Below are 129,680 nucleotides of genomic sequence, written 5' to 3'. Positions count from 1 at the left end.
CAACAATCCTTGTAAGGCTAAGGCCCCGCTCCCTCAGTCAGCGCGCCCGCACTGCAGACAGGCAGGGCGCTGACAGACACAGACCGCGATATGCGGTCTGTAGGGAGCCTGGGCGGGAGTGGGAGGCTTGAGCGGGAGGGGGGGCGTGGCTTGAGCGGAGGGACCCGCTACTCTCTCCCCCCCCCCCCCCCCTCCCTCCACGGGCTCGGGCTGGAGCTGCTGATGGAAGGTAATCAAAAGCAACACACACACACACGCAGGCACTCACGCACTCAGGCATACACAAACACAGACAGGCACTCACGCTGCTTTCCCTCCACACTCCTCCCCGCTCCCCGAAGCCTCTCCTCCTCCCGAAGCCTCCCCTCCTCATTGGCTCAACGCTAGGGAACACCATTCTCTTGAATCCCCTGGCGGCTGACGCGTCACAGCGTGTAGTGAGCTGTGCAGCCATGGGACCGGCTCGGGAGGATTCCCCTGCTGGTGGGGAACGCTCGTGTGGCCACCCGCGCCGCCGGGTGCAGTGAGTCCCAGCCCTTAGTCTTCTGTAGGCTAAAACTCTGATAATCCCATCACTTCTCAAAGCTGATTGGCTAATTTCCAGGCATTATTCATTCTCTCTGTGTCAAATATTAACGACCTGCGCTCACCCACCAGATGTGCCAGTGTACATTATAGCACAGCTGATACAATATATATATATATATATATATATATATATATAATAATTATTAGATGAGTTTCAAGAGGTCAGTAGGAGATGATATCAGATTGCTAGATGAAGCAAAAATAAAGCACCCAATCATACAAATAAATAAAAGGACCATACAATATATTGGTGCTAGAATGGGGTGTCCCGGTGGAGCTCCTTTGAGGAAAAAAACTGCCTTTCCTCCAAACCAAAAATGCTACTATCAAAAGGGAAGCACGACAGAGGAAAACCTCATTAAAATAGCAATTATTTGTGCTTGAGGACAAACAGTCAATTATAATGTGGTCAGTCAAAAAAAAAAAAACAATGCTTATCTGGGCTAGAATTAAAGTTCATGTGGATGCCGAAACCTCTGAAGTGCCTCTCCTGTGTCCCGTACAGCACGAGCTGGTGGTAATAAGGGGGGCTCGGGGTAAAGCTGTTCTGCAGCTTGGTGAGCAGAAGCAACTGGTGTTGAAGGCAATAGAACTCAGTGTTGCCTCCCTCCTGCACTCCGTGATCCGCAGACTGATGGTAAAAGCAGGGCGCCGACACAAGTTGCAAGCCAATGATTCAGCTCAATCAGCAAGTGCCAGATGGGAGAAGGAGTGGCTCAGTGAGTAAAGACACTGACTGGCACTGAGTTTGAAGCAGGGGAACCTGGTTCAATTCCCGGTGTTGGCTCTTTGTGACCTTGGGCAAGTTACTATCTCCCTGTGTCTCTAAAGCACATAGTAAAACTAGCAGCGCTATACAATAACTAATTATTATAATTATTATGGCTGCAGCAGCTGTTCCTAGAGCCAAAACACAGTGTGGGTGTCTCAGAATAGAAGGGAATCAGTTGTGGGGTTAATCCTGTCGCTCCAATCATTTAGGATAGCAGTACAGGAGAATACTTCCAATTCATATCCACCTGATCGTGTGTGAGTGTAGACAGTTAGACATAGGACACAACAGTGTAGACAAAAAGTGGGTGGTAGTCACTGTGAGTACAAACTATCAAAAAAGTTCCTGATAGGATGTGAGTGTAAAGTCCCCACTCTGAATAATCAATGTAGCAGGTTAAAATAGACCCACACGAGCAATCGGAAGGGAAACGCCGGTGTCTCCCTCTCCTCTCCGGTGCGTCTGTGTGATCAGCTCGACTCCAGTGGATGGATCACGCAATGTTTGCTTGGCCCGTTTCAGTGATGTCAGAGGATAGTGGGAAAGTCCATCAGCTCCAGCTGAACCGGATCCCACAACAATAGTCCTCCAGCTTGTATACCGCGCCGAGGCAGGTATAGGGGTTACCTTTGGCATAAAGTACAACAACTAGAGTTGTCTATTTCCTATATTTTAGTTTGGTCTTTGTGAGAGACCTAAGACACTGTGGCAGCACTTCGGGACATCATTTGTATTGTCTTATATTGATCTTTTTGTGCACCTATATTCTTTCTTGTGTCTGTGTGTGTGTGTGTGTGTGTGTATATATATATATATATACATTTGCTTGTCATTTCCCAGAATCCCTTGCTGCAGTGGAAGTGCTGTATGCTGGGTGATAATGGGGAAAGGCGGGGTTGCAGACCTGCCTAAGACATGCAGATGAGCATACAGCTATATTTGCATATTTGCTTTCCTGTGGAGGGTTTTTGTCACTTTTTTTACTCACCATAACTTAACTCAGTATTATGGTTTAGCCTATCCCACAGCCTCTCTTGCATTCCCAGTAAAATCAACCCCACACTGATGAGACCCATCAAGGTCGAAACAGCTGTCTGTGGGTGGTTTTCTGGGTATGCACCTTAACCCTGGCTGTGCTCAAAGCTGTGACCATGCAGCAAGCTTAAGCCTATAGGGAACCATGTTAAAAATGGTTATTGAGGCAAAAAGTGACACTGTGTGCTCATTTGCATGTCATTTCCCAGAATCCCTTGCTGCAGTGGAAGTGCTGTATGCTGGGTGATAATGGGGAAAGGCGGGGTTGCAGACCTGCCTAAGACATGCTGATGAGCATACAGTTATATTTGCATATTTGCTTTCCTGTGGAGGGTTTTTGTCACTTTTTTTACTCACCATAACTTAACTCAGTATTATGTTTTATATATATATATATATATATATATATATATATATATATATATATATATATATATATATATATATATATATATATATATAATGTATGTAGCGGTATCAGTATTATGTTAGCCGAGCTTTAATAATCAAAAACGAATAGACGATACCGTTATGTGGCTAACAAAATGCTTTTATTCGTGCGAGCTTTCGAGATACACTGATCTCCTCTTCCGGCGATGTTACAATGAATGAAGCTAAAAAGGGGTTTAAACTTAAAAACAGGGCATACTGGAATGTGATCTGTGATGGAAGACAATCCCTCCCCGTGCAGTTTTATGGCTGGAGGTGATAAAATGTCCCTGAATATCAGAGTCACGTGAAACATACGTCGGGTTTTACAGACATCACGACGGTTACCTCAGCGTGGCGAGGCGGCGGATCGATGAGCTCCAGTAGAAACGGGTCATATGGTGGCTTTTTATTCACACTTCTTGCTATCCTATTAGCTCTATTACGGGATATATCTATCACCCCACTATTCTAGCGGTACCCCTACTATTAAGGATCTCTTCTTTGAGGGGATTACTGGCAACTACACACATATGCCGATAGCGGTGCTGATTACCGCTCTGGGGGGTAGGCGTCTTTCACACTGGACATCTCCGTGGGTGAATATCTGGGCACCGTGTGGCTACCTATCTAATAGGATACATTTGTGCTTCAATGCATGTTTTTAATGTGCATGTCTTTAATATGCATGTCTTTAATGTGCATGTCTTTAATGTGCATGTCTTTAATGTGCATGTCCAGCTATGATTGCATGGAGGAGCAAGTACTTATACTGCCAGAAACCAGTTACCCGTTTCTTTGTGTGTTTTCAGTATGTTTGGGTTATTAACCCATTGTACACAGTTTTGTATTGCTATCATCTGTTCAGACAGCGTGACTGGTGATTTGGCTGAGATATACACCCATATACTGCAGAAGGGGACTACTGTACTGTATACATTTTGATAGAGATTTTGACACATGTATCAATAGTCATTTAGATACATTTTGTCGCTACTTTCTAGTATCAATTTTGTATCTCTGCAACACTGCAAAACACACACACACACACACACACACACACACACACACACACACACACACATACTTTGTGGCTACACTGTCTCCACACCGATCCTACACCCGCCACCAGGGATTTTATATCTACACAGTATATATTAGTTCACATTGGAGTATTGGATTTGTCTAGTTCAGGATTCTGGACCATATTGATGTCCCCACTCACCACCAGACATTGGGAAGGCAGAGTTTAATTTCCCCAAGTATTGCCTTGGTTGGCTATCATTGGGAGCATACAGATTGACCAATACAATATTAACTCCCCATAGGAGTCCATTGACTATTATACAGTATATCTACACTTTGGATCCATTTTGACATCCTGACCCTGGAACGGGATGCCTCTCCCCACCAGAACAGACACTCCTCTTTCCTAGCCTCCACATGAGGCATAGAAGCCTGCTGAAAATATTTTTTTAAAGGTATTTGTGCGTCTGCGGAATCAAAATGTGTTTCGTGCAGAAATAAAAATGTCTTCACGTAGTCTTTTAAACTCTGTTAATGCTTTGCCTCCTTTTACAATTCGAGTTGGGACCCTTAACATTCACAGATATTTTTATTGGGGTTTGAATACTGATGAATTATGGTTAGTGGTTTATGGATAATCTGTAAATTGTCCCTGCAGGGTTTCCGCTCAGATCCTGATTACTCCACTACTACATTCAAATGAGTTTGTGTATCTTAGACCTTAGGTAATGTGGTGGTATGGGGGGGGGGGGATTGGTGGGGGTTGGAATTTTGTCCGGGTCACAGGAAAAAGGGGGAGTGACGAGTGACGAGGGTAATCAAATCCTGTCTAAAGCACTCGTACCCATCCGACATACAGTAGGACCAGCGTTTTGGGCCATATGCCCTTTGGGCATCACTGGCCTCGGGCACCCTTAGCTTACCAAGTGCCAACCGGTTGGATTCTACAATTTGAACATTTCCTGAACCCCTTCAAGACCTCAAGGGACCCCCCCCGGGTTATTACTGGGGGGGCTCCAGGGCCTAGTTCCACCCAATCCCCTTCTTGTGTAGGCAGTCTGCAATTGATACATATCTAGATCACATAACTTAGTATTTTATAACATAATTAACCTTCCATAACGGATCAATATTGTCGACATAATCATAACGACATAAGGGGGAGGTGTGGGGGGGAGGGGGGCAAACGGGAGAAACAGGAAGCATTTAAATGAGGAATCGTATCTATCTGCTGTAATTAAATAAAACACCCAACGGTAAAGCGGCCCTCAGGAGTTGAAGATTGTTTTATATATATTATTGTTTATAGATCTTTTGTCACAGCTTTCGGCGCGGGTTTTGGTGCCGGTCATGCAGGAAGAGCCCAGGTAGTATATGGATACCAGATATAATGGCGCCCTCGTTGGGGCTGGCGGAACAAATACGTTTGTCCTTTTAAGGGCAGCAGTGGGAGTCACGAGCTACGGTGACGCCGTTGGGCTCTGTACTATGGTCGGGCTGCCTGGCAGGGGTTAAGGAAGAGTTTTGGTAAACAAGCTCTGGTTTAAAATGAAAAAATCTGTGGCCTTGTTTGTCCTCAAATACTGTGCCTGTCGTTCTTTGGTGGGGGGAAAGCGGGCACTTGGCTCACCATGGATCTTGAGGATTATGTCTCTAGCTTGGTTTGGATCTGAGAATCTGGGACCAAGTGATCTGTGCGCTCTGTCCATTCATAAGAGAGATTCAACCAGGCTAGAATTTAAGTAGAGGAACAGTCTCTTTAAATAGTCCTGTAGTTTTCCCGGGGTGATTGATTCAGGGACAGGTCTAACCTGCAGGTTTTGTCTCCTCTCCCTATTCAGTACTTGCCTGTAATTACAGCGATTCCTCCATTTTCTGCTCCGGGGTTGAAGTCCTTCAGATAGCTCCGCTATTTCAGATTTGAATTCTGCCGCAGCTCTCGAAAAATCATCCCGGATAGTCCCCTTAATGCCCCATGAAATCATTTGCAGGCCTTTCACGCTGATTGGTCTGCATTCCTCTCCCTCCATATCTACGTCTGTCTCCTCGTGCAGTGTTAGTGAGGTAACACCTCAATCTTGCGCTGCCTCAGTCACCACACTGCTCAGAAGCGTCCCTCGGGTGAAAAATCTGGAGGCCTCTTGAGTGGAGCCTCTTTTGGGGTCTGTGGTTGGCTAACAAATTACATCACTTAAAAATAAATATTATAATGGTATTTGTCTAATAGTGTCCTCATTTATGCGGTTTTATTAAGGATCTGTCTTCCCCCTCCTCCAGTCTCTCTCTCTCTCCCCCTTCCCACTCCCACAGTATCTTTCTCTCTCCACCAGTCTGTCTTAATTTCTCCCCCTCCCCCAGTCTCTCTTTCCACCTCCCCAATCTCTCTCTCTCCCCCTTCCCCCTCCTCCAGTCTCTCTCTCCCCCCTTCTTCAGTCTCTTTCTCTTTCCCCCTTCCACCAGTCTTTCTCTCTCCCCCTACCACCAGTCTCTCTCCCTCCCTTTCTCCCCCGACCTCTCACCCCCTCCCCTAGTGTCTCTCCCTCCCTTCCCCCAGTGTGTCTCTCTCCATACCCCTCCCCCAGTGTGTCTCTCTTTGTCCCCCTCCTCCAGTGTGTCTCTCTCTGTCCCCCTCCCGCAGTGTGTCTCTCCCCCCCTCCCCCCCAGACTCTCTCTTCCCCCACTCTCCTTCCCCCCAGTGTCTCTCCCCCTCCTCCCAAGTTTTTCTCCCCCCAGTTGGATAACAAACACACCCGCGATACCACCTATGGACGAAGGAGTTATTACGCTGCAGTCCCTGCTCCTCCTCTGCAAACCTGGGACAGTTACTTCAAACCCAGGACATCTAGTCACCCCATTAAAGCAGCAAAACATGTGGAATTGTATATATATGTTTTTTTATTAACTAAATCAGTTCTGTAGTATTAGATAATACTTATTGCATTTTTTTTAAAATTCAACTCAATGCCATTTTTAATGAGTTTTAAGCATCTTTTTCTATAGCTGGTTTTAAAGCTGCAGACCAAGCAATATCCTACATGTGGTATTAAAAAAATGATCAGTTCTGTACTATAAGAAAATACTTGTAGCATTTTTTTTAAACAACTCGACATTTTTTACATATTATAATGTAACAAGCATTTTTTGTTTTTATAGCAACCATTTACAAAGTCACACCCCCTTCCTCTTCAGAAACAGGCTCTGGCACACCCCCTTTTTTTTTTTTTTAGCCCTGCCCTCTCTCTAGCAGTGCACAAATTGTACCTAGTGACTCTCTGGTCACATGATGTTCCCCACAGAACTTTGCATCTTTGGTCCTTGTCTGCTGCACTGACAGCCATTTAGTGAAACCCTAAGCCGAATCTTTGCTGATCGATCACAGGAGAACGGATCGATCGGCATCTTAGCGAATTACTTATCATTGTGTGTATTGATGCACATATTAAAGGTAGAGGACGAGTCACGCACTCAGTAACATAGGTAATAGAGGTGGGGTACTTAACGGCCGGTGTGCTGGTCCTGGTTAGCTCCTGAAGTCCCAAAATGTTCCAGTACAATGAAGAAGCTGGCACACGGTCTTAATCAAAAGGAGGTTTAATATGCCATAAAGGTCTTTATGGCATATTAAACCTCCTTTTGATTAAGACCGTGTGCCAGCTTCTTCATTGTACTGCACATATTAAAGGGACACATTATTTTTTTTTAAATAGCAGCTTGGACTGCTGCTTTAACACACCTCCCCAGCAGTGCATGATCTTTGTAACACTGTCCTGTTTGTGATAATTTGTTGCCAATATTCCCAGCAGTTTGAGCTGTAAACTGTAACAATATATAATGTTGCCGTAGTAATATAAGGATACATTGTAGCTGCTGAGTACACTGACTGAAGCAGCCATTATGTTAGGCACACAATCAGGATTTTGACAGATTTATAACAGGAGCAGCAAACGATTGCCAGCTTAGGTAAGAATGTAGAATTATACATGGTCACACGCTTTACATATACAAAGGAAAAAAAGGGGAATGTAGTATTGCTGCTTTAAGTGCCCCAAGGGGATCAAGTGGGTTACAGTCTCTTGTGAAAATAGGAGGGTTGAACAAATATGTCCTTGGTGCTGAAGGGATACAATGTATTTGCAATGCTCTCCTAGACATTGCCCGAGCTGAGCTGCTGTTCATGGTGCCTTGGCAGGAGCCGCCAGCGCGGGGTTCTACGGAGGGCGGTTGGGATTTGAAGTTGTAGTGTCAGGTGGAGGGGGAGTTGGACAGCGGACTCAGAGCGGTATAGATTGACATGAATGTAAGGTGATGTCAATAAATAGTTCAAAGTACCACGTTTACCTCCTTATCTGGAGATTTGTAGAAGGAGTGGCTCAGTGAGTAAAGACACTGACTGGCATGGAGAGTGTGAAGCAGGGGAGCCTGGTTCAATGCCCGGTGTCGGCTCCTTGTGACCTTGGGCAAGTCACTTTATCTCCCTGTGCCTCAGGCACCAAAAACATTTGTGAGCTCCACGGGGCAGGGACCTGTGCCTGCAAAATGTCTCTGTAAAGCGCTACGTAAAACTAGCAGCGCTATACAAGAACATGCTATTATAATTATTTATTATTATTTGTGGAACCTGTGATGGTGGATCCTACATATATGCCTGCCCTCCAAGAATGCCAGGACTGCAGCCAGTAACAGTGTCACTACCAATAAAGCAAACACCTGACGCACAAACAGATGCTAAATGCACTGAGCGGGTATATGGGATGTTGACATTAAATATAGCTGCCTTTGCTGCAGCTGTAGGAGGTAGCTTTGCTGTATAGTGTGGCTTCTGTTACAAGATAAGGGATTGGCTGCTCCCCTTATGTACAGTATGTGACTTTTCCTCCTGCTGAAGCAGTTCCCTCCTCTTGACTTTCTCTGCTTGTTGCCTATTGCTGGCTTTTATCTTCTGAAGCACCATGTGTTTGAGCTGTCACACTCATCAGCTGCACAGAAACCCTATCTGGGGCATGCAGTGGGCTGACATTCAAAGGACAGTAGAGACACGGTAGGGAGGATCAGCGCCTTGACGAGCACACTATACCTGAAAAGCAAGTACCGTACCTGCTTTCCATGATACATAACCAATGTAAGTCAGCCGTCCCTGTTATGTCCATACCTGCCGGTGTGTGAAAGGAGAGATCATCTCTAATACTTCCACTCACTGCTTGAAATGTGGCAAATTATAGTTATTTATAAAAATGTTTTACCAGGAAGTAATACTTGAAAGCGAGAGGTAACTCTCAATGTATGTCCTGGATAATAGATACATGGTTACAAATACACGGTTACATTAGGTAAACAAGGTTATATATTTATATACAAATGCATTGCATGAACAGTTAGAGATAATATATATTATAGGCGTATGTAACAGTTACAGACCAGATTAAAATGTGAGACAGCTTTAGTTTTGAAAGAACTTAGACTGGTGGTGGATGTGAGAGTCTCCGGTAGACTGTTCCAGTTTTGGGGTGCACGGTAAGAGAAGGAGGAGCGGCCGGATACTTTGTTGAGCCTTGGGACATTGAAAAGTCTTTTGGAGTCTGATCTCAGGTGATAAGTGCTGCAAGTGGTAGGGGTGAGGAGCTTGTTCAGATAGACGGGTAGTTTGCCCAGAAAGTATTTGAAGGCAAGACAGGAGAGATTAACTTTGCGCCTAGACACAAGTGATGACCAATCTAGTTCTTTGAGCATTTTGCAGTGATGTGTGTTGTAGTTGCATTGGAGAACAAAACGGCATATTGAATTGTAGAGGGTGTCCAGTTTGCCAAGATGAGTTTGGGGTGCCGCCGTATACTATGTCCCCATAGTTTATAATTGGTACTAGCATCTTCTGTGCGATGTGCTTTCTGACCAGCGTGCTTAAAGCTGCCACTATATATAAAAAAAAAAAAAAAAAAACATTTCCATTCAATATGTGCATCAATACAATCTGCACACTGACAAGGGATTAGCTAAATTGCTGATTGATCCGTCCTCCTGTAATCAATCACTGAAGATTCGGCTCCGGGGTTCTTTAAATCACTGTTAGAGCTGCAGAAGATTACCCAAGATGCAAAGTTCTGTGTGGAAGATCATGTGACCATTCAGGCACTAGATGAGAGAGAGACTGAGGGGGTTATGCACAAAGCAGTGCTAAGTGTTTTTAAGTGAGATAAATGCCTTTTTTTCTCTAATATTGTGTGCAACGCAATTGACAAAGCAGTGATAATCCTGCAGTATCGCGCTTAAAAGGCTTTTCATCATCAAAACACAGTCATTGCTAAAAAAATTGCGCCATAAATTGCGCCAAAAAGCACTTCTCACTTAAAAACACTTATCACTGCTTTGTGCATAACCCCCTGAGAGAGAGACTGAGACTGGGACTCAAGAGCCAGAGCCTGTCTCAAAAGAGGAAGGGGATGTGACTTTGTAAATGGTTGCTATACAAACAAAAATACCTGTTACATTATAATACATTAAAAATGTATTTAACATTTTTTAAATGCTACAAGTATTTTTTCATAGTACAGAACTGATTTATTTAAAAAACAACAAAAAAACACATACACGTAGGATATTGCTTGAACTGCAGCTTTAAGAAGTATTTGTTCCTATAAAGTACACCTAGTTTGGTTTTTGATTAGATTAGATTTTGATTAGAAATGTAGCCTTTGTTCCCAAATACCATTGTTACAGTCTTGTCAGCCCGTAGGCACTTAGCTTTTGCGGCTGTCTCCCCCCTTCTTCTGAACCACAGCGTCAAATGTCGCCATGCAATTGACACTGCATCGCGTTGCTATGGTAATACAAAGTCATGATGTCATTTGATGCAGCAGCATTGCGTTGCCATGGCAATGAGACGCCATGTTATGTCACGTTGGAGACATCCGTGGCGTCATTTGACCCTGCGGTTCAGAAGGAGGAGGGTGGCAGGTAAGGAGGTGGCCACAACATCTAAGTGACTTCCCATAAGGCCCGATAGGCCCGAGAGCGCGGCAAAAGTATGTGGGGCGGACATTTTTGCCGGCTTAATAGGAAATCCGCCACTGCTGGTCAGTGGTTAAGAATAGTTTGTTTTGGTAAATCCAGTTTTCAAGTCTCAAAAAGTCAGATTGAAGTACGTGTTCAAGGTCGGAGAGGTTAGGGCTGTGGGCATAAAAGATTGTGTCATCCACATACATGTGTATTGAAGCTCCCTTACAAGATGTAGGTAGATCGTTGATGAAGACTGAAAAGGGTAGGGGCCCCAGAACAGAGCCTTTATCAGTAATGATAAAGAACACTTATTAGAAGATGTCCCAAACATGCCTTACCCCATAATTACAGTGTTCCTGCAGTAGCCATGGATTCTGGGTAATGACATGCAAATGCGCATTTGTAGGGACAGATTAATCAAGTGCCGGTACGGGCTTGCACGACCGATCCCAGGTCAACTAATAAATATGGACTTGAATGGGAGTTGGCGGTGATTGGGTGCTTGATACATCTGCTTCATACTGTTGTGGATCACGTTTTGCTTTGGACTGACATTAACGTGCATGTGAGTGTAACAGTTCTCAGTTTCCTAAAGCAGAGAAGAAAGAGGAAACCCTGCAAATGGGTGTGAACAATAGGAGGAAGATCTGGGAATATAATTGCAGCTGTAAGAAGGAATCGCTCAATGCTGCAGGCACTGTGCCTGAATAGCAGCGTGTCCGAGACTTTATAAGTCAGCAACTATACTAAGAAATATTAACAGGACGGGGCAGACCTGGCTTATCAGATAACCTGTTCACCATTCTCTTTCCGCATGGCTTGTCTATAAACTGACCCAGACTCTCCGCCAGTATGAGGTGGCTCTGCAAACTGAACGGATCGGAGACATTTTGGGTAAGAGCTTTAATAAATGTGATTTCATTTTGACAGCAGGGTCCTGTTTATTATATCCAGCGTGCAGTGTTCATGTGGACGCACTGTAGCGGCGTTTTAGAAAACTAGATTTTCTTTTTGTTCGGGCTATGGCGATGTTTTATTGGATCAGCGTAAAAATTCTTATGTGAAGTGAAATCTGAATCTAAGATATATAGATTGAGAGCGATATAATGTGTTTCTTTATTGTTAATTTTTCCCCCTAAAATAACAGGGCGATTCACAATGAAAAGCAAATGTAGTTTGTTAAAGGAAAAAAATAAGCTTGTACATTTAGTAGATGGCTCTAAGGCTGCGGCCACGCTGCCGCTGAGCGCGCTCATGCTTGAGAGCGCTGATGTCACCAACTCCCCAAGCATGAGCGCAGGGTGTCCTGCATAATTTTCACAAGCGTGATCAGGTAGGGGGCGGGGGCGTGGATTGGGGATATTGCTGTGTGTGTGTCTGTGTGCTGTGTGCTGTGTGCATTGACTGCTGCTGGACGCGCTTCAAAATAAATTTTCTTTGTCTCCCCAAGCGCCGAGCTTGGGAGAGAGTTCGTGCCGTGGACGAGCGCGCGCTGCGTGGTCGTGCAGATTCACATTCATTGAAGTAAATGCACCAAGTGCGCTCAGCGGCAGGGTGGACGCAGCCTAACCCAGGGGGGGGCTCAACTGCAGTCCTCAAGACCCCCCAACCAGTCAGGGTTTCAGGTTTCAGGGTTTCAGGTTTTTTGGCTCATTCAAAGACTGAGCATCTGATAAAGCCACCTGTGCTGAAGCAGGGACCGAATGAGCCACCTGAGCTGAAGCAGAGATATCCTGAAAACCTGACCTGTTGCTGGGGTCTTGAGGATTGGCGTTCATTGTGCAGGGCTGGCCCTGTTAATATCGTAACTTTGAATACATTCATTGGCTTTTGACACCATGACAGTGTATAAAATACAGTAGCTGATTAAAGATTATAAGGGACTTTTCGTGCAATCGGCCAACCCACCTGGTACAATATTGAATCAGGCCCAAAGTCCAATGTAGAACCGCATTGAAGTGATGGCAATGGTATTTTTACTAGGTTGCAACTAGGCGATTGCTGTCATTGGCGCCTCTTTAAATTAGATTGTGAGTCTGAGCAGCTGCAGTTGAGTTCCTGGAAAAATCAGACTATAACTGTTAAGGATATGTGTCCAACTGTGAATGTTTTCATAGTATTTCTGGTAAGTATTATTGTTAGGTCCAGGAAGCAGTGTCTGGCCAATAACGTCCCCATGAGAGAAAAGGCATTGTTACCATGCTCCATTACACTTCTTTCCATTAATGCCTTTTAATACTGTACATTCTATTTACCTGTATTTCATCTCTATTAAAGGGGTCCAGAAGCATATATGATGAAACATTGAAACAATACCTCACAGACCCTTATATGTATGTGTGTGTGTATATATATATATATATATATGTATGTATGTGCGTACGTATATACTGTGTGTATATGCGTTTACATAAGTGTGTGTGAGTGTACGTATTGTACGTGAGTGATTGCGTGTCTGTATATATATATATATATATATATATATATATATATATATATATATATATATATATATATATATATATATATTAGAAAAAGAAAAGAGAAAAAGCACCCGATCCTTGTGTAAAATCAGATGAACATTTTAATAAATCATGGACAAGACAAATGCACACTTACAATTTGTCTGATAAAAACAAGCATTTTATGGGACCTGCCCATGCTCCAAACGAAGACTCCACAGTCACCTCCGCTCTGCAATCTCACGATTAATTCGTATTCCAGTACTTGAGAACGCCGTTTTCTCCAGGGTGTATATCAACCATCCGTCAGGAGCTTCTCAGCAGCGTGCGTCCGCCATTGCTCCCACGCATGTGGTACTGGATACCGGAAGGACTTTGCCTGTGTTTCCTTGGTCTCTCTCTGGTGCTGAAGGCAGGTCAGCCACCGTAGTTACAATGTAAACTGTCCCTACGCGTTTCTTCCGCCTTTGCGGATTTCATCAGGGGATGGACACCAAAGGGGCTGTCTGATGTTAAATAGTCCCTCATGTCAATAAACATTATATGACTCACAGGTGTGTTCAATTCAATAGGTGTCATTAAATCAAATTGATATCTGGTGCAATGTAATTGAGAACTATAATATATTTAAACTTAACAGAATTTGGAACGTTAGTGCATTTAATAACAGCAAACGAGGATACTGCTGCTGATGGAGTAGTTAGACAATTTATATGCAAATTACATACTAACATGAACAGGATATGAAATTCAAATAAAACTTATTCCAACGTTTGTGTAATACTAAAAAAAGAAAAATATAAAGAATATATACAAAATATAATTAGATTAAATAATAATAATAAATAAATAATGATAATATTATTATTCAAAATGAATGACATCTAACATATGCCAGTCTTTTTTGGAACGTGAACAAATTCATTATCACGTAATATACACATACCCTACCTATAACTAATAATATGAATATAATGTCTTTAATTGTATACATCACATATATATATAATAAATCTAAATACCGTACTAGTACCGTACTATCTAAAAAGCAATAAATTGTGCATTATATAATAATTAATAAGAAAATATATACATACTTGAGCTTGAAAAAGAGAGAAACATTTAATGTATCTCTCCATATGTAAACTGGAAAGAAGAGATGAAACAGTGGTTAATGATTGCAAGAGACAAGCCAAAACTTCTATGTGGCTATAGGCTTGTATATCAAATATAACCCAATTTTGGGTATTTGGAGTCCTGATTGATCAAATTACAATTGTTCCTAAATGATTTTTTCTATATCATTATAGAGAGATGATCCCTATAGATATAATTGGTCAGCACTGTATCACAAACACACAATATTTATCTTTGACACAATCACATTCCTTTATTATTTTTAATAATCACATTTAGAATTTAAGTTCACTTATTAATGTATATACTTTGTTTACACAAGACACAATATAAAACACTAAATTCATTTTTAATATTCAAATAATAGTTAGTCCAATTCACTTGGATTGCTGCCTCTTGGCTTGTTAGTATTTCTTTTTCTTAAGCAAAATAGAGCTTCGCTTCTCTCCCCTATTACTCAACGTATATTAGTTAAACATAGATATTTATAAATACATATTCATTTCTTATACAGTACAGTTATTATACTTAGAATCAGCACCAATATTAGTCGTCACATTGATATATTTAAACAATATTATTAGGATGGTTATAATTCAGGTCCCTTTTACCCTTATGCTAGATTAATTCTTGCCCCCAATTATATCTATAGGGATCATCTCTCTATAATGATATAGAAAAAATCATTTAGGAACAATTGTAATTTGATCAATCAGGACTCCAAATACCCAAAATTGGGTTATATTTGATATACAAGCCTATAGCCACATAGAAGTTTTGGCTTGTCTCTTGCAATCATTAACCACTGTTTCATCTCTTCTTTAAAGTTTACATATGGAGAGATACATTAAATGTTTCTCTCTTTTTCAAGCTCAAGTATGTATATATTTTCTTATTAATTATTATATAATGCACAATTTATTGCTTTTTAGATACTAGTACGGTATTTAGATTTATTATATATATATGTGATGTATACAATTAAAGACATTATATTCATATTATTAGTTATAGGTAGGGTATGTGTATATTACGTGATAATGAATTTGTTCACGTTCCAAAAAAGACTGGCATATGTTAGATGTCATTCATTTTGAATAATAATATTATCATTATTTATTTATTATTATTATTTAATCTAATTATATTTTGTATATATTCTTTATATTTTTCTTTTTTTAGTATTACACAAACGTTGGAATAAGTTTTATTTGAATTTCATATCCTGTTCATGTTAGTATGTAATTTGCATATAAATTGTCTGACTACTCCATCAGCAGCAGTATCCTCGTTTGCTGTTATTAAATGCACTAACGTTCCAAATTCTGTTAAGTTTAAATATATTATAGTTCTCAATTACATTGCACCAGATATCAATTTGATTTAATGACACCTATTGAATTGAACACACCTGTGAGTCATATAATGTTTATTGACATGAGGGACTATTTAACATCAGACAGCCCCTTTGGTGTCCATCCCCTGATGAAATCCGCAAAGGCGGAAGAAACGCGTAGGGACAGTTTACATTGTAACTACGGTGGCTGACCTGCCTTCAGCACCAGAGAGAGACCAAGGAAACACAGGCAAAGTCCTTCCGGTATCCAGTACCACATGCGTGGGAGCAATGGCGGACGCACGCTGCTGAGAAGCTCCTGACGGATGGTTGATATACACCCTGGAGAAAACGGCGTTCTCAAATACTGGAATACGAATTAATCGTGAGATTGCAGAGCGGAGGTGACTGTGGAGTCTTCGTTTGGTGCATGGGCAGGTCCCATAAAATGCTTGTTTTTATCAGACAAATTGTAAGTGTGCATTTGTCTTGTCCATGATTTATTAAAATGTTCATCTGATTTTACACAAGGATCGGGCGCTTTTTCTCTTTTCTTTTTCTAATAGGTACTATGGGAACTTGGTGAGCCCAAGAAGAAGCAGCCTGGACCTTTGTTTTATTCATTCATGGACTTCATTTGGACTTAAGTATTTTTTATAGTTCATTTTTTGTATTTTTATGCTACATTTTTTATTTATATTCAACAGATTATTACTATAAGTTTTTTCACATTGTTGCACATTTTTTACAATTTTTTTTTTTTTTGTTTGGTTTATGTATGTTTTATCATTATTTTACATTTTATCTTGTATAGGCAAGCACTAGTTGGTTCATGTAAACATCTTATTCAATATTGGTATTTGGTGCAACATTTTGGCACACGTCACCAGGGGGGCAGCAATTTGGGTGTGCTGAAAAAGGTGCGCTGTCTTTAAAACTGTTCATATATATATATATATATATATATATATATATATATATATATATATATACACACAGTGGTCGACAAATCACCAAAAAATCTACTCGCCGAACAAAATAATCTACTCGCCACTTAGCACACGTGTGCTGCTTGAGCCAATAGGAGCTCGCCACGATGTTAAATCCACTCACCCGGGGCGTGCAAATGTATAGGTTTGTCGAACAATATATATATATATATATATATATATATATATATATATATATATATATATACACACACACACACACATACACACATTTTTACATTTTAATTTCTGCTGTAATTCTTTTTTGTTTTAGACAAATACTTATAGAAACTGATTTTTTTTTTTTAAATGATTTGTTGGCAGGATATAAATCAGACTTGGCATACGGATAATCCAGATTTCTCCGAGTGCTTTCACAACTCCGTCCTGAACTGGATCCCTTGTATCTATCTTTTCGCTGTCTTCCCATTTTACATTCTCTACCTCCGGCATCATGGGAGAGGTTATATCAGAATGTCGTACCTCAATAAAGCAAAAACAGTAAGTTCCCTTTGTATCCCATAGTCTGTTGAAGAATTGAAAGTATTTATTTTCTTGAAAGTTTCTTTTTTTTTGCGAACACATTAATGTCACAATAATTAAAAGTTACTCAATGATCCATGTCACTGCAAAACATGTTCATGAGTTACACGCAACGACTTGTTTTGTTAGATGCTTTAATGGCAGAGATGGGCGAAATGTTTTTGCGGATTTCGATCCGCCTCGGATCGCACAGTGGCTTTGGCCTGCGGATTTCCGGGAATCTGTCTCAAAAAGGGCGATCCGTCTTTTTCCAGATTTTTTTTACCCACGACAATCCAATCCAAGGATTCAGCAATCCGGGCTCGCGGATTGTTAAAATCCACCAGCAGATAGTTGAATACGCGGATTGGATTTTTAAAATCCACCAGCGGATTGTCGCCAATGGCAATTTTGGATTAATCCGATCGAAACTGTGACAAACCGTCGATGGATTTTATACCGCGGAACGGATTTTGAATGGAACGCTCAGGAAATTCCACAACACGGATTTTGAGAGTTCTGCCCCACTTTATTTAACGGGCATTAACATTAAGACAGCAGCAATATAAACATGCAACTAAAATGTTGTGGTTTTTTTTTTTGGTGAACCAGAAATGAGAGGTATAAAAGGAGGTAGTGTCCTTGGGCTCACCAAAAAGTTAAACAGATGACCCCAATGTCCTATAATCAGATAACTGCAGTGCTTTATAATCCTCTACATTTGCCAGCAGAGGAACTTCTACAGCCGGGTCTTCCACTAGTTCTCCATAGGGACGAGGTTAAAAAACACGTATTGGTGGAAGGGCCACAAACTTATTGTCATGTGTTTTTAGATACATTTAAATGATTGTATTCCAACATTTTACAAGCATTAATAACCTATGACATTACCCCAATTTACAAGTGGGGTTTCAGTATGAAAAACGGCGCTTGTCTGCCTTAGCATCTAGAAAGAAATTAGTAGGAGTAGCGAGTTCCCGGGCCGCATTAATCGGAATGGGACGAGTGGACGCGACTGTTTTTTCCGCAGCTCTTTAGCTGTTGGCTGTTCCGGTCCCAAGGTGGGTAATTAGCGTTGAGGTAAGGTGTTTTTAGGGTAGGGGACCGGGGTACGGTTTTTAGGAAAAGGATAAGGCTAGGGGCTTACCTTGGCGGTGAAATATCCCTGCTGTGAGGTGAGTGGCCGGGAAATGACCGTGACCAAAAGTTGTAGACCGCACATTACAGCCCTCCACAGGTCGCCAGATGAAGAGCCCTGTTGTACAGTGTGGGAGGATTCTGTTGTTACTCAGGGTCAAAGGAGAGAGAGAACATAAGAAAATCACATTTTCAGACATGGCAGAGGCCTGCGGAACTTTGGCTTAAAGTAAATTTTCCTCTAAAAAGGGGAGGCTGTTGAAGGCTGGGTGTGTATAGAAACACACTGGCCCATGGGAAATATTTGTTTTTTGATGGGTAAGTCACTTGTAAAATCCCCCCACTCAAAAAATGCACTATAAAAGATACCTGCAAGGACAAAAGGATGATCCTGTTCCCAGCACAGAAGGTACAAAACATATTTACTTTATCCAATAAAAATGTCACCCGCACTTTCCCTTGCCCCTTTGTAATTATTTGTACTCACAACATGTTTTATTGTATTGAAAGCGTGTGTGTTTCCCGGTTTATTTCTGAAGGCCTTTAAGCAGCATTGCCACTAAATTGGATACGTCGGTATTACTATATGTGATCACCTGAACAGCGGTACTCCAATCTTTGATGTTCTCTGGGGATCAAATGTAAAACCACGAACATTTTTCCGCGTAGAACATCAAGCTACAGATATTAAATACCATTCACCCCAAGCACCCTTCGGAGATATGCTGATCCTTACCGCTGATAAGTATGGCTGGTAGATAGAGTGCTGTGTGTCTCCCACGGAGTAAAGTTTTCCGAGACTGACCCATCAACAGTATAATTAATTTACTTTTCCACTTAGAAATGTTAAAAAAATAAATACATAAATAAACTCCTTCCTCGAGCTAATATACCCGTTACAGATGCTCCTACTAATAAAGTGCAGGGACTTTTCTCTTATTAATAAGATTTTTAGACTTCGGAAGAGGAAACAGCATAGAATCAGATTGACAGACTATAGGCTGATAAAGACAGGGGAACTTCCCTAATGTGGGAGATTAGTCTGGCCTGTTTAATTTAATTAGTAGGAAGTGAGAGGACATCCAGGTGGAAATGGCAGAAAGGCAAGTGGAGAAATAGATTTGGATGTCGTCTGCCAAAAAAATAGGCGTTGAATCCGTGGGAGTAATAATTATTCCCTGGTGTGCATCTCCCTCTGCAACTAAGCCTGTATATAGGCCGAGCAAGGGTGTCTGGCTAGTTTGTTCCTGTGATCTTGAGCAAGTTACTTTAGCCACTTTATCCAGTCGCTAGACCTGGGGTGGGGAACGCCAGTCCCCCAGAGCCACCTGTGCTGAAGCAGGGATATCCTGACAACCTGAGCTGTTGGTGGCCCGTGAGAATGGAGGTACTGTCCTCCGATTGGCCGTCCTCTCCTCCAGTCAGGGACAGCACACACACTCACGAGTGCTCCTGACTGCGCATGGCAACCGCCCGCGAGCCGCCCTCCAATGCATCACAGGCACACGTCCAGGGGCACACGCCGCCCTTGTGCTTTCTGCCGCTGTCTCTGCCGCCCTCGCGCTTGCCTCCGCTGCCCTCGTGCTTGCCTCCGCTGCCTCTGCCGTCCTCATGCTTGCCACTGCTGACTCCGCCGCCCTTGCACTTGCCGCCGCAGCCCACAACATGGAAATACCGGACACCAATTTTATACCGGACAGGCATCGGAATTACCAGCCTGTCTGGGTGAAAACCTGCTCTAGACCGAGGGTCATTTCTTTGGGCAGAGATCTGTGCGTGCAAAATTCTCTGTAGAATGTAGCTGTATGTTCTTTTATTTTTAGGTCGCTGTTGCGTGATCTTTGTATGGTACGCTTCTCCAACATGTTGTAGTCATTAAGAACAATAGAAATCTAAGTGACAAAGACACTTAGAACAGAAGCTTCCTGAAGCTGGTACAGTAATTGAAGTTCCAGGAATTTTTCTTTTTTGTTTTTTTTTGTCCTCTGGGACATGAAGGGAATTCTCGTACTGTTGCATGTTTGGAAAGTAGAAATGTAAATAAAAAGGAAGTTTGGAATACTAAGATTTTCTCGAACAGTGTTTACTGTTCTTAAAGCGATTGTGTATTTCGTTCAGACTCCCGTTCCTGCACTAATGATTCAAGTTTGTTCCCCTTTGTACAGAGCTATTGTATCCACCTATAGTATGTAGTTCATAAATAAACCCCTTGCAGATTAGAACTGTAATGTATAGGGCAGAAGAAAGGGGGTATTTTAATCAATCTGGCACTCAAGGGGTTAACGTTGGTTACAAATTGCCTTACAAATACAACAATAGTCTGTCAAGCCGGAGCTGTGTTCTGTAGGACTGAGGTTGTCATGTCAACATCTGTTTTGCCAAAGATGGGACTAAAATAGGGCTTCCCTGACACTAGAATAAACAACACCCTTTTAAAGACCTTCTTTGGGGGGTTCAGGGGGCGTGACTAAGATGGTATTTCAAAAAGAGTAAATATTAAGATACAGTATCGTGGGCCTATTCTGAAGAATAACAAACAGATATTCGCAACAGTTACAGTGAGACAGATGCAATAAGGCCAAACCCTTCATGTTTAGGAGGTGGCATGGAACAGATACCTCTATTTGTCACTCAAACTCCAAAGCAAGCTGGTCAAAATTAGTCTTGTTATATTCGGCAAACTCGCCTGAACCTGCTGATATGAATCAGGTTATTCCAAGAATTATAGGAACAAAGTTATATCACATATACAGGTCATGTGCTCGCAGGTGTGCTGTACATGACAAGAACAATATAATTATAATTGTTTGTTCTTGTATAGCGCTGCTAGTTTTACGTAGCGCTTTACAGAGACATTTTGCAGACTCAGTACCTGCCCCGTAGAGCTTACAATCTATGTTTTTTTGGTGTCTGAGGCACAGGGAGATAAAGTGATTTGCCCAAGGTCACAAGGAGCCGACACCGGGAAACTCTGTGCCGGTGTCTTTACTCGCTGAGCTTCTCCTTCTCTACAATATAATGTGTAGTACATAAGATAGGATTCAAGAACCAAAGCTACAATCCCCCTCATTTCCAACTCAAAGCCCAGTTTGTTTTACAATGTGACTTACCCTAAATCAAGTTCTTACATTTCCCCCGGTCTAGTTTCCATGCAAGTAAATGCCACCTGGGAACTTCCGATTGACCCTGTTGCAACGCACATACCTCCTACTCTTCCAAAGGACCTCTCCCAGTGGGAGCTTGTTTCCATGTCCCTACCCAGAATCCTTGTCTAAACCTTAACCCACTGTATGTGACATTTAGGTGAATAAGGCAGGTTTTGGGAACCTGCGGCAGACATGCAGATACTGTTGTGTATATCTTGGCAGTAGTTTGTGCGGTAGAGGGTTTTTGCTATATTTTAGCCTTCAAGACAAAATGGGGAGGGGTGAGGAAGAAGATCATCTGTGCGGCCAACACAAAATGCACTATAAAAGGGTTAAAGTGACAGTAATCCCCCCAAATCTTTGTCAAAACTATGCTATATTTATGACAGGAACAGTGAAGACAGGGACAACATTTCCGGACCTTTTATCAGGTATATTGTAGACACCATAAACTCCAGTAAATGTGTCTGGTTTGTAGCCAAAATGGTCCAGTAATTCTTCCATCCATTCACTGGCAGTGTAAGAAGTAATAATTGTACTGCACTTTATATTCCTAAAATGTGTGACTGTGCTATTAACCTTTTTTATTGCTTATTTTATTTCTCAGGCATGTCATTTGGAATCCTTATTTAATTGTCGGTGTATCGATGCGTTATTATCTTTTATCTGATGTGGCAGTAAAGAAATGAATATCGTTTAATAGAATAAGTGACTTTACGATCTTCTTCTTACTAGCTTATGTATGTTTTTCTTAGTCAGGGATGTAAATTGGTAACTTCAGTTTTTCTGTCCCAGTGTCTTGCCACTTTGCTGGTTTCCATCTGCTACGCAGAACTATTGTACACCATCTGGAACATGACTCACAATATTCCACAAGCCCCAGTTCTCCTGATCAGCCCACTGATACTTGGATCCACCATGGTAAGTAATACATATCTGAGACATAACTTTACAGTGCAATAAAGTACATCATAAAGTGTCTAGCTGAGGATTTGTAAATGTAAATGTGTGTGCTCTGTATGTACAGTATATATATATAATAAGCATTGGCAAGGGTGTGCGACAAGGGTGGCACAATGTCACAAAAGCTTTGCACAGCAGACTGCAAGAATTATTCATTGAATTGGGGGAAAAAATGAATCAAAACCAATGTTGAATATTTGAGTCCCCTATGATTTGTGGACAACATTGTTATTTTTGCCACAAGTCTGGAAGACCTCCAGCAACAAATCGGAGAACTTGCCGAAGCAAGTAAGAAGGTGGGCCTCCACACGAATCTCTGCAAGACCAAATGGATGTTCAACATGTGTCAACTCTAGAAAGATTGAAATAAATGGAATAGAATGAGAAGACAAATATATATATATATATATATCAATGGATGGGGATCTTTCAAATGAAATCTGTATGAGAATGAAGATGTATTAGAGTGCATTTGGAAGAAACAAAGACAATTTTGCACTGGGACTCTTCCACTGTGCTTCAAGAGGAACATGTTTGACTGCTGTATTTGGCCTGTGCTCACTTATTGATGTTGAAACTTGAACCCTAAATGCAGAGATAATTTAGAAGCTTCAGACAACGCAAAGAAGTATGGAGAGATGTATGCTGGGTATTACCCAAGAGACCGGAAAAAGAATGTATGGGTTAGAAAGCGAAAAAAAGTCTGTGGATGCATCACTAGTATGACGAAACTAATATAATGGTGGGCCAGACATAACGCTAGAAGAAATGATCATTGTTGGACAAAGATGGCACTCGTCTGGATTCCATGAGCTATCAAAAAACTAAGACCATGACAGCAAAGTAAGATTGGAGCTTGAAATCAGATTTGTTTTTCTTTTTCTATTGACTTAAAGTTTGTCAAACTGGTTGTACTGTTATCTTGAAGTAGTCTGATTGGCAGTTATGGCTAAATGCCATGCTAAATTCCATCATGTTGTCAAAAGCCGCTGTTAACCCTGTTCGATTCCATGTAGCCAAGAAATCAGTTAGAACAGTGGACACCAAACAAGTCCCTGGCTGAAGATTTTTCAATCTAAGCTCTGTTACTTGAGGTACAGGCCCCTGGCTCTGGGCCTGGCCAGCTGAGTCAGGAAGTTGGAACCAACTTCCACAAAAGTTCCCTCCTATGCATGAGTGGGAGAGTCCAGGTGGATTCTGGGGCTTATTAGAGTGTAGGAACAGAATGTAAATGTAACATTCTTAAGAAGATGATCCTTTCCAAGCCACACTGAAGATTGTGAAGGGGGAATTGATCCATAGGCTAATAATTGGAGATGCCATTAGCCCTGATAAACTCTACCTGAGAACTCCCAGGACATGTATAAGATGCAACAGTATTTTCTTAAGCCCTTCACATGTGAATATAACAATTCCCCTTTTGCTTGATTGCTGAGAGAGAAAAACTCACTTGTTTGCTGGTGTGTTTCTCTGCTGGTGCTGATGGAGGATTGGGATCATTCGGTGTGCGGTCCGCTGAAGTAGCACAAGAGTAGGTAGGTAGAGTTGCGTCGTACCCCCAAAACAAAAACAAGGTAGAGAGGACAGCTCAAAAAAAATGTTTATTAGATCATAAAAAAGGCAAAACGGGCAAACATATTTTACGCGGGAAGCGCTTTGTCAAGGTCCCTTCCAGCGAGTGAGTGGGCCCGCCTCCTTCCAGCGTGTGAGTGGAGCCACCTCCTTCAATCACGTGAGTGGAGCCACTCCCCTCCGTCTGTCTGTGCTGCACGCTGTCCCTCGCCACTGGAAATCTAGGTACTCCGGGCCTCCCTCTCTGCTGAATCACTTTGAACTTCCTTTCAGAAGCCATTTTAAACACCCCAAAGTGCAGATACACTGGAATTGAACATCTTTTGAATGATATGACACACCATTTCCTTTCTTCTCTTTCTTGTATGTTCAATGTGACAGCTTCTGGCCATTTTCCTGATCCAGTATGAAAGAATTAAAGGTGTTCGGTCTTCAGCAGTCCTGCTGTTATTCTGGTTGCTGGCTTTGCTATGTGCACTTTTCCAGTTACGAACTAAAATCACTGTGGCTCTTTCCACGGTGAGTAAAAAGCCTTCCCATCAACAAGCCTTCCTATCCTCCAGCAGTTAGATCTCTACAATAAACATCTTTCTCCATATGCTGATACACAGCAAGAGCGTGACATGGTCCAACAATGCAAATGTAAATGAAATAAAACACACATATTATGTCCATGCATATATCATTACACGTGTACATGCGTAATCACACACAGACACACACAAATCTAGATAAATATATACATACAGATGCAGCAACGAGTATCCGAACACTTGCCAGGGAAAATCTATGGCAATCTCCCAGTAATGCTGCAACATTTCTGTGACATTTCTGCAGACAGACTAATGGCCCATCGGATTAACACAGCGGGGGTCCCTGCGGTCCCATTCAGTTTGAATGGGACTTCTGTCTGCAGAAATGTCACAGAAATGTTGCAGCATTACTGGGCGATTGCCCCAGATTTTCCCAGGCAAGTGTTCGGATACTCGTACATACAGTATATACCGTAGACACACACACACATCATTCACCTTGGTGGCAGTTATATAGGACGTTAGATAGATATTATGCGGTGAAGATATATATGAATGGAAATAAACCAGTATTGTACTTTTTAGTGGCTAATTGTAGGCATGTCACTTCCTGTTTTCTGAATGTCACTGCGATTGTTCTACAGCAATCTTTCCCGTTTGAGCCAGAGATAATCCATGTATGGGTCAAACCTCTGCTTACAGAACGAGAGAAGTGCCGCCCTTAGCATTGGTGCCCTCGTCTGATGCACGCTGGTTCAAAACAGTTATAAGCCAATCACGCGCCACGTGTGAATTCGGTATGAAAACGCGCGGAACAACTTGTTCACAAAAGCTTATGAACAACCATTAACATCTATTCCTAACGCAGCCACCTGATTGGATATCTTTTGATAGCCCTTGTCCCATTTTCAAAACTCATCTCCATTACCGTGAAATTGCCCAAAAATAGGTAACTCGATGACTGCTTCATCTTTAAGAATATAACCCGGCTCTATTTCTTGGACAGGTTGCAGTGATTGACGGAGCGCGCTTCACGCTGTTTACGTTGTATGTGATTCTGGTGCTAGTGCAGTGTATACTCAGCACGTTCAACGACAAACGTCCATTTTTCTCCAACGTAAAGAATGAACCGGTGAGTTACTGCCTGAGAGGGGTCGCAAACATTGGGGGAGGTGTATGAACATAAAGAAAGTGGAGGGAAGTGTTTCTTACGTGTGACGCAAATTGTTAGCTATAAAAGTTTAAGCCAACGCAGACCTGGCGCATTGTTTGATGCAAATACAAGATACACAGGTAACGCACAGAAACGCAGAGCTTGCTACACCTCTCGTTACAATCTGGGCATCCTGTACCTCCTCCCTTACTCCTATTGACACTCCCCAAATCTCAAGCTGGCGCAAAAGTTGGAGCAAAGACCTTGATACATTGACGCAAAGAAACGCAAAATGAAAGTGATGCAAGGTGCATCAATTTTGCTCCAAATTTGTCTTAACACGTCACCCCCAATTGTTTTTAACCATAAAAGTGGAGAATATTATTCTAGCAGCCTGTGTTCCAGTGATAGTACGAATTTAGGGTGTTCCCTTACTTAGCAAAATGTATTGGAGCTTCAATAAAGCCATATAACAGGGGTGTGGCCAACTCCAGTCCTCAAGGGCCACCAACAGGTCGAGCCACCTGTGCTGAAGCAGGGATATCCTTAAAACCTGACCTGTTGGTGGCCCCTGAGGACTGGAGTTGGCCACTCCTCTCATATAACATATGTTTGACTTAAACTTATTTCTCCTAAAGGAGCCCCAGGTTTAAGTACTGTAAGCTAATTTAAACAATGATCGAGAGGAATGGCGACACTAAATCTGCAGTCTGTGCTGATCAGCATTTTTTTTTACTTACTTTACAACACTGTGTTAATTTTTTAATCTGATGATCCGTTCCGGATATATAAGCGTTTGAAATATTAGGTGTCCGGGAGGTTAAAATGGCCCAGAGCAGTCTAAAATGCTATAGCTTAAGAAAATGCCAGTTCCCTGTATCTCCAGTACTTTAACTTAGGTTGTAAGTTCTTCTGGTCAGGGATTTCTTGTTCATGGAAATTACACTATGTACAAGGGCCATGTGCATTTCATAAGAAAACATTACTTATTATGGAATCCTCTTTACGCAGATAATATATGTCACACACATTTATCGGGTCCCTTATGGAAAAAGTGCAATTACTGTAATTTAACACCCCATAGCCGTTTAATGGTGGGGGCTACCAGTGTCGCTGCCCTGGGACAATTCTGGTAGAGTGATTGGGACATTGCTGCTTGAATCCTTCTCCATCCCATCCGGCTCTTCTGGCCTCTGGATCATGTATTCAAAGATGGTATCTACAGCCTTATTCCATCCACTAAGTTGCAAAGCCTTATTGCAGCCATCTTCAAAGGTCACTGACAAAGAGCCAATGTATTCAAATGGTCACCAGTTGTATGCTGTAGTGCAAGCCCCCCTTCCCCGACTCCAAAGGGTGTAACATCGATACCTCCATATCATACATGCTCAGTTTCTCAGGCTAAATAAATGGGTGCTGGGTGTGAATGAAAACAAAAATAGGAAGGGCGCCAGGAACTGTCACAAAACAAATACACTTGGCAAATAAAAGCATTAGGGAATCATCATCTTTCCCGGCCCAGCTGGAGGAAGTTCTTATCTAATGTTACTCATAGCAAAGGATGGAGTGGAAACATCTCACGTGAAGACGTTGATACATTAAGAAACTTCCATATTGATTGATTTAACATGTGTTCAGGTTCCAGTGGGGCAACGCTGTAAGACCCATGCTGCATGCTTCTCCAATAGACCTAGCATTCGAAATCCTCTAACAGGCGCTTACTAATGAACAGGACGCGTTACTAAACCAACAAATAGTGACAGGACATAACTAGCTGCAGACCAGACACATATAGAACCTGTATACGGGACATACAAGAGGGCCTCGTGAGAACTATATATGTGTATATATATGTGTATGTATGTGTGTGTGTAATCTTGATGTATTTTACTTCTTTCATTCCCAGAATTTGTGCCCTGTAGCAAATGCATCGTTTCTTTCTGACGTTACATTCAGCTGGTTTACAGAGTAAGTGATATTTGCCTGCTTTTTTCATCAGTGTAAAGGTCAGATCTTGCCATTCTAATGGGGTCAATGGAGGAGTTATTCATTACTCTTTGATAGTGCCAAATCGGGGCACTATTGCACTGAAAGTTCCATCGAAGAGAAGGAAACTGCACGGAGTCTACTTAGAATAATAACTGTAATGATAATGGTTGGCTTAATCTGCCCCTAAGATTCTGAATCCTGGGGACACATATGCTATGAGTAGCACGTCATGCTATGAGTAGCACGTCATGCTATGCGCAGCACGTCATGCTATGCGCAGCACGTCATGCTACAGTATGAGTAGCACGTCATGCTATGCGCAGCACGTCATGCTATGAGCGGCACGTCATGCTATGAGCGGCACGTCATGCTATGAGCGGCACGTCATGCTATGAGCGGCACGTCATGCTATGAGTGGCACATCATGCTATGAGTAGCACATCATGCTATGAGTAGCACATCATGCCATGTCCAGTCATCTAGATCAGCCTAAACACTGTATACAGTAGCCTGAAGGTGTTAATGCATATTCACTTAGAGTTAAACCAAATTATTTGTTCAATAAAATAATAAGATTTCCTTTCTCAGTGTCACATATACTGTGGTTTTATTTTAGATGTTATTTTGTATACTTCCTGCACTGTCATATTTTAACATCTTGAGTCTGCATTTAAAAAGGATATTAACTTTTAATACATTTTAATTATATTTCCAATGGCCTTTCACCTTAAAGAAGAAAGTTCTACTTGTTTTTTTTTTCTTTAAAGGAGCAGTTTCCTTTACTCGGTTTTTATTTTGACCCCTCCCCTTTTACATTAGCGGAAAGTAGGGTGTCAGCTCTGGGACTCCCTAGCGCAGGGGTGGGCAACTTCAGTCCTAAAGGGCCACCAACAGGTCCGGTTTTCTGGATATCCCTGCTTCAGCACAGGGGGCTCTATCCATGGCTCAGTTGAAGACCGAGCCACAGATTGAGCCAACTGTGCTGAAGCAGGGATATCCCTAATACCTGGCTTGTTGGTGGCCTTTGAAAACTGGAGGTGCCCACCCCTACCCTACCTAGCGTCCCTTCCAGGGGAAACAAAATGGCGGATTTAGTAATCCGTCGTGACTTCCTATTGACCCGTGTGACGCAGGAGATTTAAATATGCAGACGTACCGGAAGTGCCTTTCTCGGTATGTATCTGGTGACCCCGGGGATCCCCGAAGCTGGAATGAACGTGGTTTAGCCTCGGAGACCCCGGCTTCTCGCCCATTTAAAAAAAAGTGGTGTGGACTGCTGCTTAAATTTGACATTTACAGTATTTATTAAAAATGATGATTGTTTTTCTCTTGAAGAATAATGTTTAGAGGATACAAACAGCCCCTGAGAGACGAAGATGTCTGGTCACTGAGGAAATCTGATACAGCTGAAGACATTTTAGCAACGTTTTCAAGAGAGATGCAGAATGAATGGCGCAGGGCAAAACTGTAAGTGCTTTTTAATCCTTTTGACTCTGAACAGGCTGTATATATATATATATATATATATATATATATATATATATATATATATATATATAGTGAATAGATAAGAACAAGGCACTCCGTCAGGTAGATAAAGGTGGGTGCAAATCCTATATGAAACAAATAAGCAATACAATACCATTTTGAGCGGATAACAGAGGCAGCACTCCACAAGGTTGTCAAGAAAGTTTCGGTCCTATGGTTTATATGTCACACTAAATACAAAACTTATATATATATACACACAGTATATACATTGTTCCTTGGCTATCGTAAAAAAAATAGCTGCTGATGACCCAACCATTAGGGACCTTACTGATACTGATTAAGGCCCAAACTGGTTTGCTAGCAGGAAATTGCCAGGTTGCCATCTTGAATGTAGGCAAATCCTTCCTTCTCAATGCAATTTCTAACAAACTAGGATGCATTCGTGCGTAGAATCTCTGCAGTTCTACATTGTCGTCCTGGTTTGGATTCATATGAAATAGATGGGGTCTGTAGGATTGATTGCTATACCTATTTTACTTGGACTTTAAATCTACCTGGTTGTCTCTGTTCTTACTCTTCAAGTTAATGTAATTATTAAAGGGATGCATTATCACCACAACGTGTAAAGTCCAACCTACAGTATTTTTAATGGACCTCTCAATTCATAACATGACAGGTTGGAGGTGCAGTCAAAGTTCTCTACCTCACTATTGAATAAGGAAGTTAGGAGGTCCCAACGTGAAGAAGATTTTGCTGAGGTTCTCATCAGAAGTCCAAATATGCAGATGAATCAACACTCTCTCCTGAAGATCTTATTCAAAGCCTTTGGGTCCTACTACCTGCTGAGTACTCTAATGATGGCTCTTTTCACTGCCTTCCTTTTCATAAGTCCCCAGCTCATGAGGTATTTACAAAAAAAATAATCAAATATTGCCATTAAAAGATAATGTATATGTAGAGTGGTGAGCTTCATGAAGCAGATTATTTTCTTTATGTTCATTGTTTACACATCGTTCTTTGATTTATGAGAAACGTTTCCGCTATTTCATGTCCCCTTGGCAGAGTACATTTGTCATAATGATTTGTAGCTGCCATCATTGCTGTGCAAATCGGTGTAACCGTGGCAGATTTTCTGTATTAAGACCAAGATGCAATTATACATGTGTCATGCTTCAGTTAGAAATGCAGCGATTTTATTGTAGGAAGGGATATGGTAACGCTCTAGGAAAACAACATTGTTTCAAGCGTTGTAATCCTGATTGTGACTCAGATAGTCAAGTTTTGGGATGTCTACGTTTGAATTTAAGGTCGAGAATAACAGATGTTGTATAATTGTATGAGATCACCATACACCCAGTTGTCACAAATATTTAAACATTTGCGTTTTTGTTGGGTAATGGTCTACATAGGTGCAATTAAACAGTACATACGGTAGGTCAGGCATTTTTGGACACTTTATGCAAAAGTAAAAAAATACAGTTTATTGTACAATATGCAATGTGAGTAAAGCTTTTTTTTTACATCTACGGCAAGAGGACTCATTCTGTCTTCCTCTCTGTGTGGCTCTGCAAGAGATGCCTCATACACAAGGTTACAAGACCAATTGTAAGGACTATAAGTGGCCTTGAATGATTTAATTCTGAAAGAAAGCCAGGAATCTAATTAAGCCTGAGTTTTAACCGACTGGAAAATAGGCTTACCAGGTGGGTCAAGTGGTTAGTTCCTATCACTTAATATAAGCTATACGCTGAGCCAAAAAAGTAACAAATCCAACTAAAATGCAGGTAACAATAATGTAATATATTTGTTTCTTTATGACACCGTTTTCATCTTCAATCTATGACATGTGGCGAGTGGGGGCCGTGGAAAACATTTTCACGTGTTGACTCTTTTTTGCACCGTACAGATTGCAGGGTTTTTGTTACCGGTTTTTTTACCCACCATAACCTTCTCGTATCTAGAATTCTGTTAAAACTTTCTCCTGATTGTATATTTATGTCTAGCACCTACTGTAGATCCACCCCAGTGACCATCACAGCAACCACTTGGATGGAGCACTGGAAGCTTTGTGAATAGTGGTTGTCACTCCTTTGTCTTTTGACCAGGTTGCTGTTGGATCGATTGAAGGATCCTTTGTCCCCAGCCTGGCATGGCTTTCTGGTTGCTGTTCTTCTGCTTATTTGTCCATGTGGCCAGTCCCTTTTCCTTCACCAGCATGACTACATTTGCTATGTCATTGGAATGAGAGTAAAATCGGCCATAGTGGGCAGTGTCTATAAAAAGGTGAGTTTGCATTATCAGGAAACCAAGTAGAAAAAGATATTAGAACTTGCAATTATCTACAGGTATTTCGTAAGTTATCCGTGCAAAGGTTCAGTACCAACCTCGCACTGGTACAATAGTATACACACAAAATCCAGGGTTGGACCTGGATTTGGTCACAATTAAACATATGTAAATCAGTACAAATAAAAATACAGCATACTGTATATTCAAAAACAGAAAAAAGTGATAAAGTAAGGGGAACTCAGATGCGCTGCTTACGAATTGTCTCGGTTTAATATGTACAATAGTACAGAAGAAAAATTAATTTGGTGAAGTCTTCACATACAGAGGCATACACACATTGCTATTACACAGAAAACCTCAAGCAACATTTCAAGGCCCTTGGCCTCTTTGTCAAGCTGATTTATTGGATGTTTGTGGGTCCTAGCAGGGACATGTGTGGAGCCCTCGGCTCTTACCTTCTCCAGCGGCATCATCTGGTTGCATCTCCTCCATGCATAGTCCTGTCATGATGGCACCACAATGTCAAATGGCGATGTGTTGCCATGCCAATGGGACGTCATGTGATGTTGCGGCGACACAGGTCGTCACGATGTCACATGTCGTCACGTTGACATGGAATTGCAGCGTCATTGGACGTCGCAGAGCCATGATGACGGGACCATGTAGGAGGAGATGCCGCTGGAGAAGGTGAGAGAGTTACAGAAGCCCTGCACTCGCCCCCTCACTTGGTTTAATTGTCATGGGGGAGAGCGTGGGGCCACTGAACCCTGGGGCGCGGTGCACAGGAACTGCCATCACGCCGGCCCTGCGGGTGATTTACATATGTTTACTTGTGAGTGCAGGTCCAACCCTGGATATTTTGATAAGGAAATCAATTCACTTGTTGGTTTGTATAATAATAGCTATTATTTCCTATAATTTGCTCAGTTTATATAACGCTATAGAATGTGGAAAATATAAAATATATCGTTGCCCTCTATTCAGATTTGAAATGCCCTGAGAGACGTGGGCATAGTCAAAATCTTAATAAGACTTGTGATGGCATTGGCACTGCAGGGCAAGAACTTCATTTCAAGGATGAAGTTGAGTGCTAAGAAACGGGAGAGGTCCATTGATGGTATGGATAGATGGATGCATTGCTACACTATGTACCAACTAATGATGTACTCCTTTGAGATATTTGACCAAGTAAGCATGTCTTCCTAAGTAAAAACAGCCACCTTGTTAACTTCAATAATAACCATGGCTGGGAGATATAAGCAAGCTAAGAAATCCCCTCTGCTGGGTGCTGGATACACTACTAGTGTAGCTCTGCAGATGTATTCCTTTTTGTAATGTAACCTAAAATATCTTTATGTACTACGGGTCATAGTCTTAATTAATTTCCCCAATATGACCACTTACTTAAAGTAAGGTAGGTAACATAACATATATAAAAGTAGGTAGCATAAATGGCGTTGATATCGATACATGATCACCTTCTCGTCATACCGATCCATTGGTACAACATTGAATATGTCCTGGACTGTGATGTTTCTCCTTCTAGGCTTTAGTCATTTCCAATGCTGGAAGGAAGAATTCTTCTGCTGGCGAGATTGTCAATCTGATCTCTTCAGATGTGCAGAAGCTCATGGATTTGAGCACATGTTTGAATTATGTCTGGTCTGCACCACTGACCATCACTGTGGCAATGTATTTCCTCTGGCAGGTAACTATTATATTACTTTTTACTTATAAGATGCCAACGTATTACACAGAGGAGTAGAGTGCTTGCAGGAAGATAGCGTTATGCAATACTTGTCGCATTTAAAATGAAATTAACCGCTGACAGAACCAGCCATTTCTCCATGCATGTTTCTTTGCATGATTATGAAAAAGTTTAACATTCTTTATTACAACATAGAAAGACTAGTAATAGTCCAAGCAAAAACTCCCAAGCGTTTCGCTTCTAGGAGAAAGCGCCACTTAGATTTGAAACGCATTGGGAGTTTTTGCTTGGACCATTACTATTTTGAATATGTTGTAATTAAGACCTTTATACTTTTTCATAATCCCGGGTTTCCCGTGCTATTTCCGGTATTGGATATCCAGCTTGGTGTTGCTCAGTACTTTCTTTCTATTCATGCTCAATAACATGGAACAGAACATTTTTATATAAAAAGATTGTGCTTTGCCACAAGTAATACAGAGAAATACTGGCCTAGAAGATTGTGCGACTTATACAGCTGTTAAACGATCTAGGCTCATATTTACTGTACTAAGTGTTGCCATTCTCTAAGGCACATTCTGGTGCTGGAAGATTCTTTGCGGCCAATTCCAGTAAATATTGTAGGTTGTATGTTGTCCCGATTCTGAAACGTGTCTTGTGGAATAGCAATTATGTTAGGCAACATACTTCAAGGGCCACATGTGTGACCACAAAAAGACCACTCATTACCCACATATATATATATAGGATGAACAGGCAGAAGGGACATTGCAGCTGTGGGTATGAGCTTCTCCCCTCTCTGTTTGGCTGCTTAATGCCTGCATGCTAGTATTTACTGCCCCATGCCTTTTCTTACACTAGTGATTAGCACAGGAGAGGAGTGGGTCAGTATTTACCAAGTGGTCATTAGGCCACTGAGGAAGCGGGTAGAAGAGAGGGAGAGCGGGCTTCTGGGCTGTGGTTGGGGGCCACAGGTGAAGACCCTGAGGGCCACAGGTGAAGCCGCCAGGCCACCTGTTGTCCACCAATGGATTAGCAGGTTTACAAGATACATTGGATCTCCAATAACTACACGCTTCACCTTTGTACAGTATAAACGGGGGAGCATTTATTCTTTTAAGAGGGCAGGTACATTAATTACTTGGTAAAGTTGACTGACCCAGTAATTTCTGGAATTCCCAGCTATGTGCTGATGTAACAGATTAAACGTTTGCTTGATACCAAATATATCCAAGCTAAGGAAATAATTGTTCAGCAGCTACTATTCTGGAAATCATTTACAGTACTCATTTGTAAGCTACACCGGGTATATGTAGATTGTTTCTGAGACAAAATGACCTTGCATTTTTAGATAGGTGTAGAAATTAATAGGGACATTTTATAGCCCTTATGTGGGTGGCACGTCAAGGAATGTTGCCAAAGTTACGAACCTGGTGTCATTGTCTGGAATTTGAGTGGTTAGGCAGGCTGAGCTGCATTTCTATCTGTACTGCAATAACCAAGCAAACATTTGTAACATCAGAAATCATGAAATAAATAATCCATTGGAATCATCATTAAAATGGATTTACAAGAGTCACAATGGGACTTCCATGCAACGTCAATGGGTGCTCAATACTTGCCGAGGCAAACCAGCATTAGGTAAAAGATGGTACTCGCATGGATTCTGAATCACTGGGCTGTTTATTTCAAGATCAATGTTCCAGTTCAACAGCACAGACCTTTATCAAGTTACAAATGGAGTGAGCAAAACACATTTAAATCCCCATGCCGTGGGAAATCTCGTCCCCAAACCAGCTATTCGTTGCCAATAATAATAATTGTTTGTTCTTGTATAGCGCTGCTAGTTTTACGTAGCGCTTTACAGAGACATTTTGCAGACACGGTCCCTGCCCCGTAGAGATTACAATCTATGTTTTTGGTGCCTGAGGCACAGGGAGATAAAGTTACTTGCACAAGGTCACAAGACCAACACCGGGAATTAAACTAGGTTCCGCTGCTTCAAACTCAGTGCCAGTGCTACAAGCATCCTATAATCCATAGAAGCGACCCAACACATGCCTATTATTTAAAAAATGGAAAGTAAAGAAGGTAGAAACGAACTTATTTAAAAGGGAAATATTAGTAACCATGTCTATTCAGGGCATAAGGGCAAAAACGGCAAAACGAGTAGGACATGGACGGTTAATATACAGAAAAGAGCCACAGTAAATACCACATACTGTGTATTCTCTATAGATCCATACTGCAACCCAACGCAAACATCCATATAAGGGCATGTAGCACAGTCGATAAAACAGGTACTCGTGTAGACAATTTGTGGTACATAGGACACTAAAGGTTGACCACACATCGGGCTATATTCATTATGATTAATGAAGTGGCGTGGTCCCTCTCTCCGCTAGAACACTTGCCAGCATACAGCAGTTATACCTAACCCGAGTTACAGACAAGTGGTAGAAATGGCACGGTTACAGACACCATTAGAAAAGCTAATTTAGTGGAGTAGAATATTGCACCATGGAGGGTTAATGAATCCAAGTAAAAGAACTGTACCACTCCCCGGGGTGGATACAAAGCATCCAGGTATATTGTTGATTTGATGCTTAGATTTTCCATGGCATCTGGGGGTAGGAATTTACAGTAAATGTGTTCTGGTCACTCCATTTTGGTCTGTGCTATTGGTCTGAAATGTTGATCTTAAAATAAACAGCCCAGTGATTCTGAATTCTTGTTAGTACCATCCTTTACCAAATGTTTACTGCTGGATTACCTATTCAAGTATTGAGCACCCATCGGAGTTGCATGAAAGCGTGAGGGAGTGCCCCATTGCTATATATTTACGTAACCCCCCCTTTGGGATTATTAGGGCCTTTTTTAAGGGTTAAACGTGTGGGCTCACACAGAGTAATGTCCCTTGTCTACCACATGGTGCTGGGGTGACTCAGCAAAAGGTAATCCCCACCTCCTTTCTGCCTGGATACAGTGACATCATGCACCAAATACATAAAGGGTTTGCACAAAGTACCAGAGGGAAGCCTATTCCAGAGAGAGAGAAGCACTAAAACAAGGAGGGGGGATGACTCGGTGGGGGGATGACTCGGCGGGGGGGGGGGGGAGAATGACTTGGCGGGGGGGGGGGGGGAGAATGACTCGCTGGGGGTGGAGGGGGTGATTGTAAGGACATACTTCTTAAGGAAAGCGTGGTAGACTCTGAAAACACCCTCCCAACAGAGGTCGTAGGAGCTAATACAGTAAGGGGATTCAAACATGTTTGGGATAGACACCAGGTTACCCTAAATACGAAAGAAAGCCAAGTTTTAAATCGGGTCTGAGGTTTTACAGCAGATAGGAAAATGGGGAGACATGGGGGCAGACTTGGGGGGGGGGAGCAGATTCAGGGGGAGACGTGGCTCTTATCTGCCGTCACATTCTGTGTTTGTACAGCACTTACCTTCTCAACAGCAGCCGCCTGTCTCTCCCTCCGCAGACCCTGGGCGTGGCCGTGGTAGCCGGCGTGGCAGTGTTTATTTTAAACCTTCCATTTATGACGGCGTTTGGAATGATAATTAAAAAACTGCAGGTAGTATAAAGAGTTTCTTTATGTGCCGTCTTATTAAAACGTTTTTAATGTTAACATTGATTTGCATAAATCGGCATTACAGAAAACCATGAATTTACTTATTTGATACATTTTAAAAGCAGCAAAAGATATACAGTATTTTACTTATTAAAAATACTACAGTATCCTAAATAATACCCTTCCTCCTGCACCTTTGTGAACTCCCATTTTCTAACGTCACTTATAATTACTATTTTTCTTTCTCTCTACAACTTATATCGATATGTATGTGTGTGTATATGTGTGTGTGTGTATATATATATATATATAAATATATATATATATATACAGTATATATATATATATATATATATATATAACTTCAAGAAAATATATATGTTATTATTTCTTATGGAGCTGTCTTCTTCTATCACTCAAAATGAAAAGAAAATATTTAGGAAACTCTACAGTGTAAAAATAAAAGCTAATAGTCTGTGTACAGCGATTAAAAGGGTTTAGTAAAAAGGGAATACAAACCAATAAATCTGTTTTTCAAGTAGTAGAATTGCACCTTTTAAGATTGCAGAATTTATTCCACATATCCCATATATAATAATGCTATTTTTCATATATGCTGTAGAGCTGGCAGTGTACACAGCACTGTACATATGGTTTTGCAGTCACAATGAGTCTCTGTCCCATAGAGCTTACAATCTGAGGCCCCCAGGAGAGAGTGACTTGCCCAAGATCACAAGGAGAACTGACGCTGAGTTTAACAACTTCAAAGGTTATGCTGTCACTGAGTTACAGTCCTTCTTCATTCCTTCAGCCATTATTGCTACTGTGCATTTGTATTTGTCGTCTTAGACTTTTAGTGGCATTCCTCCTTTTTCGGCAAAGAAGCGACCAGATGCCAAACCAGTAGCAATAAAACGTTAGCCCCTGTAGAGTCGGAAGGACTTGCCAATGGCGGAGTTGGAACCCTTCTAGGTTAAGGACCCATTGCTAGGGCCCTGGCACTTCTTAACTTTCATCTCTCGCATTGCATTTTCTGAAGGAAGAACAAATGAATCAGAAGGACGGCCGCATCAAACTTATTTCTGAGATTCTCCAAGGTGTGAAAGTTCTCAAGCTCTATGCCTGGGAGAACGCCTTCATGAAGAAAGTCCAGGACTTCAGGCTAAAGGAGCTGAAAGCTGTCAAGACAACGGCTTTGATGTTCTCTGGAGCGCTGGCTCTGTTTGTGGCTTCTCCGTTTTGGGTAAGTTGGCCCAGAGTTACCGGAACATGTCATAGTGATCATTATACCGGGATTTCGCGATCCCCAAGATTTACTATTGGACGACTGTTTGAGACATTGAGGCTCATACCCTTGACCTCTGGGGGCATGTAGTCTTCCTACATCTGTATTTTGCATCTTGTACCCCTGTCCCTTCCTGGTGCTTTTGAAGTTGCCGTTAACTTCTTGATTGCCACAAATGTCTGTAAAATATTGCCTTGTGGACCTGTCTGGTCGCCAAAGGGTTAAGGATGAACGTTTATACGGTTGTCAAGGAAGAATTAAAAGAAACCTGTGCTTTGATTCCATGCAGTTTTCCAAATGAACGTTTTGGAGGGATCTAGAGCTTAAATATATTGTTTTTAATGATTACGATCCTAGGCTTGCTAAACCTCCAACTTTCTTCATCGAAACATAGAATTTGATGGCCAATAAGAGCCGCCTGGCCCACCTAATTTGTCCTTTTCCTATATGCCAGGGAATCCCAGACTTTAATAGATAATTTGGTTTCTGAGTTACTGCGGTGGTTTTGAGGGTAGGGGGGGGTGAGACAATGGATTACCTTAAAGGCAAGGGTCAAGATCAAAAAATAAATCCTTTGCTTCACCGAGCCAGTGCAGATCTTGTGATACTGGAGAGATGTGGTCTCTCTTTGCCTTGCCTGCTATAAGACGGGCAGTTTACATTGTTAAAACCCATGATGTTTTTGAAAGTCTTATCCATCCTCTCCCTTCTTTCCTCCAAGCTGTATGTAGGAGACAAGTGCAGGGGTACAACCAATGAGACATAGATTGGGGAAAAGAAACATTGGCTTTTATTTAACCCGTATCTTCAAAACAGTGCAGCTTTAAGACAGCATACAATAAACAAAACAGGTCGATCCCTTCGTAAGGGCTAATGCACACTTCCCAGTCCCTATCTATAGGGCTGGGAGGCTAGGCCTCTTACCAACTTCTGACCCCAAAGTCTAAAGAGATTCCTAGTATCAGGGGGCTCTTTCCTGCAGGCCAGGGTCTAGGTTGGTGTTCTGAGGGTGATCCCTCTGCCAGGTTCCAGGGTCCGTTGTGTCCTCGACCAGAGGTTCTGATTCCCTGGGATCTCTCTCTGGCAGCACACACTTCTCCAGTGCTAGAGTTCCCCTGCAGTTTAAGCACAAGGCTTTTCTACCGGTCTGATGAGCCAGGTGGAGACTGACTAATTGTCTGTAGCTTCAAATAACCCGCTCCCTGCTGGACTCATCAGCCAGATACAAGCTTTCTATTTGAAGCCCTTTTAGACAGGGGTTAAAACCATGTCACAATGTACATGAACACAATACAGAGGCTATAATACAGTACCACAGAAGTCAACATCACCCCTTCCCTGTTTTGAATTAACAGGTTTCTGTATCCATGTTTGGAGTTTTCTTGGCAGTCGATGAGAAGAATGTGTTGGATGCTCAGAAAGCTTTTGTCACCATAATCTTACTTAATATCCTCAAGATCCCACTCCGCACGTTCCCATTGGCTATTAGCCTTACCGTACAGGTATTAATACCACAGTTATTGATATGTGCATTAAATGATCTCACTTACGTGTGTTTTTTTTAAAATACATTTAATGGTACTATTTTTATTTATTAAGTCATCTGTTTCCCTGAAACGTTTGGCCAAATTTTTCTCGGAGGAAGAACTGGAACCTGAAAACGTGGACATTATGGACATCTCAAGCAGTAAGTATCCTACTTATATAATACCATATCATACCGTACATTCTTTTTAGGAATAACAGAAAAATGGCTGCTAAACAATTACAGTATCAACTTGCCAACTGTTTCCCTATATTGCTGGGAATAATTCTGTTGCGAGGATGCACAAAATGCAGATGTAAAACTTTTTATTGGTCAAAAATGATTGATTTCTTCTAGGGCTGCTAAGGCAGCTAGGCCAGAATGAGGTCTGTATGTCATGGCCAAACCACTGAAATCCTGAGGCAAAAACATTGCTCTAGATCAGCGGTGCGCAAACTGGGGGGGTGCTAGATTTTCGTGTGGGGGGGGGGTTCGTGTGTTTCGCGGCAGTTATAGAGGTCACGCGCTCTCCCCCAAGGCATTTAAATTAAATGCTGGGGGACTGCGCGAGGCCTCTATAACACACTTCCCTTTCACTGATGTGTCGGCATGGTAACCCAGTGTCAAATGATGCCACGGGTCAGGTGACGTCAAGTTACCATGACAACGTGATGTCCCATGACCCCGCACGTCATTTGACGCCGGGGTCGAGTGGGGCGGGGGGGGGGGGTGCAAGGCGCCGATAAGCGCAGGCTGGGGTGCGCTAGATCTATAAAGCATTAAAGTATCTTAGCATTCATTTTTCACTGCCAATGATGGCATTATAATTTGTTTAACTTTCTTTAACTCTTTTCCATTTAGAGAATGACATCACAGTAAAAGATGGGACATTCACTTGGTCTTCTTCAGAGGATCCATGTCTTAGGAGGTACAGTGTACATTAAATACAAATACCCTGCCTTTCCCATTATCGCTTGGCAAACAGTGCTTCCACTGCAGCCAGGGATTCTGGGTAATGACATGCAAATGAGCACTCATAACACAAGAAGCAAATGCAAAATCCGATCTGTATGCCCAAAGTTATAAGCTATTGACTCATTGTAGCAGTAACACCCTCGCACATGATACACATGTTGAGTACTGCCGCAGTTAAGTACACACTATCAATTGATCTGTTGTGTGTTGCAGCATCAATATCAATATCCCGAAGGGCGCCCTTGTTGCTGTTGTTGGCCAGGTGGGATGTGGAAAGACGTCGCTACTATCTGCATTCCTTGGAGAGATGGAGAGAGTGACAGGGAATGTGGCATTGAAGGTAGAATCACGGCGGGTATTTCTGTATCCACTGCCAATGCTATGAAGGTATTCTAATGCTATAAACAATCCCAAGCGCTCTATCTCGCAACTCAGAAACCCTGCAGAGCGTCAAACTAACGGTGTAGGAGATTTGGTAGCAGCCGGCGTTTAGCCGCCGCTCACCTCGCCGCAGGGACATCTCTCCACCGGACGTTTCGCCGCCAAGGTAAACCCCTAACCTTACCCCTTACCCTAAAACCCACTAATCTTGACCCTTAATACTAACGCTAACCCCTTACCCTAACACCTTTACCCTAAAACTCCTATCCTTCATCCCCTAACCGCTAAAACCCCATAAGTTAACTTACCTTATTGGCAAAACGCCCGGCGGCTGAATGTCCAGCGGCAGAACGGTTGCGGTGAAGGGTCCGTCAGCGGCCAAACACCGGCGCCGACCAGATGTCCGATTCCGGAAACTAATGCAGAGAATAAAAACGATGAGCGCTTCTCGTGTATTCTCCGCCCCCGGTGGTTGGGGGACTTCTGTCCCTTCTCCGGTTGGCCTTCCCTCTTACGCTGTGACCTCGCGACCTAGTCTGCAGATCTTCCGTGTAGAATCCTCAAGGGGGCGCTCTGAAGATAAAACCAGAAGGAAACCTCTCTACCGATCAAGGGATTTTTTATGTCCCGGATGTAGCACTAAGAAGTATGAAGATGTGGGCCCGGCCCGGGGAGTGTGGTGAGAAGCGGAACAGACTCTGATAAAGAAGTTCCTAATCGAGTGGGCTGATGTGCACTTTCTTGTTATGCATATGTGTTATAGTTTTGAGTGCTACATCTGCCACATAGAAATGACGTGATCGGAAGAGAGGTTGGTTTCTGGTTTCAAATCTTGAGGATGCTAAAAGGAATTGCTTCCAAAATTCAATCCAAGAGGGCGATTCTTTTTTTTTTTTTTTAAACACAGGATTGGGGCAGAGGGTCATTGGAGCAGAACTCCATTGATTTCAGCTGCGGGGACTCCTTGCTTCTGTAGATAATTACCTCCGTAGAGGGCTTCGGTAGCTGCTCGGCAAGCAGGGAGCATGTAATGGTGGAGTTTCAAAGCTCCCGTGCGCTGCGGGCCAATCGGAAGCCGTGACATCATCAGCTGCGGCTTCCTGTTGGCTAACGTAACGCGGGAGCTTTAAACTTGCAGGAGACACCGGCACCCCGTACGGAGTTAAGTATCTCGGGAAGCAGGGGGTCCCCAGAGTTGAAATGAAAGGGATTCAGCTCCAGAGACCCCATGCTTCAATCCTATTTTAAAAAATGTTGGGGGGCTGGGGGGTGAGATGGGGGAACGCCCGCTTGGATTGCCTTTTTAAAAGGTGTTAAAGAAGCATTGCATATTCCAACACAATTTGAGTTATGAGCGGCCCTGTTAGATGTACTGTGTTCCATTCCATAATCTATTCTAAAATGCCATCAATATTTTAAATGAAAAGTTAACCAATGGCTTCTATGTGTATGTTGGTCTTTTTTGGTGATTTTACAGACTTCATTGTGGGACAGTAAGTTGTAACAGGTAAGATTTCCTTAATCGCCCTCTGATAATAACTTCCCTTGTGCTGGGATAAACAGGATTATTATTAATCTTAGACAAAGAAAGGTAATGTTGAAGTGATACCTTTTAGTAGCTAAACCGTACTGAAGTTAAAAAGTGTGCAGGACAATAAAGTTCCCTTCTTCAGGTCGATTTGTAGCATTATATATTCTTAAAGCAGCAAAACACCTTGCACTATAGTTTTTTTTGCCCCCCATTTTTTTTTTTAGTTACATGATTGTGGCAGGGGGTCTCCGGAGCTAAACTGTGTTAATTTCAGCTCTTGGGACCCCCTGCTTCCTGAGATACTTCCCTCTGCAGGGGGTGCCGGTATCCTTGTGGAGTTTAAAGGTCCAGGTCACATGGACCAATAGGAAGCCGCAAGGGATGACGTCACAGCTTCCTATTGGCCCACGTGAAGCGGGACATTTAAACGCCGCCATTTCATTAGGCACACCATTCCTCTGACTCCAGAAACTGGCACCCCCTACGGGGGTATGTATGTCTGGAGGCAGAGGTTCCCAAGAGATGAAATTAATGGGGTTCAGCTCCGGAGACCCCCTGCTTCAATCCTAGAACAAAAACAAGCAAAAAATATGTAATGCGAGGTGTTTTGCTGCTTTAATCTTAGTATTATTTATTTTTTACATGCCATTAACTTAATGCAAGTTGCCAGTGGCACATGGTCTACAGTTGTATAGATTTGTTTCATTTCTCATGTAGGGTTCTGTAGCCTATGTCCCCCAGCAAACTTGGATACCTAATGCAACGTTTAAAGAAAATGTTATTTTCGGAAGGACGTTGGAGAGAAGTTGGTATGATCGCGTTGTCCGTGCTTGTGCGCTGCTCCCGGATCTGAAAATTCTTTCAGCTGGCGAGAACACGGAAATAGGGGAAAAGGTAAGTATAGAAACAATATTACTCAAATAACAAAATTATTTCTCTGAGACAGTAATGTACAGTATGTATATCTTTATTTATATCGTGTCTTCCATGTACATAGCGCTTTACAGCAGTAACACACATAACGTAATAGGAATAAGCGCTTCATACATAAAAGTATGCCCCAACGAGCTTACAATTGTAAGAAATACAACTCTTTAGTTTATGTTCTTTTGGGGGAAGTGTGAGATAGAAACACAAATACACATGAATATGAAAAATATTGTATTGATGTGAACAAATTAAAATGCTGCTACAATACAGTATATATAGCAATAAGATGATAAATTACATTACAGTTACAATTTACTCGAGTTATAAAATAATGTTACATATTACAGACTGCATACAGATATACTGTATACTGTATTAGCCTCCTCCTGCTGCTCAGATCTTGTGTTCTTGAGGAATTCCCACACTTCATCATACAGGTCAGCCCCCTGGAGCTGCTTTCTGGAACCTCCTCTTCTGTTGGAAAAAGCTAACTAACCAACTGGTGTCACAGCTCTGCACTTTAAGGCTAAGGCCCCAGGGCACGTGCTGCGGTGCCTGGCAGCGCTCGTTCCCGGCATCAGCGCGACCAGGTGGACTACGGGCAACTCACGGGGGCGCGGGGGGGGGGGGGGCGCCCAAGACATCACGTGGCTGGTTCACCCTCACTGACTGAACCGCCGCCGTGATGTTGCAAATGCTCGCCCACTGCGCCAAAAAGACAACATTCTTGTCTTGTGGCAAAGGCGGTCGCGCATTGTGCCGGGACACGCAGGCAGCTACTGGGGCCGGCCCCATAGAGGGCTGTACTTTGTGTGTGCCAAGCACACAGGTGCCACCGTGGACAAAGCCTAATACCAGTCTGGGTATTGAATAATTGATTAGGAAGGTCTTAATCAATCTCTTTGAAACAGTTTCTCGCATAACTGAGGGAGGATGTCTCATTGAAGTGTTAGATTTTACAATCACTGGCTGGTTTGAGTTTCACATGGTACTGTATCTTGCCATCTGTTCACACCATGGATAATTCATTTACACATGTGTATACACACATCTACTTACACATCTAGGTCAAACAGTTTATAACATCAAATCACAGTTTTTGTTGAAATTGCAGACTTCGATTCTTACACAATCTAATGTATTTTACCCGATCTTTTATATGGACCTCACACTATGGGGGGTATGTTTTGCAAGATATCTTTCAACCACACATTAAATAAGTTACGGTGGATAAAAAAGTGGCAAAAAAACCTCCCCCTACACAGTGTACAGCAAATAAAAATACCACTTGTGAGCACATTCACATGTCTCAGACAGGTCTGCAACCCTCTTTCCACCATTATGTCTTAGGATACAATGCTTCCACTGAAGCAAGGGATTCTGGGAAATGACATGCAAATGAGCACGATATCTTCCAACTGATTGTATGGCAGATGCTTACCAACAACTTCTTACCTCTTTTGATAGGGAGTGAACTTATCAGGTGGTCAGAAACAGCGAATAAGCATTGCTCGAGCGGTGTACAGGAAATGTGATGTCTACTTCTTGGATGATCCCCTGTCTGCAGTGGACGCTCATGTTGGACAACATCTGTTTGAACATGTCATTGGACCCAATGGTCTACTCAAGGATAAAGTGAGTGTATTGGTGTCATCAGACACTACACGCGGGTCCAGTCATGAAAGCTAGATATGAAGGGGGGTTGGAAAGGGCAAAGGAATCGGTGAAAGAAAGGACAAGATAGTCTTTACCAGGGGTGGCCAACTCCAGTCCTCATGGGCCACCAACAGGTCAGGTTTTCAGCATATCCCAGTTTCAACACAGGTGGCTCAATCAATGGCTCAGTCGAAGATTGATCCTATGATTGAGCCACCTGTGCTGAAGCTGGGATATATTCTTAATGCAAAACCTGTTGGTAGCTCTTGAGTATTGGAGTTGGCCACCCCTAGACTATAAATATGTATGTTGTATATATTTATTTATTGTTAGAGTGCCAGCAATGTGAAAAGCACTTTACAAAATAGACATCAGAAGACCAGTAAACACAATGCATTAAGTGTATCAAACATAAAAACACATGATAGAAAAAGTAATCCCTGCCTCAGACAGTTTACAATCTAATGGTGTGCCGGGAGACTGTCAGAGACAGTGCCGGGGAATAGTAAGAGAACTGGTTGGCCAAGAGTATTGGGAAGTGCCTCTGTAGGGTTAGGGAGAGGCAGTCATGAGTCTAGGACTCTAGGCTAACCGTGAAAGGTACAAAGGACAACGTTGGCATTTTCTGCTCCAAAGATAACCACCTTGACATTAAAGTGACTCAGAAGTTGTCTTGTAGGGTTTGTGTAAATGTTTTAAGGTTCGCTCCAGTCATTTTTGCTTTGTATCCCAAAGTAACAGGAGAGAGGAGTTTCTTGGTGTGTATTTTTTATCGGGATGAATACTTTATAACCGCTTCTTGTATGTCAAGTATAATGCCAGCTTTAAACAATGACCCCAAACATTGTATGCAGGACACATGATATATTGTTTTCTAATGTAAATACAAAACCACCTTCTACTTTTAGGAACTGTATACATTGATTACTTCAGAGAACTATATATAATGGAGTGTGACAACCACATCACTTTGGGGTCCCTTTGATCCCAAATAAGGCCGGAAACACAGTACTTCTATTTACGTGGGGTTTATTTATAGGGGTTTAAGTAACATATTCGCAGGTCCACCGTTCCTTTAAGAAAACCAAACTAAAATAAAAAGCATAAAAAAAAACCTATCCCGGTCAGGGATCTAACTTACTTCTTCAGCCCTGTCTACCGGGTAGCCAGCTAAGCCAGTTCCCACCCCAAAACATGCCCTGGCATAGGCAATAAAGAAATAGCATAGTCTTTTGTCATATTGCAGCAATAGAAAAGGTTTTGCTTATCTTAGTCCATCTGGCGATGTCCCTGCTTCAGCACGGCTCTTTCAGCAGTGTTTCTCTCTCAGCTTCTTTACACTGCTTCAGCACGGCTCTCTCAGCAGCTTCTCTCACAATCTGACAACTTCTTTAACCAGCCCCTGGTAGCTGGGGATCTCCTTCTGCCTTCCTCTTTCTCTGAGGGAAACCCGGTCAGTCTCTCTCACTGTCTCTCTGGCTTTCTGGGTCAGGCTCAGCCTGTGACCAAACACTTCCTTGTTTTCAGGAGATCAGTCCAGGCTGATTAATTAGATTTCAGGTGTTCTTGACAACTCCAGGGAGGATTAACTCTTTCCAGCACCTAGATGCCAGTGCTGGTGTCACGGGAGTTTATTCTAAAGTTTGCGTTCTTGTCATGTGGTTTCCTTGCCATTTGTTTAGGGAGATTCCTGGTTTACAACTGTTTATTTCGCTTTCAGACCCGGGTTCTTGTGACTCATGGAGTTGGCTTCCTACCCCAAATGGACACGATTATAGTCATGTCTGATGGAGCGATCTCGGAAATGGGCACATACTCTGAGCTTTTGCAAAAGAATGGCGCCTTCTCTGATTTTCTCCACACATATGCAAATAATTCACAACAGGGTGAAGAATCCCCAGCAGAAAGTAAGCATTTGGGATTCGGGGCCCTTTTTACCAACTATTTTGTCATTCATCTGAATGTAATTGTGCGTTGAGTCCAATAATTTATAACGGGTATTGAGTGGGGTGTTGCAAATGTACTTTAAAATGATGAACTTCTTTAAAAGTATCTTACAATTTGACTATACTGTAATGAGCTTAATTAACTCCTGTTAATTCTCTGCAGGCAAAGATGAGGACCTGCAAAGGCTTAACTGTTTAATATCACGGGCCAAGAAAGACTACAGAGACAATTCTGTAAGGTACTGTAGTTTGTGAGCGGGTGTTTATTCTTTAGAAGAACTTACAGCCCTCTACTAAGTACATTGACTTTTTTTTTGGCACACAGGAAGGAAATGGATATGGCGACCAATGATATAGCAAATGAAGAAGATGAAAAGACTGCAAGTGGAAAATTGACAGAGGCGGACAAAGCACACACGGGCAGGGTGAGGAGCACGATCATTCATTACTGTATCATTCAAGGTGCACTGCAAGTTGATTGCATACTTTTTTTTTTTTAACATGGGTGGGGGAAAAGGAGCTGAGCTGCGTTTATTTTATGATACTTTGTGGTTATTTGAAGCAATACTACATACGTGCTGCATTGCGTTTAATGTATTTATTAAATTACAGGTTTGAAGCAGGGGGTCTCCAGAGCTGAACTGTCAGTGCGCTGATAAATACTGTACTGCCCGCTCCTTTCCTGTGCTACTCGCTAGTTTCCTGTGTTAGAAGAGGAGCAGAAAAGTATTTACCAGTGTGTTGGCGTTAAACAGCTGACCAAAGGGGGGAGGGCAGAACCTCCTGCCCATGGCTGCAACTTCTCTTCCGTCTGTGCAACACTCACACGCTCTCACTCGCACACTCACACACGCACTCACATACACAAACGTCAACCACTGTGTAATTAAACTCCACTTATTGAAGAATTCCAAGTGTGCTGGATCAACTTTGCTATACATACCTTCAGATCTGTGACACCAGGCATTGTGTATTACATGGGTGCCTTACGCGCCACACACACGCGCCACACACACAAGCGCCACACACGCACCACACACACGCGCACCACACACACGCGCACCACACACACGCGCACCACACACACACGCGCACCACACACACACGCGCACCACACACACACGCGCACCACACACACACGCGCACCACACACACACGCGCACCACACACACACGCGCACCACACGTGCACCACACACACACGTGCACCACACACACGCGCACCACACACACACGCGCACCACACGCACCACACGCACCACACGCACCACACACACGCACCACACACACGCACCACACACACGCACCACACACACGCACCACACACACGCACCACACACACGCGCACCACACACACGCGCACCACACACACACGCGCACCACACACACACGCGCACCACACACACACGCGCACCACACACACACGCGCACCACACACACGCGCACCGCACACACACGCGCACCACACAGACACGCGCACCACACACACACGCGCACCACACGTGCACCACACACACACGCGCACCACACACACACGCGCACCACACACACACACACACGCGCACCACACACACACGCGCACCACACACACACGCGCACCACACACACACGCGCACCACACGCACCACACGCACCACACACACGCACCACACACACGCACCACACACACGCACCACACACACGCACCACACACACGCACCACACACACGCACCACACACACGCACCACACACACGCACCACACACACGCACCACACACACGCACCACACACACGCAACACACACACGCACCACACACACGCACCACACACACAGAAAACTGGGGGGAGAGTGTGTTTGGTGTGTGTGTGTGTGTGTGGGGTGTGCTTTAGAATTAACCTCCTCAGTACTGTATTGGGTTATGCAAGCAGGTTTCCCTGTCTCACTACCTTGAAAATGCTAAAAGTATTTTTTCTTACTACAGAACTGATTTACTAAAAAAAACACACATGCAGGATATTGACTGAACTGCAGCTTTAAGCTAGTTAAATCCATGCTTCTTTGCAAATGGAAACATTCCGCATCTGAACTCTTTATCAAATAATGTCCATTAAAATCTGTAGTGTTTGCAGTAACTGTTTGTTACATTGTGTTTACAGGTCAAACTTTCAGTGTATTTAGAATACTCCAAAGTGATGGGGAAATGCTACCTGGTCATGATTGCTATGTTCTTCATAATCCAACAAATAGCCGCCTTGAGCCATAATTATTGGATCGGGGTGTGGGCTGATGACCCACCCATTAACGGGACACAGCAACACACGAACCTGCGACTGGGTGTATACAGCTTTCTGGGCACGGTACAAGGTAACAGATTCCCGTTTCTTTGCTGCTGGCAGAAGTTAGTTTGCGAGGACACAACTGGAAGATGGCGTAGTCATGAGAACCGTACCCCGGACACTGTAAGGCTGCGGCCAGGATGGATGCGACCGCTGGAGCTCTGTGACGTCAGGCGCTCATGTTGTTCGGGCGATTCGTGACCTGCTAGTTGCGCACGTAGGGGGGCGTGCCCGTGATGTCACGTGAGCAGTTCGCCCTCATTGGCTGAACCGTGCACGTGACCAAGGCAAGCGTGAAAAAAAAATCAAACGTGCTTGTCTTGGCAAGCAGAAAGCTCACAGGCATGTGGCCGCGCACACGCACCCGCACTACAGACAATCACATTGTGATTTGTGGTTTCGATTGCGTTGCGCATGAGCACGCAGCTCTCTCCGCTTCACCATGGCCGAGGCCTAAGAAGTTTCAAAGCACTACAGCCTTTGAGCCTTTGGCTTATTTTAAGATCGGCATTACAGAAGGTGACCGTGAAGCCCTTACTTAGGCGCGTGAGTGCGCCATGCGTTCAGGGCCATTTTAAGAACTTCATAGGCCCTAGGCACTCCTGCATTCCTAAGGTTCCACCCCACACACGCCACATCATGCCAGCCGCTCGTGCGCCACACAAAACACAGGACATTTTTTTTTAAAGTTGGGACCCATGACAAAGTACAAAAAAATGGGACATTTGGTCACCCTAAATACAGGTCTGTCCCAGCATGTATCCTGCCCCCTTCCCAATCTTTGTATTATTTTATGCAGTTTCTTGTTGATCGCTAAAAAAATCAATACTGTGCCTGAGCTTTGAAGTCCCCCCATAAACATAGCTCCCCAAATAAACATACTGCACTATATTGTGACACAGAGTATAACTACAACCCTGTTTAATGGAGCATCAGAGCATAATACATGGAAGGGTTCAAGAATGCCAGGTATACCCACCCCAGCTGTCATCCTGCGCTAACTACAAGGAAACCGACTCTCCTGTTGGCTACAAGTTTGTAAATGGCCTAAAAATGAACCTGGCTCAAGAAAAGTTATGTGACTTAAAAAAAATAAATCAGTGTTTATTTTATCTAGAGCAGGGGTTCTCAGCTCCGGGTTCTCAGCTCCGGGTTCTCAGCTCCGGGTTCTCAGCTCCGGGTTCTCAGCTCCGGGTTGTCAGCTCTGGGTTGTCAGCTCCTGCCCTAACAGGTCAGTTTTTCAGGATATCCCAGCATCAGCACAGGTGTCTGATCAGTCACATTGGTCTGATTGAGACCAATCAGTTCCTGCTTCAGCACAGGTGGCACAGCCTTCGACTGGGCCACTGATTGAGCCACATGTGCGGAGGTTGGGATATGCTTAAAACCTGACCTGTTGGGGGGTCTAGAGGACTGGAGTTGGCTACCCCTGTTCTAGGGTTTAATAACGAGGACCTTTCTTGTTCTGTTTCCTTCCACAGCTTTGGGTATTTTTGCTGCTTCGGCCTCGGTTATTCTGGGCGGACTGACCGTTTCCCGACAGCTTCACTGCAGACTTCTGTACAGCATCCTCAGGTGCCCGCTGAGTTTTTTCGAACGTACGCCAAGTGGGAACTTGACAAACCGATTTGCCAAGGAAATGGACACAATAGACAACATTGTGCCCCAAGTCCTCATGCTGTTTATTATGATGCTACTAACCATCCTGGAAATCCTGCTGGTCATCGCAATTGCCACACCTCTTGCCGCAGTGGCCTTTATACCTATGGGATTGCTGTATTTCTTTCTACAGGTAAGTGGCACGTGAAGACCTGCACATGTTTCAACACCGACATGTTACAAAGAACATTCACAGGCGCAAGGCGCAACATGGACGTTGTTGATTTGGAGTATTGGCAAAATGGGCGAAGTGCGAGGTGTGGTGCATAATTAAGGAAACAATGCAAGACGGCGACTTTTTTTTTGTGTGTGCAATTTTTGAACATATGATTGAAGCAGACGGTCTCCAGAGCTGAGCCCCGTTAATTACAGCTCCGGTGACCCCCTGCTTCCCGAGATACTTACCTCCATAGGGGGTGCCGGTATTTTCTGCAGTTTATAGCTCCCGCGTCACTTGGGCCAATAGGAAACCGCACCGGATGATGTCACAGCTTCCTATTGGCCCACAGGGTGTGGGAGCTTGGAAAAGCACACATTACATGCTCCCTGCTTGCCGAGCGGGTACCAGCACACCCCTTTAATTGCCTTCTCCTCCTCTCATTTGCTCCCTTTGTTCCTCTCTGCTACTGTACACTCTTATTGTACACGGCTGTATTTTCAGCAGCTAGGGAACATGTTGGGGTTAGTAGCAGGCTCAACGATTTGGATAGGAAGCCAAGACTGGGAGTGTACTGCTATCATATTATCTATATAGCAACAGACTATGTATCAAGTTCTCCCGGCGTCAAACTGGAACCAAAAAATCGACACCAGATTTATCAAAGATAGAAGTCCCATAGGAAGCAATGCGAATGTTTGTCTTTGATGCATCAAGTACATTTTTAACTCAAGTTTTGCCCCCAGGAGACTTGACACCATATCTTTCATTGGTAATATACTGTATATTGGCTACCTTCTCATTTTCTCTCGTAATTCAGAGGCAACCCCCCCCCCCCCTAAAAACAAATGGTTATATTACACACTGAAAAAAATGTTGTATAATATATTTTCTATAATGTCCTGAAGAAAGACTTTTGAGGTTTAGGATGGTCAACAGTAGATGACCTTAAAAGCAATTCAGAGGCAGGTACCTTAGGCTACGGCCCCGCAGCCTGCGCTGGACGCGCGCCTGCGAGGCTGGCGGCGCGTGCAGCCGAGTTCCCCGGTCTGCAGTGAGCTGCCGGGGGAAAGACGGTGGGGCGTGACGGGGGGTTACTCCCCCGTCATGCGTCTCCACCTCCCGTCTTTTCCCCCTGCAGCTCACTGCAGACCGGGGAACTCGGATGCACGCGCCGCCAGCCTCGCAGGCGCGCATGCAGCGCAGCCACTGGGGCCGTAGCCTGAAACATCCTTTCCCCCATGCTGATAGCAGTTTTCAATGCAGTGTTGGAGAATGCCATGTTTGAATAAATGCATTGGAACTACAGGAATGATAAGTAGAAGAGTACATAAATGTTTCTGTGCCTCCTGTGTGATACTGGCTTTCTTTGTTGCATGAGTCGTCCGCTCCCTCTTCTCTCCCGTTTAAAGAGATTTTACGTCGCGACTTCGCGCCAGCTGAAACGCCTGGAGTCGGTCAGCAAATCCCCCCTCTACACTCATTTCAATGAAACTCTACAAGGGGTGAATGTCATCAGAGCCTTTAAAGAACAAGGGCGGTTCATTCAAGAGAGCTATTTACGTCTCAACACGAACCAGAGGCATTATTACGCCAGCTTTGTTGCTAACAGGTACTTCACTGTTCTATAACGACTGTCCCTAAGTATTCCAATGGTGTATTATAAGATGAAAAAAGGTATTTTAGAGCTTGCACTCATTTGTTACTCACTGTACCAGAACAAATAAGTATTGGTGCACCATATGCTGTCAGTGGTCTGATCGTGTGGTGTGACGGGAGCTTTGTGACAGGCTATGAATAATACACACCAAATATAACTGGGTTTAACTGAACGAGGCTTAGATATGATAAAATATAATTTATTCCTTGAAAAAGGTGAACACACGAGATATACAAATAACAGACAAAATATGACACTTACTTAAGATGGAAATGATGAAATAGTCAGAAATCGTGACTAGCAGTTCATACAGCAATCTTGAAAATCACAAAAGACATGAAGGACAATCGCCATAGGCTGAGCCTGGTTCTTATACAATTATTTCCCATTGAACACAACCTAAACCCAGCCCCTCTCATAAATCAGTGGTGAGGTTGACAGTTTTCCTCAGAGTAAAACTCCTCCCACCCAAGGACGTTTAAAAACGTCTTTTCCTATCTAAATAATTTCATAACTTCAGTTCAGTAGTACTTACTGGCACGTGAGACATATTAATACATTCCGGCACGCATGACGCTCCCAATAAGACTAAATATTACCGTGTAATATTAAAATTAAGAGAGATATTAATATCTGTCTCTTAGTACCGGCGAGACATCATGTGTCTGTAATCATTATTTGCGGCTCGGTCCCCCGGTTACACATATGTAACTCTTAGCATGTTCAGTCGAGGACATCTCATAATATTCTTATATTTAATAAGGTCACTCATTCTGATATCTCCTTGCGTAACCGCACACCTGGCCCCCATCACGAAATCCTTTGAAGCAGGGCTACGTGTAGTGAACATTTGTCACCGGTGCTATATTTCACACCCAATGCCCCAGCCTGGGTCCTAGCTGTTTCTACCAGCCATATGTGTTAACATACACCAAACCCCCTCTGTACTTTTCACACTCAACTTCAACCAAGCCTTTTGAAGCCCAGATATTTCTGAAAAGACACCACGCATCCTAATGTATTTTTCCTAAACTGCAGCTCATTAACCCCTTAAGCCCCAGTGTGTGTGTGGTGCAGACACTGGCCCAGAAACAATACATTTATACAGAGGAATAAACAGTTGGATGGCTGAAGCAAGGCAAAAACACATTACTGGACCCCAGTCCATTTAACCCCTTGCTTCCCAGGTGAGAGTAGAGGGTGGCCAAATGGGGTTAAACCCCTTTAATCCCGGGCCAAATCCCCTCTCTCTTGACATGTGGTAGATTCCTTAATAGGAATAGATTCACTAGTAGGAAGGCCACTGCCGCTGCCCAGCAGGGACCGAAATGTGTAGGAGGAATATGTAAACCCAATGAAGAAACTCTTTCTTCTAACTCTACGAGTGCCCGCTGCCTTCCTACTATTATATGCCCTGGCGGATTTCCCATTAGGTTCGATACGCCCAAGCCTAGGGCGGCAAAGTTTGGGGTGGAAATGTTTCTTTTTTTTCTCCTCATATACAGAGGCCCCGCTCTCATCCCCACTGATTGCCGTGGGAGAGCGTGGGGCGTCTGTAAAGGTCTCTTGCCTTCTCCTTTGCACCGCCCTTCTGCAGCATCGTGGCGTCAATTGCCTTGTCAACGTGACATCACATGGCATTGTGATGGAAACGCGTTGTGATGTAATTTGATGCCGCGACGCTGCAGAAGGAGGAGGGTGGGGCTGCAGAAGGCGGCCTGGGTGGCTAAAATCTAAGTGCTTTTGTGTGGCAAAATGTTAAATCCGCCACTGATTATATTATAAGACGACACATTTAATTTACTATATGCTGTAGGTGTATGCAGTACTTTACATAGTAGAACATATACAGTATGCACAATAAATGTGACCAACAATTGGTTACAATCTGAATATTGGTACTTGCAATACTTCATAATACAGCACTGCAGTAACTCTGGTAGTATTCTTCTGGTGCTTTGTTCTGTGTGCAGCACAGTACGTTCTATATTTAAGTATATGCTTAGTACGATCCCCTTAGTATGCAGTTGATTTACTTATAAGACCACTGTAGGAGATGTGTACAGAGCGTAAAACCCCGGAGACGTTTTTTGGAGAAATAAACGTGGCTTTATTAGCCAGCAGCTTTAAACAAACAGAATCCGCTTCATTTCAGCAAACAAAGTTAGAGCAGAAAATAACAACTAGGCCTAACCCCATGCAAGGGACTGACCAACACTTCAGCAGTCCCTATCTGAAGGGTGAAGGCTAGGCCTCTTACCAACCTTTGACACAAGTCTCAAGAGAGGTACATGTAGGCAGGGTGCTCTCCACGTCAGTCCAGGGTCTGTGGAGTGCGCCCTCTGGTGGGTTCCCGGGACCAGTGTTGCCCGGAACAGAGAGTCTCTCTTCCCGTGGGATCTCTCTAGCAGCACACTCTCTCTGTGCTAGAGATCCTCTGCAATATGTGCAGCTGGCTTGATGGGCCAGGTGGAGACTGGTCAATTAACTCCTGCTGAAATTAGCCAGCTCCCTGCTGGACTCATTGTAGAGGGAGAGGGGGTTGGCCCAGTATTAAAGGGTTTGCACAAAATATGGCCACCCCTTGACCTCACCAGGGAGGCAAGGGGTTAACTGGACTGTGGTCCAGGAATGTGGCTTACACCTTGTCATGTCAGGAAAATGTATGTTCCCCTGTTCCCATGTTTCATTATAATCCTGTATTTTAATGTTTTAAAGTGCATTTCTGTATCTCCAGTTCTGGAGGTCGCAGAGAGTTGATATTTGGCCAATGTGTGGAGTCACTGTAGGCATTAAAAACTGGCAAATTTCGACCCACTGAGCCCACCAGAATGGAACTTATTAATGTGTAGATATTAAAGTGTATATGTATGGTATTTTGGATCTGCTCTGAAAATGCAGACTCCATCTGCTATGCTAATAGGTCATGAAGGGCAGCCGGATGATTGAGCATAAGCACTGTGATCAAAAGTTAACTGCCCTAATTGTTTACACTAGGAACCAAGTACTAATCAACAGACTCTGCCACTCTAATTGTTACCTGAGGGCGGAGAATCATCAAACTGGAGTGGTTTGTAAGTGTTATGTCTACACCTACAAACAATGCAGATCCTACCAGATACTTCATTTGGTAGACTGATCGTCGCCCCTGATTTAATTATGGGGCTACGGAAATAAGACCCTCAGAGTCCCAGTACACATGGCCTAACTAGCTGGAGGGCATGGGTTAATCTGTGTCTCCACGTTAGGGATTGGATACAGATAATTGTTCAACAATAGTCTGTATGCAATGTTAAGAATAGGGTTACACAGGTATATTAACTGTGTCAACCCTACAGTTTTTAGTTGTGCTTCTGATTCCACCTGGAATGTCACCGGATTGCTGGAGAATTGCTAGCTGATACTTCTCCATCCCCCAACCCTAAGTAAGTGTTACCTTCTTGTCTGTTAATTGTACTATATTGCTGTGTTCACCTTTTTTAAGGAATAAATATATTTTATTATATCTAAGCCTCGTTCAGTTCAACCCAGATATTTGGTGTTTATTATATCTTGTCATAAGCTACCGTGACACTCATCAGCTAAAGACAGGCTTTATTATGGAAGCCTTTTAGACAGGGAAACGGCCCTGTTACAACTACCTTCTCTTAGCTTAACATAACTTCACAGTGCAGATTCTCCGTGTCCCACAATGTCTTGGTCATTGTGATTTCTAGATGGCTGAGTGTGCGCTGTGACCTGCTGAGCAACTTCATAGTGTTCACTGTGGCTATCGTCGGCGTGCTGTTCAGAGACAGCATCACTCCAGGACTCGTTGGCCTAGCTGTGGTGAACTCGTTACGGGTAATTATTCTGCTGCATAGTAATATGGATATTTTGACTGTATTTATTGACAAAGAAGAACACTACTTGTTATGGTGACAGTATGCAATGTAGATGCGTATCTCTCAATAGATCTGTTTCTTATGTAGGTAATAGCTGCATACTTAACCCCTTATCCTGTAAGCTGTGATGGCGCTGATCCAACACTATTGCACCGGGAAACCCTTTAACTTCAATGGAGATTTCCATGTGATGGCTCCAGATAGGCTGTTGCAGCTTAGACAAGGGCCTTAAACTCCATTCTTTGCTATGATAATGAGCTTACTTCTAGTTCCGAATACTCAACCTTGCTTTATCTATCAAGTTAACAGGTGTCTTAAATGCGACTGTTCACACTGCGACAGACTTGGAAACTAACTCTGTTGCGGTGGAGAGAGTGAAGGAGTATTGCGACGTAGAGCCCGAGGTAAGCAACTCCTGCACAATACATTATTTGTTTGCAGATAATTACTACATACATATATATACTTTGGAGTTCCGTCTCAGCTTTGACCTATCCAACAGGTAATATACCAGGGTAGGAAGACTGATATACCTTCCCACCTACAAATATCCGTCTCTTCTCTGGGGATTTGAAGTTTCCTTATTTGCACTATATATATTATCACGTCTTTCGTCGAGTTTTCAATACTATTAAAGTTTATTCTTTCACATTTTAATGACGTGGAATGCTTCCGTGTGGTCTCTTTGCTACTCCTTCTACGTATATTATATAATATTAGAGGTGGTAACATATTCTGATTTGCGGTGGTATACTGTACATATGCTCCACGATACTTTCATGTCACAGGGTTGGTGGAGACTGGTTACTTAATACTGCAAATGATTACTCTAATGTGAATAGTGCGTCTTTGGACATATTGTAGTTAATGGGAAGAATGATTGTGCGATAGCAGAACGTATAGAAATGTTAGAATTGTATTACAGGGAAACCCTGCATTTTCTTTTCAGGCTCCGTGGACATCAGACCACGCTTCCGAAATCGGTGACTGGCCGAATGCAGGTAAAATTGAATTTAAGAATTATGGTCTGAGGTACAGGGAAGACCTAGAACTTGCTTTGAAGAACATCACTGCATCTATTCAACAAGGAGAAAAGGTTTGTAGAATAGCATAGAAGTTGGGATCTTGCTTGTCTCTGTTGAGGATCAACCATATACTGTGGCCCCTATTGAAAATGCCATGAAGACATCTTCTCTGTTTTTGTTCAGCTCCACTCAAAAGCATGAACCTAAAATCTTCCCCGCATGTTGTCTCCGGGGGCCTGCAGTATGTACGAAGTGTCGCAAAATGGGCACACAGAAATTACATTTTAACTTGTGTGTGCCGATGTACTAACCTCAATCTTCTCAATCCGCGGCATCAACGTAAAAAAAAATATTATTGTATGATTTGAACATTCGATGCTCCTGGCCCTTTGCGTATGTCTCCTATGTGCACATTGGGATAATCACCAATGGTTTTTATGGACAGGTTGGAGTAGTGGGAAGAACTGGCGCTGGGAAATCTTCGCTGACCCTGGCTCTGTTTCGAATTCTCGAGCCTGCATCCGGACAAATCTGTATTGATGGGATAGACATCTCAAAACTAGGACTTCATGAACTGCGATCTAAAATAACGATCATCCCGCAGGTGAGAGGCTTGGCTGGAAATATACATTCCTATTTCTACTTTTCTTTCTTTAATTACTTAGCTCCCAGAAGTAATATCTGTGAAATGAGCTTTTACCATTGGACTATACAGAAGATTCTGAGGAACGCTCTAGGACATTTGGTTGCGCCTGTTTTGCTGCGATTAAATCTCCGCCGGCGTTTACTCACTACTCACCTTACCGCCGCCTGTTTAGCCGCCAAGGGAAACCCCTACCTAACCTAACCCTGTATCCTAAAAAAACCCTACTTTTAACCCTTAATACTAATGCTACTCCCAACCCTAAAACCCTTTACCCTAATCCCCTACCCTAAAACTACTTACCCTAATCCCCTACCCTAAAAACCTAACCCCTTACTCTAACCCTTTACCCTAAAAACCTAACCCCTTACTCTAACCCTTTACCCTAATCCCCAACCCTTAAAACCTTAATCCCTTTCTCTAATCCCCTAAACTAAAAATCTGAACGTTTTACCCTAATACCCTACCCTAAAAACCTAAATTTTCTATCCTAATCCCCTACCTTATAAACCTAACCCCTTACTCTAATCCCCTACCCTAAAAACCTTACCCCCTAACCTAAAAACCTAACCCCTTACTCTAATCCCCTACCCTAAATACCTAACCCCTTTCCCTAATCCCCTACCCTAAAAACCTAACCCTTTACTCTAAAACCCCAGCTGGACCTGCTCATGTATCACTGCATTCTGCTGGACCTGCTCATGTATCACTACCATTTTGCTGGTCCTGCTCATGTATCCCTGCATTCTGCTGGTCCTGCTCATGTATCACTGCATTCTGCTGGTCCTGCTCGTGTATCACTGCATTCTGCTGGTCCTGCTCGTGTATCACTGCATTCTGCTGGTCCTGCTCGTGTATCACTGCATTCTGCTGGTCCTGCTCGTGTATCACTGCATTCTGCTGGTCCTGCTCGTGTATCACTGCATTCTGCTGGACCTGCTCATGTATCACTACCATTTTGCTGGTCCTGCTCATGTATCACTGCATTCTGCTGGTCCTGCTCGTGTATCACTGCATTCTGCTGGACCTGCTCGTGTATCACTACCATTTTGCTGGTCCTGCTCGTGTATCACTGCATTCTGCTGGTCCTGCTCGTGTATCACTGCATTCTGCTGGTCCTGCTCGTGTATCACTGCATTCTGCTGGTCCTGCTCGTGTATCACTGCATTCTGCTGGTCCTGCTCGTGTATCACTGCATTCTGCTGGTCCTGCTCGTGTATCACTGCATTCTGCTGGTCCTGCTCGTGTATCACTGCATTCTGCTGGTCCTGCTCGTGTATCACTGCATTCTGCTGGTCCTGCTCGTGTATCACTGCATTCTGCTGGTCCTGCTCGTGTATCACTGCATTCTGCTGGTCCTGCTCGTGTATCACTGCATTCTGCTGGTCCTGCTCGTGAATCACTGCATTCTGCTGGTCCTGCTCGTGTATCACTGCATTCTGCTGGTCCTGCTCGTGTATCACTGCATTCTGCTGGTCCTGCTCGTGTATCACTGCATTCTGCTGGTCCTGCTCGTGTATCACTGCATTCTGCTGGTCCTGCTCGTGTATCACTGCATTCTGCTGGTCCTGCTCGTGTATCACTGCATTCTGCTGGTCCTGCTCGTGTATCACTGCATTCTGCTGGTCCTGCTCGTGTATCACTGCATTCTGCTGGTCCTGCTCGTGTATCACTGCATTCTGCTGGTCCTGCTCGTGTATCACTGCATTCTGCTGGTCCTGCTCGTGTATCACTGCATTCTGCTGGTCCTGCTCGTGTATCACTGCATTCTGCTGGTCCTGCTCGTGTATCACTGCATTCTGCTGGTCCTGCTCGTGTATCACTGCATTCTGCTGGTCCTGCTCGTGTATCACTGCATTCTGCTGGTCCTGCTCGTGTATCACTGCATTCTGCTGGTCCTGCTCGTGTATCACTGCATTCTGCTGGTCCTGCTCGTGTATCACTGCATTCTGCTGGTCCTGCTCGTGTATCACTGCATTCTGCTGGTCCTGCTCGTGTATCACTGCATTCTGCTGGACCTGCTCGTGTATCACTGCATTCTGCTGGACCTGCTCATGTATCACTGCATTCTGCTGGACCTGCTCATGTATCACTGCATTCTGCTGGTCCTGATCATGGTGGTGTTTTTTCTTTCTCATTTTCTGTTTAGGATCCGGTTCTGTTTTCTGGATCTTTAAGGATGAATCTGGATCCATTTGATAACTATTCCGAGGAAGACATTTGGACAGCTCTGGAGTTGGCTCACTTGAAAAGTTTTGCCTCTAGTTTACCGGACAGACTTGATCACATTTGTTCTGAAGGAGGAGAGAACCTGAGGTACAGTATAACCGAAAAAGCAGCTTGAAATGATCATTAATATAACAAAGTTTCTGCAGTTTTATTTTTTAATGGGAATTTAAACTTCCAGTACCATTCTACTGCTCCAGAACATCATATTATTTCCATCTTTGCTTTTATTCATGTTTATTATGCCCAGATGACATACTTATCTTTATCTCATTTCCTATGTTAGAGAAATATTGATTTATAATGACTATCAGGGGAAAACAATTGTTTCATTCTAAGAATGTCTTGGTAACTTAGAACTGGTCACTCCAATATTAGAATATCCCAAATGTCTTAATTTACAGCGGAGCCTTTCAATAATCCCTAATTATTATTATTATTATCATGTTATTCATATAGCGTCAAGATAGTCCACGGCGCAGTACAATATCCGTGTAAAGACAAGTATAAAACACAATGAAACAATAGGATATGAAGTCCCTGCTTCCAGAAACTTACAAGCAGTATGCCATTTTTCTGTGGCATTTGTTATGTTGCTGGATAGAATTCAACCACACATTATACAAGTTATGGTGGGTAAAAAAGTGACAAAAACCCTCCACTGTACAGCAGAAGCACATAAAAATGCCACTTGTGAGCACATTCACATGTCTCAGACGCGCCTGCAACCCTGCCCTCAACATTATATCTTAGCATAGACAATGCTTCCACTGCAGCCAGGGATTCTGGGTAATGACATGCAAATGAGCACACTGTCACCTTTTGCTTCAAATCCATGGATCCCTATAACGTATGCCTGCCATATCAGAATCAAACCTTTTGGCACCAAAATTGACACGCAATTAAATTTACAGCACATGACCTTAGAATCTTAGATTATAAAAGTACTGTTAATAATGGTAATGAAAATGTTTGTTGCTTTTTCTTTATACCAAGTCTTCTGTAATAAGTGAAACAATAACACTGTTTTGCTAGTCATAAATATTTCACAGTGCTGTGGTTTGGTGGAATTTGGCCAATAACTAGCAGCCTTTATGCACATGGCTGTGACCACTTTATATTTCAGTGTCGGTCAACGTCAGCTGGTGTGCCTGGCCCGTGCTCTGCTCCGTAAGACCAAAATCCTGGTGCTGGATGAAGCCACAGCTGCGGTGGACCTGGAGACTGATGACCTCATCCAGTTGACCATTAGGAAGGAGTTTGAAGACTGCACAGTTATAACAATAGCACATCGACTCAACACCATCATGGATTACACTAGGTAGGAAGACATTTGCAGTGTTGTGTGTTAGCAAAACACAATAAGATCACCACCCAACTTTTACAGAACCGTAACACATATTACATTGATTAAAATATTAACTCAATTAGAATGTATAAGAAGTGGTTGAAGCTATAATTACTGTGGGTGTGGGGAGGTCAAACAAAGGTATTCAAAGCTATAGTCCATATTCATATTAAATGTTCTGTAATGCGTCTTCCTATGGTGGAAGGTGCCCCATTGGATAGCACCATTTAGTATATTTGGGCCTCTATATCGTGTGCTGTTCTCATTTAGTTTTCCGTTTCTGTTACTTATCAGTTCATCTTGAAAATGGGATTTACTCAAATATAATTATTGTTACATTAATCTGCTAGTTTCTATTTACATTAAGGCACATAATGTATTTATTTGATGTATTTTTATCTCCACAGGATAATTGTTTTCGACCGGGGGGAAATTGTGGAATTTGACACACCATCAAACCTACTGGAAAATAAAGGGCTGTTCTATTCTATGGCCAAAGATGCTAATATCATTTAACTGTTGTTACCAATGAATCTTCATGGAATAACTGACTCCGGGCGGTGCAATGGATTGCAGGGAACCAAAAAAGGGTCAATCAAAAATACCTTTCTGAATGTATTCTACAAAGGGCACATTTTGATATTATGAACAACCAAAGGTGATGCTGCTTTTGTATAAGTGGCAGACTAACCAATCTCTCTCAAGAGATGCACTCACCAATGATATTTCTACTGATAAATCATTTTCTACTCAGGGGTAGTTTTTTTTTTTTTTTTTTTTTAAATGTAAACCCCATTTATTTAGTACTTTTTGCCATCATATGCATATGAAGAATGCAAGATATCATCAAGACTCCAGTTTATTTTTACTGACAAATTGTGTATTGTGTTTTACAAGTATTTTTTTTTTTTTTTTTTTTAAGGGAAAATAGCTAAAAAGCTGAAATTTCTTCCATTTTGTTTCTGGAAACACAGCATTTTTAATATCTTTCAAGATATAAAAATGAAGTTTGTAACTTCACAAACTGGGGAAAAAAACCTCTGTTAGAGGCTGCTACAGTATATGTTTTGCTGGTAAAAAGATTAAGAAACGTTAATATCTGTATCATATCTATATAAGCATGAAAAAGAGAGTTAAAAGATCACCATCGAAAGTATATTTGAAGAATACTTCTGTATAAAAGCTCTTCTACAATCGACATCCATGAAGAAAGCTCATATCGGACTACTGAATGGTATCGCTAATGGTATTGCTAATTGGAAAATGGTGTAGTTTTCTCCAGGATCTTTAGGGCTACAAGAACTGATCAGAAGTCTGAAAAGATTTGGTTAAACGTTACCTCAAATCAAGCATACTGTAACATGTTTCGGAAAAAGGATACTGCCTTTAAGGAATGGGGTTATGTTGAATGCCAAACATTACTGGTTTTAACATTTAAAAAATAATCCAAAACTTGAATAGAATTTTAAAACAAACATCTTTAATCTAATATCAAATCCATTACCAACATTTTAGTGCTTTTGACACTTGATTCTTCACTGAAAATATTTTTTATTTGCCCTAAAAAGGTCAGTTGCAGTCCAGGGTGAAAAGTATTCAGTGGTGTAAGACTAATTACATCTGATTCCCCATTTAAAATTATTTTGACTGCTTGGGGGTCTATGTATTAACGTTGAGAGAAAAGTGTGTTTTGATTATATTTTTTGGAGCAGATCTTCTGTATATGTAAGAACCGTTTCTGATGCTAAATTTTAGACTTGTGCTACCTCACACATAGCAGATCTTGTGGGCAAATAAAAGGCAAAAAGCATGTCGGAGAATATGATACATCTCATTATAATCTGTGCACCATGTTACTCCCCCCCCCGCCCCCAACTCCTCCTACTGACTCTTCCCAAGGTGCAAGCTGAGGCAGGGACACAGAATGTGATGCATCTCATTATAATCTGTGCAACATGTAACTCCCCCCAACTCCTCCTACTGACTCTTCCCAAGGTGCAAGCTGGGGCAGGGACACAGAATGTGATGCATCTCATTATAATCTGTGCAACATGTAACTCCCCCCAACTCCTCCTACTGACTCTTCCCAAGGTGCAAGCTGGGGCAGGGACACAGAATGTGATGCATCTCATTATAATCTGTGCAACATGTAACTCCCCCCAACTCCTCCTACTGACTCTTCCCAAGGTGCAAGCTGGGGCAGGGACACAGAATGTGATACTGTACATCTCATAATCTGTGCACCATGTAACTCCCCGCCCCAACTCCTCCTACTGACAGTGCCAGGTGCAGACTGGGCTTTTATACATAGATATAGGATGAAAATGCCCTTATTTTGTGCCAAAATTGCCTTTGATATAGACCCCATTTTTCAGGAGACGTTGGTTCTGTTACTCAGCCTATCGCCTTCAGCAAACATAATGCATTTGTTATATTGGTAATTTGAGTTATACAGGTTGACTGGAATGCAACCCAAACATCATTGTATTTTTGAAGTGAAACTTCTTTGCTGGCACATACAGGGTTTTGATGGGGAAAATGGCATTGGTGGTAATGAAAACGCATCTGCGCATACAAACAGGAAAACTCCTTTTATGCTAATAGATGCTTTCAAGAATAACCTTAATCCAACTTCCTCCCGATTTGTAAAAAAAAAAAAAAAAAAAAAGAAGAAAGACAAGTGATGGTTCAATATTCTGAATATTTGGTTAAGGCTTTTTACGCATGTGTGAAGCAAATGTATGATAAGGACATGCATCATTACAATTTGAGTGTGGATGTCTGGCAAAATGTCTTGTTATTATATACCTCAAGAACTGGCACAAATTGAGTGCAATATATTTCTCTATGCATTTTGCCAAAGTAAGAGTGTGAACTATAGTTTCCCTATTCCTTAACCTTTACAGAAACAATGTACTGGATTTGTTTTCATACTGTAAATTGATGCAATATCCAGTTCAAAACTCCAATTTCCTCAAGGTATAAATCTATTAACCCTTTGCAACAGCCTCTCCGGCACATCGCGATCATGTGATCGCGGTCTCACTGATGACACGAACGGAGGAAGAGGAGTCTTCTGGCCAAATCGCATACAGCGCTCTACAGGCATGCAGGACGTGATCTCTCCTAGAAAACTAGCATAGAGCCCGGGGCGTCTGGAGTCCTGAACCCCATAATGTGGTGGCTATGTTAATGGGCAGGCAAAGGGTTAAACAACTGGACAAATGATTTACAGGGTTACACCGTATTGAAATGTTGCCATATATAATGCTTCTTTTTATTAATACTATACAAATGTGTCGTAGTTAGACTTGCAAACACGAGAGTGGGAGTTAAGAGAATGAATATACTGTACTTGTATTAAATATTGCATGTTACTGTATGTGCTAACCAATGTAACTATTTAATGTAAATAATTGCATAATAAATACTAAAGAAAATAGCCATTTGAAATTGTGAATGTCACAATCGGACTCATTCTTTATCCCATTACTTGTGCTAGGTCATTGAAGACATTGGGTACATTCTGTAATTTAGTACCGTGCCTTACTAATGTGTAATTGTGCATACTTTGTTGTCTGGACACATTCACCAAGGCTTATGGGTAAAGGATATTGCCAGAATGCATTACTTTGGTTGTATTTGAAATAAAACAAAATATTGTGTAAAATATTGCATAGTGTTCAAATATATGGATACGCTGTATAGTGGGATTTCAAACCGGTTTATGGTTTAAAAGAAAGCAACGAGGGCACGATTATGGAATGTCATTTTCAAACTTGAGCCACGGTTGAGAGATACGAATAAATAGACAGATATCTAATAATGTACCATAGTTCCACAGAGGTCATAAAGATATGATACATTTCAGAACTACACAATATTAAGGCTTAAACCTTCTTACTGCCACCAAAGTGGCATCGGACCTCTGGATTTTCCGCTCATCTGATTGCTTCAGTAGTTACATTGTTACATTGTAGATGAGGTTGAAAAAAATAAATAAAAAAAAGGACTTATGTCCATCATGTTCAACCTATGTTAAATGTAGTAGTGATCACATGACCACCCCGGCTGACAAGTGAAGATGACAACACTTCCTTCACTTCCCATACACCAACTACTGTATGTGGGTTAAACCACAGATAAAAATGGAGGTCTTCTTATAATTGCCCCCAAAAAGTTTTAGATACGATCTCACTTAATAGATGATAATAAGTATCTTAGGGGTGTCCTCTTGTGCATGATGTACAGCACCAGGCTGTTGTTTACTATATAAATTGGTTATATCAATAAGCAGAATTGGGGATGTTCTTAACTACCCCAAAAAAGAGCTAGGCTTGAAAGAAAATAGAAGAAAAAAACATACATATTAAAAAGACTGGTAAAATTAGTTGCACTCACAGCCATATCGTTGCTCGACCGAATATCAATTATAGTCACTGGGCTGTTCAGATCCGCCTTCCTCCTACTCTGCACTCATATTTTTACATCCTTTTTTTATTATTATTAAATGAAAATAAAAATCAGCGTCACCCCCCAAATAAGATGCCGCAAGAGATGGATTCCATTTCCCTGTGCGACATACGAACGCGTGGCGCCATCTAAGGCCTCGTCCAGGGTGGAAACAGGCGCGCTGGCGCTCCAGCGCTGCACCCTGCTCATCCGTGCTTTTCCTGGCCTGCTAGGTGCGCGCGCGTCTCGGGGCCCGGCCCCGACGTCACAGAGCTGGTTCGCCCGGATTGAGCGAACCGCAAAATCAATTTTGCTTGCTCGGCAAGCGGCTGAGCGCCGAGCAGGCGAGCCAGCCCGCTCACGCAGGCCATGTGCATTGTCGCAACGTGTCCAGCGTGAGCGCGCGCGCACCTGCTCAGCACCATCCTGGATGAGGCCTAAGTTGAACCAAAAGCACGCTGCGGGCAGGACCCCATCACGTAGTGACGTCTTGGGAACACCCAAAGTGTAGAGTGGCCAGACGTCCCGTGTTTTTTGACCTCTGTCCCGAAATATATTCAAATGTCCCGCTGCGCATGCAAGATGGGTGCTCGCCAGCCGAGCATGCGCGACATTTGTCCTGGGAAAAATATGCTCACCCTACCAAAGGGTTCACGGATAGCCCTTTTGTTTGCAAAATGTTAACCTTTTTGCTGCCAGCGTGGCCTGCAACACACCCTGCACAGTAGCACCCTCCAACTGCCTCCAGCAGGTACGGCCTTGTACCAATGGAGACCAGGGGCCCCTATTACTTCTGCCTGTGTGTGACGGGAGAGGAGCGTGCCCCGGCCTGTCGCCCATTGGCTGAGAACCTTCAGCTAATTACACCACCTTGAACATGATTGGCTGATTTGATAAATGGTCATCGCATTTCGATGGAGGCTACGTTACCGCTACACGAGTATATACCCATAAACCATTCCTAAAAATGATCTCCACCTATAATACGTTGCATGGGGTACTTAGTGCCTTCCCTTGCATGTAAGCTGCAGTATCCCCACACTGACAGGGATACCAAGCAGGGGGAGGGGCGTATTTCCATGTGCTCAGAGCCGGTTCCGTGTCCGCTTAGGCACTAGGTGGCAGTAGAGGCGGGAATGTCTCCTGACGTCTCTATGTCTTGCTCTCCATGACAACGACCCGAAGCGGCCTAGGCCCCAGCGCAGCGCGCGTGCGCGGAAAGGGAAAGTCTGGGCCGCCCCGCAGCTGTCAGGTGTTAGTGTGTGTCAGCAGAACGAGGAGGGACACGGGCCTGGGAGACGGGAGGACACCGGGGAGGAGGGACACGGGCCTGGGAGACGGGAGGACACCGGGGAGAGATGAGGGGCCGGGTGTTCGGGCTGGCGCTGCTCTGCGCCCTGTGCTGTGACTGGGTGCGGGGGGCCGATGACATTGTGGTGGGCTGCGGGGGGTTCGTCAAATCGGAAGTGGATATCAACTACTCCTTAATCGAGGTGAGGCAACCCGGCGGCGATCACACATCCTCACAGGGCAGGATCCGGCTGCGGCAATCCCTGGGATCCCCTTAGAAATCCCTGGGATCCCCTTGTGCCAGGAGAAGGCCACAGCCTCCCATACATTCACTTCCTCAAACTTCACGTGTCTGTCCCTTTGAGATCTCTGGGTTTCCCCTTTGAGATCTCTGGGGGCCCCTTTGAGATCTCTGGGGGCCCCTTATGTCAGGAGAAGGCCCCAGCCTTCTATTCATTCACTTCCGTAACCTTCGCATGCCTGGCCCTTTGACCCCTTGTCAGTGCCCTATGTGGTTTTGTTGTTGTTGGGCATCTTTATAAAGCGCCCCAGAGCTGTACTCGGCACTTTACCAAAGCGACCACACAATACAGAGAATTATAGTACAAGGTCAGACAATAGAAAAGGAAAACCCTGCCCCACAGAGCTTACAATCTAAGTGTGGCGACGCGATCCATTGCAACAAATGTTATTACACACACTACAAAGGTTTAACTACCTGAGGATTAGAAGACAGACTATATAAAACTAATCATAAGCAAAACCTTTTAAATTAACTCAAATGAGACCATGATTGAACTTTGTTCTAGTTTATAAACAATAAATCACAGGTATTTTCTCTACTTGTAGATTAAGTTGTATACCAAGCAAGGGACGCTGAAATATCAGACAGACTGTGCCCCTAATAATGGCTACTTCATGATTCCCCTCTATGATAAGGTGAGTAGGTAATAGTGTTTTACATCCATAAATACCGTTTATAGCCATTATAACAAACTGACTAGATATGAATTAATAGCTGTTGAGGTTGTTGAAAACAGAGATATTAAACAGCTACAGTATTTTCTTTAGTCCTTTGCCTCCTGAGTGGCATCACTTAAAGCTGCAATGCTGGGGACCCCCTGCTTCCAGAGATACTTACATCAGAAGGGGGAGAGGTGGCAGCTCTGACTGGGCTAGTTTGGGCTAACATAAAGGCTGCTTATATGTCTCGGGGGCCAATAGGAAGCCGTAACATTATCCCTCACGGCTTCCTATTGGCCCACGTGATGCGGGACATGTAAACAGCAGACAGATACTGGCACCACCTACGGGAGGTGAGTATCTCGGGAAGCAGGGGGTCCCTGAAATTAACACGGTTCAGCTCCGGAGGCCCCCCCCCCCGCTTCAAAACTATTTAAAAATGAAGGGTCCCAGGAGTGCTGCAGTAAAGTTTATATATAGTATGCTATTTGGCCATAGTAATGCTTTTTTAAACAAACCTGGGTGTGTAGTTAAAAGACTTTGGGATAGTTGACCATGGGGTATATCGTCCCATCGGCCTCTTCAGCAGCTATAGAATAAGCCCTTACCTGCCCTAACAAACTTGTGAGTTTGGTGCCTAATTAATTAATTTCGTCTGTTAAAAAAAGCCCTCGACCTCATTTTGGAAATGTTTATACAATATTTATGCTCTAAAACAGAGATCATTTTAAATGACTTTTTTTTTTTAAAAAGCAAGTAAATCTGTAGGTTAGTCCTGGCTTGTTAATGAAGTAGTGGAACCTAAATAGCCGTCCTATTTGGAGCGCAGACGAAGAATCCAGTTCTGAGAGGGGGATACTGCACCTCAACCTGCTGTATCAGATATCCGCGGAGAGCCTCCTCTCTGTAGTCAGACTGACAGGGTGTGGGCCATTTTTTAGGCTGAATAAGTTAGTCCCTACAGTTTTCAGACCTTTTTATCTAACATCCCAAGTGTACCATATATTGTACCAATATTTCCAAAAGCATCAAAGCCCACAGTGGCTGAATGTGGTTTTATAGCTTTAACAGAACAGCCATATGTGTAATTAAAATAAATATTGTTTTTTTTTTTGTTTCTTTCAAACTTAGCGTTAAATCTATAAACAAGAACCTCACGTCTGTATGCCAGCGAGGGCTGCATGTGTTGTTTTTTCTTCAGTTGAGGGTTTAAAAACTACATATAAAAATGGATTTCCATGTAGCGGCTTTTGATTATAGCGTTTTATTTATTTGAATTTTTACAGGGGGATTTTGTGCTTAAGATCGAGCCTCCCCTAGGGTGGAGTTTTGGTAAGTATCTCTTACTTGTCAGCGCTGAAAGCATTCAAATCCCTGTGGCATTGTGTGTATATGTTTTCAATTCCCAGGCTGCTCTAATTTGCACATAATCACAGGATTCCAGGTGGCTTCCGACGCTTGACATAAAACATATGAAATGTACTTATGATAATAGCTTCACAAACACAAACATTAAAGCAGCATTCCCCCTGTATGCTTTTCTTTCTTTTTAAAAAAATTTTTTTTTTTGACCCACCGACCCCTTTTTTATTCACAAGGGTGGGAACCAGTGGGTCAGTCCTTGACAAAGCGCTGCGGGCCGTGAAACGCGTAGGAAGGTCGGGTCTTTATTTATTTATTTTGTCCAATGAAGATGTATGAACCATTGAAATAAAGTTTATTTTGTATTTTTCATCATTTTTATTTACATCATCTGTTCCGGCTTCCTGTTGGAGGGCGTGACGCGGGGCATTTAAATACCCGGAAGCACCGTCGCCACTTTCACCGGTTAGCAGCTTGAGAAATAGGGGGTCCCGCCGGAGTTTAGCATGGTTCAGCTCCAGGGACTCCATGGCTCCTATCCTGTTAGTTAAACAGGGAGGGACAGGGGGGGTGACTGCTGCTTTAATGTTACCTGATATCCGTGGCTAAACCACTTTTTGATCACATACAAAAAGACTTCATTTTATGGCTTATTATGTTGCTATCTGAATACATCGAAACTACTGGTATGTAAATTCTTGGACTCATTGCAATTTCCCAGCAAAAATAGTGACTGTTACTAAGCAGATTTACAGTGTAACATACTTTAGTAGCAAGCTGAGGAATTCCCAGGATATGTGTAAGAGGCAATAATGCTAGGGATAGACGTTTGTGGACACAAATCCCCATTGACATCATATTATTTATTATTATAATTGTTTTATTTGTAAAGCGCCAAAATATTCCGCAGCGCGGTACAATGGGGTTACAGAGATTTTATAATTGCATAAACTAAGTACAGGTGAGGACAAACATGCACAGATACAGAAGGTAGTGAGGGCCCTGATCCTGAGAGCTTACAATCTAGAGGGAATGAGGAACAATATTGAAACAAAAAGGTAAAGTGGCTGCTCATTGTGGGACGGAGTGCGCCTCAGGATGGAGAATAGTCCAGCCACACAGCTGGTCCCATTTAGGTTTGGGGGTGTGGATGTTAGGGGGTTTAGCGTGCGGTTTGGTCCAGCCGCCCAGCAGTCATTGGTGATTTTCGTCCAAAAACAGCATGAACGGCTGCTTTGGAATATATAGAATTTACCCCTAAAACATGTAGGGTCGAATCTTAAGAAAAGCAGATGGAAAAATAGTTACCCGTGCACAATAATAACTTATTATATAGGGAGAAACGGAAGCCACTTTTTATTTTTGATATGAACACGTTTCTATATACTCTTGTTTCTGCTTTTCTGCAGAGCCAACAAGTGTGCCCCTTCATGTGGATGGCGTGAATGACATTTGTACAAGAGGCGAAGATCTCAATTTTGTTTTTACCGGTTTCTCTGTGAACGGAAAGGTAATGTTTTGAAAGTTTATAGCGCCCTTCCTAGATTTCAAATAATGAGACAAATATACCAATGCTGGTTTGGGTACACACAGTTCTTGCTGTAAAAGCATAGCCTGTTATGTAAACTAGAATGAGTCAATTAGTCCGATAAACCAGCGTGGCCACATACTTGTCTGGGAATGACTTTAGTCACCTGGCATCTTTGTGTATATATAATTTAACATTGCAATTCCAGTCTTCAGTTGGAATTCGAACCATCTTTTTGGGTTGTGGAGAATCTGTGGATCAGGGATCTTTGTTGCCTCTGAGCTCCAATGTAATTATATATGTTCTGTTGTATTATGTATAAGGCAGAAGCCCTAATAATGATGCCTATAGCGACTTGCAATGTCGTTCTCAGCTTGTTAGAATAGTTTGCCACGTCGTTTCTAATAGTTGTATAGTTTAATGCTTGAAAACTGTAAAAACCTAAAAAAAAATATGTTACAGGTACTCAGTAGGAATCATAATTTGGGTCCAGGTGGAGTTCAAGTTGCAATGAGAAGAGCTGGAAGTGGAGTCAACTTACAGACAACGGTTACCCAACCAGGAGGGAAGTAAGTTATTTTGTTTGAAAGCTCTTAAAATGGAGAAATCTACATTTTCATCTGTTTCTAGCACGTCACGCAGTGAGTTGGTGACACAGATGGTTAGTTTCCGTGCTACTTATTCAGCAAGTAGGGTTGTGTGTCCAGGAGCTTGGCGCTCTGTAACAGTGTTTAGCCAAGTTCTGGAGACAGAAGATCGTGGGCGTCTGATTCCTTGCTTCTGACGGAATTCCTATTTGGAGGTTTTGCAATGACTCTTCTGTATAACATACATGTTGTGGTTGTCACATATTAGAACACACATGGTCTGTGTTTAAGGACTGTCCTTCTTAATTAGCAGTATTTTGTTTGTTTACTAAACATTCTGGTGGCTCTCTTGGTGCTGCAGGCAATTGTCCTACACCATAGGATTCCCTATCCCCTTCGCTTGGTTTATTGTGTTCCTGTTTTGGACTGTATAAAGGATGGCAGACAGGAATTTGCTGGGTAGTAACCTCAGACGTGTCAGTTACTGATTGCTGTTTTCACAGAGAGGTTCATAGAGCCCATTGTGAAAAAGGGCTCAAGACCTCTTCTTCAAGAATTTAAAAAAAAAATGTCACCAGAACCACTGGGTCTCTTGGTCTAGGACCACTGCTTACCTACAGCAGAAGACATCCCCTGCTTGGATCATAATATTATAGCTCTACTACATTGCTGAGAATTGTCAATTGTAATTATCTCTTGTACATAATTAACACTGATACATTATCTGGTCTATTTCAGGTTTGCTTTCTTTAAGGTGCTCCCAGGAGAGTATGAAATTGTCGCATCTCATCCCACCTGGACATTAAAAGAGGTATGTGTATTATTGTCAATTAAAGATGGGGATATGTATTGAAAAAGGTCGGTCTTAGTGCTGTTTCATTTTGTAGCTTCAGAACTGTAGCTTTTTTTGTTGTGTATAACCTCAAACCTTAGCACAGTTCCACTTCATTGCGTAGGACAGTGTCATTAATGCTAGCTTAACAAAGGGAATCAAACCATCAATGCAAAAGTAAGCACTAACCCCATTTATCCGCAATATATGCACGCAGTTTGTTTCTCTTGATTTAGATGATATAATATTGATTTCGATGTCCGATCTTTGTAAATGTGATGCTGGATATTTAATCATTATGAAATGTCAGTTCTGTTGCATCATTTGCTTCCCCCCCCCTATTTTAGGCAACAACTATGGTGCAAGTGACGAATTCCAATGCCCAGGCATTAAACCATCTTCTTGTTGCTGGTTATGATGTCTTGGGGTTTGTTCGTAGCGATGGAGAACCAATGAAAGGCGTCATGTTTTTACTTTTCTCCTCGCTGATAAAGAGAGAGGTAGTGAGCCGTGAATCTTAACTGCATGTGCATCATTTCATGTTTACTGTTTGTATAGTATACTAGTACAAAGTGAAATTAGGCCAAAAAAACTTAGTTCGTGATCTTAACTAAATTGTGAAGATAAATGAATATATATCACAAAATGTGAATAAAATACTCGTGCAATGTGTAATACAAACAAATTAAATTGTAAACCCCTTGCTCAAACCCTCTGGTGGGATTCGTCTTCAATTGTCCCAGGTAGTAGAATATGTTTCACAGATTCCAGTAGGAGCATGAAGGGGAAACAAAAACACAACGAAAATCTAAGTGTAGAGGTGCTTCAAATCTCTGAATAGGTTCTAGGAAATCTTGTCTCTGTTCCCAAGGTAGGTGGAATACAGCTCAGCAGGATAAGTAATAGGACAGGATCCCCACGAGAAAGACATGGAAGAATACCATAGCACAGACCAGCTAAGTAACAATGTGTTTATGGTTAAAATATAAATTTTGCACTTACAATGATGCAATAAAAATGGGCTGATACACACAAAAGTGTGACTGAGGAATCAAGCGCCGAGCAGGCTCACCATGCCTCACGTCGGCATCTATCCGTCCAGGTGTGAACTGTAATCCACTGCATGCAGGGGACAGAAGCTCCTGCCTCACTCCTCCTCGTGGATGCAGCGTGTGACATCACTTCCGGATCGGGTCTGGCGGCGTGTGGACAGCTTACGGCCTCTCTCCTCTCGGCTCCAAAGCAAAAGGAACCTCCCACTCGTGGGAGTGCCAACCTAAGAAAATACTGCCTCGCGTTCCACTTGCTGGGAAGAGAGTAACATCCCCCTGCACACTGCTCATTTACTTCTTACAGTTTGTAAGTAGGCATTTTAACAGAGCCAAGATTTCCTAGAACCTGTTCAGAGATTTGAAGCACCTCTACACTTAGATTTTTCTTTGTGTTTTTGTTTCCCCTTCATACTGTTTGTATAGCACAAGATGTTGCTAATCCCTTGCTAGAAACAAAGAAGTTAATACGTCCAGGTGTAAGAACTCGATAAACAAAATTACCAGTTCCCCCTAAATGTCATGTCGCCCTCTAAAACCGAGCTTATGCTGCCGGCGTTGCTGCGTGCGTGCGCACATCAGGCACAATGCAGTACTTGGCTATAGTAGTTAGCCAAGAGTGCCTGCGGGCGACGTAGCGCATTGATGCGGAGGCGTTTGGAGAAGACAATACATTTTGTCTTCTCAAGCCACTGCCGCGTGACGTCGGCATCACGTGAGCTGGGTCAGTCAATGAGGGGGAACCAGCTTCGTGACCCCCCCCGCCACGCCCCCAACATTATGAGCACAGATTTCCTGTACAGTGGCACGGATGGAGCTCCCACTCTCAAGCAAGCGTAGTGTATGAGCTCGGCCTAATGGAGAAGGAGCGGCTCAGTGAGTAAAGATACTGAGTTTGAACCTGGTTTAATTCCTGGTGTCCGCTCCTTGTGACCTTGGGCAAGTCACTTTTATCTCCGTGTTCCTCAGCCACCAAAATCCTAGATTATAAGATCTTTCTCCTGTAAAAATTCCTATGTACTGCGTACTATGCTGTGACGCACTTTGACTCCCATTAGGGGAAAAACGCTAAATGAAATAGTTATTATTAATGAACCTGAACACCTATTTTGTATGTAGAAGGGATACCTTTTCTTAACAGTACCTAATCAGGAATGCTTGGTCTCTATATATGTAATTTACAGATTATGCTTCTTTTATAAAGTTGGAGGTTAACGCTTTGATGCTACGAAAACGATTCTTGCCTTGTGTACTCCGCAAAAATAATCCTTCTTTCAATCTTGTAGGATATTTTGGGCTGCGATTTGACACCAGTCGAAGGCTTCCAGGGAAAAGATGAATCTTTGTCATATCTGTGCCATATCACATCCACAGAAGATGGCTCTTTCACGTTCCTTTCACTGCCAAGTGGGGATTACACCGTGGTGAGAATTCCTCATCCAATTTTCCTCTGCTTTTTGTAAATGCTGCTCTCAGCAATTGTTTAATTGGACCATCTGTCTTTCAGCTCAGCATGGTGGCTAATCTCTTATTAGCTGGGGCTAGCAATGGGAAGCTTTGTTACCTAAAGCTATCAATAAGGGGTGTCACTGATTATTACAATATGTATTGCACAGTTCGGTTCAGCAGTGCCTCCCAATTAAAGAGCCATTCATGCAGCTTTTTCTGGGCCTGGTACCATGCTTTGGAATTTCTGTTGCTCTGCAGACCCGTCACTGAAAGGGAGAGAGGATTATATTGCCGAACTCCAGCCCAGTAAACTGATGCTCTGGGAGATGATGCGCTGCCCAAGATTACTCTGCTGCTTTGCCTTATATACTGTTCGCCAGCTCCATGTACTGTAGGAGATTTTCTAGAAGAATTCAAGGGGTCTGTGTATCAAGGCAGAAGTGCAAATCTAGGGCAAAAGAATGGATTGCTTTCATTACAATTGTGTGTGTATATCTATATCCATCTATCAAGAACTTCAGTGACATTACACAGAATTGGCATATACTTGCCTGGGTGCAAACTGTAAAAGATCACAGTAGCTAAGGCAAATAGAGACACAGGCACAGCAGGGCATACAAAGGAGAAGAAAATGTATCAGACTGTCAGTGTTTCGGCTCAGCACTTCCCTCTTCAGTAGAAGAATCTATATCTCTATATCCATCCAGAAACAAAGCATTCCGTAAAGGATAAAAAGGAACAGAGTGGGTGCAAACCGTCTAAAAGTGATCCATACAAAATAGGGGCAAGGACAGGCACTCAAAGGCAAAAAAAAGTGATATTGTCTAAACATTTCGGCTCAAGCATGATTATTATATTAAAAGACTGTGTGTGTGATTCCGCTTCTAGTTTGTTTAGGAGACGGGACAGGTAATTGTGTGCACAGTGTTATTTTACAGTTCTACTTCAACTGTCTTTTGCAGATACCCTTTTACAGGGGGGAGAGAATTACGTTTGATGTTGCACCATCTCGGCTGGACTTCACTGTGGAGCACGATAGCCTCAAATTAGAGGTATAACAACCTTTGGCATAATTACTCTGCAAAATTACTGCCTAAAATAACTCGAAGGAAGCACGTGTGGTGTTTATAGCACAGGTATCCTGGAGGTTTTCCAATCCACTAAAGTATAGAAGATTTATAGAACAAATGCTTGTAACCTGCGATCTGAACATGTAGTAAAAGCTTCACACGAGGTATATTTATTGGCATGGGTATATCCATCTGCAGATACGTTCTATATCCTTTGAGTAGGCACAGAACGGCATCAGTAGCCATGTAGACTTACTTGTCTTCCGACCAATGGAAAAAAAATGTCTACTCATCATATGGATCTTGGTCAGTGTGATTGAACCCGTCCTGTTGAGCTTGTATGTGACCAACGTCTTCATTCATACACAGAGGAGGGCTGTAACGGGCAGTATTCACACGTCTATCCTTTCATCTTTTGAAGCTGTCTCTGTGCTTTGTCTTGTTACCACCAGCCTGTTTTCCATGTGATGGGCTTCTCTGTCACTGGAAGGGTTTTGAATGGACCTGAAGGTGAAGGGGTTGCTGATGCTGTAGTGACCCTCAACAACGAGATGAAGGGTGAGCAACACTCTCCGCATGGAGTCATTCTCGGTTATCAACTGCTTATGGTTAACTCTCTTTTAAATCAATAGGAATCTAATCATTGGTTGGCTAGCGAAGATACATTGTAGTCTATTACCTCTATGTTCAAGATGCCCGCTTTCATGAACCGTTCATAGATTGCAAGACACGCTCGTTTCGCGCTTCTTGAGGAGACTCAATGTTCTTCAATTTACGTGGTTCTGTAAACATATTGCAACTTGTAAAACATGTTTGTATTTAATAGATCAGAACAAGCACTCCAATTACCAAAAAGTGCTGTTTTATTCTAAACGTTTCGCCTCACAATAGATCAATAATAGAGGCTCTATTGTGAGCCAAAACGTGTGTGTGTGTGTGTGTGTGTGTGTGTGTGTGTGTGTGTGTGTGTGTGTGTGTTTCTAGTCTTATCTAACAAACTAAGGGAAAACTAAAAATTAAATACAACAGATTTTTTTTTCTTCCCTTGTCCACTATTTCCTTCATCCTGAGGCTGTTCTTGTTTGTTTTATAGTTACAACTAATGTGGACGGTTCCTTCCGCCTGGAAAACATGACTGCTGGCACATACATTATTGATGCTCAGAAAGAGCACATTTTTTTTGATACACTGACCGTGAAGATTGCGCCAAACACTCCGCAGCTCGCTGATATTATAGCTGCAAGGTAAGATGGTGCAGTGTTGCCTGCAAAGCCATTGGGAATTCATTTCAAAATATAGGGGGGTAAGATGCATTTTGTACAGCAATTCTTTAACTGCATATTCAACATCTATGTAAGACATTTATTTACTACTTTGTGTCCAGTATACAGCTCATACAATGTTGTTGTTTTTTTTTTATTGGCAGATTTAGTGTCTGTGGAGAGATTACCATAACTCATTTCCCAGAAACGATCAAACAGATCAATAAATATAAAATAACCCTAACACCGCAAGACAAGGAAAGGCCCTCGTTCCTTACGACAGAGTCTGACTCTCGGGGAGCCTTCTGCTTCCAAGCGAGGAAAGGATCCTACAACATCCAAGTAAGAAAGCAGAATCTGCTCCAGCTCCTCATTTGCACAATTTTACTTCAAGTAACGTGATTGCCGTTGGCTTGTTTACACGTCCCTAGTGCGGGGGTGGACAACTCCAGTCCTCAATAGCTACCAATAGGTCAGGTTTTCAAGATATCCCTGCTTCAGCACAGGTGGCTCAATCAGTGGCTCAGTCTTCTGTCAGCTGTTGATCCAATCTACAGACACAGAACGTATTACCGATTCGCTTACGCTCTCACTGTACTTAGTCAGGGTACGGTGGCCTCGCAGGTTCAATCCCAACGTGTTTTGCCACTGAGCTTCCCCTTCAGGATGTGATTTGTAAATAAATGCCTGACACTGCTGTCTCCTCTCGCAGGTTACTATTCCAGAAGCGGAAGCAAAAGCTGGACTTGCATTAAAACCTGCAATATACCCTGTCACGGTCATAGACAGAGCCGTTATGGATGTGTCATTTTCACAGTTTCTGGCATCAGTTTCTGGCAAAGTATCTTGTTTAGGTATGTAATTATTTTATATGCCTTGCAGGCATTTTCTCCATCCACATCATTATGTTTGAGCCTTTGAAGCGGTTTGATGCTGGGATTTTCCTATATTGTTTCAGAGATAATATACTTGAAGCTAGCCAGGTCCTTGGGCAACTTAACTCAGAAATGAATGTCGATAACAAGCAGTAAGGTTTTTGATGTAACTTTCCAAGATCACCTCCTTGTATTTGAAGAATTGCAGTACAGCTTTCAGCCTTCACCGGTTACACAAATCTTGATTTTTTTAGATATTTGTAAGATTTCCAGTAAAGCAATTGGGTAGTGTTTTTGAATCCATTTTTGTAAAGTGAGGCATCAAACAGACGCATGTTCCTCTTGCATACCTCAGAGAATCGCAGGGTATCTAACTCCTTGAGAAAGTGCTGAACTCGTGCGGAACGCGTGGGAGGTCCTTTTTGTACTTTAAAAAAAATATTTTTCTATAGAAGCGGGTCGTTGTGCTGTTTTCTGCTTGCTGTTGCTCCGTGTGTTCTCTTTTCGTTGATATCCAACATGCTAGCAGACTTTTCGTACCGAAATAACGAGCTGTCTGGGAATTATTCAGATGCCTGTGGGGACCTGTCCGTGACTTTGCAGTCCACAAGTCGCCAAAGAGAGAAGCACAGCATGCAGGTGTCTGGGAAGGCAGACGCTGTCACTTTCACTTTTGACAAAGTTTTACCTGGAAAATACAAAGGTACTTTTATTATATAAACATAAGAAACTGCAATATGGATTCTGTATTTGCCCGATTTTTATAGGGCGACCCTGAAAATAAAGCGACTTTTTCATTATAGAAAGAAAACTGTGTGTGTGTGGCTGCCTGTGTGTGTGTGTGTGTGTGTGGCGGCCTGTGTGTGTGCGGCTGCCTCTCGGCTTGACCTTCCTGCCACAAGCAACATGGCTGCCTCATTCACCCAGGGTGGAGCTTCCTTCATTTTACTCTCCTACCTTATACATCCAACTGCTGATTGGCTCGCAAAGTGGGCGGGACCCGACAATTTGGCAAATGTGGATTTCTTAACGTAACCTTATTTTTTAAAAACATCGCTTTCTAATCAGGCCAATACGGGACATCTGGGGAGGGGGCATTACACGAAGCTCCCAATAAGGGGCATCAGAGGAGGATCGGCAAAATCCCTTGTCTGTGCTTTATGAACCCCCCTACCCCCACATTTTATGTTTAAAGGGTGTTGTGTCTTTAATTTTGTTTGGCTTCAATGTCACGACAGCACCTTCCCCTGCAGCCAGTGGGTCCCCGGAGCTGAAATGTAACGCGGTTCAGCTGCGAAGACCCCTCATGTAAAAAAATGGGGTGGGGTGAATTGATTTAACGGGAAAGGTTGGCAAAATTACATTGGATTCTATCCAAGTATATTCGGAAGTGTCTGGGGATACCCTTGTGACTGTATATAGGGTGTTATTCAATAAGGCATAGTATCGCTCACTGATGTGAATAACACCTTTTCACGACCTTCAAGTAAGAGCACAAAAAAGCCCTTTTTGACTTGAATACAAGTAGTCCATGCTGGTTAATGGAAATAAATGTGTAAAATAGGAATTATTGTTGGTAGCAGTGAAACAATTCCTTCTTTGCCATAAATGTTGTTGCAGTTTTGCAGATCATTTCCCATGTCCCCTTCAGTCTTTTTTCTAACTTTAAATTGTTTATTTTATTTTGTGTTCCTGTTTCACCTACAAGCGAGCATTATACAGGAAGACTGGTGTTGGAAGAATAAATCTTTGGAGTTTGAGGTTGCAGAGGAAGATATTGTTGGGATAGAGTTTCGACAGACGGGCTACATGTTGAGGTGTTCTCTTTCTCACGCAATTACACTGGTATGTTTTAAAGGAGCTCTTAAAAGTAATTAAATAAGTAACTTCCCTCCCAGGTGGGAAGCAGAGGGTCCCTGGAGCTGAACCGTGTTAATTCCAGCTCCGGGACCCCCCACATACTTTGGCCAGTTGTTTAACCTATTGGCAATATTTTAAGCTTTTCGAAGTTGTGTAGTAAATAGTAAAGCATCAATTCCCAAGTTGGCCCTTGGTAAAGCACCAATTACTAAATTACATCTAATTATTATCTCTTGTTTGTCCTCATTAACCCTCACTGTTTGTATGACATGTTTTGTTTAATGTAATTAATCTTACTTTACCTTTTAAACCCTGGGATTTGTTTAGTGTTGTATTATTTTTAATGTAACATCCAAAGGGGAGATCTGCATATTCCCCCAGAGTGGCAGCATTTATATCAACTCGACTGATATTTGTACTGTAACACGCCAAATAATTTGTAATTAGCACTTTAATGATTTGGCAAATATTTGACTTGTACTGTGCTCCAATTTTTAGATCAGGGCTGTTTTCGAGATTTTGTCAGAGTAAAGGTTTTAATGCTATTGGTGTTGAGAAAGTTGGCAAACGTTTACATAATGAACATTAAATAATCTTGGTGATTGTCTTATGCAGGAATTTTACCAGGATGGAAGTGGACCAGAAAATGTTGGCGTTTATAATTTAACAAAAGGAATCAATAGGTTCTGCCTTTCAAAACCAGGTAATTTTAACATGTATCCTCACTTTTTTGGCTAACATACTTCAATGTGTGGACTCTTCAAAAAAAATAAATAAAAGAAGACCCGCAAACAATTGTTTTATTGGTGTCTTGGTTATTATTTGGTACATTTCTTGTCCAAGTTAATGACTTTTTTTTCCCCCTGAAAATTTTCAGAGGCGATGTTCATCTTTGTTTTACATATATATTGTACCATTTACCCAGCCCGTTTGGTAATTCAGCAGGGAAAAGTAAAAGGAGTCATTTCAAACCAATTCAAACTGTGATATCAGATACGATAGATATATTTAAGAATAAGTTAGACCTCTTTTTAGAAAGGAAAGGTATACAGGGATATACCAAATAAGTAAACATGGGGAGGATGTTGATCCAGGGAGTAATCAAATTGCCAATATTTGGAGTCGGGAAGGAATTTATTTCTCCCGTTATGAGATACCATTGGATGATGTTTCATTGGGGTTTTTGTGTTTGCCTTCCTCTGGATCAAAGTACTATAAATACAAATATAGGATAAAGTATCCGGCATCTAAATTTAACATAACTTGATGGACGTGTTTTTATTTTTTCCCAACTACTATAATATTTTTCCAGGTGTTTACAAAGTGACCCCGCGCTCCTGTCATCGTTTTGAGCATGCGTTCTACGCTTATGATACGTAAGTGATATATATTAATTTGTTGATTTTGTATCGCATCAAAAAAGACATTGCCCCCATTTAACTTATGAAGTTGTTCACACATCCCCAACAATCAATGTGTTAGACTTGAGAGGGGTTTGATTTCCTCTGGCTGCTCCCTTCTGTGTGATGTCCCTGTGGCTTGTACAGGTAGAGTCTCCCCTCCCCACCTCCCTGTATCTGTATTGGTTGTCTGATGAGGACAGGGGCGAAGGGATATGGGAAAGGAAACACTTGACTGACAAAACAGCTCTCCATTCAGAGACCACTAAGAAAGTAAACTGGTCGACTGTGGGTTTGCACCTTTAATACTGCATGAAGAAAGTGAGGGGCAATGTTTTTGGGCGGCGGACCCTTTTGTCAGGAATTGGGCTATTGAGGTTCTGTTGTCCTCTTCCCAAATATGTAGTTATATTTAATATGCGATGTATGGTCCCGTTTTGGTTTCACAGTTTATGTTGCTCTGTTTCATCTTGTGTTCTTTAAATTCCTTTTTGCAAATCACAGCCTCGTTTCTTTCTTGTGCTTCTCTAATTACCAGATCTTCTCCCAGCATTCTGACTCTGACTGCAGTGCGACACCATGTCCTCGGGGCAATAACCACAGATAAGCTAATGGATGTGACCGTCACCATTAAGTAAGAGCAATGACCGTGTCGGCTACAAACTCTGCACTTCATGATTGAAGCATTATACTTCAAAGGATGAGAGAGACACCCCATGCCGCCTTTTACAGTTGGGGGGGGGGGGGAAAAGAAAGGAAGGGAAAGAAAATACTGATGGGTTAAATATAAAAGCTTGTTCTTTAAAGGAGCAATCCAAGTGAGTTTGATGCGGGGGGTCTTCAGAGCTGAACCATTAATTTAATCTACGGGGACCGCCTGCTTCCAGATATACAGTACTTCCGAAGGGGGCGCCGGTATCTCCTACACGTTTAAAGCTCCCGCGTCACATGGGCCAATAGGAAGCCGCACCGGATGCCGTCACAGCCTCCTATTAACCCTAAGGACGCAGTAGCTTTGAAAAGCGGCCATTACGTTAACCCCAGCTAGTGAGCCGGAGTGGCTACCGGCACCCCATGCAGAAGTAAGTATCTCTGGAAGCAGGGAGTCTCTAGAGCTGAAATGAATGGGGTTCAGCTTCGGAGACCCACTGCTTTAATATTGTGTATAAAGCTTGGGTTGCCGCTTTAAATCTGAGTACCTTGTACTGCAGCTTTGTAGGGTGGTTAGATAAGCTGTGAACAGCACAGGGATGTGCTGCATACCACATTTGGTGTAATGTTAAACAATGGCAGAATAAAGATTTGCTCTTATTAAAGATCAGTTTAGTGCCACACTTGTTATAACCATAAAGCTGTTGTATTTCTAATTTGTGAATTTATTCGTGCTACCTATATGAAGCATAGGGTTTATATCAGCAGTTTATCTGTGAAAACTGATTTTTTTTTTTTTTTTAATGTTAGTTTTATGTCTAACTTAATCCTCCGTTCATTAAAATACAAATCTCTGAATGAATGGTCATCATACAGCATATGAAGTGAGACCTGGGCTAAAGGAGCAGCTCAGTGAGTAAAGACTGCGTTTCACATCCCGGTGTCCGCTCCATGTCATATTGGGCAAGTCATTATCAAAATAGATTGTAAGATCTACGGGGCAGGAACTTGTTCCTGCAAAAAATGTATGTACAGCACTGCATACACTGTTAGCGCTATACAAGAAAGATATGTATTATTATTATTAGAAACAATATTATTCAACACCACAACATCAGTATGAATATTGCATAATGTGTTTACATGCTATTTGCAATAACCTTTCCGCTTACATGTATGACTTTTTGCAATGTCCCCGGTGGTATTTTTCAGACTGTTTAATAGTCGGAATATTTGCTTCTTTCAGGTCTTCCATAGACAGTGAACCAGCTCTTGTTTTAGGACCATTAAAGTCTATGGAAGAGACGCGTCGCGAGCAGCAGCTGGCTGAAATTGAAGCTCGCAGATTGGAGCGAGAGAGAGCAGGCTCAGAGGAGACTGGGATAAAGCCACCTGTTCAAGAACTCGTAGATGAGCTGCAGGGACCATTTTCATATGAATTCTCTTACTGGGCAAGGTAAGTTCTGTAACACCCGGGGGTTCCTCAAGCTGAACACAATACACAGCTCATACATTCATATTTCAACCACGGATCATTCACCAGGTTAAAACCAAGTGTATACAACAGACGACAGAGAAGCCCAATGCTACATCCAACATGACAGAAATACACAGTAAAATACTTATATATTCTCTTGAAAAAGGGTCATTTAGTTTAACCCTTTGGCCAAAGCGTTGTAAGCTTGCGAGTCACGACAAGGCAAACCCTGTTCGCAAGTCCTAACACTAGCAGATAAAATACTAATATACCTCTATTAGGATTAAAATTCTCATTTACCTCTATTAGGAGGGAGAAAGACCACATTGGATCTATATCCAGCAGAATGAAAGGACCTACTAACTTGGGAAGTGGGGAGGGGCGGGGCTTAAAACCTGGGAAGGAGGAGCCACCAACAGCTGAAACAGCTGAGAATAATTCTGCTTCTTGGTTCTGTAAAACCAAGTGTAGTATAATGTAGACCAGGAGTGGCCAACTTAAGTCCTCAAGAGCCACCAACAGGCCAGGTTGTAAGGATATCCATGTTTCAGCACAGGTGTCTCGGTTGAAGACTGAGCCACTGATTGAGCCACCTGTGCTGAAGCAGGGTTTTCCTGAAAACCTGACTTGTTGGTGGCCCTTGAGGATTGGAGTTTGCCACCCATGGCAGGACTGTGCTATGCTTCCTGATTCAGCGGCTCCATTCCTTCCAGCCAAAATAAGACGTGCTGTCTGTTTTGGAACTCACGGTTATGATGGAATGTTGCTATGCAGTATGGCACCCCCACCCACTGATTGGCTAGTGTGGGTATATTGTTGCTCTGAAGGATCATGGGGGTATATCGGATGAACAGCGGGTTGATAATGCTGCCGTTTCAACCCTCCTGCGTTTAAGTTTTTTTCTGCATTTCGGCTTTCCATACGATGTATTCTCCAGGTTCCTTATACATTTAAACCTTTTGCAAAAAAAATATGACTTTAGACAGTCTTGTGAAGCGAGGGATTGACATTGCAGAACCAGCAGCAGGTTTGATGAACCTTTTTGCTCCTTTTGTAGACCTGGTGAAAAAATCACAGTGACGCCTTCGTCGAAAGAACTGCTCTTCTACCCGCCGTCTCTGGAGATTGTGATCAGCGGAGGTACGTTTTCCATTCTTGAAGGCCAAATTTATCATGATTATTGAATTATTTTGCGGTCCGTGATGCACTGCAGAGGAGTTAATTGCCGTCTTCTCTAAAGTGCTTGGTTGTTATGTTGTTAAAGAGGCAATCCAAGCAACTTAAAAAATCTTTTTTTTTTGTTTTAACATCTGCAGCATTTGATTACCTTTTATTGAAAACTAATTACCTAAGCTGCCTATTGATTAGTTCTCCCGTGATCGATCAGCAAAATCCTGCTTATGGTTCACTAAATGGCTGCCTTTCAGTTTCAAATCAATCCGTCAGTCAGTGTAACTCAGCAGCTACAACGTATTCTTATATTACTATGGTAACATCCATTGTTATAGTTTGCAGCTCAAACTGCTGGAAACATTGGCAACAAACGATCACAAACAGGAAAGTGTTACGAAGCGGGGCCCTACAGTATAGAAATCAATGGATGCTCTGTATATTAAAACTCATTCAAAATGGTATTAAGAGTTGAATATAAAAATAAAAAAAATGCAGTAAGTATTATCTATTACTATAGAACTGATTTAGTTAAAACATGTAGGATATTGCTTGGATTGCTCTTTTTTAATAATGATTGATGTTACCTTGTTTGAGAATAAGCATCACAATTTGTCAGTAGATTACAGTAATTGGGAAATACAGTAATGATTGTAAATGTCTGTGCTTTATTCTGTTAGTATCTCTGACACAGAGGCCCAGATGCGCAAAGTGTCACGTTAAGCCTTACCACATATCTTCAAAGACCAATAAAGTAGTGTGAAGTAATGCTTTCTGTTGTAAGGAGCATTGCGCTAACTAGAATGGCCGTTTGTGATAATAAGGTGTTGCTATAGCAGTTCATACCCACAGGCGTGCGTTAAGGTTAAAGCCGCAATACAGCGTTCATCTTTTATTACAGGATTGAAGCTGGGGGTGTCCGAAGCGGAATTGTGTTAATCTCAGCTCCGGGTACCCCCTGCTTCCTGAGATACCTCCGTAGGGGGTGCTGGTATGCCTGTGGAATTTAAAAGTCCCAGTCAAGGGCCCATAGGAAGCCGCACCAGATGACGTCACGGCTTCCTATTGGCCCGCGGGACATTTTAAACAGCCATTATGTTAGGCACACCGTTTCTCTGACTACAGAGCTCCTGGCACCCCCTACGGAGGTATATGCATATGGAAGCAAGGGTCCCCGGTGCTGAAATTATCACAGTTCAGCTTGGGAGACCCCCTGGGTCTTGAGGACTGATGTTGAGCACCCATGGGCTAACACAGAGAGCGCAACGGCCAGCTGTTCCATTTGGGGTTTTATGGCATCACTGAACTAAACATAAAATAATGAGTCATTTGATGCTACTGTTGTCACCACTTGTGACTGTATGGTTTCAAACTCTTTACTGTTGAGTGTGATTTGATTGTCCATTCCTGTCCAGTACTGCTGGAGCTCCACGCAGACCAATGCACTAAGGAAAAAAGGTCTTGGATCAGATCTAGCACAATCCCATAAAACAATAGTTTAAATGTCGGTGATTTGCTACCAGAGCTCAGTACTCCTCACACTAGAGTATCCACGTCGGTAGTAGTACTTCATTATTGTTTTTAAAAAAAATACAAACGTTTCAATTCCATAATGGAGTCTTCATCAGGTTGACATTCTGGGTGACTGTTCCACTGTAGGATCAAAATGCCAATTTTTAATGGAATTTTGCTGCTAAGCCTCTAGTGCTTCCACTTTAACACGCACACTTTTTTTTCTATCCAGACAGCTGTCCTGGGAAGATGATAGAAATTCAGGGGAAAGCCGGCCTGTTTCTTGAAGGGCAGATAAATCCAGAGTTGGAAGGTGTGGAAATTGTCATCAGTGAAAAGGGAGCAACTTCCCCCCTCATAACTGTCTTCACAGATGATAAAGGCTCGTATAGGTTGGTGCTTTTGACTGCAGCTGTGTATTTTATTTCTATGGCTAATGTAAAACCTCTTTAAACATAATTATGCAGCAAGCAAAGTAATAGGGTCAGTACTACAATGATGTGCATGGATTTCCATATTCTACATAAGAATCCTAAGAGAAAAGCCATTTAAAATATGACATCAACAATCTGCTCTCCCTAGGCATTATGTAAGACAGTGGTTCTCCAGCTTTTTGTCTCTTGGCACCCGTAATTATAATGCTAACTTGCTGAGTCACCCATACAACTGGGAAGCGTCACAGAAAAGACAGGTCCAGGCAGACCCCAATCCTCACCTCTCTCCTGCTCATGCTACTTCCTCCCTGTGGGCTTGGCCCCGCCCCCCAGGCACATGCTCCCGATAGGCCCAAGAGCGTGGCAAATGTATACGGGCGGCCATTTTTGCCTAATGGTAAATTTGCCACTGTTTATAAGGCGCACTCCGTCCCACAATGAGCAGCCACTGTACCTTTTTGTTTCAACATTGCCCCTTATCCCCTCTAGATTGTAAGCTCTTGCGGGACACCTCCTGTATCTGTTTGCGCTTGTCTGTCCTTATTCGCATGTCCTTCAGTTGATGCAATGGATGTCACTCTGTTGTACCGCGCTGCGGCATATGTTGGCACTTCACAAATAATAATAACCCACGCATTTACATAACCCCTATTTCCTCCTTGGCTGCGCAGTGTGGGACCGCTACACAGTGACTTGGAATATACCATCTCGGCACAAAAAGAAGGGTTTGTTTTGACGGCTGTGGATGAAACCGTGGGAGATTTCAACGCTTTCGCCCTCGCAGGCGTAACGTTCGAGGTACTGCTCGTCAGTCTGTTGGGGTTCTTCATCCAATTCATCTCCGTCTCCTGCAGTTTCAGAGCACTGCGGTCTTTAGCATACTGTCTTCTAGATCAGGGGTTCTCAACTGCAGTCCTCAAGCGGCAGTTGAGGCAGGTCAGGTTTTCAGGATGTCCCTGCTTCAGCACAGGTGGCTCAATCATTCCCTGCTTCAGCACAGGTGGCTCAATCAGAGGCTCAGTCTTTGACTGAGCCTCTGATTGAGCCTCCTGTGCTGAAGCTGGGTTATCCTGAAAACCTGACCTGTTTGGGGGGGAGGGGTGAGCACCCTTGCTCTAGATGTTCGGTTGTGTTAACCACAATGCAGAACCCGGCGCTGCAGTCCCCCCAGGCAGAGAAGAAGTTAATCTGTGCTTTTGGCTTCTCTATTCTCCCAAACAGATCACATCTGAAGATAACCAGCCCCTGGCCGGGGTTCTTCTGTCTCTCAGTGGGGGCGCATTTCGCTCGAACCTTCTTAGCCAAGAAAATGGGATGTTGACATTCTCCAATCTGGTAATATTCGCATTCTCCCAATTGTAGCTCTGACTTGTGTAATGAGAATGGGTTTCCTCTGTATGTAGCTTGTTCCTGCACCTGTAGTCCTTATCGTGGTGAAATTATACTCCGGTCTTGCTAATAATAGAGAAAAGGAATCGTCTCATCCGTTTCATAGGAGCAGGTCCCCACACAGAATTGTTCTGCTTTATTATAACATGGGTCGGTAGCAGGGGGTCTCCAGAGCTGAACTGTGTTAATTTCAGCTCCATGGTCCCCCTAGTTCTGGGGAAGGTGCCGCCTGTTCCTCCCCTCCCGGGGAAACAAAATGGAGGTTTAAATCTCCCGTAAGCAGTTGCGGCTTCCTATTGGGACGTGGTGGATTTAAATACCCTTTGTTCCCATGATACTGGCAAGTATCTCCGGGCCCAGCTGAGATAAACGCAGTGTCATTCTTCTCCTTGTTTCTAAGTAGCCTTGTAAATAAGGGGTGATGGATTGAGGCAGAGATGTTAGGCAGTTATTGAACCTATTTAAGAAGAGATGCACAGCACTTATGTATGTTTGTAACTGAACTCAAGCCTTGTTCTGTTCAGAGCCCCGGTCAGTACTATTTTAAGCCCATGATGAAGGAGTTTCGATTTGAGCCTTCTTCCCAGATGATCGCAGCACAGGAGGGAGAGAACCTGAAAATTACAATCACTGCTCACAGGACCGCTTACAGGTCAGTTTAAGGGAACTCTGTGTCTGACACTCATTCAAATAATACAGTATGTACACTAATCACATCTTGTCTTAATATAAACCCAATGAGACAGGCAAAGGTTATGGTGAATGATGGTCTCATATTCTGCCTTATCACGCCATTGAATCTTATGGAGAATCTATGTGATTTTCAGCAGGTGCAAAATCTGCTACACCTGTATATCAAGGCAAAAGTGGGGCAATTTTGTGACTCGTGAGTAGTCGGTTTTAATTAAAAGATATAAATCCCGTCTCTTTTTACAGCATTGTACCCGGGGTGTCCCGCGGGGCTGAATTTACAGAGATTTTCATCTCCCATAGGGGAAACAAAATGGTTGCCAAATCTCAGACCAATAGGAAGCTGCCACACCATTGGTTGCGAATTCCTATTAGACCGTAATTTCTATCGCCTTTAAAAACCAGGAAGTGATGCCGGTAGTGTCGGCGGTTATATCTCGGGGCCCATAGGGTTTCCAAAGCTAAAAATAGCTTGTTTCAGCTCTGGAGCAACCCTCGGTTTACATCCTGTAAAAAAAGAGGGTTCGGATAATAGGAGTTGCTGCTTTTAATAGTTTACATCAGGGTTGGCCAACTCCAGGCCTCAAGGGCCACCAGCAGTTCAGGTTTTCAGGCTACCCCTGCTTCAGCACAAGTGGGTCAATCAGTCGAAGACTGAGCAACTGATTGAGCCACCTGTGCTGAAGCAGGGATATCCTGAAAACCTGAACTGTTGGTGGCCCTTGAGGACTGGAGTTGGCCACCCCTGGTTTACATCCTTTAAAAATGCTTACGGACACAATACACCTGTTGCTGAGCAATGGTGCGGGCGATACTGTATGTTCTTCTTACACACAGGCGTTATTGTAAATAGTAGGGAGGGGGTTTGATGGTGAAGATATCAGCGTACAGATCTCAGATTTTTCCTTAGAATAGGGTTCTGTGCACCATATGTCTGCGTTAATATCCCACATTTATCTGTCCCAACAGAAAACGCCAAAGTAGGGATTTAGAGCAATGTTCGTTGCTCCAAATAAATTTTGTCACCTATCTCAATATACATCATGAAATTGGTTTGTCAAATTATACACTGTGTACTAAAGCATCAAGAGATTGTCCACACAGCGCTCCGAAAATGTTCTCCCCTAGTTTTGCAACATATAATTGTATTTAAATTGAGCATGGGACACCTGCATTATTACTGTTTTTTGCAATGCTGCTTTGATAGAAAATAGTATAGAGAAGTGGTGGCTTACAGTACATCTTTAATAAGTTCCCCGTACTATTTTGTAAAAGAATTCCAGCTCTCCAGCAAAGGCTTGTAGTTTGGTAAACTGCGTGAGCTTAAAGCGTAATGCTTGAAGTCCCCAGATGTATGAAACGTAATAATAATAACTTTATTCCATACAGTGCTTTTCTCCCAATGGGGCACAAAGCGCGTCACAATGACAGTACAGCGCGCGGTATGCAGCACGTAGGATTTTTACAGACACAGTCCCTGCCCAGATGAGCTTAAAATCGATGTTTTTGGTGCCTGAGGCACAGGGAGATAAAGTGACTTGCCAAAGGTCACAAGAAGGAGCTGACACCGGAAATTGAACCAGGTTCCCCTGATTCATACTCAGATGTCTGTTTATAGACAGTGAGTTTACTCACTGAGCCCTCCCATGACGTTGCTTATTATTAACAGAACATGCTATTTTGAACAAAAATATATGTAAAACACACATTCAAAGCTACAGGATCAAATGCTAGGCTGACCTGATGATGCGTATTATTCAGGAACAAATGAAGCTTCATTCCATCAGTAAATGTAATAACAATATTATTTAACGCTTACATGTTTTGATCTGGTGAAAGATATACAGCGACGCCCTGAGATGGTGGCTAACAGTAGTAAGTGTTGATGTATAATACCTTCCTCCAGTTGTTACGGCACCGTGTCCTCTCTAAATGGCGAACCAGAGCAAGGCGTGTCCGTGGAAGCCGTAGGACAGAATGATTGTTCTATGTATGGGGAAGACACGGTCACAGATGAAGAGGGTAAATTCCGGCTCCGTGGTCTGCGGGTAAGTATGGCTACCCAATGCTTGGTTAGTATGACCAGCGCCGTACCTAGAAGATGCATATTGATTTACATTCATTCAAGCAAAGTGAGCTGGACCGGAAAACCAGTCTCCAGTTACTGCCGACCCCCGGGGAAATAAAGGGAAGAATATTATATTTCGATGGAATAAATGTGGTGAAGGGATTTGCTTTTTAGACCTTCTGTTATCGATCAACTCTGTTATCTACGGTTACACAGAGCACAGACTACTCTGTATGGCTTATAAGCACGAGGAAATACATTAATATTGCCTTTTATGGCACCACAGATGCAAGTCCCATGATGTTCTGGCTTTGGGCTGTGCTACCTCACATGAAGTGTAGTGTCACTTACTCTGCATTGTGTTTTAATTGGCAGTGGAGTTAAGCACACGGGCTTAACCAGGTTTGGAGAAAACCATCCAAGTTTGGCTTGGGAGGTGTATTGATTAGACATCCCACAACTTCTTGGTTGAAATAAGGATGGCATATTGATACTTGTAGTTGGGCTGGGATGCGTGCAGATTGGCTGAGCACTGTTGTGATGTGTGTCCTGCATTAGTGTCACTTGGTTACTGCAGTTCATTAGGCGATTACTAATTTACTTTGAAAATATTATTATAGTCTACAGTTGTAATTATCTGCATTGTGTTACAGCATTCACAGAAATGACTTTCAAAGCAGACATTTCTTGCAATATTGGCTGTTTTTTTTTCTATTGCATGCTACAACTCTGCTATTGATTTTGAGACCTATTCTTAACCCGACAACCCGTGAAGCGGCCACGCCACCCGTCTGTTAGTTTTTGTAAACTCTACGTACCGTCAAAAGCCTGACCTGTTCATGGCTCCTCTTCATTACTACTGACTTTGGCATATCCATAGTATGTGTTAATGAGACACCGGAAGCCTTTTCCTGGGTGCTATGGTAACATTTTGTATTGACAGCCTACACAGAGGGGGATACTGCTGTATAATTATCTGCCAAACTACTAGCTCATAAACACACTCTGAAAATAAGACTCCTTTTAGAAGTGTGCACTTGTTATTGGAATATGTACGAACCCACTCGAGTATATAAGGAACAGTGTATAGAACTGTCTATGCTGGTCCACTGACATATACGTATCTTAAAATTATACATTTTATTAAATTGTTTAAAAATAGCCAAAACGTGTGATAACTAGATACAAGCAGATTCCAATACTTCAACCCACCATGGGTGGGGCAGGCGGGATTCTCTGGGCTAGATCATGCTTGGTATGGGGAGTGGCTATTCAGAATTGGAATTTGTTTGTGTATAGTTACTGCACGTTTTGGCTATAAAAGGCAATAAAATGCATATGATAAGATATGGCCGTGGCACCGCATAGAGCAATTGCCTACTATACACTGTTCCCTATAACCATAGTGGTTTAATACATATTCCTGCCGTCAGTTCACACTTTTATAGGAGTCTTTTTTTTTTTCATGCATTTGTTAACTTCTTGTGTGAACTGCAAAGTAGGACCGTGGTCGTGACATTGACCTGTTTAATGTAGGACGGGCCTTCCGGTTATTGTGAGGCCAAGTGCTCTAGCATTTAAAGCACAGCCTGTCTTCTCATCTTGTATTGGAGTTGCAGCTGAGAGTCGCACCTTTCCCATATAACTTGAGCTATGTTTAACGGTAATGCATTAATTCAGCTTCCAGCACACACTTCCTTAAAGCCGCACTCTCCCCTACTAACCCCACCCCTTAGTTTGTGCAGAATTGGAGCTGGTTGGAACCTCCAGAGCTGAACCCCACTATTTTCAGCTCTGGTGACACCCCTGGTTTCCAGGACCCTTACCAATGAAGCTGCTGGTATTACTTCCTGGTTTTGAAGGGACATTTAAATGGCTGTCCAATAGGAAGCCACAACCAATGATGTTACGGCTTCCTATTGGTCCGCAATTTGGTAGGGGGATTAGTGCTTAAAGGTTCGTACACGCCTACTACCACTTTGTTAATTTTTATATACAAAAATAAATGTGAATGAGTGTGCCCAAAATGAAGTGACGGAACAGGTACTCAGCTAATGGTTATTGCCATGCCATTGTATCTCTTGGTTTGCAGCCTGGGTGTGTGTACCAGATACAGCTTAAGCCAGAGGGAAATGATCACATTGAGCGTGCTTTGCCACAGCATCTGGCTTTTGAGGTGAGTATATGAAGTGATATTGACCCAGGAAAATATGGACGTAGCACCCAACCCTATTTCCATTTGTAACATATTGGCCTTATAGCAATTACAGTGTGGAATAGTTTATGTCCACCTTTTTATAGAGCAGCAAAAAAAGGATTAATGTTACTTTCAGTTTCAATAAAGTTGCAACTAATATTACTTGTAATTAATTACTTTCAATTAATATTACTTTCAGTTTCAATAAAACCAAGACATGTTTTTTTGTTGTTTTTTTTTTCTTGCAAAAGAAAAATTCATTTAAGTAGAAAAATCGATACATTTGTTTAAAGGCATGTAAAGTAAATATATTGCTTAGTTGTTTTGATTAATGTTGGCACGACCATCCTCGCTATGCGAGGCCGGTAACCATCCTCGCACTGGGACCCCAACAGTGGAGCCGTTGCCTTGGTAGTCGTGCTGCCTTGTACTTTCACCCAGGCTGTGCTGTTGAAGCTGCGTGATAAACCAGGCTTAAGTGTAAAGGGATTCACTTAAAAGTGGATGAGGTCAAAAGTGTTGCGCTCCACTGTGAGTGCTCCATTTGTATGTCATTACCCAGAATCCCTTGGTGCAGGGGAAGCATTGCATGCTGTGCGAGTATTTGGTAACGCGGGCTTGGGAACCTGTTTCAGGCATGACTGTGCTCATAAGTGTTCTTTATCATTACTGTATCCCAAATCTTGGTATCCTTCCTTTTGTCCAAGATTCACATTATGTACATGTATTTTATTTTAGGTTGGCGATCGTGACATCGATGATGTGAACATTATTGCGTTCCGCCAGATTAACCAGTTTGACCTGAGTGGAAATATGGTTACATCATCTGAATATCTCTCTACCTTGCTGGTAAGTCTGTCGTATTTTACGAATCCCAGGTTTCTCACCCGGGTGCCATTTTCCAAGGAATTGCAATATATATTTTTGGAAAACCAAGTGATCGGCATTAAGAATAAGCAATGTACGGGCTGGGATTGAACATTGTTGCTGAAAGGAAGATATGAAGCTGCATGAACACAGGGCTAGGGAAATACCCATTAAAGAGGACCTTCAAGTTATGGGCGACTCTTGGGCCCTTCTGCTCTCAACAAGAGAATCGTGCTTTGCACAAAAAACAAATGTGTTGGATTTCTAAAGAGAGACATTTCCTAAACTTCCTTTCTTAGTGTATTTTAAAAACCTACTGATATTTGTTTCGACATAAATGATATTTCAAGTATAATGCAAACACTCCCAAGGGAAAGTTAGCAACTGTTGTAGGTATTTGAGTTGGGAGTCCTTAAAGGAGAAATCCACCCTATCGAGCCACCTCTTTATTTTTACAGGGAGGGGGGGTGTAAGGGGAGGGGAGGGTCAGCTCCAGGGGGCCCTGGTTCCCTAGATCAGTATTTTACAACCAGGGTTCCTTGGAGACCTTGGGTTCCCCGGGCATCCCTAAAGGGTTTCCTGCAATTTTCAGGTCGTTTGAAAATGGTACCAAATACAGAAGTATTTATAATGCATCTGATCTCAGACGCGCTATTAGAGAGGGTTGGGGTTCCTTACAATGCATCTGATCTCAGGCGCGCTATTAGAGAGGGTTGGGGTTCCTTACAATGCATCTGATCTCAGACGCGCTATTAGAGAGGGTTGGGCTTCCTTACAATGCATCTGATCTCAGACGCGCTATTAGAGAGGGTTGGGCTTCCATGTGTTAAATTAATTAAGTTTGAGAACACCTAATACAGTTGCCATATTGTGTACATTGCTCATATAGGTTCTCATTTCTCAATTTACCTAGGTAAAGCTTTATAAAAGTGAAAATTTGGACAACCCAATACAATCCGTATCCTTGGGACAGTCCTTGTTTTTCCATTTCCCACCGCTGCTCAGAGATGGAGAGGTAAAGGTCTCGTTCATGTAGTGCCCACCAGTGTACTCCATGCTTTACTGATTACATGATACTACCCGTAATACTGTGACGACTAACACAGTATATCATACCGAGATGGAGCCACTGCCCCAAAGTGCTAACAATACGACTGATGTATTAGCAGATATGCAATGAGTAAGGTTCAGAGCACCACGGTACTGCAGTCCTGCCACGGGTGAACATAAGATAGAGTAACCAGGAGAGAGACTTGTATATAGCAAACGAAGAAATATCCAGTCACTCCAGCGGTGTTTGTGAAGAAAAAAGATGATTATCGGAATAGGATTAGCGCTCTGTCCAACCATGAACCTTTGGCAAAGCTCCATGGTTGGACCGAAATGTCGATCCTGTTTTGATGAACGTATTTTCTTTCACACAGACCATTGGAGTGACTGGATATGTCTTCGTAAATACTGTTGTTTCCTGGCGCTTTGTGAATGTTGCTGGCTCCAGTTGATGTTTGCTTTTGTGATTGAAGAACGTGAATCTTATAACTAAAAACCTGTTGTGGTCATTAAGAAAAAATCCGAGATACTTTTTCTTACTAAAGCACAAACTAATTTAAAGCATTTAAGTCAAAACCACCATTTTTGGTTAGTCGAGGCACCAATAAACTTTCTAATCAACAATGACTGATTTAAATGGTAGCAGTTTTTATTTTAAGGCCCATATGTAAAATGCGGTATCGGCAAAAATCTGTGTCATTATTACATTGGGCCAGTAAAATAATCCTAACCTGATGACAATCCAGTTTTTGTTACAATAACTCTATACAAGGGGTGGCCAATGCCATCCTCAAGGGCCACGAACAGGCCAGGTATTAGAGATATCTCTGCTTCAGCACAGGTGGCTCAATCAGTGACTCGGCTGTTGACTGAGCCACTGATTGAGCCACCTGTGCTGAAGCAGGGATATCCCAAATACCTGGCCCTTCAAGACTGGAGTTGGCCACTCTGCTCTATACGATATTTTGAGTCTGCTTCTTTTTATTGAAGTTAAAATGATCTCTGCTTTTTCTTTTTCTTCCATGTACAGAATTATGTTGTGCTGTTGGATTCTACTTTATCGAAATTTCAGTACGACTATACACTGCCGCAGGTTTCCTTCAGCACAGTTGGATACCACAAACACATCACTTTCACATTCAACCCTACGGTAAGTGTAAGATCCACCTTCATTTGCCAGCTATTTAAAAAAAAATGACATCTATATTAATAATTGTAAAGAAGTTTCCTAAATATGTATACCGTACCATTGAAATTCTTTCCTTTGTGCTTTCTTTTATTAGAGAAAGTTACCTGAACAGGATATTGTGCAAGGCTCATACATTGCACTGCCGCTGACACTGCTGCTATTACTAGCTGGCTACAATCATGACAAGGTAACTGCTGGATTATGTGCACCGTCAATAACCGCATATGTTTGTGAGAACGCACAAGTTAACAATGCCAACTTCAAAATAATTTCAATGCTTTCTCCTATGATCTATCGGTAGTTCTAGCTTAGAAACCTGAATGATGACCACTCGGTTTTCGTGTTTTCTAGTTGCGTAGGAAGTCTAAGGGGCTCAGCGGACCCATCCATCTCGCTCTGTTAACTCGACGGGTAAATAGTTTTTGGCTGAAGGATAGGTTAGACGGTGTCGGAAATTGCCGTCAGAAACAAATGACCCAAACCTCCAAATTGAATGTGCCTGTTTGTTCTTTCTCCATTGTGGATATTTGTATTGGAAATACTTGTTTTTCATCGTTTCTGACCATGAGAAGATATTTAGGGGCTGCCTATTACTTGCTAATTGAGTGTAATTGTAGAGCACATAATGAATGAACCGTGTAACCACAACATTCTTCTCTAGACTTAATATTAAGCAGGTCCTTCTGAAGAAGAGACTTGTGACGTCTAAGTTTGTGCATAATTTCATTCCTGAGGGTTACCTAATATAAGCAATCACAACCTACAATATGCCTACGCGTGTCAACATACGCTCTGATTTCTTGTTATGCATACGCATGCATTAGATATTTATTATTGGTAAGGCCTTTATCCAGAAGCTGATAGACAGGGCTGGAGATGATGATATACATATAAATATATTCATCTATCGTCATCTCACACACACGTTTTTATATTGTACCTTCACTAATACATAGGCAAGCATTATGATGATAAAATACAATAACACTTGCAGTCACCTGTCTTGTGAAGTCCTTATCCACTTACTGGGGAAAACAATAAAACCCTTTTCTTCTCGTCTTTCTACCCTATGCCAGCTCAGTCCCCTGCTGCTTCAGCTGACGAGCCGATTGCAGGGAGTACGTGCTCTGGGACAGACGGGCTCTGACATTGGTAGCCTAGAGGATGCAAAAAGACTCCCAAAAAGGCAAAAGACCCGACGGACGTGAAGAAAAGGTGTAACTGTATGAAGTGTCACTGATGTCAAACTGGACCCTTGGGGCATCTGATGGGAACTAACCTCAGTTCGGAAGAAACTACAGACTTCGCCAACAGTTCTCTTTCTGATGCATGTTCCTTTTTTCCAACATCGCTCAAGTTTGTACATTTTTATATATAAAAAAAAAACCCGGGACTTCATTTGGCTAAGTAATTAAATGGATAGATTCCACCACTTTCATATCTAAACGTAACACTGGAGATAACATTTTTTTTAATCCTCACTGGAATACTGGATGATCTCTCGACCTCCGTACAAGGCAAATTAATTTCTCTTCGTAACTAATTTCCCAAGGTAGTTCAAATAAAACGTGGCATGATTACCATTTTTCACCCTGCAGTTGTATTTTGGTTTTTGTTTCCTGACATCGAAGTGAAGTGTTCTGGGTCAGGTGTCTGGGGTCCTTTTAGTATTAATGCGGTTTCCTCCAGAAATAGATCATATCTAGGGGCTTTAACGGTTATCATTTTATTCCATAAATACATGGGCTATTAGTTTATTGTAGTACTTTGTGGAAGTACTGTACTAGTACTTCCGAAAATACGTCAAGCCATACAGGTGTAGCGCAACAGCGGGCTATCGGTCAAAAGTCTGTGGCTCTGGGGAGAGTGTCTACCGCGATTGTGTGTGAGGGGGAGTGCTTCTCAATGGGACCCCGGCGGCTGTAATCCTTCCGTGCCACAACCTTTGTGTGTGTGTCTCTGTGTTCTGGCTACAGTGTGGGAGGTTTGGTTAAAAAAAAATAAAAAAATCTACGCGATCAAATCTGTCTGACACACTTGGGCTGCGTCCCCCGTGCCGCGGACCGCGCTCATGCTTGAGTGGTGACACCAACTCTACAAACATGAGCATTCGGGTGTCGGGCAATTTTTTCTGTCAGCGTGAGCAGGGGTGAGAGAGGGGCGTGGCCAAAACACTGACTGGCGCTGATTGGCTGAGGTTGTCATGTGACCCTTCAGCACGCCTGAAAGTCAATTTAATTTGTCTCGGCAAGCGGCCAGCGCCAGTGAGCGTACGTGCATGCTCATGAGCGCGGGAGCGTGGCCGGACAAATTAAAATTGATTTGTGCCAAGCGCGGTCAGCGGCAGCGGGGACGCAGCCTTAATTTGTAGATTCCATGGTAGCTATAATGCTACATCTACTATTTTAAACCATAAAATAAAAGGTTTTGTATTAAAATGCAATCCACAATAATTCTTTGCTAGATTCAGACGTTACAGCTGTGTGCTCAGCGCCATTTTTAGTTGTAGTTGCTGTAGTTTGAATTTTTTTTTCATTTTCTCTCCCCACTGATATGGATGGAGTTTATATTTTTGCCACTGTGGGTTGAGTGCTATTGAAAAATGCACTGATGCTTTTGTTTGAATGTTAATTATCTCTAGTCACATTACTGAACTATATGGCTTGCCTTTTTGCTGTTTTGTTTAGTCTGAGATGCGGTTTTCGGAAGGTGTCTACTTAACAATGCATCACAGTCAGAGGTGTGCTGGTCAGGTACCACTTTTTAATGATGGAGCAGTAATGCTGCAGTGTGCTTCTCTTACCAGTAGGTGGCAATGTGTCACCGTATCAACTGCGCATCTTCCAAACCACAAGTTACAAGTCACCGATGGGCTGTTATTATCAGAATCACCTTATTCAATTCTCTTACCACCTTGGAACTGGGGTGGGAAAATCCAGTTCTCAAGGGCCACCAACAGGTCAGGTTTTCAGGATATCCCTGCTTCAGCACACAGAAGCCACTGATTGAGCCACCTGTGCTGAAGCAGGGATATCCTCAAAATCTGACCTGTTGCTGGCATTTGAGAACAGGAGTTGCCCACCCCTGCCTTAGAAGGTAAGGGGGAACAAAACGTGTTGTTGTGAGAAACAAATTGCATGTACAGGGTGTGAAGGACAAGTGCCAAACTCGGGCTGCACAAAATTACTGGGAACAGGTAATAGAGACTTGAAAAATATACATTTTGGAACAAATCAAAACATGTCGCATCAAACTGGTGTAATTGATCTTATGTAGCAGAAAAATAGGTAAAAAATGCAAATGGAAACAAAAAATAAATGAGTGTTTAGCCCTGTAGACATTAACAGACTTACATATACATCTTTAACCTGATTGCTGCCAATGAATCATTCAGCACATGAATTTTTTTTGTATTTAAATTTTTTTCTTTTTTTACGCATCGGTCAAATGTGAATAAGACAAATGGAACGCAAGGAAACCTGTTATTGCCGTGGTTGAATTTTGTCTCGCGTCCTCTTCATTATTCTGTAGGTAGGAGAATTTAGAAACATTGGTTCGTGGTAGCGCTACCCTTCCTGTTGAACCAACGGAAACCGTCGGCATTTATTTTTGTGCAGATGTAGCAGACATTACTGCACCCATAAGCGCAATGCGTTGTGTTAACGCCGACGTGTTATTTAATGACGGTGCTATTGAAAGCCATGGTTAAGAAGATAACACAAGTGTTATTAAACGCATTATTTTGTGCCTTACCTTGTGTCAACAGAGCTGTAATAATGTCTTCTGCATCTGTATTGAGATCCCACATGGCCCCTCTCTGTAGACCTGGGGTGGCCTCAATAACCACCAACAGCTTACGTTTTAAGGATATCACCACCGATTGAGCCACTGAAGCAGGGATATCCGGAAAACCTGACCTGTTGGCCATTGATGACTGGAGTTGGCCACCCCTGCTTTATTCCTACATTAAAGAAAAAAATATTTGCACCAATTTTGCAGCCTGTAGACCTCTTAGAAAGAAATAAAAAAAATATTTGGGTAAAGTGGATCTCACTCTGAATTGGTCTAATATTAGGTACAGCATTTTGTAAATATCCCAGAAGTCTCTTGGGTGAAGGTATTACCATCATTTTCAGGCATCAACGGCTTCCATGGAAAGTTTGTCCGTAGAAACCGTTGTTGACTCCTATATTTTTGTAGTACAGTAGTTTCTATAGCAACCGTGTCACATCACTCTGTCTAGTAAAGTGTAACATCTAATCTGAACCTGTACCGTTTTTAGCTTACAGAAAATAAGGAAGCCAGATCTAGCTGCTTGGCTAATTCATGGAATAGGGTAGGATGCTTCTGCCTGTTTATTTACTCAATAGGGAATCGGCAAGCAATCTGGAGACAGACTTTTGGGGACTTTCGCCAAATCCCTGTTGCAATGGAGAATGACACGGCTGTGCCATTTTGTTCTGTTATTAATCCCAGCGCTGTATAGATGACAGCCAGACATAGTGAGCAGTTTTGTGTGGGGGTTTTCTAGGATGCCAAGAGATATTAAAAAATGTCAACTTTATTTATTTTGTTTGGCATAGTTTTTGATCTTTGATCCCAAAGAAAATAATTCAGATGGAATATATATGTAGAGAGAAAAAAAAAGCCATTGATTTATCAGTTGTCTGAATGAATGAAATGACCATCCTATCTATATACATCAAAAATAAATAAAACTCCAGTGTGGTGTTGGATTGGCAAGAAGAAACTGCACATGCACCAATCCCATCCTTTTTTTTATTTTTTTAACGTAGCAGACCTGAATTTTTTCTTTGAAATTATACCTTCTATGTAGTGACGGTGATTGTGTGCGACTTTAGCTATAAATGCATATTTGGTTATATAGCTGTTTGTGTTTGGTAACGTAAAACATACTTTAGCTGATCAATCTGGACTACAAACAAACCGTATTGTCAGTCTGAAGTGACAGTGTTATTGGGCCATTCTCTATGCCAGGGGTGCTCAACTCCACTCCGCAAGATCCCCCTCCCCCAACAGGTCAGGTTTTAAGGATATCCCTGCTTCAGCACAAGTGGCTCAGTTGTAGAATGAGCCACTGATTGAGCCACCTGTGCTGACACATGGATATCCTGAGAACCTGACCTGTTGGGGGGGGGGGGGGGAGGGGGTCTTGAAGACTGTTGTTGAGCACCCCTGCTCTATGCTATTTCTTGATCTATGCAGTCCTGCCTAAAATTCAGCCAGCGAATTAGATTTAAGTGGGCCAGTGAGTCTGTGACCTGTATTTCTTACTCTTATTCTGCATACTAGTACGAGCATGGCTCGTTTTGTAATGGAAATGGACAGCTGAAACCAGGTCATGCTAATGTTTATTGTACAGGCTGCAGCGAAGTGCCCAAGCTTTGCAAGTCGAACTGCTAATAGGACTCTCTGTGAAGAAATGCGTGGTGAACTGAGTCATCTCACGCCTGCATTAATCATCCGTTTATTTGAATATGGAGTATAAAATCTGGCAAGATGCATGGGCTTGTAATACATTGCTGGCCCCCTTGGTGAATGTCGAGGGTTAAACAGAAAGCCACTGTAATATATTCATAGCAGGATTTAATGCTGAATATTTTAGTTTAGTTACTTGCGAAAAGCAGTGCCATTAGCGAATTTATACAGGCGTAGATAATTTTAGCTAGACTGGGAGAATATAAATAGACATTAGCATGAGGATACACATTTATGAGCCCTATAAGGTGTTTCTGGCAGATAACAGCTGAACTTGATAGATATAAGACATTTTGGATCATAAGACGTATGATACAGTATGTCTTTGAGGGTTCAGGATCTTGGTAAATGCTTCAAACAAGTTATTTTATGGGGATCATGAATGCGTTTATGCAGTTTCCTTTCATAATACAGCTCTAATGTGAGCAGGTATTATGTATTACTATAAACACATGTATCAAACATACAGAAAAGTCTGACATGACATTCCCTCTGCTATATTTCATGAAGTGTCCTGTAGAAAGAGACCAGCAGATGTTTTTGGAAGGCAGCTGTGTACAAATAAATATGCAAACAATATATATGCACACTTAAGTTTGTGTGTGCGTGCGTGTGCGTACATACATTTTGTGTATGTGATCACCACCAGCACCCAGGGTGAATACTTCCCCAATGATCTTTCAGGTATGTGGTTGCAAGCCTCTCCTCCATGTTGCTCTCTAACTAATTCTGATTTCCAATCTCCCAGCGTGTGTATGTGTATCAGAGTGGGAGTTTTTACCCACCAACATCATGCAAAAAAAATTGAGGATAACAAAGAAAAATACTGCACGAGAATAAGTCCAATTTGCAACACAATGGCTCCTGCTCGCTTTTCCATTGTACATTATACTTTGAGGAGCAGTGATTAAGCCATGGATGACGAGACTTCTTTTGGTTCATTTCCTCCTCCAAAAATGTAATAACCGTTTAAAGGCGCCTTAGAAAATGCATACATACACGCAAGCAGGAGGACTGCTACATTAGCCATGTTCCGTTTGTCTTCATGCAAGGTTTTGAGAGCTCGGGACACATTACACCTTTGGAAAAACATCTCTTGCTGATCAGTTTAGTAGGGGGAAGTCACACTTAGTGGGGCCAAAAACAATAAATAATGTAGCTGGCGTCCTTTTTAAAAGATTCAGTCCCCCGTAAATTAAATTTTTAATGGGGACCTAGGAACACCCCAGTGGTAAGGTCACTGCCTCTGAAACGGGTGACGTTGGTTCAAAACCCAATTTCCGCTCTCGGTGTGACCTTGGACAAGTCACTGTGTATACAGTTTTTAACAGCACCTAAAATTGAAACATACTGAAAGATGAAAATGGTGCACGGGAACAGAGAGGAACCCTAATTTCCTCCAAAGTTACAATAAATAACATGGGGGAGTTCCCAGCACCCTAATAACGATACAATGGCAACGATGTTCGTTAAAAAAAAAAAAAAATCGAATTTTTAGAGTTGGAATTGCGTAGGACAAACATAAGTGTGTATATATCAATAACAAATATTATAAGCTAATTGTCACAACAAGAGATGCAAGAAATAGCAAAGCCCAGTTATAGAACTAAGCAGCATACAGCAATCAAAACATTTACAAACGAGGTGTGCACAATATAAACAACACAGGGGACACTATTAAGGAGACAAGGAAAAGTGGGAAGGGGGGAAAAGAAGATACAGGGGAATAAGTGGGGCAACGAACGTTTCGGGGCTCCTAGCCCCTTCTTCTGGCCCAATCCCTAGAGTCCGTTAAATCTAGGTACTGTACTTCCCTTTTCCCTGTATGTAGAAAAACAAGTGCTCCCAGAGAAACCAAAAGCACATCAGAGATGCAATTAAGAATAAAGAACTGTATGTTGAAAGAAATCCCAAAATGGGTGATAAAGCACAAAATAGCTCTAATTACTGAAGTGCTAATGGCATACAGATAGGCTGTCACATATGAAGCAGCTACATCCTAAAATTATTCTAGAAAATTCTATACCAGAGCACCAGTATGTTCCTAACCATTAGTTATGCATAATGTTATATCAGAACCCTAAAGGCAATAAGGATATAAATAACTGTAATACACGAAAAGGCTCAAAGCAACTGGTGCCACGGACCAATATCCTTCCTTTTACTCGGGCCTGCTGCATTCATGCTTATCACACATGTTTAAGTAGTGATAGCATCATCATTTCTTTACAAAGTACCACCGGGGGGAAAAAAACAATATACCTGTAGATTCCATGAAAGAGATTAGGCAAAATTGTGAAATCCTTAAGAGGCTAAAAAAAAATATTCTGGCTGGTGCCTCCTTGGCAATGGTAATGACATTCACATCTATGAACGGGAATACAGTATAACCGAACACAGGGTTGCATACAAGATGTTAACCAGAATTTTTTGCCCCGGCCTGTGTACAGTAAACCTGTCGGCTCATTCCGTTTCAGAGCGCATCTATCTCTCGGATTCCTGCTGCTAGTTATAATAGTCGGCATCTAATTCTGCGTCTGAAATCACTTGCTGGCACGACAAAGCTCATTAGGTAAATCCGTAATTGTGTTGTCATCCTAATGCTATTAGTTTTAATAATTTCTCTTATAATTAGATTAAATGTCAAAGTGTATGCTCTACATCAAGTACGCTGGAGACATTTTTCATATACGCTCTGAAAATTTATCTGCAGTCAATTACATCGCAGCCCTGTTTTTCTTGATGGAAAGACGAAATTGTCTGGGGAACGAACTACGTGTTATGTCTTCTGTTTACTAGGTATGTTTCTCGCTATCTTTTTTTCCACCTTTTAACTTTAACTCCTTCCCCCCCCCCACCCTCCCCTCTTTTACAAACCAGTAACAAACATCCTGGGGACAAAAATAGCGTTGAAATGGGGAATATGTTTATAAGAAATAGTTTTGCCTGATTTATAAAGCCACTAAAGATCATTTGCGACCTCGTCTCCCACGGAGAAACCTAAAACGCGTTGCCAAGAAAGTACTGTGTAACCATATCACATGAATAAGGATGTCTATGGAACTGAATCTCATATTTGGCGGTAGTGTACAGGCATACCCCGGACATATTGCCCAATAGGCAAACGGCAGCTCGCACATGCGCCTGTCAGCACGTCCTGAACAGCAATACCGGCTCCCTACCTGTACCGAAGCTGTGCGCAAGCGGGGAGACTATAGAGCCTGTTACAAATGCGTTATTTACATCAGTTATGCACGTATATGACAATTGCAGTACAATACATGCATCGATAAGTGGGACAAAGGTAGTGCTTCACTTTAAGTACATTTTCGCTTTACATACATGCTCCGGTCCCATTGCATACGTTAATGCGGGGTATGCCTGTATACAGCTTTTTAGATGCGGTTTATTTTGCTTAATTTAGGACAGCGATTCTCAACGCCAGTCCTCTAGGCCCACAACAGGTCAGGTTTTCAGGATATTGTTGCCTCAGCACAGGTGGCTCAGTCGAAGAAATCTCTGGTTAAGAGCTGACTTTAGCAGGAAAGGGTGTTTTTTGTTTTTTTACAGGCACGGCTTATTCTTTTTCATTACTTCTAAAACGTTTATATATTTCTGTTCTCCGGGGACATCTTTTATCTCCACATATTGGGTGCGATGGAGGCACCAGGGGTTCTCAATCAGTCCCTGATTCAGCACTGGTGGCTAAATCAGTGACTGGGTCTTTGACTGAGCTACCTGTGCTGCAGCAGGGGTATCCTGAAAACCTGACCTGTTGGGTGGTATTGGGGATTGGAGCTGAGGAGCCCTGGTTTATACTAATATCATATGCCTTATAAAACGTGTCTAAGATAAATGGGATATGAACCCCAAACTAGTGGTCAAGTACTGCTGGCACAATTAGATCCTTGAAAAATCAAATGAATGAGGTGGGACAGAAGATCTGTATATTTGAATGCATAACCAAGTCCCATATGTTGGTGCGGACATGCATACAGGCTGGGGAGGAGGGGTAAAGAATGAAGGAGGGAAACGGAACTACTGAAGTGCCCACTGTAAGGTGAGAAGCCCAGTAAACACCAACCCTCCCTGCAATCCCACAACCCCACTATACCTGGTGTCACGCGGAGACTGGAAACCCGTGCGCCATGTAATCCTCGTGAATAAGGTGCGGACGGGAGAGAAAACAGCTGTGAGTACGTCCGTGATGCAAGCGCGCGCCAGCCAAGGTAAGTAATGCTGAAACAATGGTCGGAAGGCGGTGCGCTGCTAATTCAAACTACCAAACGCAACTTGATGAAAAAAAGCCAATTCAATGAGCAAAAACGGAGATATACATGAACAAGGGCAACTCGGACGCGCTCCAGTCGGAATTTAGGAACTTTGTCAAAGTTCTCATCAGAACAAAACGTGTCAGAGTTGCCCTTGTAAAACACGTGGACAGTAAGTAGGCTGCTTGTCTGGAGCATAAATCCCCCCCCATAATCCTATTAGTTTAACTCGCATAATGTTAATACCTTGCTCTAGTGTTAATTAAAAAAAAAAATATTTCCTTAATCTAGTTTCTGAAGTTATCATGGTAACCTTTAGACTGCAATGGGTCCTGGAGAGAGCTTCATTTTAACCTCGAAGACACTTCATGTTTCAAACGCCGAGATCTAAATGGAGCATCAGATCTAAAAATGGAAAGGGCTATAAGAGGTCTCTAAAGTAAAAAAAAAAACGTATTCAAATAAAAACCGTGCCCCGTGTGAACTGCTGATTTTAAATGCCGAGTTGCGCTGGAATAGGTAATTAAGCATTCAGGTAACGGAGCAATTTATTGGGGGAATTTTGAAGATTAAGCAGGAAAAGGCATTGTGCTTGGAACGCGAACTCTATCGAGCTCCGATTTGTGAAAATGGGTCATTCCAAGTCACAAGATTTAAAAAAAAAGTCTGCACAGTAAAATACACATTTATTACTGGCTAGCAAGGGTATAGCCAGGATAGGGCCTGAGCGGGAAAAGCCTGCTTTCAAATTAAAAAAATGCCACCTTAAAATTAAATAAATAAATAAATCCTGCCCCTGGGTGGTGGGTGGTGGGTGGGGCTGCCAGATAGAGCTTCACATAGGTTTTACTCTGGGTCGGTGTATAGTGAGGTCCGGATATACCATTGGTACCCTACCACCAACCCAAAATTCCCTACCTCAGGCAAAGTCCTGGCTCCACTCCTGCTCACGTAGAATGATCTTTATAAAACCACTTTAGAAATCCACCCAGCTCAACGACCATTTTGCTGATAGTATTTCATGTGGATCTTCTAAGTAGAATATACGGCACTTGGTTGACCACGGACAAAACACATATTGAATAACCCCGAAAGGCAGGAGGATTTCCATTTATTATCCACTAGACCACTTTGGTGATCAACAGATACAACTAGATCTCAATGCACCCGAAAACAAAAAGTGAGAAACAGGATACATATGGTGCTTTAATAACTTTATATCGCGCTTTTCTCCCAATGTGACGCAAAGCGCTTCACAGTTACAAAGAAGGAAAAAAAAGAACACATTTAAAGTTATAAACAAGACCCAACACAAAGAAACATATAATACAGGATGGGACAGTACTGTAGCTATTAAATAGCAGGTAGGTTGTGGTTCCTTAATTAAATGCCTGGGTAAACAGGTAGGACTTGAGCCTGTTTTTGTAGATTGCCAGAGAGTAGGCCTCTCGAACTGTACGAGCAGGGCTGGTGCTACCACTAGGCGACTTGGGCGGTAGCATAGGATGGCACATTTCAGGGGATGGCGGAGGAGGAGGAGGCCGGCGGGTGGCAGCAGGAGCGCAGCAGGGCGGTGGGAGAAGAGGACTGAGGACCATGTGAGCTGAGCAGCACTGCACAGAAGGACCCCCAGAGAGAAGTGTGCCCCAGCGGTCTAACCCGGAAGTTTTCACTGACTTCCAGTGTCTGCTGCTACAGCATTTTCAAGTGGGTGTTCTAAGTAGAATATACGGCACTTAGGTGACCATGGACAAAACGTGTATTGAATAACCCTGGAAGGCTGGAAGATTTCCATTTATTATCCACCAGAGGAGAAAAATGATCTCTGGCTAGTAAAAGAAAACGGGTATTTTGATTATTGAGAATAAGGGTTGTGATAACCCTGGTGCGGGAATTTGCATGGTCAGCTGAGTAAAGAAGGAAAGAGACAACTGGATCATTGACTATAATGAATATGGCATCAAAGAAGATTTAACTTAGAACTGGCGCGCTGAAATGCTTTTAGCAACTCATCACAACAAATGTGCTTTGCATATTTTTAAATCTGCAGTGTATGCAGGATAAGCTTCTGCATTAAAGAACATTGCTACAGTGTGTGCTGCAATTCCCACGGTTTGTATGTTCAATGTTATGTTTAAAGGAAAGCAAAACCCTTACATTTTAAGTAACTTAAAAAATAAATAAAGAAAACTATATATTTTTTAATTTTATTATTTATTTTTACTTAATTTATATTAAAATAATAAAAGCAAATTGGAGATATGCAAACTAGACCAGGGTGCTGATATGTTACCACTTTGGTGATCAACATATACAAATAGATCTCAATGCACCCGAAAACAAAAAGTGAAAAAAAAAACCCGATACTTATGGTGTTTAATAACAATAATAACAACAACAACTTTATATCGCGCTTTTCTCCCAATGGGACGCAAAGCGCTGCGCAGTTACAAAGAAGGATAAAAAGAACACATTTAAGGTTACAAATAAGACCCAACACAAGGAAACATACAATATATGATGGGACGGTACTGTAGCTATTAAATAACAGGCAGGTTGTGGTTCCTTAATTTAATGCCTGGGTAAACAGGTAGGACTTGAGCCGGTTTTTGTAGATTTCCAGAGGATAGGCGTCTCGAACTGTACGAGCAGGGCCGGTGCTACCACTTGGCGACTTAGGAGGAGGATGGCGGGTAGCAACAGGAGCGCAGCAGTGAGGTGGGAGAAGAGGACTGAGGACCATGTGAGCTGAGCAGCACGGCACAGGAGGACGCCCGGAGGGAAGTGCGCCCCAGCAGTCTAACCCGGAAGTCTTCACTGACTTCCAGTATATGCTGCTGCTACAGCGCAGCTCCTCCCCTGCCGTTGCCCATGTGCCGTCCTGCTCTGCTCCCATGGTCCTCTTCTCCCGCCGCCGCCTCACCTCCTCCTCTGCTGCCCTCCCCCACTGAAGCAATAACAGCAAGATGCAATGGAAATTAATTATCGGGCGCATTACCCTGAGGAAGGTCCCTCTGTGAGGACCGAAACGTTGGTTGCCCTGTATTCTCAATGCACTATTTTGGAGTACAATTTGCTGTGTGCTGTCTCTCTGTCATCAGGACTGGTTCTGGTAACAATATGTTTATTTTATCTCTATGGGTCATGCATCAGGATTTCTTGGAGACCATGAGTACAAACTATTATACAATTGTGTGTGTATGTATATGTGTGTGTGTGTGTGGTGTGCTTGCCTGTTTGTCTGTTTTTTGTGCATGCTGGCGCTGGCCAATGGTACGCATGCACACAGGTACCTCTACTTTTGCGCAAGTGAATTAGGTCTGCTTATTCTGCGCATGCGTACTAGGGAAATCTTAGTAGCGCAGGGGCAACGTGTGCATGACGCGGGCACGCTGACAAGATCCCTGCAACTTCCACATTCGCAGAGGATGGCGAGTCTGATACGCAGGAGGACGCGTATGCGCACGCACGCTGCCGGGATCCCTGCCACTTGCGGTCTCGCACTGTAGAAGAGTGAGAGCCTGAGTTCTGATGTGGTAGGGGGGAGCGCGTGCATGGCGCGTACGTGCACTCGCGATCTCCGTTTCGTTCGCCCAGCACAGACACAGCTGCAGAGAACTTGTGCCCCCCCTTCTCCAGCCTCCACATGCGCAGAATGCGACTTCCGTTTCATAGAAAGTCACAAACTCAATTCATTTTACCCTATGAGAATTTCCAATGAGCCACCGTCACCTAAGAAGTTTCGCTTCTAAAAGGCCAAACACTGGGTTAGAAGATAATAGGATAGGGCCTACATGAATACTTCTGCATTTGGGGCAGGCATTTCTACCATTGCACATAAAGTATATACTGCAGTGTAATATTACTATGTACGTGCTGTTTCCATGGTCCCTGCCTTTCTTTAACACCCACTGACACTGTGCACAATTTATAGCCATCATGCTTTAATTGGTGCGATCTCCTGTTGACTAACCTTTTTATAAACCTCGCTCTCCAATGGCCAGTTTGAGACCTGCACAATGCGTGCAATCCAGCTCCGTTCTTTGTCCAGTTATACATTTGTCATCTCCTTAGACAAAGCAACTGCATTTTATATTTTCATTATACATTCCTGCTTGGCTCACCTTTTCCAGAAGCTGCAGGGCACGCGCAATCGTATTAAGAAGATTACAAATTATAATGTCCAAATTCATGAACGTAAAAAATGCATTAAATAAAACTCTGGTTTCTACCATTCACAACTAGGTGTTGGATCATTCATTCTACTTAAAAGTGCAGCATCACCTATTTTTTTCTTTTCTTCATATTTTATATATTTTGTAAACAACCCTTTTTTCATTTAGTGTATTTCATTGTTTTTTTCTAGAGAATTGTTAAACAATTTCTATTTTCTGAAGGAAATAGAAAATGGTTATTAGACTTCTTCTAACCTCTGTGACCTTGGAGTAGAGACTTGTCAAAATATTTAGCCAGTAATTTAGGGATTCATAACTCGCAAAATCAAAGCTTTGGCTTTTCGAGGTCCCCATGCAAGAATATTTCGAGGCATCTTTACCTGTAATCTTGCTTTACAAATGATCTCTCCAAACTCCATTATTTCACCCAGTGATGTATTTGGAGTGGGAGGTGGGAGGAGTTTCAGGACCCCCGAGCAAAGGAAAGTTAAATAATATCTAAACTACAATTTAAAAAATGTGGTAGAGAATATGTATCTACACCTAGTTAGTATTCCAGACCCATGCCTAGGAATTTCGATGTAAAGTTTCATGTTGATTGCGAAGATGCAAGACCATGAACTGAATTTTGAATCATACAAACATTGGCCATGTGAGTGAGTTTTGCTGAAAGTATAGTAAAAAAAAAACTAAAAATGTTGCATGGAAAACCCACCAAACTTGATGAACCTCTATCATTTTCTACGGCGGCTTTCTGCAAATACTGGCAAGTTTAATGGCTTTTTCGCCAAATGCCCCAAACGTCACCACATTTGTGATCTTCGTTAAAAACAAAAAAGGCGCTGCCCATCTCCTCTTCTTATTTCATCACGGAACTGTCGAAGTCCAAAGAGCCAAGTTGAATGGATAATAAGAGCCCTTGGCCAAATTTTTCAAAGCTATTAAACTAACCATGAAAGATGGCAGAGTGTTTTGTAGTGCTGGGGGCGGTCAATTAATTGCAATTTCAGTGAGTGTTTCTGCATGAGCCTGTGTCGAAGGCCTTTGTGGCGCTGGAGGTGTGAGAGGAGAGGCAGCTGTGATGTCAAATTGCAATTAGCATTGCTTTCCAAATTCATATTACTCTGATTTTCCTCAATTAGGAGCTCATGCTTCTCCCCCCAAAAAAGAGAAATGCGAATGCTTGAAACTAGCCCACGACAGGTCTTCCCTCCTGTGTATACAGTCAGAGCTTATCCGTTCTAGCCAGCCATTGATTTGACAAGCGTGGAGAAATGTGAACTTCTCTTTTTTTACAGCTGTACTGTAGTAATCTACCTGGGAAGGGATTATTTTTCAAAACTGGGAATCTTTCTTTTTTTTTTTTAGAGCAAATATATAAAAACATTAAAAGACAAATGTGGCAGAAATTACTTTATTAATCAGAAAATCCCAATGCAAAAGACATTTAGAAGGCATCGCTCATAAAATGGTGCTTGGACCAGATGGATTAATTGTGCATATTAATCATTCACCTAAAGAGAAAATGCTTCCTTCCATTTAGATATGTTATAGTTTTAAATAGGAACGGTGTGCATTCTAACACATGGTCTCGCAAATGTTTATAATACAACAGTACAGCACTGATAAAGAACCCTTCTGAGCACAGGGTCCACAAACCTGCCTTGCTCCATAATCGCAGCATTTTCTGCAGCAAAGGATTCTAGGTAAGGACATGCAAATGAGCACCCTGTGTCACCTTTTGCCTGTCATTACCAAGAATACTTTGCTGCAGGGGAAACAAGTACTGTATGTTGTGTGATTATGGGGTGATCCCCCTTGTCTCAGATGGGCCCTCCCTTGTCTCATATATATATATATACAGTGTTCGACAAACCTATACATTTGCACGCCCCGGGCGAGTGGATTTAACTTCGTGGCGAGCTCCTATTGGCCCAAGCAGCACACGTGTGGTACTAGGTGGCGAGTAGAATTTTTTGTTTGGCGAGTAGATTTTTTGGTGATTTGTCGACCACTGTGTATATATATATATAACATATATATAATATATATATATATATAATATATATCTCGCTCTCTATAGTTGTAGGTGTGTGTATGTATGTATATATATATGTGTATAATAATACATATATTTGTGTGTGTATATAGGATTTGTGCCCTTGGAGGCTAATGTCTCTGTTTGCATTAAATCCACACGAGCGCACAATTGCAAAGATAACTCTCAGAAACATGCACATTGCAGGTAGAAGAAATCCGATCCGCGTTTGATTATTCCCAGTGGTCCGTCTGTGGAATGTCACGAGGACGCTTGGTATGGGTAGTGGTACTTAATGCAGGAATCTGAGAGCAGCACAGGTGCATGTCGTGAATATAAAAATACCTCAAGCATGCAAAACTATTTCGTTTACAAATAAAAAGCTTCCATGAAAAGTACTCTGTGGTGGGTTCTTCAAGACGGACAAATAAAAATGATCTTCCATGAAATCGCCTGTATCCCCTTTTTGCTGCGTGAGAATATTGTTGCCTGGCAACCCCTTGTATTGCTTCTGGTAATCCATCACCTTGCTGCACTACACTGATGCATAAGGCCGTGACTATACAGAAAAACACGTGCGGCGGTGCCGCGCGGCGTCAAAACAATTCGCATAAATTCAATGACGGTGCTTATACCGCAAGCGACGGTCGCGGCGCACGGTACTGCAATGCGTATGGCTAGGGACGAGACGGGGAAATTGTTTTCTTGTGATGGCCGTGTCACGTGAGCGCTTCAGCCAATGAGGTCGCACCACTCGGGCCCACGCCCCCGCCACGCCGCCTCTGCTCTCCCTCCCCGGTATAATCAAGATGCTGCTCGGCGGCAGCGCAGGGTGACGTCACAGAATAGCGCCGCCGCCCTGCAGCACTTGGTATAATCAATGCCTTAGCCACATACGTTACCTGGTAATCGGCTTCATGTCCAGATACTGTAGGATGAGAGGCAGTCCCACGGAAAAAAATATCATTCTACCAATCTAATTAGTGGTCAAAAAGGCTTTGGGGGATACTGTGTAAGGAGGTTATAGCCCAGTTAGGGGCAAGGTTATAGGTGCCAGCTAGTGGCAGAGGGTGGCATATATATCGTTGTGCATACTGATGAGGTTGCACTGTGAAAGTATGATACTCTGTGTTGTGTTGCTATACAATATGATGTGATGTTATTGTGTTATTTGCTCGTTCAGTAAACCTTTTAGCCATAACCCTGCTGTATGTGGTTTCTGGGTGGGTTCCTATGTTAGGGCCATTCTACATTCCTATAGAATTCTACATAGGTGGAGGCGCTGACCGACGAGAACGTTCCAGATATTCACCCCAGGCTCTCACTAGCGGAGGCTCAGACATCCTGTGAGCCTGACAGGTATAACACATCACACCAGGTAACATTAGGTTCCCCGCACACACACACTATATGCGATTGGGTGGGGGGGGGAATACCCGTTACATATATAAGCATATAAGTGTCACAGAGGAGTGCTACTGAGCATGGCAATCTTGCTTGCTTACAGTTTGATTCTGACAAATCTAATACAGAGTGCTTTTCCTGGTAATGTACAGGTTAATAAGAGCTTCAATCAGACTTAAAACTTTGCAACTAATTTTGACAGATTTATTATAAATCATTCTTCCTGGTAATGCACAGGTTATTAAGAATTTATATTAGTGTTAGGTACCCTTGAGATGTGGTATGCCGTGTAGTGGCTCAGGGGCTTACAACACTTTGGTCAAAATGTTAAACTAAAAGACCATTTTATTAAAAAGATATCTATACATATATATTTAGGCACTGTACCGTGTATAAGTTTCATTGGATGTGCACTGAGCTCTGTCTGTGTTTCATGTTCTGTCTCTGGTTTTAAATATATATTGCCATGCTCAGTAGCACTCCTCTGTGACACTTATATGCTTATATATATATGTTGTGGTAATATTTGGGGTTCCATATGAGCTTGTAGGTGTTCTGTATGGCTAACTACAGTAGTTGCAAAAGAGAGTTAACCCACATCAGCGCATTGCATTGAAGGCCCCTCCGACTCAAGGTACAACCCAGATAAATGGAAAGAGAGGCTGATTTATGAGAGTGATTATATCAGACTCCTGCATGCTGCTTTCTCATGTAATATAAATAACTTACAGCCCATTTTATCACGGCTATTAAAAAAACCAAAATCTTTGCATATTGAGTGAGCGAATGATTGCAGAACAGCATATGTCTTTTTTTAATGGACATATCAGGTTTAACAGAACCTGCCATCTGCTCAGCTGTTTTTAGTAAATGAAAATAGAACATTATTTACAACCGCAGTATATCAAAATATAGAAAAGTGCTAAAATCCCCCTGAACATTGCCTGTGCAGTTTAATGCACATCTGTTCCAATATTTCAATGTTAAGTGAACATGGTGTGTGGCTGCGATGTTGGTTCCGTAGTCACAAGTAAGTGGGCTGAAGGAGTAATTTAGGGGGTAATTCTATATTATCCCAAGTGGTCATTTGGGCAATTTTCTACCGAAAATCCCCATTAGCTGCAATCGAGCTGAAATCAGCCTGAATGGCCACTGCAGATAATATACAAGAAGGCCCTTAGTGGTAAGTAGCCTGAAGGAGTAACTTAGTGGTAAGTAGCCTGAAGGAGTAACTTAGTGGTAAGTAGCCTGAAGGAGTAACTTGATGGTGAGAACCGGGTTTGAATCTCAGTATCAACGCTCATCATGATCCGGGGGCAGGTCACCTTATCTTCCTGTGTTTTGGTACCACTTTGCGATCAATGTGTAACCTTTTAACGCACGTTGAATAAAGCAAATACAACTTATATTCTCCACGGGACTTCTGCCTATTTGGGGATTGAGTGTTGTGCTGAGCTTTTTGTGATGTAGTTGAGCTGGAGATTGGAACCATTCTACCATTACTATACCATATCCAAATTTGTAAGCGGATACCTCTTACTAAGATTCCACATCATGTCGTTAAAAAAAAAAAAAAAAAAAAATATATATATATTAACCTCGCTTACACTTTTTTACCAAACTGGCACCTAATATTTTCCAATAATAGTCAGTTTGTGAGCACTTTGAGCTGAGATTTGGGAGGGGATTGATTTCCTCTGGCTTATTCCTTGAGTCTGATGTCATTGTGTGTTCAACTAGAGTTTGCACAGGCAAAGCTCCCCTCTCTCCCTAACCTTATCTTTTATTGGTTCTCTGATAAGGGCATGGTAAGCAAAGGGTAAAGAAAATACGTGGTTGACACAAACGTTAAGAAAAGCCAATTAGGCTGGTGAATTTTCTACAAAAAGATATTTTTCCCAGCTAAGTGGGATTGCACTTTTAAAACTGCAGACCGATCTACCGCATGGAAAATAGGTAAGAAGCAGTGGGGAAAAAAGCATTAGAAACATACTAAAGGGTTACGTATACATGTCTATACGATTAGGTATCTTGAAATACCTAAAGCTATTACTTTAAAAGCCATTCCGATCCTGTTTATGTGCAACTTGTTGCTTATGCATGTTGTGTATACAAGTTCTCTGGAATGTTCTATTTAAAGAGCTGTACCTTAGGGATACAGTATATCAATCACATGTTTATCCAGCTTGGCAGATATTTGCTGTTGTGGCTTCTCCTCCTTCTGCCAGTACGGTTATGTGGTCCAACAAACTCGTCCTGTTCCATGCAGAACATCCTGCCAATCATTAATAGTGACAGGTGACAATGCAGCAAGTGAGAGGTTAACTTTATCTCCTTAAACCTTTACCAATCAAGCTTCTTATCTTATAGTAGGAGGAAAGGGTACCCTTGAGCATGAAATAATAACGTGTCCTTTGTAATTTGTGACAGCAGTTCCTGAGAGGAACAATGCTCAGCATTTTGCAGAAAATAAAAATGCCACTTTCACAGACATTCACATGTCTCAGACAGTTCCCTAGTATCTCTCTGCGTACAGTGCTTTCACTGCAGCCAGGGATTCTGGGTAATGACATGCATACTGTCATTTGTTGCTTCTTATCCATTTTAACACGTACCCCTATAAGCGTGTGCCTGCAGCATTACACAGCTTTCAGCGCAGCCTGGGTTAAAGAAGTGCAGAGCCAGTAACCCTTCTCACAGACAGCTATTTCATTTTACAAGCTAAGAATAAAAAGGCGCTACTCAAATATAAGCTACGTGAATTAGGTGCAAAATAGAAGTGCAGCTTTATAACTCCTAGTTTAACACCATGCAACATATAATGTGAATTGAAGTGTGTAATAAATAAATGAATACATCATACTAAATATCTCTCCCTATCACTGCAGCTCCCTTGGTAAAAACGCCATCCGAGTTTTTGTTCTCCAGATAGTCCACAAATGAAGACCAGCAGGCATAAGTTTGTCCGTAGAGCTCAAAGAGGGAAACAAGAATAATATAGTGAGATATTGTAAAACACACAAGAAAAAGGGGAGGTTAGAAGTTGCACTCGCAACCTATTCTTGACCATGGCAATCCCTACACAAGGTAAGTCTTCCTTCCTCCTATGGCAGTTTATTATTTGCAACCTTTTATTTCCGATCAAAACACAAGAGTAGAAACAGTGTTGTCTGTTAACTTAATATAGTTATAATAAAAGTAATGTGTTCACTTAATATAGTTATAATAAAAGTAATGTGTTAACCTAATATAGTTATAATAAAAGTAATGTGTTCACTTAATATAGTTATAATAAAAGTAATGTGTTAACATAATATAGTTATAATAAAAGTAATGTGTTAACATATCTATATCTATCTATCTATCTATCTATCTATCTATCTATCTATCTATCTATCTATCTATCTATCTATCTAACTATCTATATCTATATATATTTCTCAAACCGTCGTATGTGTGTTTGCGTGTCTGTATGTGGCTCCCTGTCTGTATGTGTCTCCCTGTCCCTAGGGGCAATCACATTGGACCTTTGGCCCGTCACTCCGCCTCAGGCCAATGAGATGGCTCCCTTGGCCTGCCCGCCCCTGCACACCTCTCATTGGCCTGAGGCGGAGTGACGGGCCAAAGGGGACACACACACACACACACACACACACACACACACACACACACACACACACACACACACACACACACACTCTCCCCCCCCATCACGTGCGCCGCCCTGCACCGGCTCCCGGACGGAGGGGAAGCGCGGCGTGGCCCTCCTACCCCAGCCGCCAATGCTCACTTACCTCCCCGGCGCTCCCTTACCTCCCCGGCGCTACCTTACCTCCCCGGCACGCCCCTGCCCTTCACCCCCCACGCCCTACCCCTGCCCTTCACCCCCCACGCCCTACCCCTGCCCTTCACCCCCCACGCCCTACCCCTGCCCTTCACCCCCCACACCCTACCCCTGCCCTTCACCCCCACGCCCTACCCCTGCCCTTCACCACCTACCCCTGCCCTTCACCCCCACCTCCTGCCCTTTGCCCCCTGCCCTTCGCTACCCCTGCCCTTCGCCCCCCTACCCCTGCCCTTCCCCCCCCTACCCCTGCCCTTTGCCCCCCCTACCCCTGCCCTTTGCCCTCCCTACCCCTGCCCTTCGCCCCTCCTACCCCTGCCCTCCGCCCCCCCCTACCCCTGCCCTTCACCCCCCCTACCCCTGCCCTTCGCCCCCCCTACCCCTGCCCTTCACCCCCCCTACCCTTGCCCTTCACCTACCCCTGCCCTTCGCCCCCCTCCCCTTCACTCCCCACCCCCTCCCCCTGCCCATTGCCCCCCACCCCCTCCCCCTGCCCTTTGCCCCCCACCCCCTCCCCTTCGACCCCTCTCCCTGCCCTTCGCCCCCCACCCCCTCCCCTTTGCCCCCCTTCCCTTCGCCCCCCTCCCCCTTCCCTTCGCCCCCCCTGCCCTTCGTCCCCCACCCCCTCCCCCTGCCCTTCGTCCCCACCCCCTCCCCTTCGCCACCCTCCCCCTTCCCTTTGCCCCCTGCCCTTCGCCCTCCACCCCCTCCCCGCCCTTCCCCCACCACCCCCTCCCTGCCCTTCCCCCACCACCCCCTCCCCGCCCTTCCCCCACCACCCCTTCCCCGCCCTTCACCCCCCGCACCCACACCGCCCTTCACGCACCCCCCCTTCATGCACCCTGCCCCTGCAATCCCGGGCAACGCCGGGTATATCAGCTAGTAGTTATAATAAAAGTAATGTGTTCACTTAATATAGTTATAATAAAAGTAATGTGTTCACCAACATTAGAAGTAAAAGGGGATTTTCTGCCCCCCAGATAGCTCGATATTGCACTAGAAGTTAACTCCCGTGCGTCGGGTTTCCTGCGCTCCTGTCGAGCTCCGACAGCGTCACCTCTCGAATATGACCTAGTGCCTCTCCTGCTTCATCCAACGCTTTTCGCCAAAGCATTTTGTTCAAATTCTAACAAAATATTTAATTAAACTTCACTTTATTGTTTGTATAAACAGCTTATAAAATAATAGAAGTTTCATTGTTATCAAGGTTAACAAACAAGATAACAAGCCTTTGTTTCTTACATACAAAGATAACACTTTTCAAATTGTTTATCAGAATAAAGATAACCAATGCATTTTATAATATATTTGTTGTTTTTTGGCAATGTAATAAAGGCAACGATGTTGAGAATACCTACAGTTCAGAAATTCGCAAGAGACATTCACTGACCACCTGGCAGACAGTAATGAGAAAGCTGGAGCGTCATTATCTATGGTTGTTAGTTAAGGCAAAAGGGTAATTACTTCCAAGGAAGTGAGAGTAACAGATGACAAAAGATGTCCCAAAAGACATATGCAGAGTAAATGATTCAGCTTAGCTGGTCACAGTGTTAAAAAAAAAACCTCAAGCATTGGATACAGTCTTTTCATTCTTCTTAAAAATGTACAGCAGTTCTTATCAGGGTCCCACACTAATCGTTTAATCATAGCTGACCATAACATAAAAGGAAATGCAGTCCTTTGGTGATGCACTAAGCCTGAAAGCCACCTAGAAACCATGTGTATTAACCTCCAGCCCAAGGTCAGGTGTAACCATTAAAATGCATTCAAATGATAAATGTGTGCACTTCACAATCAGGTTCCAAGACACTTCTCTGGTCGGTATCATGTGATACTGTAGGATGCATGTAAGTAACTGTGAGCATACAGATGTAGCAAACGTTACTGCACCCGCTGCACACATTAACGTGTTCCGATGGCGCCAGTTTTAATGCATGTGATTTGCAATTCAACTCAATAGAGCCTCGACTTGCGAAATCGGACAATTTATGCACTAAAGTGCATGATTTAGTGGCTTACTGCACCATAATTGGTGTTTTTTTAAACATGGATTCCTAGGAGCCATTGGGTTCCCTGAGCATCCCTAAAGGGTGTCCTGCAATTGTTATTTGAGAAATTTGTACCAAATACAGAAGAAATTGCAATGAATCTGATCTCAGGCGCGCTATTAGAGAGGGTTGGGGTTCCTTACAATGCATCTGATCTCAGACGCGCTATTAGAGAGGGTTGGGGTTCCTTACAATGCATCTGATCTCAGACGCGCTATTAGAGAGGGTTGGGATTCCTTACAATGCATCTGATCTCAGACGCGCTATTAGAGAGGGTTGGGGTTCCTTACAATATATCTACATCTGATCTTAGACGCGCTATTAGAGAGGGTTGGAGTTCTGCAGAATTTCACAATATACGGTAATTATAGCGTTCCTTAATTAAAAAAAGGTTGGAACCCACATAACTGGTGCAATTATATTGATTACATCTGTATGTAATGTAAAACAATTCCTGTACAGTGAGAGTAAATGATTATCGCCGCGTCTTATTTAATCTGTGTTGTGTAGGTAAACGCCCTTTTTAAGCCCTGACGATCTGCCACCTATTCACTTAACTAAATGAAGTTGCCATCGAGAACAAAATGTAATATAATCGGTCTTAAATTGTGGTGAGCAAAGAAACAGCAATTATTCACTTCTATGTTATATTGAATATATTATGGTCTCGCTTTATGGCAGCCTTGGGATACACGCCAAAAATGTAAGTGATTTTCTATTATGATCTTATCTTCAGCTATTAGTGGATGGGAAAGCTCCCAAATACTTATGAAGATGTTGAACATAAAAACGTGGGACACTGTAAGACCTCATAGCTTAGAAGTTGCCACATTTCTGGATGTCTCAATCGGGACAGGCTTTATGTGAATCCGTAGATATATTGCAGATAGATTAAGGCGTTGCTCTAAAAATGTGATGTTTTATTTTAAAGAGAAGATGGTTTTGATGATTATTTTTTATGCACTGCCCAGAGTTATTCTTAGCTCAATGAAGAAAACTCCTTGATAAAGCACTGAAGGATGAGAAACGCGTAGATGGTATCGATGTTTGACATGCTTAAATAAATTGTAACCTTTCTTTTACTGGTTTCTTCTGGTTTTCACTGAAGCGCTGGGGGGGAGAGGGAGGGCGGGGGCGGCATCTTTTGGGCCAAGCCGGGTGAGGAGGTAATTGGGCAGAAGGCATTAGACGGGGCACAGCAGGATGAGGTCTGTGCAGGAGGAATCAGAAGTTATGTGTGGGTATTGGGGGGGGGGGGGGGGATGGCAGATTTTGATGGAGAGAGAATGATACAGGGTAAATTAGCCAGAAATATAGTTTGGGTGGTTCAATTTTGTAATTTTGGCCAAGGGATTAGTGGGAAACTGTTGCTGGAATCACTACTCCTCCATATGCAATTTTCGGCAAATGCTTTTTGCAATTTCACTTTTATAAATACGTAAACTTGCGTAAAAATGTTTTAAGGAATTCCCAAAACCATAGAAAGTTACATTTTATTAGCTTTTTAACTTTAATTGGTCATTCTCAAAGCACAGTGTAATTTGTGATTTTGTATCTATTTCTATGCAAAGCTCTTCACATTTTGGCAACTTGTGCCAAACAATTGGCTAACATATGACATCGTTCGGGTTAAAGTGGCTCTGTGAGATATTCCCGCGTGTTGTTTTTTTTACAGCTATTTTTGGGACATTCGTACCATGAAAAGGCAGTGTCCTATCACAGCTCCATGCAAACCATTAAGGATTCTGCTTCATGTGCTCAAAATGCGGTGTTAAAATGGATAAGAAGCAAAAAGTGACTGTGAGTGATCATTTGCATGTCATTACCCAGAATCCCTGGCACCAGTGGAAGCACTGTATGTTAGGAGATAATGGGGAAGGGCAGGGCTGCACACCTGTCTGAGACGTGAATGTGCTCACAGGTGAGATTTTTATTTGCTGTTTCATTTCCTAAGATTCCTATTTTTATTTATTTCCTCACTAGATGGCACTGCTGATAAAAGCACAGACTTTGTCCTCAAGAGAAAAACTGTAGGGCAGAATAAATCCATCTTTAGCCTTTCTATATCCTCGTCCTACCTCTATTTACAACCAATATCCATCCAATGTTCTTGGCAAATAAAATGTTTTCATTTTTTCCATTTAAAATAGGCACTTTCCCCCCCCCCCCCATTTTAACTTCGCTTTACTTACTCGGTAAAAAAAACAACATTCTTAAATCGCCTTCACTTGTCCTTACTTGTCCTGATCACATCTCATTGTGAAATTCTATAGTTCCCCACTTTGATGACATATTGTGTGCGGGAACTATTATCATGTCGCAGCTACCGTGTCAGGGGGGGGGGGGAGTGGGGCGTGGCACTCCCAGTGGCCAGGTGACCTAGTGGCCACGTCGTATGATGTTTGCTCATTTTCGACGGGAGATAGCGTTCTGCTCCCCTGTTGAGCGGCGACCGTGATCTGGCCTTCCTCGCCTGTGACGACGTGATCGGGAAGTGCCAGTGAAGCGGTGCATTGTAGGGGTCTCTCCAGCACCCTGTTAGTTTCTACAGCGTCGGTAGCTTTCCTAAAACAGAAACATTTTGGGGGGCTCGAAAACGGGAACCTGGTCCTGATCACAACAACGTTGGAATTTCTGCTCCATACTTTTAGTTAGGTAACTTAGAAACAAATTCATGGCATTTAAAAACCAATTAGCCCACCTAGACTACCCATCCTGCCACCCGCTGTGGAACCTCACACCCCATTAGATCCTCTGGTTCCTTTCATATTTAGGATAACCTTGTGTCTATCCCAAGCATGTTGGAATTCCCTTACTGTATTGCCTCCTACCACCTATTCTGGGAGGTTGTTCCATGGAACTACCACCCTGTCCATGAAGAAGTGGGTCTTCACATTGCTCCAATATTCATACTCCCTGATGTTTGTTATTGTGCGTAGCACATGCTGTATTAGTTTTTGTTGCCTCGTGACTTCATGCAGTGGCAGATTTTTACATTTTGCCGCCCGTGGGCACTTACCCCGGGCTGCCTCCTCCTGCAGCGCCGGCCCTCCTGCTTCTGCAGTGTTGCGGCGTCACGTGATGCAGCGTTTCCATGACAAGGCGACACCATGTGACGTCACGTTGTCATGGCCACGTGATGTCACAGCAACCCATGCCGCAGAAGGAGGGTGGAATGAAGGAGAAGGTTAAAGACCTTTACATGCACCAATCAGTGGGGAAGAGAGCGGGGCCTCTGTATGCTGCCCCCAAATTATGCCGCCCTAGGTCCAGACCTATCGGGCCTAATGGGAAATCCACCACTGATTCCATGTGTATATATTCTGTGTTCTCAGGTGAAAAACAAACAACAGCATGGTTTCGAATAAGAGGTGTTGAACTTTTGAAGTCAACATTGAAGTAGTCGATATTTTAAGTATAATTAATGTTTATTCATTTACTAGCTGAGAGCCCCCGCGTTGCCCGGGATGTTTGTGATTTGGGTGGGGAGTGGTCCACGCGGCCCATGTGCGGTGGTAGTGCTGCTGTGGCTGTACTGATGGTGATTGTATTGGTGTGCTGATTTGGGAGGGTTTGGTGCTGATGTGGGGGTGCGGATGTGGGTGTGCCGATGGGGGAGGTGCAAAGGTGGCGATGTGTGGGTGCTGATGGTGTTGATGGGGGCTGGGAATGGTGGGGAGCCGAGAATGCCAGTGTGCTGGGGGGGCATGGGATACCGGTGTGCTGATGTGGTGGTGCTGGGGTGTGTGTGTATACATGTTTGTGTGTATACATTGTATGTGTGTGTGTGTATACATGTGTGTGTGTGTGTGTGTATGTGTACGTGTGTGTGTATACACGTGTGTGTGTATGTGTATACACGTGTGTGTGTATACACATGTGTGTGTGTATACACGTGTGTGTATACACGTGTGTGTGTGTATATACGTGTGTGTGTGTATACACGTGTGTGTATACACATGTGTGTGTGTATACATTGTGTGTATGTATATATTGTGTGTGTGTATACGTGTGTGTGTATACACATGTGTGTATACATGTTTGTGTGTGTGTATACATGTTTGTTTGTATACATTGTATGTGTGTGTGTGTATAAGTGTGTGTGTATAAGTGTGTGTGTGTGTGTGTGTGTATACATGTGTGTGTGTGTGTGTATACATGTGTATGTGTGTATACATGTGTGTGTGTGTATACATGTGTGTGTATATACATGTGTGTGTATACACGTGTGTGTATACACATGTGTGTGTGTGTACACATGTGTGTGTATACACACGTGTGTGTGTGTGTATACACACGTGTGTGTGTGTGTGTGTATACACATGTGTGTGTGTGTATACACATGTGTGTGTGTGTATACACATGTGTGTGTGTATACACATGTGTGTGTGTGTATACACATGTGTGTGTGTGTGTGTGTATACACATGTGTGTGTATACACATGTGTGTGTATACACATGTGTGTGTATACATGTGTGTGTGTGTGTATACATTATGTGTATGTATACCTGTGTGTATACGTGTGTGAGTGTATACGTGTGTGTGTATGTGTACATGTGTGTGTGTGTATGTCTCCATGTGTGTGTGTGTATGTCTCCATGTGTGTGTGTGTATGTCTCCATGTGTGTGTGTGTACGTGTACATGTGTGTGAGTATACGTGTACATGTGTGTGTGTGTGTGTGTACGTGTCTACGTGTACATGTGTGTGCGTGTCTACGTGTACATGTGTGTGTGTCTACGTGTACGTGTGTGTGTGTCTACGTGCGTGTGTGTGTGTCTACGTGTGTGTGTGTGTACGTGTGTGTGTGTGTACGTGTGTGTCTATGTGTGTGTGTGTCTACGTGTGTGTTTGTGTCTACGTGTGTGTGTTTGTGTATACGTGTGTGTGTGTATACGTGTGTGTGTGTCTACGTCTGTGTGTGTGTGTGTGTCTACGTGTGTGTGTGTGTGTCTGTGTCCCTGTGTGTCCTTTGGCCCGTGACTCCGCCTCAGGGAAGGGGGGGGGTGGGGGGGACACGGGGAGAGGAGGAGGTTGATTTCGGGGAGGAAGAGGCGGAGGCTCCGGCGGGTATGTGAGGCCCCCCCCCCCGGGTTATACATGCTGCTAATGTACACCCCCCCCCTACTGTGTGTGTGTGTGTGTGTCCCTGTGTGTCCGTGTGTGTGTGTGTCCGTGTGTGTGTGTCCGTGTGTGTGTGTGTGTGTGTGTGTCCCTGTGTGTGTGTGTGTGTGTCCCTGTGTGTGTGTGTGTGTCCCTGTGTGTGTGTGTCCCTGTGTGTGTTTGTGTCCCTGTGTGTCCTTTGGGCCGTCACTCCGCCTCAGGCCAATGAGAGGTGTGCGGGGGCGGCCCAAGGGACCAATGAGATTTCCCCTAGGGACACCGGACATCCAGCAGGCAGGCAGGCATGCATGCATGCAGGCAGGCAGGCAGGCATACAGTGCTTTCACTAATATAGTATAAGATAAATAATCCTTACCATTTGTGTTTGCATTAAATGGTATCCTAATATTAATGCATCATTTTCATCCTTGACTTGTAATTGGTTATAACCAGATTAAAACACTTGTGTTTATGAGATATGTATTTGTGTCTTAAAATGTCTGCATAGCTTCAACAGTGATCAGAGGCTTTGGGTATGTAACAGTTTTGAAAGTACCAAAATCGCCATAGTAGCAGGTGACATTGCAGAGGATTGTGCTTGTATATGCCATAGAGCTGTGATGCCCTCACATGGACTTGAACCTAACTAAGGCTTTGTTCATTTGCCTTCTCTCCTGTATGATTGCAGCTAGAAATAGCAGCACGAGTGGAAATCCGACCTGGAAATACAAACTCTTGTTAGCCACTTGTGATGACTGACAAGCCTTTGCCTAGCAATGGAAAAGACAAAACCTTCCCCTCTTCCATTACTTGAGCTAAAATCATTTCTTTATAGAGTAAATGGCACTTATCATTTGCCCTCCTTGGCCTGACGCTCCATGGGCTTTCTTGGAAATATAAGCAGGCTATTTTAAGTGGTGTAGTTATATATATACATATATATATTCACCAGAAAGCCATTAAAAGAGCAGCGATGCGGGGCCTCGTGTTTGATTGCAGATGAGTACAATCATGTTGAACAAAGCTCTTCATTTACCATTGTGTAAAACATGTATGGTGGGATTTGAGGGTGGGCACGTACGCCCAGGTACGCAGGTTGAAATCGGAACTTGGCAGACTCGCCGTTTGATTCGAGCTCCAAGTCAAACTTCCGAGCGAAGTCCCAAGCCAAAACCCAAGAAAGGCTTATCCTCGTATTACATTGTTACATACAGTAGTTAGTTACATATAGTTACATAGTAGATGAGGTTGAAAATAGACATGCGTCCATCAAGTTCAACCTATGCTAAATTTAGGCGACAGATACTTTATTCTATATGTGTACTTACAGTATATTGATCCAGAGGATGGCAAACACAAAACCCCAGTGAAATATCAACCAATAATATCTCATAAGGGGGCTTCGTATTGACCCACGTGACTCGGGAGATTTAAAAACCGTCACGGCGGTAACTTTACTGCTAAGCTGCTTAGGGACTTGGGGGTCTCTGGAGCTGAAAAAAGGCATCGTACAGCTCTGCGGTCCCAGTGCATCTCACCCTGCAAAACAAAAAGGGGAGTTAGGAAGGACTCGGGAGGGATGGCTTCTTTAAGCCATGTTGCTAGCTCTGTTTTGTGAAGCTCAAAGCAGGTTACAAACCACACAAAATAGGGTTCAGGTTGTACCCTCCCCCTCCTGTCTAAATCTGAAACATCTTAACACGACAGGCAGAATATTGTTTGGAGTCGAACTAATATTTGATGTGTTCTAAGCGATTTTATTACTTTCTGGTAACGTTCATTTCAGTATTATGGCCTTCTGAGTGGATTTAATATAATACTATGAAAATGTCTTGGCAAATGATGAAACTAAAAAGAGATGAAAAATAACGACAGCAATGTTTGCGATTCCTTGGTAAGTGAAGGTAAGCTACGTTCACAGGAGCCTCCAGGTGCAGCTCAGTGGGGGGGAAAAAGAAAGTATTAGAAATATATATTGACTCTTAAGTTATAAAAATAGACTACAAAGATGTGAAATGGGCAAGCAACAAACTGGTGATTAATTAACCTGTGAGGATCCTGATTTAATGTGAGGAAGGGGCTTTGGCAGAAACATAGAATGGGGAGTTAGACATTTATTAGCCATACAAATTCAATAAACCGTTTTATCCTCCCCTAAAGGTATTGTGTGGTGTAACATCTGCAGATGGTGTCTAACGTTCCCCACAAAGGTAAAAAGAGAGCATTAAATATAAAAATTAATTGCAGCTACACTATAATGATAATGACACTAATAATTGTCTATAGCGTTGACAGCACATGAACTGACCTTGATATCATGTGAGTGCTGGTGTGTATAAGCACACACAATTGCGTTAATGTTTATTAATACGGTGCCAACATATTGTGTAGCACACTATTCTAGTAGATGAAATTATTATTGTTATTGTTTTTATATTTATGTTTTGGAATATTCTACGATTTGCTATTGTTTCCCCGTTTTGGTTTTCTTTATGAATTTTCAAGTATTCTCCCATTTTCAAATGTATTATTTTTGGGGGGTAGGGGGGGATAAGCTCCAATTTTGGAACATTGAAGCTAGTGGCGGCTTTTTCAAACTCCAACAAATTTGAGAATATCTGAAAATGCTGAAAAACACAATTTTTGCTGTTCATGTTAATTTGGGGCGAAACATTCACCCACCTCGGGCGCCAATCATGTACATAGCACTTTACAATGGCAGCCAATGCCGATTTATAAATACAGGGACACACAGTACATATACAATGGAGGATAGGAGAATTAAACATAAGTGTAGATCCAAAGAAAAAGCAGAATCCTTGGCTCAAAGAGCTTACAGTCTAATGGAATTTAGTGGCATATAAATTATAAATATATAAATTATATACAGATGCAAAGTTTTTTCTTATCACATACTGATACAATATAGATGATCCCTGGCTCTTTAGAAGAAATTAATGAGAATAAAAACAAAGGAATTGGGAGAGATACTTACTGTATGCTGGTGTGTTTGCTTGTTGACTCGTCTTTTCATCTTTTCTCTTGGCTTAGGGTTACGGGTGCCTTGGTATAGACATGAAGGAAACTTGAGGGTATCAAGGTGTTAAATGGAGAGTTTTAAGATTCCTTTAGCTGTTTAAAGGGGTGGAGCAAAATCTGATGCTTCCCATAGTCTGAATGTAATCAAGTGAATAAAATGGATCAGTAGTTTGAGTTGGTAACTTTTTTTTTTTTTTAAGTAAGGGAGTTGGAACTAAAAATGTAGGGAGAGAAATATCGAGAAAAAAAAAGAGAACCCTCACAACCTTCAACTAATTGAGTTAATAAGTATGAAAGCACATTGTGATGTACAGTATGCAGATTGTCTGTCTAAGTTTATGTGTTACACCAGGTGGGCGCAAACTTTTTTCCCTGCGCCCCACTGCAGACGGTTCCCCTCTCTCCGCACCCCCGCTTACCTCGGCGTCGGCGTCATGACGTCACGTTGCCATAGGAATGTGACATCACATGACCTCGCTGTGTCATTTGACGCCGCGTTGCCATGGTGACGCGTTAAGAAGCCGCCGGAGCCACGGTAAGTGAGGTTTACAGAGGCCCTGCAGCTCCCCCGGCACTTAATTTAAGTGCCTTCGTGAAGCGCCCGGGGCCTCTGTAAACCCCGCGCCGCCCGCAGTCAGTCTCGTGCCCCCCCCTGGGGTTCACATGCCCCCAGTTTGCGCACCGCTGTGTTACACAATAGAAGAAACTATCACCCCATAACTCCTGGTACTTTACAAATAACATTACATAAACTCTGCAGCAACGCACATTCTCTTGATAACCCAGTAAATGGAGCTTATAACTTGAAATATATATATATGTGGCTCATTAGTTTTGATACAGTATATGAAGTGCATGAAATAATTGTTTATGCAGTTGTCGCGATTATATACTGTACCATGTATATCAGGAGAGATGTTGTGAACTATAATGTTGCAAAAGGAGCTTACTTATTATATTCAGATATTAAAACTCCCGTCTTCAACCTTTGGGTACCGTGGCCTACACTGTAACCTTTCACAGTCATTATGCCCATATTCCTTAACGGACTTGCACATTGGTTATTTCGTGTTTTTACCAATTGATGTTGATACCGACCTCCATGGACTCTATCCTTTTAGTCTGCTGCTTATGGAACTGCTTGTAAAGAATGATTTAAGAAGTGACCTCTCGACCTCTTATTTTTATTTGTAGTTTGACATTTATATTTCACTAGCTGATAGACCCGGCGTTGTCCGGGAGTCACACTGCCCCCCCCCCCACACACACACACTGTCCCCCCTCCCCCACACACTGCCCCCCCCCCCCTACACACACACACACACACACACTGTACCCCCCTCCCCCACACACACACTGCCCCCCCTCCCCCCCACACACACTGTGTCCCCCCCCACACACACACTGTCCCCCCCTCCCCCACACACACACTGTCCCTCCCCCCCCACACACACTGTCCCTACCCCCCCCCACACACACACACACGGTGTCCCACACACACTGTCCCCCCCTCTCCCCCCCCCACACACACTGTTCCCCCCCTCACACACACACACACACACACTGTCCCCCCTCCCCCACACACTGTCCCC

The 129,680-nt window shown here is 42.8% G+C and overlaps 2 protein-coding genes across 10 annotated transcripts; both read left to right on the top strand.

Moving 5' to 3' along the window:
* The first annotated feature begins 8,095 nt into the window (after positions 1 to 8,095).
* LOC142463398 (multidrug resistance-associated protein 1-like) lies at positions 8,096 to 65,436 on the top strand. Of its 9 annotated transcripts, none has more exons than XM_075566084.1 (32): positions 8,096 to 8,147; positions 11,680 to 11,734; positions 17,089 to 17,265; positions 22,365 to 22,490; positions 24,486 to 24,623; positions 25,644 to 25,769; positions 27,697 to 27,758; positions 29,115 to 29,246; positions 29,947 to 30,174; positions 31,376 to 31,553; positions 33,106 to 33,267; positions 36,758 to 36,850; positions 37,887 to 38,090; positions 39,488 to 39,634; positions 39,732 to 39,819; positions 40,519 to 40,585; positions 40,846 to 40,972; positions 43,262 to 43,438; positions 44,942 to 45,109; positions 46,851 to 47,037; positions 47,240 to 47,315; positions 47,402 to 47,501; positions 49,213 to 49,420; positions 50,874 to 51,184; positions 52,621 to 52,820; positions 56,585 to 56,711; positions 57,055 to 57,156; positions 57,702 to 57,848; positions 58,223 to 58,381; positions 60,570 to 60,736; positions 61,773 to 61,967; positions 62,402 to 65,436. In XM_075566084.1, exons 2-32 carry the CDS (start codon positions 11,693 to 11,695, stop codon positions 62,508 to 62,510), a joined length of 4,530 nt encoding a protein of 1,509 aa, XP_075422199.1. In that variant the 5' UTR covers positions 8,096 to 8,147; positions 11,680 to 11,692; the 3' UTR covers positions 62,511 to 65,436. The 9 variants fall into 9 exon arrangements, with proteins under 9 accessions (XP_075422199.1, XP_075422195.1, XP_075422194.1 ...); XM_075566080.1 differs by having other exon boundaries at positions 8,127 to 8,152; XM_075566079.1 differs by lacking the exon at positions 8,096 to 8,147 and adding an exon at positions 8,167 to 8,888.
* Positions 65,437 to 67,619: 2,183 nt separating this feature from the next.
* On the top strand, positions 67,620 to 98,264 carry LOC142463397 (BOS complex subunit NOMO3-like). The gene is made up of 31 exons (XM_075566078.1): positions 67,620 to 67,939; positions 68,586 to 68,675; positions 69,986 to 70,031; positions 71,471 to 71,571; positions 72,052 to 72,158; positions 72,915 to 72,987; positions 73,356 to 73,508; positions 75,344 to 75,481; positions 76,469 to 76,558; positions 77,029 to 77,134; positions 77,670 to 77,820; positions 78,003 to 78,180; positions 78,551 to 78,692; positions 79,285 to 79,416; positions 80,422 to 80,558; positions 81,189 to 81,276; positions 81,886 to 81,949; positions 82,512 to 82,607; positions 83,871 to 84,080; positions 85,159 to 85,241; positions 87,016 to 87,175; positions 87,889 to 88,015; positions 88,439 to 88,552; positions 89,131 to 89,258; positions 91,203 to 91,344; positions 93,457 to 93,540; positions 94,300 to 94,410; positions 95,342 to 95,443; positions 96,509 to 96,628; positions 96,762 to 96,854; positions 97,744 to 98,264. Exons 1-31 carry the CDS (start codon positions 67,805 to 67,807, stop codon positions 97,873 to 97,875), a joined length of 3,633 nt encoding a protein of 1,210 aa, XP_075422193.1. The 5' UTR covers positions 67,620 to 67,804; the 3' UTR covers positions 97,876 to 98,264.
* Positions 98,265 to 129,680: the final 31,416 nt, after the last annotated feature.

This window comes from Ascaphus truei, chromosome 11, assembly GCF_040206685.1.
Source record: "Ascaphus truei isolate aAscTru1 chromosome 11, aAscTru1.hap1, whole genome shotgun sequence".
Classification (NCBI taxonomy): Eukaryota; Metazoa; Chordata; class Amphibia; order Anura; family Ascaphidae; genus Ascaphus; species Ascaphus truei.
The sequence above is the reverse complement of the archived record's forward strand: the minus strand, read 5'-3'. Positions and strand labels throughout refer to the sequence as shown.

Excerpts from the sequence above, each read along its gene's own strand:
- LOC142463398 (XM_075566079.1), top strand. The coding sequence starts at position 8,800 with ATGTGTTTGAGCTGTCACACTCATCAGCTGCACAGAAACCCTATCTGG. Across the intron at positions 33,268-36,757 it reads CAATGTATTTCCTCTGGCAG|ACCCTGGGCGTGGCCGTGGT; the intron begins GTAACTATTATA and ends CTCCCTCCGCAG. Across the intron at positions 43,439-44,941 it reads ACACGGAAATAGGGGAAAAG|GGAGTGAACTTATCAGGTGG; the intron begins GTAAGTATAGAA and ends CTCTTTTGATAG.
- LOC142463397 (XM_075566078.1), top strand. The coding sequence starts at position 67,805 with ATGAGGGGCCGGGTGTTCGGGCTGGCGCTGCTCTGCGCCCTGTGCTGT. Across the intron at positions 70,032-71,470 it reads TCCCCTAGGGTGGAGTTTTG|AGCCAACAAGTGTGCCCCTT; the intron begins GTAAGTATCTCT and ends GCTTTTCTGCAG. Across the intron at positions 88,553-89,130 it reads TGTTGACATTCTCCAATCTG|AGCCCCGGTCAGTACTATTT; the intron begins GTAATATTCGCA and ends TGTTCTGTTCAG.